Here is a 144,179-nt window from a genome sequence, read left to right as displayed (position 1 = left end):
AAGGGGCTATGCGGGTGTGAAGGATGTTCAGGCAGAGGAAAGCATGAAGTAGGGCTCTGGGAGCACAGAGAGTGGGCCATACACTGGGCTGGGGGGAAGATGCAGGTCAGTGTGGAGTCCCAAAGCCAGGATCAGGAGAAGGGGCTTTACGTGGAGATCATGGGAAGACCCTGGAGAAGGGAAAGCACAGGAACAGCATCATCTTTAGGGGTAAATTACTTTGCCTTGAAGAAAGGGGGCTAGAGGGTAGCAAGAAGGGGGACAGAGCTTCATTTAAGTGATAACTGTGTAGTGTAGACAAGAGATAACAGGACCTGGATTTGAACATAGCAATGGAGATGGAGGAAAGTACAAAGACTCGAGGTGCTTGTGGAAGTAGAATGGGTAGAATTTGAATACTAACTAATGATGGCAGCGTGGGAGTGAGGGAGTTTGCAGTGGATTCAATACTGGCCCCTAACGTTACCAGGTCCTAGTCCCTAGAACCTGTAAATGTTACTTTATAGGACAAAGATGCCATTACAGGTATGATTAAGGACCTTAAAATGTGGAGATTATCTTGGATTATCCAATGGATCTTAAACATAATTATAAATGTCCTATAAGTGAGAGGCAGAGGGAGACCTGACACAGACAGAGAAGGTAGTATGACCACGGAGGCAGAGATCAGAGTAATGTGGCCACAAGGCAAGAAGTGCTGGCCCAAAGATGGAAAAGTCAAGGAACAGGTTCTCCTTAGCTCCTACAGAGGGAGCATGACCCTGCAGGCACCTTGGTTTCAACCCCCAGAAACCATATTTAGGGCTTCTGGCCTCTAAAGGGTGAGAGAAAAATTCTCTGTTAAGTCACCAAGTTGTAAAAATTTATTTACAGCAGACAAGGGAAACTAATAGAGAGTTGAAGAATAAACTCTAACCATCAAGCTAGCAAAGTTCCCTAGCTTGGGCAACTGGTGGGATGGTGGTAATGGAAAATCCCAAAAGAGAAGCAGGTAGATAAAAGTGGATTCAAGAGTGGCCTTCGTGAAGGTGAGGGTTCTGTGAGCTAATGGGGGTAGATGCCTAACAGGCAAATGGAAATGCAGATTTGATGCTCAGGAACCAATGTTTGGGCTAAAGTCTTAAAATTTATGAGACATCAGAATTTAGAGACTAAGTCATATTGGTGGATGAAATCACCAGGGTGATGTGGGTCTCACCCCTAGGAATACATTAGGATCACCTGAGCAGCCTTTCTAAATGCCTCCCCTCCCTTCCTAGTTATTCTAGTATCCAGAATCAAGAATCGCTGGTGTGGAGGAGAAAAAGGAGTAAACACTTAGGAGCAGGGGTTTTCAAAGTGAAGTCCATGGACCAGCAGCATTAGCATCACCTGAGAGTTCAATAGGGATGCAAATTCCCAGTACCCAACCCAGACCTATTAAATTAAAATTTCCTGGTGGGGGAGGTCACAGGCCCAGGATCCTGGGTTTCAACAAGCCATCCAGATGATTCAGATGCATGCTAATATTTTTGAAAATCACTGGGTTAAAGGATGATCATCAGAGACAAAGAAGCCCTTCCTCTGAAAAAGAGATTGAGTACAAGTAGCCAGCAAGGTGTTGTGTAGAGATCCAGAAAATGCGTGAACTGGCATCCAAAAGAGGCAGTATTTTTGTAAAGGGAGTGATGCTGCTGAAAAGTCAAATAAGATAAGGTCTACATCATTGGATGTAGGGACCGTGGATGCTGGTCCTTGTTGACTTGACCAGAACACTTTCAGTGGGGAGGTAGAGTTATGATGGATTGCAGAGACCCAGGAGTGTGTAAACATGAGGAAATAGAAGCAAAGAGTAAAAACCACGACTTAAGAAAAGAGCAATGAAAGATGGGACCAGCAGCTAAAGGGGAGGTATGGAGCCAAGGGAGCTTGTTTTCCATTTATTTTTGTTTTCTAGGGTGAGGATGACTTTGGAGGGAAAAGAGACAGGGGAGAAGGAGAAGCTGAAGATATGGGGAAGAGGGGGAATAGAGCAAAGGTGTGGAGGAGGCAGGAGGGAATGGAGTTCAAAGCAGAGAGGGTGGAGTGGCCTTGGATACAGAGGGAAGGGAGGAAGTATACATGGAGGTACAAATCAGTTGGCAGGTATGAGGAAGCCTGAGGACATTTTTAGAATGCTGGTTTGTGGTGTTGCTTTTCCCTGGGGTTAAAGCCTAAGTAAGATCATCTGCTGAGACAGGGTGGGTATAGGCATGATCAATTAAAGCCACCATGCAGAATGGGACAGAGAGCTGACAGGAGAAAAAAGAAGCCATCCTGGGCAGGGTCATAGCTCCACTTTAGGCTGACTATTGGGAATTTATCTTGGCCCCATTTTGCAGGCTCATGTGATTTTTTTTTCCTTTCACAACGCTCAGCAAAAAGGGCTAAGTGGTGCACCAATGGGGTTTTGCCAGAAAAGTGAGACGAAGGGGCTTGAGTTGAGGATGCTGGCAGGAGAGTGGCTGACACTCTGGATAGGAGTTGCTGATGGACAGTGGGGAATTGATAGGTCAAGTGACCAGCTGTCAGGAGGAGGATGCATGTAACTAGTGATATAGGTGAGCAGAGACAGGGTTGTGATTGAGAATAGGATGTCTGAAATGTTATGCTTTCAGAGGTGAATTCTAATAGAAGCAGACTAGAGATGCACTGGGAGGCAGTACCTGGTCAGGATCAGGGAGAAGGGTGTGAATTCAGGTTACCAATCCAAATGGTTCCAGACAAAGGGCTGAGGTGAAGCTGGGAAGCTGAAAGATGGAGGAACTGGGCTGTGGTCACTGAGTTTCAGGGGAGGGAGCTGCCAGAGAGCTCCCTCAGAGGGCTGTGATGGGGTGCTTGAGAGACACCCTGTTGATGGGAAGTATCAAGGCCCCCTTGTGCCATGCTGTTCTTGCCTTACATGTGAACGTTGCCACACTGCTTCATTGTTGTTGCTGTAACAGCTGGTGTGACCTAACCAAATTTATATACCAGAGTTAATGTCTGTAATGGGCCTCATCTGAGCCCCCATTTTGGAGACAGTGAGGGTAAGAAGGAGGAAAATTATCATCATCTGTCTTTTCCTGTAGCATATGGAGGTTCCCAGGCTAGGGGTCGAATAGGAGCTGCAGCTGTCAGCCTACACCACAGCCACAGCAACTCAGGATCTGAGTCGAGTCTGCGACCTAGACCTACACCACAGCTCACGGAAGTGCTGGCTCCTTAACCCACTGAACGAGGCCAGGGATCAAACTCACATCCTCATGGATACTAGTCAGGTTCATTACCACTAAGCCACAATGGGAACTCCCATCATCATCTATTAAAGGTATCAATTTCTCAGCTCTTCCTCAAATCCCATTTCCAGGGATTTCCCTTCCCCTCCTCTCTCCCAAGCTGGCACTGAGGGCAGAGGAAGCTGGCATAGCCTCATGGCAGTGAGGAGGAGGCCTCTGGTCACCTACTGTCCTCTGGACCCTTGTGTAACTTGCTAGGTTATCTTATTTGGAATCCCTGCCATGACCTCTACTTAGGTCCCCCACATTGCTAGGGCTACTTCCCAGGGATATTCTGGACACTGAGATCTCTCACTATTTTGCATCCCCCACTGGGGAAAACAAGCAAGAACTTCCAGAGCCCCGGGTGCCATGGGAACCAGGGAACAAGGGAGTCGGGCATCTCCAGCTGCCATCCAGACACCTTCAGTGCTGGTCCACACCAAGAGCAGGACTTCTCCTTGAGGTCCACAGTTCTCCTGGGCTACCCTCTGGGAAGTGGGGACTGTTCTGAGACTCATCCAAATTGTCGAATGTTTCTACAAATCCTCAGCCTCCTGGAAGAGTTGGAGAAGAGAGCAAGGACATCTATGTCTGACTCCTTCCTCTTCTCACCTTCCCCTTTCTCTGTTCCCCCCAACAATGGCAGGCATTCTACTTCCTCTTCCCATCTAACAAATATTCCTTCCTCAGTATGTTTGGTCTTCCCTCCCTCAGGCAATGAGGGCAGAAGAGTCAAAGGAAGAAAACTAGAAGTCCAGAAACCATGGATCTCCTTTTCATTCTCTGTCCCTGAAGCCCCAAGGATAGCACTTTCTGCATTTTCCCCTAACAGCAGCTGAAGGAGGTAAAGGAATATTTCACCACCTCTACAGTGTCTGAACCCTTGGGAAGGAGAACCAGGTTAATATTCATCTAGGCTGTCCCAGATCAGTCATATCAATTGTGAAAATATTTCTATTCCAGCTGGTAAAGAGCTGCTGTCCTCAAGCCACTCCCAGAAAGAAGCGACATCCTCTAATGCACCATTCCGACTGGCTGGTACCTAAGCCATACACATTGATAAATATACTGAATATTACCCCTAAAAGAGAAATAGAGAAGTTTTACCCTAATAGGATTGGACATATATGCATAAATGCTACCTCAAGCTATTGATGTTTCCATAAAATCGTCATTTCTGTAACATTAGTGAAATAACTTGTGTGAAAGCGCAGAGCATAATGCCTAGCACATAGCAGGTGTTCACTAAACATTAGCTAAACTATAATCTAAGTTATGTTGCTAAAAGTCTCCCTTGAGGGAGAGTTTGGAGCACAGCAATTCCCAGAGTTGATAGAACTGATACTCATAGCAATTTTCATTTAAGTCCCTAAAGCAGAGCTATGAATCAGATATGGCTAGAACTGGAGCATCTGGATAAGTTAGCAAAGGCAATTGCTTGGGCATCAGAATCGTTGGACCTGAATGGCACTAGCTGATAGACAAAAGCAAAGCAAAATAGAAATAAGATTTGTGCCAACAGCACAAGCCAATTGTATTCATCACCAAGTCCTCCCCATGGGCAGATGTTGGGCCCTGTCATTTAATGAGTGCTTTATCCTCTCTGAATCCTCAATTCCACTGTAGAAGAGTGTCAGCATTCCCATTTTTGATGTTTGGAAACTGAAGTTTAAAGAGGATTGGTAACTTGTCCAAGGTCACATGGGTCTCGAGACATGAAGTGGGGAATCCCAACCACTCCATCTGGTTCTATGGTAGTTAGCTGGTCCCCTCATACACTGCTGTGGCTTGTTTTACTAGATCCTTTACAAGGAAATCACAAAAGTAATGGTCTAAATATTCACATATTCTTTTTTTTATATAATTTTTTTTATTTTCCCACTGTACAGCAAGGGGGTCAGGTTATCCTTACATGTATACATTACAATTACATTTTTCCCCCCACCCTTTCTTCTGTTGCAACATGAGTATCTAGACAAAGTTCTCAATGCTATTCAGCAGGATCTCCTTGTAAATCTATTCTAAGCTGTGTCTGATAAGCCCAAGCTCCCGATCCCTCCCTCCCCCTCCCCCTCCCATCAGGCAGCCACAAGTCTCTTCTCCAAGTGCATTATTTTCTTTTCTGAGGAGATGTTCATTTATGCTGGATATTAGATTCCAGTTATAAGTGATATCATATGGTATTTGTCTTTGTCTTTCTGGCTCATTTCACTCAGTATGAGATTCTCTAGCTCCATCCATGTTGCTGCAAATGGCATTATGTCATTCTTTTTTATGGCTGAGTAGTATTCCATTGTGGATATATACCACCTCTTCCAAATCCAATCCTCTGTCGATGGACATTTCGGTTGTTTCCATGTCCTGGCTATTGTGAATAGTGCTGCAATGAACATGCGGGTGCACGTGTCTCTTTTAAGGAGAGTTTTGTCCGGATAGATGCTCAAGAGTGGGATTGCGGGGTCATATGGAAGTTCTATGTATAGATTTCTAAGGTATCTCCAAACTGTTCTCCATAGTGGCTGTACCAGTTGACATTCCCACCAACAGTGTAGGAGGGTTCCCTTTTCTCCACAGCCCCTCCAGCACTTGTTATTTGTGGATTTATTAATGAGGGCCATTCTGACTGGTGTGAGGTGATATCTCATGGTAGTTTTGATTTGCATTTCTCTTATAATCAGCGATGTTGAGCATTTTTTCATGTGTTGTTGGCCATCTGTATATGTTCTTTGGAGAAATGTCTATTCAGGTCTTTTGCCCATTTTTCCATTGATTGATTGGCTTTTTTGCTGTTGGGTTGTATAAGTTGTTTATATATTCTAGAGATTAAGCCCTTGTCCATTGCATCATTTGAAACTGTTTTCTCCCATTCTGTAAGTTGTCTTTTTGTTTTCTTTTTGGTTTCCTTTGCTGTGCAAAAGCTTTTCAGTTTGATGAGGTCCCATGGGTTTATTTTTGCTCTAATTTCGATTGCTTTGGGAGACTGACCTGATAAAATATTCATGATGTTGATGTCAGAGAATGTTTTGCCTATGTTTTCTTCTAGGAGTTTGATGGTGTCCTGTCGTATATTTAAGTCTTTCAGCCATTTGGAGTTTATTTTTGTGCATGGTGTGAGGGTGTGTTCTCATTTCATTGCTTTGCATGCAGCTGTCCAGGTTTCCCAGCAATGCTTGCTGAATAGACTTTCTTGTTCCCATTTTATGTTCTTGCCTCCCTTGTCAAAGATTAATTGACCATAGGTGTCAGGGTTGATTTCCGGATTCTCTATTCTGTTCCATTGGTCTGTCTGTCTGTTTTGATACCAGTACCACACTGTTTTGATGACTGTGGCTTTGTAGTATTTCTTGAAGTCTGGGAGAGTTATGTCTCCTGCTTGGTTTTTGTTTCTCAGGATTGCTATGGCGATTCTGTGTCTTTTGTGGTTCCATATAAATGTTTGGATTGTTCATTCTAGTTCTGTGGAAAATGTCATGGGTAATTTGATAGGGATTGCATTGAATCTGTAGATTGCTTTGGGTAGTATGGCCATTTTTACAATATTGCTTTTCCCAATCCAGGAACATGGAATATCTTTCCATTTCTTTACATCTTCTTTGATTTCTTTGATGAAAGTTTTATAGTTCTCGGCATATAGGTCCTTTACCTCCTTGGTCAGGTGTATTCCGAGGTATTTGATTTTGTGAGGTGCAATTTTAAAAGGTATCATATTTTTGTATTCCTTTTCTAATAGTTCATTGCTGGTATACAGAAATGCAACTGACTTCTGAATGTTAATCTTATATCCTGCTACTTTGCTGAATTTATGAATCAGTTCAAGTAGTTTTGGGGTTGAGTCCTTAGGGTTTTCTATGTATAATATCATGTCATCTGCATACAGTGACAGTTTTATCTCTTCTCTTCCTATATGGATGCCTTTTATTTCACATATTCTGAATTAGACATCTTTTTCATAGAACCCACCCATAATCCAGAGAGTTCATCAAGGACTATGATGATGGAAAGAGCAATGAGATGCAAAGAACCAAACACACACATCTACCCCCAACAAGAGAAACAAGACGGCATCATTTGACAAGACCAGTGACAACCCTCACTGCCTTGAGTGCATCCATGTGGGTGGAGAACTTGATGGTGCCAAGGATAGACTTTGCCAATTGATGGCATCTCTGGATGAGCAGTCTTGGTCTTGGTGTAGAAGGGAGCAGTGAACCAGGAGGAAGGTGATTGTTCACAGTGAACCTGGTGGCTGGACTTCTGCAGGGGGAGTTTATGTTCCTGGACTGTGCATATTTACAACTGGAATCAACACAGAGGAGGAAATAAATGCTAGAGTCTGTCTGCATATTTACACAGCAACTCTAACATCTAGTCTTTGCTAATCTCTTGGTGGCTGTAGCTTTCCTGGTTTTCAAAGTGGCTCTCTCAGACAGGATGGCTTTTTAATTTGATGAGGATTTTAAAGACGTTGGTAATCTGGGTCACTGGAACCAAGTCTTTTCATTAGCAGATGGATGAGTGCGGTTACCTTTTCCTTTTCCCTCAAGCAGAATTAGCTACATTCTAGCTGGTCTCCCACAGGCTTGATACCACAGTGTCCATCTTTTTTAAAATCCTTTTTTTAAAAATTTTATTATGTATTTGTTTGTTTATTTTTAAATGATTTTTATTTTTTCCATTATATGATTAAATCTTTTTCATATTGAAGTATAGTTAATTTACAGTGTTGAACTAGCTTCCAGTTATGCAGCAAAATAATTCAATTATATACATTCTTTTTCTGATTCTTTGCCATTACAGGTTATTACAAGATATTGAATATGGTTTTCTGTGCTCAAAAGTAATGAGATACAAAGAACCAAACTTGTTGGCCCTTGTTTTTCTATTTTATACATAGTAATGTGTATATGTTAATTCCTGACTTATTTCTCCCCACCTGTGCTATCCCCTCTGATATTCCCTCCATGTCTGTGAGTGTATTTCTACTTCATTAGTATCTTCATTTATATAAATTTTAAGATACTACATCTGAGATCATGATATTTGTTTTTGTCCAACTTACTTCACTTAGCATGATAATCTCTTGGTCCTTCCATATTGCTGCAAGTGGCATTATTTCACTCTTTTTTGTGGCTGAATAATATTCCACTGTGTATACATACTGCATTCTTTTTTATCTTTTCATCTTTTGATGGCCACTGTGTCCATCCTTGAATCCACTGTCTTGGATGCCTTTATAAACACAGATCTAATTATGTTTATATTTAGAAATTATCTGAGGCTCTCAACTGCTATAGCCTATCTATAAATGATATTGTGAGCATGGAAATGTGGCCAAATAGATTTGGGGAATATGCTGCAAGTCAGAGTCTCTCTTTGTGTTTCACAATGTACAGCAGCATATTAAAGGGAATACACAGAAGTTTCCATCGTGGCTCAGCTGAAACAATCTGACTAGTATCTATGAGCACGCAGGTTCAATTCCTGGCCTCGCTCAGTGGATTAAGAACCCGGCATTGCCATGAGCTGCAGTGTAGTTTGCAGACGGGCTCAGATCTGGCGTTGCTATGGCTGCTCTGGTGTAGGCCAGCAGCTGCAGTACAATTTGACCCCTAGCCTGGGAACCTCCATATGCTATGTGTATGGCCCTAAAAAGGCAAGACAAACAAACAAAAACTTCCAGAATCTTGACTTAATATTCTTCAGTAGTGGGTAAAAGTTCAGGCTGAAGAATCAGATACCAATTCAAATCCCAACACTGACATTTAATCCCATGAAACCTTGGCCCTAGCTACTCTCCCATTCTGTGTCACAGGTTCCTATCTATAAATGACGATGATTGTGGCTTCCTTGAAGGGTTACTATAAAGGATTGCATGAGAGGATGAATGTAGAATATGTAGCCTACAGGAAGGACTCATGAATGGAATTTCTATTATTATAATTATCTCTGATCCAAAAAAGAATGAGACAGTTTCTGAACACAAAATACCTGTCATTCCTCTAAAACTTCTGCAGATTCAAATAACCAAAGGCCCCTAATAATGACAAGAGCAGTGAAAAAAGCTGACCAGGATACTGAATACAAATGATGACTTCTAGAGGTTTGCAGCATCAAAATAATAATAACTCAGCTACATAACTTAAATATGAACATCATTGATTGTGAAAATGAGAAGACAAGGGTCTGCATTTTCTGGTCCTGGCTCTCCCTATAACTTGGTGTAGGATCCTGGGCAAGAGCCTTGTCCTCTGAGGGACTCCTCAGGAAGTTAACCAAGCAGGAAGATAACCAAGCTCCCTATGGACTCGAGGTCCATGGGGAAACTCTCCCTCTCTATTGCTTCAAGTCTCAGACATGTCAATTAGCGTCCACTGAGGCATTTGCCCTGTCACTCTAAGAGCATCACACTGAGACTGACACACCAGCGGTGTTGCCTTATATCAAAAGGATCACATTGGGCCATCTCCTCCCCCAGCTCTACCTGTGTGACTCAGGTCACAGGAGCAGAACCTTGCTCCAAACATGAGGCTAAGTCAAGAGGAAAGGAGAAAGGGAAGGTTTATCCTCTCTACTGATTGAATAACTTCTGTCCTATCTCTGATTCACTTGGCATCAAAAAATGAACCCTTGGGGGTGGCAATAAAGACTGGGATTTGGGTTTTATTGTCTGACTATATGATAATCTCTGCAGAGGGATGATAAGAGTCTCTCTTGGGTGAGCGGTGACAGATTATCTGGTTTGTTTGTCTATTTCACTATTTTAAGCTCTGGTGAATTAAGAATTTAAGCCTACAAAGAAGGAGACCAGTAAATATTTTAGTTTTTGTATTTACTTTTAAAGTCTGGCTAACATTGCAGAACTAAAGCTAAAAATTCTCTATATGACTGTTCATATATGAAAAAAGACCTTGCCTTCTCACTTGTAAGGGTATAAAACGTTTTCCTAATTTTGGAGGATATTAATTGTATTTCTTAAATTATAGGATTACTCTTCAGATTTGTTTATAATCTATATAATCATATAAGTGGTATATTCCTAAAATTCCCAGGAAATCAAAACATTGAATTTCTGATACTTTAACATGCTAGACCTGAAAAAAATCCATTTTACATAAATTGTTACCTCAGAAATATTTTAGGGATCCAAAGTCACATAATCACAATAAGTTTTGGCAAGTGACAATTCAAGAAAAACTAGCTATGTCTTTTCTCTGATTTTATCAGTGTTAAGTTTAATACAGTAGCACATTTTATTTTCCATGGGTTTGTTTTCTCAACAACAACAAAAAAGTGAGTCTCCTAAATTTATACAGGTTTACTAATCAAAAAAGCTAACATTATTCCTGATGATGTTTAAGATTATGAAAACTGTAAATTTGCATTCAACTAAATTGAGTCATTATCTGAACCAACTTTTCATATCAACAGTAATTATGTTTTATATTAAACCAGTTTAGACATAATTTCCAGCATCTTTAGGTGAATTAAAATCTTGGACAAATAGCAAAGTGAGCTAATTAATGGATAATTCTTATATACCTAGATATTTTCTAAGTAATATATAATAATGAGACATTGATTGCAAGTTTTAATTTAAAGTGCATGTGCTTTTGGATATTTTTATAATCTATACAGCTATGTCTCTGTGTCATGTTAATAAACATGTTTCTTTTAAAGTGTAAAAGTGCTGTGCCTGTGGCTAAAAAAATTGTATGTATCACAAGCTTTGTTAGTCTGCTAAAATGCTTGTATATGACTGTCCTTAATTATCTAGCCCCCAATTTTCTCTGTGAATTAGAAGTTGGTTACTTTAGTGAAAAGTCATAATATTTCTTTTTTAGATCCACACCTGCGGCATATGGAAATTTCCAGACTAAGGGTCAAATCAGAGCTACAGCTGCTGGCCTACACCACAGCTACAGTGACGCAGGATCTGAGCCGCATCTGCGACCTACACACAGCTCACGGCAACACCAGATCTTTAACCCACTGAGTGGGGCCAGGGATCAAACCTGCATCCTCATGGATGCTAGAGGGGTTTGTTAACCGCTGAGCCATGAAGGGAACTCCCAAAAAGTCATAATTAATATGAATTAGGAGCCACAGTGACAGAACTACAGGTGCCTGTGTGCTTTCACATTTTAAGCAAGTCAGTTCCAAGATATGAAGGAGGGTAGGGGAAAGACAAAACTTGGAATGTGAAATCTATTTGCCTTGGTTTCACCCAACTCTGAAAAGAAACCATAAAAATGTTAACCTTTTGCTAAAGTTCTCTCAGTGTTAAAGGACTACCTTCCTTTATTTCCTAGCCAATGTCATTATTCACACTATAAAAGAATATTCTTTACCTTCTGTGTAATCTGCCTAGATAGCAAAGGTCCTTTGTCTTAGCAGAATGGGTTCCCATGCCTCTGTCTGAGCTGCATGTTTATTATGTCCTTGATCATGAAAAAAAAAACAAAAAACAAAAACCCAGAGGTTCATTACATAGAAAGAGTTCAGGTGCTCAGTTAAGTCTGTTATTTTAAAATATTTAATAGTCACTCTGATAAATAGGTAGCCAACTTTTATTTTTCAAGCAGCCAATGATCTTGTCTTAATTAATCAAGTACCTGAATCTCCTCTGACAACTCTTCAGATTTTTGCCTTCCCCAGATTAGATTCTAATTAAGAAAAAAAATAATAAAATGTTCAGTATATTTTCTACACCTATCTTTGAAAATTCCCAACCACTGGAAAGTTAGAAATATTTGTACTTTCACCTTATAAAAAGAGAAATACTAAATATAACTAGGTTTGCTTGGTGTTATTCATTGATTCTTCAGTTGGATTCACTGTTGTAATGGATGCCTTTGAAGAGCTGTCAGATCAGGAGGGCTGCTCTGACTCCCCTGTCTCAGACATTGTCCTAGTCCCCGTCTGGGCAACAGTAAAAATACTCTGGTTTCCCCCTTCTGTCATAGAGCTTCTAGAAGGTGAGAGGACTTAGGACTTCAAAGGACTTGGGGGAAGAAAGAGATTCGTGATTAGAGCAAACATGGAGAAAAAAATCTCTCATAAATTCCTTCTCTCTTCTCCATGAACACAGGGCCACCATTTTCCAGATGTTTTCTTCTATATGGAACCAGAGGGGCCTATATAAATCATAGACAGCCAGAACTACTTGGACAAGTGGGTAGGCAGATGGTTGGGTAGATGGGTAGGTGGGTGGGTAGATGGGTAGGTGGGTGATTAGATGGGTGGGTGAGTGGTTGGCTGGTTAGGTGGGTAGTTTGCTGGGTGAGTAGATGGATGGGTAGGTGGATATTGGATAGCTAGGTGGGTAGGTAGGTGGGTAGATGGGTGAGAGATGGGCAGGTAGATGTGTGGGCAGATGGGTAAGTAGATGGGGAAGTGGGTGGGTGGATGGGTAGGTGGGTGGGTGGGTGAGTAGGTGGGTGGGTGGGTGAGTAGGCAGTTGGTTGGATGGCTGGGTGGCTAGGTAGGTGGATAAGTGAATGGATGGGTAGGTAGATGGGTGAGTGGATTGGTAGGTGGTTGGGTAGATGGGTGGGTAAGTGGGTGGACAGGTGGGTGATTGGATGGGTAGGTGAGTGGGTAGATGGGTGTTGGATACCTGGGTAGGTGGGTAGTTGGATGGATGGATGGGTGGGTGGGTAGATGGGTAAGCAGATGGATAAGTGTATGGGGAGGTGGGTAGATGGAGGGGTACAGGGGTGGGTAGGTGGCTATGTGTGCTGCTACAGCAGGGATTTGACCTTACACAACTGTAAACAGTCCCTGGAAGCCTTTTGTCTGATGCTGCACTTAAAATCCCCAGGGCTGCAAGTTGGACAGGGAAGATGGATGTAATATGAGGGAGAGCAAGGACAACTTGGAACTCATGGGCTGGACTAAAACCTGTGTCAACCTTGATGCAGTCACCTGCAGAAACTGACCCTAGGCCAACAGGAAAATGCAGCTGTTCCTGCACACCTTAAGAAATTGTGTGGATTTCTCAGGTACTCTCTACTTTATTTTCCAGGATACCATTTTGCTCCCATTGTAGCTTATCCCTAAACTTATCTGAGGGTTCTATTGAGTAGGCTTCTCCCTCCTCAGCCTGAGGGGACAGTTCACAAGGGCCCACTTCTCTTATTTCTTCTCTGACTGTTCTATCCTCCTCTCAGCCTGTGGAATTGTTAGCTAGCTAGTCTGTGTCTGGAGAAGAAAAAAGAGCTGTTTGGCAAACAGCCTTCCAAAATTTTTCTGTCACACTCTGGAGCGGTGACTCTTTCATCTTTAAAGCAAGTATGTGATGTCTTTTCCTCTGACTCTGCTGTGGTCAGCACCTTGGGGGGAAGTGGGCTCACATTGAGCGCTGGGGCTGAGGGGTGAGGAACAGATGAGGGAGATGGAGAGAAATCAAACAAGACATTTGGGGAAAATGGAGAAATGTGTGTGTGGGGGGGGGGGGGTGCTCATCACTTAGTACTCCAGAATTCTCTCTTCCACAAAATATTAAAAAATAGGGAATTTTCTGGGTCATAATTTCAACAAATATCTTATTCCTTTCCAGTAAAGAAACAAACCTCTTCCCAATTTCCCTACTTCACACACTGCATTCAAATTCAAGGAAATATTGCCCTTGACCATGAAAGCACAGAGGCGTGGTTATTGGGACTGTAACCCCCATGAGCCCTGATCCCCCTGCATGCTCTGCTAAGTATGCCAGGAGTATAAGGCTCTGGCTGCACTATACCTGGGCCACTTCCCAGGCTGTGTCTGCAATGACTAGCCTTGACAGAGAAGGTAGCATCTCTCTCCCCAAAGCCAGCTTTCTTCCCTTCCCTATGCAAGAGACGAAGCCTTCAAGCTCAGTCTCCTCCTATAAGAAAATTCACCGCTTGTGAGTCAGCCATCCAAGCCCACTGTCACTTTACCTTACCTCCGTGGGACTGCAGGTCACGGAGAACTGGTTCAAACATGAGGCTCTGGCTACAGCTTTTGCCATGAGTAATAAAGTTCTTTGTCTCTGACCCAGGAGTATCATATCTTCTGCAAGCATCCTTGAAAGCACGATATGTTAGCTTTTAAGTAGGGTAAAATCCCAGACTATTGGTAGTTCTTTTCAATGGTGACCTCTCAATGCCTTCTTCCAAAGGGTATGTGGATCGCCTTGTCCACCATCTCTGTATCTTAGTGTAACCCTCACTAAGACCCTGCTAATTGATAGTGAAGAAAAGGTGATGACGTTGATGATAACAAAACCCAAAGCCACCGAAGAAATCAATTGTTTATCTCCCACTAGCTGGGTTTGTCTAGCACCAATGCCTAGAAACCCAAAATCACCACCAGCCATCACAGGAAAAAACTTTTTGATGGTGTCCTGGTCCAGCACAGGTGCCTGGGTGATTTGGGTGCATTCTTAGTGGTTTTAGGAAGAAGGTACCTACCAAACCAATCTGGTTTCTTAGCCTGCTGCTAGCAAATGCTCGCCATTCCCAGACTCCGCGCAGCCTTTCTAGATGAGATTTCAAACCTAATTAAGCTTAGCATTATCATTGTTTTTATCACATTAAGTTCCCACTTGGCCCACAGCAGCAGAGACCAGAAAGTCAGCGCTGCATCTTTAAACAGAAACAACAGATTTTGGTTCAATTAAAAATTCATTAAAATGAAAATTAGTTTGTAAATTTTTTTCCCTCCTTCTGATGATTCCTCAACATGGCTTTTTAATCATAGCTGGCACCGAAGGAAAGGTGACTCCATGGCTAGAAAGGAGTAGAAGAGAGGACGAAGTGGAGCTCTGGACCCCTCCTGCCGTGGCAGGATGGTGATTCTCCAAGATCCTTACCCTTCTCCCCTCTTCCTTCACCCTCCATTGCTTTGTTTTCTCCCCAGAGGGGACAGGTTTCATTCTTATTTCTCCCTAGTGCTTGACTGATAAACTCTATCATTTTCCTGATCTCCAGCTCGCTAAATCTTAAGGGAACCACCAGGAGAAAATAAAGAATTTGTCCACCTACATCCCATGGCCATCCTATAATACTTTGATAATGCTTTCAAGGAGCTTTCTCCACTAACAGGGCTTTGAAATGTGACTAGGAGTTCCTGCAATGACTTAAAATGACAATTAGCCCCACCACCACAACCACCAAGTGCTTAGCCAGGTAAATTTTTTTACCCAAATCCAACAAAATCACAAAGCCTACAGAGAAGTAGCTGCAGACTAAAAAAACCTCTACTATATACAGGACCTGTGAAGCTTTGCCCTCACTCTCTGATCAGCTTACCCAGGAACCCCAGTAAGCTCTCCATTGCTCTGCCTGCCGTAGGAAATGGGGAAATTGAAGCTCAGAGACTTGGGGTGATCTTTCTCCGCAGTCACATTCCTAGAAAGTAGTGGTCAAGACCTGAACCATGGCCCTTGGATTCCAAAGCCAATGCTCTTTCCATTGCATGAATTCCATGATTCTTTGTTTCCATTTTCAGAGACCTAGGCCAGCTTATTGTTCAAGGATTGACCAGCCACTCCATCCAATGGATCCTGAGAGAGGGTGGATATATACACCGATGCTAGCTCTCAAGAAAACAATGTCATGCGCCTCAGACCCCACAAGTCATGCTCTCCACGTTCTACTTGCGGTAGGAAACAGGCAGCCACTGCAAGTTCATTATGGTTCCCCTAATTGTTGAGAACACATTCAGGAAGCATGGTAGATGCAACTTAATTGAGAACTAATTAACTTGTTATAGTTATCTCGTTACATGCCAATTAAATGTCTAAATATTCTTTTCTTCTTAGATAAAGGAATAAAAAAGAAAAAGGTGACGGGGTTAAAACAGGATCTCCAAATGAGAGAATTCAGGTAGTAGGGCCTGGGTAGCTTTCAACCCTGCTGGGGCAGAAACAGGGCCCCTTGGTCCCGATGTAGTCAAGCTCATTAACGCTATTTTAAAGGAAGATGTTCAAAGGCAGTAAGCAGATTTTGACTTTCAGTAGAATTCTCCATTAAATCCGGTGCGAAATGGGATTTGGCCTCAAAGGCCCCTGGAGACAGGACCTGGCAAGGGCTATTTCTCTCACCTGGATTTTTAAGGTTTGGGCTATTTAAGGTTTGGGCTTTTTATCCCTTTGTTTGCTGTTAATCTGCCCTTTTCTGTGAAAATCCAAGGAGACCTTCCACGTAAACTGCATGCTGTTATCTGGAGCACATTGCCAGGGCAGGGCTCAGTTTCAGTTCAGCTCTCATGTAATCATTCACTCTTAATCTGTTTTCAGCCACAATGTCGTTTAACCCTCTCCTCTGCCGAGTTTCCAGAAGCTCTTCAAAAGAGGATCACCAGCAGAGGGGAGGCTGAGAGGTGCCTTCCCAGAGGACCAGGAACAAACGGAAAACTAAAAGGTAAAGTCTGTTCACAGCGGTTTACTTTCAGCTCTAATGTTTCCTGTTAAAATTATGTCTTTAAATCACCAAAAAAAGTGAATTCTGTTTATTTCTGTCAGACACTCAAATCACATTGTAAATCAACTGTACTTCAATAAAATCTTTTTTAAATGAAAAAAAAATACCACTTTTAAAACAGAAGAAAAAGGGAGTTCCCGTCATGGCTCAGCAGCAATGAACCCAACTAGTATCCATGAGGACATGGGTTCGATCCCTAGCCTTGCTCAGTGGGTTAAGGATTCGGCGTTGTGTGGTGTATGTTGCAGACATGGTTCAGATCCCGAGTTGCCGTGGCTGTGGTATAGCTACAGTGTGACCCCTATCCTGGGAACTTCCACATGCTGCAGGTGAGGCCCTAAAAACAAAAGAAAGAAAGGAAAATAGAAAGAAATAGGGAGGGAGGAAGGGAGAAATTCAAATCAACATCAGATCCTGGTAGATGAGGGGTTCAATCCCATTCTCATCGGCTCTTTATAGTTGGAACTGACAGTCCAGTAAATTTGAGCCCCCTGGATGAGATGGATTGGTCCTATAGGAGGAAAGGACCGTTATCTGGCTTTTCATCTTAATGCTTAGAATTGCTCCACTTGACTCTCTCAACCCCCCCAGTGTGACAATGAGCGCCCTTTCCAGATCTTTCTGACTCCCTGTCTCGCTGAAGGAGATCCCAACCACATCCACTATTCCCAGGGCTTTTCCATTGCTCCTTTTCCACAGCCACTGCTCTAGGGGCTGGTGGTTCCAACACAAGTCACAGGGAGAAATTCTTCCTAGGGAGAAATTAGGATGCTAAAGGCTCAGTCTCTAGGACAGCTACTTACCTAGTCTTCCCCCAGGCTGGACATCTAAACCCCTAGGTCCAAATATGTTTCTGTAAAAGAACGCAATGTGATTCTGTAGGTTCCCAGGCTAGGGGTTGAGTCAGAGCTATAGCTGCTGGCCTAGACCACAGCCACAGAAGCACCTGATCTGAGGCGTGTCTGCAACATACGCCACAGCTCATGGCAACGCAGGATTCGTAACCCACTGAGGGGGATCAGGGACCGAAAACACATCCTATCCTCATGAATATTCATCGAGTTCATTTCCACTGTGCCACAATGGGAAGTCCAGCCCATATCCACTTGGAAAGAAAAGATGATGAATCACTTACTATACATTCGGCTTAAACTGTGATGTGTAGTGTAATTAACATACAATGAGAGTCTGATAGGAATTCCAATTTTTTCTCACTGCAAAATTTGTGCAACCCCTCCTTAGAATCACAAGAAGCCTGCCTGCCATCTGATTCTCCTAGGTGTGTCCAAGTTTACTACCGATGTTTGGCTACTTTATTTCTGCTGGGTCTCCAACCCCATTCCTGTCACATTTCAGTCTGTGCTGGGATGTGGCTTCTTTGTATAAAGCCTTTACTCACTTCTATTTGCAGAAAATACTCGATCTCTGCTTATGCATTTGTTCAAAGTTCACTTTAAGTACAGAGTATTTATCAACTGTATTGCTTTGCAAAGCGCCTGCCGCTGGTTACTCATTACGGGGAATGGCTTCTCTTCCTATTTTGCATGGCCCTGCAGCTTTCTGTCTGTGACTCTCTCATTTGAGCGCTCTGTTTTCCTTGGCCAGCTGCCTCTGTTCTCAGCCTGCAACCTGATGATTGGGGGCATATTTCAAACTCTCCTCCTTGAGGGTAGAGAAGGCAACAGTTTGGGACTGACATTAAAAGAGCTCTTCCATTGCATGAAAACATGGTTGCTGTGTTAAAATCCTCCGGGCAGAAGCAGCATCCTGGTGGCAGAGGTTTAACCAAAGCTTTGGGGTTGGCGGTAGAGGTGGCGGCTGCAGGGAGGTGTGGTTTCTGCCAGAGGATAGCTCTCCCAGCTCTGACCACCCTTTGGAATCCCCTGGTGAGCATGTGAAATTCTGACACCTCTGTCCCAGCCCAGAGATTCTGATTCAGTTACTGCGAAGGAGAGAGTTTGAATCAAGATTGTTTAAAGTTCCTCAGGTAAGACCAAGAATCACTGGATTAGAGGTTTGAGCCCAATCAGAGCCAGCAAGAAAAGTGAGCTCCCCATTCACAGCAGAGCAAGTCTCAACTTCAAATCCAAAGGACCAGCAACAGGATTGGCATCCAGACTGCAAAGCCAAGAGTTCAAAGTGGGGCAAAAATGAAGCATAGTATAAAGAAAGCCAACCAGACAAAAGCACAAGAACAGAGTGGCCTCTGCAAGGGCCAGGCCAGTGGGGTCATGGTTCACCTTAAAGGCCGAGGTGTCTGGAGCTCCAGTGTTCAGCTCTGCTTAATGTCTGAAGCAGGATGCAGAGGGACACATGACTTCCTGCTTAAGGCTCTTAGACACCATTCTGGCTGCATTAGCTAATGGTTGAACCATTTCATACCATTGCTACCCAGATTATATGATAAATATAATGATATAGAATCATAGACTGTTAGAGTTGGAAGAAATAATGTAGCACGATCTCCTCCATTACATCAAAATCAGATCAGGACCTGTCTCTCCTCTGCTCCACTATAAAGACTTAAAAGACTAAAGCCAAATGTTCACAGAGCCAGGCAGAAATGGTTTGAATTTTTGGTAAGAAAGTTTCCATTATCATCAACTCTGTTATTGCGGAGTAGTGAGAAATGGGAAAGAATCCCTAAACCAGCCATTACCACACTTTTGTGTGCTTGAAATATGTCCGAGGGGGTATGGGGGTGGGGAGATGTTAAAAATTCAAAGTCCTGGGCCCATTCCAGAGAGTCTAATTCAGTAGGTCTGGGACAGGGCTTAGGACTCTGCATTCTTAATATGTGAGATGCTCTATTACCCCCAAGGATTCTGATGTCAGTAATACCAAAGCATGTCTTAAGAAATACCATTTTCAGCCATGACAGCATCACCTAAGTCTTAGGCAGAAAAGCAGTGTTCCAAATTGGCTATGAACACTAACTGCACATAGAATCATGTAGGTACATTTTGAAAAATACTAATAGCCTAGACCTCAACTCAAATCAGTTGAATTGGAATTTCTTAAGACTGGGGTATGTATTAGACATTGCTATAATAATGCTGTGTAACAAACATCTCAAAACTCAGTGGCTTAAAGCAACAAGCATTCATTTCTCACTTACAGGTTTGTTGCTGGACTGGAGCTTGGCTGAACTAAGCTGAGCTCAGCTGGGCAAACGCCCTAGGCTACAGGTTGTATTCAGCTGAGATTTATGTATGTTTCATACTCCTTAGATCAGTGGCTACCTGTGGTACTTATTCTCATGACCCATTTCTGGAGTGTGAGGGACAAGCCAAACAAAGTACATTAAGGCTTCTGCTCATATCATGTCCAGTATAGAGACAGCCAAGCCTAATATCAACGAGATGGGAAAAAATACCTTGCTTAATGGTTTGAAATATCACAGGGCTCCGTCCCAGACCAATCAAACAAAAACTTCTGGAGTGGGGTCTGGGAACTGACAAAGCCCCTAAAATATGTGGCTGGAGTTGGGACTCCTCCTTCCAAAGATGATTCAGGTCCCAGGCGGTTAACCCTGTGTCAAGGAATTACAGCCCTATGCACTTGGAATACCACATGAGAAGCAAGCTCCAGGGCAATAGGATCCTAATTAATGATAGAGAAAATAATAAAAATCAAGCAAAGTATATTATTTTTCCATGTCACCCTTTCATGTATTTAGACTCTATCTTGTTCTGCACTGTCAACCCCCAGCTCATTTGATCTTTACACTGTTGGTTCCACTGATCACTGTCCACGTGCCATACTATCACATCCCCTCACCCCATCTCACTCTTAAGATGTACTCCACATGTTTTTATGTGCACCTCTTTAATCTGGGGTTCTCCAGAATATCCCTCAGTACTCTTGCTGTGGCCTTGACTCAAGAAGAGTCTAATCAGACCCCTTGCCTTGAGACCAAATTCCTGTTAACTCAGCCCAATTAAAACCACCAGGGAGGAAATGGCACCTGCTCACCCAGGTCAGTGGCAGTGGCCCTGGCTCAATGTCAAGATCAGCTTCTCAGCCAGTTTCCCTCCCTTTGGGGTCTACTCCCAGCTCTGCCTCCAACTCCCTCAGTTTCCTTGGATGAGTCACCTCATCTCTTGGTCCCAGTTTTCTCATCTGGAAGAAGGATTCTGGAGACACCCATGCCCTTCTGCTCCGCCTTTGGTGAGTACGTGTTATGGAGGCCTGAGAATGGTCCACAGAGAAGCTCTGTTATAGTCAGGGGGTTTGAAGAAAGCCCAGACACTAACCTGGAGTTATTTCTCAGCAGCTCACTTGTAAAAGGCTCAGGTGAAGGCTGTGTGGCTCCAGAAAAGGTAATTGCTTTGTTACTGTTAACAGCACAAGCCACTAACCACATCCTCTCTCCTGCACAGTGACTGGGCTCCCAGTAAGGAAGCTCCCAGTAAGGAAGAGCTTTTATCACAGCCGGGAACAGAGCCATCTAGGACGCAGTTCCTGAGACAATGAGCCCACCTGATGTAGTATCAGGGGAGCTCACAGGCCACACACCTTTTGACAGTAAAGCTCTGGCTTTGCAGACATTTCTCCCTGCTCACTGCTTTCCTCTTGCCCCTGCATCTGAATCCTTGGGATGGTGATGTGGAGATTATTCATCCAACTTCCCTTCACCAAGTCCCTTTGTGGCCTGGCCCCGCCTCCCCCTCTGTGCTTGTCTCTTTCTCTCTCCCCCTTCTTTACCATATACCTGTCACATCAGCCTCTTAGACATTCCCAAAACACACTAACTTCTTTCCCTCTTACTAGCTGGATTCCAGGAGCCACAATCACAACTTCAGGAAAGTGTCTGCTCCTACACCAGCATCTTATCCCAATGGCCTATGTTCTTTCTCCAATATCAGCACCATGCCTTCCTCTCCAAGCATGGACCGAGAGCGATTCTCAGCCCCCTTTCCACAGAATCCATGTATCAGCCTCCCAATAAAAAAAGAGAGAGAGAGGTAAGAGAAACCCAAAAGATTTATTTCTTTCATACCTCACGTTAAAAATTTGGAACAGCACAGTACATGGATGCACGATGGGTCTCAGTTTAGACAAACTTACTAGATTTAGGAGTCTTATTTTCTCTTCAGGAGCTGTACAGAGGGTTAAATAGTATATGATTCATAAGTTTTACATTTATTAGTATCATTTCTATGCTGCCAAATGCATAATTCTGACTCACAGTTCCCACTGAACCTATAAGCAAGAGGATTTATTTTACTGTTTTATTCAGATTTTCCTTCCCTTTTCAGTGTTTCCTTAAGGCTGTGTCATGGGCAAAATTTCACCTGTGATTAGATGTGGGATTAACAGTGATGGGAGCTGGGAATCTGAGTACCAGTCTCTGATTGGCTGGTACCTACACTTGGGTAGGATGAGGATGTTTTTCAGGAGGGGTATGGTCCCAGCCAAAATGCTCTAGCCAGGACAGAGAAGCCTTACTTTCTAGAAAAAGTCAAAGTTCTGATAACAATGTCTAAACCTTAACACCAGGGTATTAAGAAACTCCTCCTTAATATTTCATATTTTTGGCAGCTTGGACAAAAGAATGTATTTTTCTTTTAATCTGACATTCCCCAAATTCATAAATAGCCCCCATCATGAATAGGCTGTTCATAGAAAAGGCATACAAAAAATATTCACTCTCACATATGATGAAATAATTTGCATTTAAAACAACAAAATGGAAATTTTTTTACCTAGCAGATGGCACAATGCTATTTTAGTAGGTGTGGAAAAATTTTGATGGGAGAGTACATTTGCATAGCTCTTTGGCAATGGACACCAAAACAGAAAGTGTATATGATGCCTGATTTAGCAATTCCGCTCCTGGGTGCAGCCCTAAAAGGACAAAAAAAAAGAATGACTCCTAGGTTTTTGTCCTAAGCAACTGTAGATATGGTAGTACCATTAGCTCAGATGGCAAAGGTTTAGGTCCATTGTTCTCAAAGTGGCCCCCAGGCCAGCAGAATGAGCATCACCTCACTCCCACCCAGGACCTACTGAATCAGAAACTCTGTGGTGGACCCAACAGTCTGTTTTAAAAAGACTTCTAGGTACTTCTAATGCATGTTAATGTGTGAAGGCCAGTAATTTGGAGGATATACCAGAAGTGAAAAAATTTGAGTGTTTTAAGCAGAAAAGGATTTAAAGTAGTAGGTGCTTACAAAACCCTTGAAAGGGAAAAGGAATGTAAGTCAGGAAAGGGGGTAAACCTGGTGGCCTGGTTTACCTCCAGCTTACTAGAGTGAGAAAGTTATGGGAGTTTAGGAAACATCTTACAATAATTTCAGCTTCGGAGATAGATGATTCATAAGAAAATGCTGGAGGTCACTGCAAAAATCTTTCATTTGCTAAAGCCCAGGAGAAGCAATTGTTTGGTTTCCGGTTCTTTCTTCCCTCTAAATCTCATACAAAGGCTTCATGTTGGTAGAATCTAAACTAGAAAGTCATGCTTGGGAATTTGGAGAAATTGAATTGCCAGATTCCCAGCACCTGTGATGGGGGCAGAGTGAAAAGGGGAGAATGATGTAGAGTTCCTCATTGATGCCAGTTCCCCACTGGAAGAGTGGGGAAAAACACAAGAGTCTGTTTGAAGTATGGATGAGCCATCCAAACGGAGATGTGAAGTAAGTAGCTAGATCTCTAGACTGAAAGTCAGGGGCAAGTCAGGGCTGGAGATCCAAGTGTGGCTAGCTTCAGCATGTAGGTGGTATTGAAAGTCTTGAATCCCTAAGATGACATCATTAGAGAAAGCATGTTGCTACAGAAGGTATACAGAGACTTAAAGCTTGGCCCATGTTGACCAGAGGAGAAGAAAACAGTCAAAAACAAGGGCGATAGATCCACCCAAGAGAGTGTTTTGTCTGGAAGCCTACAGGGGAAAGTCTTTGAAGAAGAAAACAGGGCTAACCAAGCCAGATGCTGGGGGAGATCTGGCAAGACAGAAATAGAAAATGAATCCCTTGGCTGTTGAGATGGAAACCATTGGTGAGGTAGCTAGGAGCCACTTCAGGGGAACGGTGGGGCAAAGCACCACTGGGAATTGGTTGTGGAGAGAGTAAGCATAAAAGAAAATGGACAGATAATTGACAGCCCATTCAAGAACATTTTGCTATGAAAAGGGACAGAGAAATGGGTCACTGCCAGGACCTTGGTTATTTATAGGAAGAAACTGAATTCCATAGTTTATATGTTTTGACCAAAGTCTGATACAAATAGATGGTATATAAACTTTTACCCCTGAGACTGACTGCCAGCAAATCCTGTTCTATCTTCCCTCCCCAAGACAGACTGTCCACAAATTTTCAGTTTGTTTGTTGTTTTTCCTCTGGGTTTGCTTTCCCATAGTTATTGGAAAGAAACTCAATTCCTTACTTATTCCTCAAAGCCTCTTGTCAGGAGGTGACTTTTCTTATTAGAAAACAGAGCTTATTAGACAGAAGCAGGGATGAGGCCCCAGGCAGGTCTTTGTAACTTCAAAAGCAAAGACCTTCTACTAATTCATTCCCATAAGCACTTTCACAGAAAAAGAACATTCAAAGAGATAATGGGGACAAGAAAGATAGACACTCCCTCCCTTTGATTGTTTCAGGTTAATAAATCAGTATTTGTGCAAATGGATTGACCCTAATGGCCACATGAATCTGAGCCATACCAAGAGAAAAGACCTCCGAAAATGAGTACAACATGGACCAGTCAGTGCCACTCTGTGATGGGGTTACTATCTGCCTGTCACTCACTGTCTTCCTAAAGACATCAGATGGCATTACTTCCAGATCCTGAGGCATTACTTCCCAGATCCTGAGCCATCCAATTGGCCATGAATTCATCCTGTGTGGATGCCAAAAGCACTTGATGAAGTCAACCCAAGGAAGGCTGAGAGCCAGCAGTGGGTTCCACAAAGGTGTTAAAATTATCTGATCACTGGTTAATGGAACTTTCCCCTTTCCAAGCAGATGTTTGGAACTTTTATCATATATGCTCCCTTACACCCTAGAAATTGTAACTAAATTAGTTGAAACAAATAATCAAATTAGAAGTTGACCTGATTTGACTTTCAGCTTGAAAAATAAAAGTCTTATTTTGTTCTTATTTTAGATAGAAAAATAATACATAAACATTGTAGGAAAAAATAAGGAATACATTTTAATCAAGGTGGTGGACATTGGCATGCCTCACCAAGATTCCCATTCAAGGAAAAATTTGTTGCCTCAACTGCTGGGGACGCAATCAGCACACAGCTCCAGATGTTAGATCCCTCAACATTTGCCTCAGTTCCTGAGCCCTACCCTGCCCAAGAACATGCCCTTCCCAGGGGAACCCATGCCCAGAGAGTCATCACTGGTGCCTGGGTATTTCAGCCCAGTAGGAGGCAACTCTGATGGGCCATGCACGTTTCAGAGCTCTCTGGGGCATTGACCAGGACCTTACTAAGTCTGCATGCTAATTTTGCTCCCTCATTTGCCCAATCATATTGCCTCTCACAGGCATTTGGTCTCCATTAAAGACTCCTATCCCAGCATCTACTTCGAGATGAGGTTTTGGAGGAAAATCACTGGCTGTTTGGTTGGCAATGAGAACCCCATGACTGGTGGTAGGTAAAATGCAGGGAGTAGAGTTATTTAAATTCCTCACCTTTGATGAATTGGTATGATGAGTCTGCTAAAGGGAATGCTTTAGCTGGTGCAACTTATCAGAAGAGTGTATTAGAGTGGGAGTGGGCATAGTAACTATAAACACAGTGAATTCAATGGCTATTGTTAGGTACCATTGATGCCCTAGAAAAAGTTTGTGGATAGCTGACAAAATTCAAGTGAAAAAGCCAGAGGTCTTCCCTGGTTGCCAACAAAGAGGTTTTCATCTCTTGTAGTGAGAGGACAAAGAAAACTGAAGCCCAGGCTCGGGACTTCATAGAAGAGTAGAGAACATGCACCCTAGCCAGTTCCCCAGGAGATGGTACCAACTTGCCACTAGCATGGCATCTAGAAGCATGGAACATTGATCATTCATGCTAAATGAAGTTGAAATGCCAGAACTCCCATGGCTGATGCTGCAGAAAGGGATTAAAAGGCTTAGAGAAATGGGTAGGCTGGAGTGTATACACAATGAAAAGCCAGTAGTTTCAACACACTTTCCAAGGAAGTCTCAAAAAATATACTGTTTTCTAAGGTCAGTGGTTGGAGGACACCAGCATCACTAAAAACGTTTAGTAGTGGCTCTCCTCTGTAATCAATAACTGGTGGTTAGGGAGGCGGTTGCACGGCTAGGCATACTGAAAGCAATGTGGGTGATAGGACCCTTGAACAATAAAAGCCAGGGGGCCACAGTTATTGTAATGAGTACCAGGGTAGACATGGCATCCAATTGGACTTGACCCATAGAAAATTCAGAATGTTATGGAGAAAAGTAATAGAACATAATGACACTAGAGGTAGTCTATATGGGCATCCAATAATGGTATATTAAAGCTTGTACCACCAGAAGAAAATAAGGATAGATGAGAAGAAGGCTGAAGGCAGTCACCCCAATAAAATATCACACCCTCTTACTCATGTTCTTGATTTGAGCCACTTTTCAGACTCAGACCAATTGACTAAAGAGGTGGCTTATTCCCAGGAGGAAGGAGCTTACTACACCATGGCAAGTAAGGACGTCCACAGTCCTTCCCCAAAAGGACCCACAGCCTTTACTTGGGTATCTGTACACTGGGGAGAGGGGCTACTCAAACATCTGGAGGACTGTTGGACACAGGTTAAGTTAACACTGATACTCATAAGCCTAAAATATCACTATCTTCCCCTCTCTGTTAGAGTTGGGGGCTCATGGGAGCCAGGTAATAAGGGGAGTCTAGCTAAGCTCTGGCTCACAGTGAATCCACTGGTCCATGGACCCACCCACTTGTCACTCCCAGGACTCCAAATGCATATTTGGGGTGCATTATTGGGGAGTTGATGTAATCCCCATTTAAGGTTCTTGATCAGTGGTTTGGGAACTATCACAGTGGGGAAGGCCAAGTGGAAGCCTTGGAGTTCGTATCCTTTTTAGAGGTAATTATTCATAATTATGGCATTTCTGCTCATCTTCTGAGCCAAGCATCTTGCAAGACTGTTTCTATAACAGACAGTCTTAGAAGGTAGAAATAGTGTCTCCAAGATAGAGACCCTCGGACACATTCCAGGATGATAAAATCTCCCACCTCCCAGAAGATTTTCTTATCTTCTAGAGTAACAAGCCTAATCTTTCTCTGGAGAGGATGGGCATGTTTAAAAAAGATATAATACTCCAAAAGAAAAAGAGGAGACCACATCAAGAGGTAGAAGGGGTGATTTCACAATATAAACAACCCCATACCTCCTGGGTGGGAAGCCCCACAGACTGGAAAGTAACTGGTTCACAGAGACTCACCTACAGAAGTGAGAGTTCTGAGCCCCACATCAAACTCTCATATGTGGGGATCTGGCACTGGGAGAAAGAGCCCCTGGAGCATCTGGCATTGAAGGCCAGTGGGGCTTGTGTGCAGGACCTCCACAGGACTGGGGGAAACAGAGATCCCCATTCTTAAAAGGCACACACAGACTTTCACATGCACTGGGTTGCAGGGCAAATCAAGGTCTCCATAAGAATCTGGGTCAGGAGTTCCCGTCATGGCGCAGTGGTTAACGAATCCGACTAGGAACCATGAGGTTGCGGGTTCAGTCCTGCCCTTGCTCAGTGGGTTAACGATCTGGCGTTGCCGTGAGCTGTGGTGTAGGTTGCAGACGTGGCTCGGATCCCGTGTTGCTGTGGCTCTGGTGTAGGCCGGTGGCTGCAGCTCCAATTCGACCCCTAGCCTGGGAACCTCCATATGCCACGGGAGCCGCCCAAGAAATAGCTAAAAAGACAAAAAAAAAAAAAAGAATCTGGGTCAAACATGACTGCACTTCTTGGAGGACATCCTGGGAAAACAGGGGTGACTGTGGCTTGTTGTGAGGAGGGACATTGAAAGCAAAGCTCTCGGAAATATTCAGCAGCTGCCTTTCTCTGGAGGTGGCCATTTTGGGAAAATCTGGCCCCACCCATCAGTCAGAGCTGAGAAGCCCCAGGGCAAACAACAGTGCAGGTGGGATCACAGCCCCGCCCCTCAGTAAACAGGCTACCTAAAGACCCCTCAGGCACACAGCTGTCTCTAATCCCATCCAGAGACTAAGCCCCACCCACCAGAGGGGTTAGAATCAGCTCCACCTACCAGGGGGCAGGCATCAGCCCCTCCCATCAGGAAGCCTACACCAAGCCCCCCATACTGACTTCAGCCATGGGGAGGAGGGGGGCAAACATCAGAAGTAAGAGAGGCTACAACTCTATTATCTGTAAAAAGGTCACCACACCAAAAACCTATATAAACGAAAAGACAGAGAACTATAACAGATGAGGGAGAAAGGAAAAACCCCAGAAAATCAGCTAAGCCATGAGGAGATTCTCAGCCTCCAGGAAAAAGACTTCAGATTGTTGATGCTAAAGATGATGCAAGACATTGGAAATAAACTGGAGGCAAAAATGGATAACTTACAGGAAACACTGAGCAAAGAGATACAAGATATCAAACTTAAACAAGAAGAGATGCAAAATACAATAACTGAAATAAAAAATTCACTAGAAGCAGCTAACAGCAGAATACAGGAGGCAGAAGAATGAATAAGCGAGATGGAGGACAGAATAGTGGAAATTATGGATGCAGAACAGAAAAGAGAAAAAAGATTGAAAACAAATGAAGAGAGTCTCAGAGAACTCTGGGACAATGTTAAACACACCAACATCCATATTATACGGGTGCCAGAAGGAGAAGAGAGAGAGAAGGGGACAGAGAAAATATTCCAAGAGATAATAGCTGAAAACTTACCTAACATGGGAAAGGAACCACTCACTCAAATCCAGGAAGCACAACGAGTACCATATAAAATAAACCCAAGGAGAAACACCCCGAGACACACTAATCAAACTGACCAAAATTAAAGACAAAGAGAAAATCTTGAAAGCAGCTAGGGAAAAGAAACAAATAACATACAGGGAACCCCAATAAGGTTATTGGCAGATTTTTCAGCAGAAACTCTGCAGGCCAGAAGGGAGTGGCATGATATACTTAACGTGATGAAAGGAAAAAACCTCCAACCAAGATTACTTTACCCAGCAAGGCTCTCATTCAGATTTGAAGGAGAAATCAAAAGCTTTACAGATAAGCAAAAGTTGAGGGAATTCAGCAACACTAAACCAGCCTTACAACAAATACTAAAGGAACTTCTCTAAGCAGAAAATAAAAGACAGCAACAGGAAACAAAAATTCCACAAATGACAAGGCTCACTAGTAAAGGTACATATACAGTAAAGATACAAAATCATTCATGCACAATTATATCACCAAATTCAGAAATCATGAGAAGAGGTGGGTACAAATGCAGGACACTGGAGATGAAATTTCAATTAAGAGAACAACAACTTAAAACAATCTCACACACATATAGACTCTTTTTTTTTGTCTTTTTGCCACTTCCTGGGCTGCTCCTGTGGCATATGGAGATTCCCAGGCTATGGGTCAAATCGGAGCTGTAGCCACCAGCCCATGCCAGAGCCACAGCAACACAGGATCCAAGCCACATCTGTGACCCACACCACAGCCCATGGCAATGCCGGATCCTCAACCCACTGAGCAAGGTTAGGGATCGAACCTGCAACCTCATGGTTCCTAGTCAGATTCATCAACCACTGAGCTGCGATGGGAACTCCTACATGTAGACTCTTATATCAAAACTTCAGAATAACTGCAAACCAAAATCTACAATTGATACACAAACAAAGAAAAATCAACTCAAATACAACACTAAAGATAGTCATCAAAGAAGAGGAGAGAACAAGAGAAGAAAAAATAACAACAAAAACAAATCCAAAGCAGTTAATAAAATGGCAATAAGAACATACATATCAATAATTACCTTAAATGTTCATGGACTAAACGCCATAGACTGGCTGAATGGATACAAAAACAAGACCCATATATATGCTGTCTTCAAGAGGCCCACTTCACTTCTAGGGACACATACAAATTGAAAGGGAGAGGATGGAAGAAAATATTTCATGCAAACAGGGATCAAAAGAAAGCTGGAGTAGCAATGCTCATATCAGACAAAATAGACTTTAAAATGAACAATATTTTAAGGGACAAAGAAGGTCATTACATAATGATCAAAGGATCAATCCAAGAAGAAGATATAACAATATTAAATATCTATGCACCCAACATAGGTTCACCACAATGAATAAGGCAACTGCTAACAACCTTAAAAGGACAAATCAACAATAACACAATCATAGTGGGGGACTTTAACACTCCACTTACAGCAATGGACAGATCAACCAGACAGAAAATCAATAAGGAAATACAGGCCCTGAATGATGCATTAAACCAGATGGACTTAATAGATATTTATAGGACATTTCATCCAAAAGCAACAGAATACACATTCTTCTCAAGTGCACATGGAACATTCTCTAAGATTTATCACATCCTGGGCTACAAATCCAACCTTGGTAACTTTAAGAAAATTGAAATCATATCAAGCATCTTTTCTAACCAAAATGCTATACAACTGGAAATCAATCACAAGAAAAAATCTGCAAAAAACACCAACACGTGGAGACTCTTGTTTCCACCTCAGGAAACAAGAAAAAGCCCAAATAAACAAGCTAACTTTATATCTAAAGCAGCCCGAGAGAGAAGAACAGACAAGACCTAAAGTTAGTATAAGGAAAGAAATCATAAAGATCAGAGCAGAAATCAATGAAATAGAAACAAAGAAAACCATAGAAAAGATCAATGAAATGAAAAGCTGGTTCTTTGAAAAGATCAACAAAATTGATAAACCCTTAGCCAGACTTCTCAAGCAAAAAAGAGAGAGGATGCAAATCAATAAAATTAGAAGTGAAAAAGGAGAAGTAACAACAGACATCACAGAAATACAAAGGATCATAAGAGACTACTATATGCAACCATATGTCAATAAAATGGAAAACCTAGCAGAAATGGACAAATTCTTAGAAAGGAACAATCTTCCAAGACTAAACCGAGATGAAGTAGAAAAGATGAATGGACCCATCACAAGAACTGAAATTGAAACTGTGATTAAAAAACTTCCAACCAACAAAAGTCCAGGACCAGATGGCTTCACAGGCGAATTCAATCAAACATTTAGAGAAGAGCTAACACCTCTCCTTCTGAAACTATTTCAAAAAAATTACAGATGAAGGGATACTCCCAAACTCATTCTATGAGGCCACCATCACCCTGATACCAAAACCAGACAAAGATACCACAAAAAAAGAAAACTAGAGGCCGATTTCACTGATGAACATTGATGCAATAATCCTTAACAAAATACTAGCAAACCACATCCAACAATACATTAAAAGGATTGTACATCATGATCAAGTGGGATTTATCCCAGGGATGCGCAAGGGTTCTTCAATATCCGCAAATCCATCAGTGTGATACACATTAACAAACTGAAGAATAAAAACCATATGATCCTCTCGATAGACGTGGAAAAAGCCTTTGACAAAATCCAACACCCATTCCTGATAAAAACTCTTCAGAAAGTGGGCATAGAGGGAACCTACCTCAACATAATAAAGGCCATATATGACAAACCCACAGCCAGCATCATTCTCAATGGTGAAAAGCTGAAAGAATACCCGCTGAGATCAGGAACAAGACAAGGATGTCCTCTCTCGCCACTATTCTTCAACACAGTTTTGTAAGTCCTAGCCACAGCAATCAGAGAAGTAAAAGAAATAAAAGGAATCCAAATTGGAAAGGAAGAAGTAAAACTATCACTATTTGCAGATGACATGATACTACACCTAGAGAATCCTAAAAACTCTATCAGAAAACTGTTAAAGCTCATCCATGAATTTGGCAAAGTCACAGGATACAAAATTAATACACAGAAATCTATGGCATTTCTATACACTAACAGTGAAAGAGCAAAAAAAGAAATTAGGGAAGCAATCCCGTTTACCATCGCATCAAAAAGAATAAAATACCTAGGAGTAAACCTACCTAAAGAGACAAAAGACCTGTACTCTGAAAACTATAAGCCACTAATGAAAGAAATCAAAGAGGACACAAATAGATGGAAAGATATACCATGCTCTTGGATTGGAAGAGTTGATATTATCAAAATGATTATACTACCTAAGGCAATCTACAGATTCAGTGCAATCCCTATTAAATTACCATAGACATGTTTCACAGAACTCGAACAAAATTATTTTAAAGTTTGTTGGACGCACAAAAGACCCAGAATAGCCAAAGACATCCTGAAAAAGAAAAATGGAGCTGGAGGAATCAGGCTCCCGGACTTCAGACTATACTACAAAGCAACAGTCATCAAAACTGCATGGTACTGGCACAAAGACACAAATATAGATCAGTGGAACAGGATAGAAAGCCCAGAATTAAACCCACGTACCTACAGCCAACTAATCTATGACAAAGGAGGCAAGGATATACAATGGAGAAAGGACAGCTTATTCAATAAGTGGTGCTGGGAAAACTGGACAGCCACATGGAAAAGAATGAAATGAGAACACTCCCTAACACCATACACAAAAATAAACTCCACATGGATTAAAGATCTAGATATAAGACCAGATACTATAAAACTCTTAGAGGAAAACATAGGCCAAACACTCTCTGACATAAACGACAAAAACATCTTCTTGGATCCACCTCTTAGAGTATTGACAATAAAAACAAAAATAAACAAATGGGACCTAATGAAACTTAAAAGTTTCTGCACAGCAAAGGAAACCCTAAAGAAAATGAAAAGACAACCCACAGAATGGGAGAAAATCTTTGCAAGTGAATCAACTGACAAGGGATTAATCTCCAAAATTTATAAACACCTTCTGCAGCTCCATACCAAAAAAACAAACAACACCATTGAAAAATGGGCAGAAGATCTAAAGATAGTTCTCCAAAGAAGACATAAGATGGCCAAAAAACACATGAAAAGATGTTCAACATCACTCATTATTAGAGAAATGCAAATCAAAACCACTATGAGGTATCACCTTACACCAGCCGGAATGGCCATCATCAAAAAGTCTACAAACAAATAAGTGCTGGATAGGGTGTGGAGAAAAATGAACACTAGTACACTGTTGGTGGGATTGTAAATTGGTGCAACCACTGTGAAAAACAGTATGGAGATGCCTCAGAAAACTAAAAATGGAACTACCAGCAATCCTATTCCTGGGCATCTATCCAGAGAAAACCACAACTTGCAAAGACACATGTACTCCAATGTTCATTGCAGCACTATATACAATAGCCAAGACATGGAAACAACCTAAATTCCATCAACAGAGGAGTGGATCAAGAAGATGTGGTACATATATACAATGGAATATTAGCCATTAAAAGGAATGAAATACTGGCATTTTTAGCAACATGGATGGACCTAGAAATTATCATGCTAAATGAAGTCTGCCATACAATGAGACACTAACATCAAATGCTTTCACTGACATGTGGAATCTGAAAAAAGGACACAATAAGCTTCTTTGAAGAACAGATGCTGATTCACAGTCATTGAAAAACTTACAGTATCTGGAGGAGACAGTTTGGGGAGTGGGGGATGTGCTTGGGCTGTGGGGTGGAAATCCTGTGAAATTGGATTGTTATGATTATTATACAACTACAGATATGATAAACTCGTTTGAGTAATAAAAAAAATTACAAAAAAAAAGAAACTCACCTTAGGACAAAGGACACATATAGATTGAAAGTGAGGGGGTGGGAAAAGATATTTCATGACAATGGACAAGACAGGAAAGCAGGGGTTGCAACACTCATATCAGACAAAATAGACTTTAAAATGAAGGCCATAAAGAAAGACAAAGAAGGACACTATTTAATGGTTAAAGGATCCATTCAAGAAGAGGATATTACAATTGTGAACATATATGCCCCAAATATAGGAGCACCCAGATACATACAACAAATATTAACAGACATAAAAGGAGAAGTTGATGGGAATACAATCATAGTAGGAGAACTTAACACCCCACTCACATCAATGGACGGATCCTCTAGACAGAAAATCAATAAATAAATTTTATCAAAACACTGCCACTCATTTGTTTACATACAGTCTATGGTGGTTTTTGCACTAAAGCAGCAGAGTTGAGTAGGAATAACAGAGACTATATGGCCACAAAGCCTAAAATATTTATTATTTGGCCCTTTGCAGAAAAGATTTGTTGACTCCTGACCTAAGGAAGTCAGGGTATGCAATCTCCATCATACTTCAAATTAACTCATCACTCTGGCCCCTTGAAGAAACCAGATGGATCCTGAAAGATGATTATAAACTATGGCAAACTTAATCAAGTAGTAGCCCCAATTGCAGTTGTCATGCCAGATGTATTGACTTTGTGCCAGAGGCCAACTCCAGCAGCCAGGGAGTGTACACTTTTCCCAAAGGAGAGGGATGGACATCGGCTTTTGCAATGGAGACAGCCTCTTTGTCCCTTCTTTCAGGGTGCTGGACTGCTCAAATTTTATTGGCATGCGTGGTTGATTATACAGACAGTTTTCACTACAGATTACATCACAGTGTTAAAAGTACATTGGTTAACTATTACATGGTACAGCAGCTATACATCAAGTTCTAACATCTTTGTCTTAACTAAACTTAGTGCGTAAAATTTAGGGGCAATTAGGTACAATACACCATGTGGAAAGGAGGAGACTCAGTACAAATCATCCCATGGCCAGCCAGTCTTTACAATTTGAAGAGGTCACAGACACAAGAATTTGGCATTCACAAATCTTGTTTTTAGACTGGTGCTTATCTTTAAAGTGTTATGGCAGGAAGACAGTGTAAGTAAATATAAACCAACTTAACTAAACTAGCTATCACTTAAAAACTTCTAAAATCAAGGACAAAACTCACAGCTAGGTTTCTTGGATAATATATGTCTAACTTTTATGAACCTCATTAAAATCCTAACTCTAAAGTTTACTATATAACTAGTTAATAGATAAACACTGTTTTAACTAAGTTGGATTTAAATAGGGGAAAGTCCTTCAGGATGAAATTCTTATTATATTATTGTTGTAACTTTGTTAAATCAAAAATCACCACAGGAAAATAAGAATGGAAAATAAGAATAATAGGTAAACAATCAGGAAAGACTGAGGAAAACTGAATAACAAATAAAACAGGAAAGACTAGGTCACCCGAGAAACAATCCATGTTCTCCAGTGCAAACATGGAAATTGTTTTCCCAGGAAAGCCCCAATTCTTTCCCCAACAACATCAAAATGTGTAACCTGAGGCCTGCCCTCGGCTTGTACCATGCAGGAAGGCTTTTATCCTGTCCAGAAGCCCACCTTTGGCTTGTACTGTTCAGTGAGCTCCCTTCCTTTGTTAGGAACCTGCCTTCGGGTTTTTCTGCTGTCAGGCAAGGTCCTTTTTTTGAGTCCCTGCATCTTCTCGGCTCCCCGCAACTTTGTTAGCTCAAATTAACATGACCTCATTTACATGTGGCCATTGATTTGATCAATGGATTCTCTATCAGTTCTCTATACTCCTATTAGAGAAGAGGCTCTGAAACAGTTTACACTCACATGGAAAGGGCAACATTGTGCATTCGGTTTTGTCCCAGGAATATATAAACTCCCCCTACAGAAGAGAGGTAGGTACTTTGAATATTTCACAGACCAGCCCACCTAGTCTATCCTCTACATTGTTGATATTGTGATAATTGGCCAGACATTTGGTATGACACATAGGCTCCTGAGGATGGAAGGTAAACCAGGAATACTAAGGACCTGCCACATCGATACAAATTTTAGGGGTACTGTGGTCAGGGACATGCCAAGACATCTCCTTCCAAGCAAAAAGTAAAGTTTTGCATCTTCTACTTCCCACCAAGAAGAAGGAAGGAAGCACAATGCTTGACAAAACACTGGCAGATTTTGTCAAGTTCTAGAAGTATAGTATTCCACACTTTGCTACTGTGCCAGCCTATATACTGGGTGAAATGAAATACTATGTACCTCGAGTGGCACCAGAGCCAGAAAGGACATCACAGTAAGTCTAGGCTGCAGCACAAGAAACCTTGATGCTTGAGCCATATGACCCAGCAGAACCTATGCTACTAATTGGTGGTGGGCAAAGACGGTGTATGAAGCAAATTGTAAATTTCAGTTAAATAACCACAGTGCAGGCCCCCAGAGTTCTGCAAGGCCATAGCCTCTGCAGTGGAGAATTATACGCCTTTAGAAAACCGTTCCTGGAAGATATGGAGCACCTGACCATGGAACAATAGGAGACCATAAGTCCAGAACTTGCCATCATGGTCTAAGTCTGTCATCATATCCTTAGGTCAGATTGGCCCAGCAGCAGCCTGACATAAAATGAGTGGGATGAGATGAACGACACTTGGCCCAGAGGGCACAAGCAAGCTGCATGAACAGATAATTTAGATCCTCATGACTTCCCTTACAGGAGCCTGTATGACCAGCAGAGGGAGGAAAAGGCCCAAGCTGGGTTTACAAATGGGTCAGTGTTACGGGCTGAATATTCATGTTCCCCCAAAAATCATATGTGATAGAATTCAGAGGAGGGGCCACTGGCAGGTGATTAGATTTAGGAGAGGTCAGGGGGGGTGGAGCCCCATGATGGGATTAGTGCCCTTGAAAGAAGAAGAGACTAAAACCTCTTCTCTCTGCCATGTGAGGACAGGGAGAGAAGGCAAATATCCACAAGCAAGGAAGGTGTTCACCAGGAACTGAGTCTGCCAGCACCTGGATCTTTGACTTCCAGCCTCCAAAACAGTGAGAAACAAATGGTTGTTTTTTAAGCCACCCAGTCTATGGCATTGTGTTATAGGAGCTGAGCAGACTGACATAGCCATCTTGGCACGTGAATCTAAACTGAGAATGGATGGCCATGGCAGCTGCTCTGGAGCCTCCCTCAGGGGAAGCTTTGAAAGAAAAAAGGTGAAAAAAAATGCTTCCAAGAGTTTTCTCTTTAGCAGCTTAACTCCCCCCTCAGCCCAGCCTTGCTTCCCTTCCATCTCTGTGGTGAGCAACACAGGAGCCCGTTCAAGGAGGATGGGCTATAGAGCGTGAGAGGGGCAGTCAGCTTACAGTCTCCAGCTCCTTCCAGGTCTGTTGTAGAAGTCGGAAGTCACTCCCCTCTCAGTGCAGCCTGCACCCCGTGGCTGAGCAACAAGGTTACAGAGGCCCAGCCATTTTGACCCCATTCAAGGCACATCTGAGGGACAATACTGTTTCCTTCTGCCCAGTCCCGCCCCTCCCTTTCCTTTCACAGGTGTTGACCCCTAACAAATATCATGTAACCTAAACTCTGTTTTAGCGCCTGCCTCCAGAGAACACAAACTGCAACAAAGAGGGAAAATATGTGAATTGAAGTCACCCCAAATCACAACCCCCATTGTAAATAGTGTGTCTCAGAGACATGATAGCTCTGTCATAAGTATATGAAATCAGCCAAATAAATTGTAAACTGTTAAGTCACCCTTCTGTTTATTCAATGACAGTGTCAAAATCTCAACTTTTTCATCAGCATAAAATATAAAAGCTTGCCAGTTCCAAATCTAAGTGATTTGTAGCCCCCAAACATTTTAAGAAGGCTACATTGATGCCATTCAGACATACTGACATCCAATATTATCTGTATACCTCCAGGCTTCTTACCCTAGGTATTAGTTACCTGTTAGTACCAAATTACCACAAATGTTGCAGCTTAAAAAAACACCCATTTATGATCCCACAGTTTCTGTGTGTCAAGATTCTGGACATGGCATAGTTGGATCTTCTTTCTTAGGGTTTCCCACAGGCTGCAAGCGAGATGTTGTCCAGGGCTGGGGTCTCATCTGAAGGCTCGCCTGAGGAAGCTCACTCAGTAGTTGTCAGTGAGATTCAGTTCCCCATGGGCTATTGGACTGAGATCTTCTGTTCTCTACTGGCTGTTGGCTGGAGGCCAACCTCAGTTCCTCACCCAAAGGGCCTTTCCAACATGGTAACTGACTTCATCAAAATGAGCAAGCCAAATAGGCAATAGAGTCTGACAGCAAGACAAAGCCACAATCTTTTTTAACCTAATTAGGGAATTGATATCTTCCTAATGTTACTACCGTCTAACAGTAAGAAACAGGTTACTCTCTGGAAGAGGATTACACCAGGCCATGAATACTAGGAGGCAGAACTCACAGGGCACCATCCTGGAGGATGTCCACCACGTCACACCAATATGAACATGTTTATATTTGCAAAAGTGGGATCATATCATTTTACAAATTTCAACTTACTAAAATGCAGTGTAACTTCTGTCTACATAAATGTCACCTATTTCTGATTGTTAAGGACTTTGTAGCATTCCACCAAACAACTATCACATGATTTATTCACAAAACCCTATTTTCAGACAATAGGTTGTTTTTGATTTCTTCATTTCTATAAATGATGTTGCTATGACCATCCTTGTAACTAAACATTTCCACACTTATTTATATATTTACCTAAGAAAAAAATTTCTAGACATGGGTGGAATTGTTGGGTTGAAGACATACTCTGTTTAAATATTTTAATGGATGTTTTTAACTGAATTCTATTTACTGGTCTTAGGTTCACAAAAGGCCTTTGTCCTCTCTGTAAATCATACTGCTGCTCCCAGGGCCAGCTGTGCAGAAGGAGTAAGACTCCTTCTGATGGGTCTACACACTTCTATTCTCACCAACCATCAAGTTACCATATAGAACAGGTGTTCCATATAACAGGGCTTCTGTTCTATCACTAAATTGCCCTCCAGAGAAGTTTCCCCAAGCTACCCTCCTGTGAACAGAATGTGAGACTGTCTCCAGGAGTTCGCATGGTGGCTCAGCAGAAAAGAATAGTAACCATGAGGTTGCAGGTTCCATCCCCAGCCTCGCCAGTGGGTTAAGGATACAGCATTGCTGTGAGCTGTGGTGTAGTTTGCAGATGCGGCTCAGACCCCACATTGCTGTGGTGGCTGTGGTGTAGGCCGGCAGCTGTAGCTCGGATTCCCAGCTAGCCTGCGAACTTCCATATGCTTCAGGTGTGGCCCTAAAAAGCAAAAAAATCAAACCAAACCAAAACAACACCAAAAAAGAATATAAGACTGTCGCCATTTATTTAAAATCTATTAAATGAGAAGCTGCTCACCCATCCTCAATAAAGAACACTCATTCTGAGTTCCTTTTCAAACAATAATATGAGTTTCATGGGCATCCAGTTCTTTTTTTTTTAGGGCCGCACCCAAGGCATATGGAGGTTCCCAGGCTAGGGGTCTAATCAGAGCTACAGCCGCCAGCCTACACCACAGACACAGCAATGCCAGACCCGAGCCACATCTGCAACCTACACCACAACTCACGGCAATGCCAGATCGTCAATCCACTGAGCGAGGCCAGAGATGGAACCCGCAACCTCATGGTTCCTAGTCGGATTCGTTTCCGCTGCGCCACAATGGGAACACCAGGATCCAGTTCTTAGATGCCCCTGGAGCCAGGCACAGATCACAACGGAACTGGACTAGATGTCAAACAACAAGGAGTGGTGGACGCTATTGAGAGCTGAAAAGTCTTGGGCTCACTGAAGTGTTTAAACATTTTTAAACACTTTATCGGCCCAAGAAAATATTTCTGTGACTCAGATTAAACTTGGGCTATGAGTGTATGTTCCATGATTTATATTTGAGAGACACTTGTTGAAAAATAGTTATTGCCTCTGAACATGGGGTTGGGGGGGGAGAAGCATTCTCTAAGAAAAGCCAACTACCTCATACAGGTGACCCTAAAGTCTTCACTACAAACAAATCATATAAAATGGAATAGCAGGAACCCCAAGATGGACAAAGGGCACAAAAATTAATAAGCATTCTCTCCTTGGGAAGAAAAATTAGGTGTCATAAAAAGCATAAGTGAATGAACAAATGATGACAGTTTCTCCAGGAGCCGTGTTGCCTTCCTCCTTACCTGCTACAGAAACAAAGTGCTCTCACTTTGAGAACCGGGAGTAATGGGAGATGCACTTATAAATACACCCACACTTGCCGTGAATCTCAGTAGCTTCACTCCACATCCCTGCAGGACTGACTATAAGAATCCATTAAGTTAATGAGGGGTTGGGTGCAGCTGTATCTGTGCAACATGTGACAAGCCTCGCCCCATAATTGAATCAGGGATCTTTCAAAAAGACTCTGAGGGAAAAGCTCTGACTTCAGTTTCTTAAAAATCAGAGCACTGGGCACAGGATAGACACGTAAGGGAAAGATGTTTTATAGAGCCTTGTGGCAGGTGTGTGAGCTGTGAAGACTCAAATGCTGTATTAATATCACTCTCTTCCTCCTCCTTCAAGGAAGTGGATTCGTTGTTTTATATCCCTTTCTTTGGGGGGGGGAAGGGACATCAAGACAAAGGCTCTGATTTTTGGTCTAATTGTATGTCAGGATATCTTGGAAAAGTAGGGACAGTTCATATTTTTAACTTTATGATGTAAACAGCTAGAAATGCTCATCTTACTGTGGTTGTGCCCAAATAAGGGATAATAGAAGGTGCAGATTTATTATTGATTTTCACTGATGGTGCAAGGTGTCAATCTTTTATAGATTATTTAAAGAACTGCTCAATTGTTAATTTCTTCACCAAAGTGAGAAGGGCATTAAGAAAAGGACCCCTCTGCAGCGATAACTTGGATTATCCAACCAGTTTTTGATGGTCTATGTCCATATCCCTTTGCTCTGTCTGCCTTGGATACTGCTTTCCAGAGGCAAGACTATGTCTATTTTTCATCTCGATTCCAGTTACATTGTGATTGAAACTGGCTTCTAACACAGATCAGTAAGCAAAATGTAAGATTCTTGTCCTTTTAGGCTATTATCATCTCCCTGCCCTTTTCCTGTTCTCTCAATTTCCCTTTTGAACCTCCCTGGTCCAGTATTTACCCGGCACTGGCTCAGCCCAGCAATACCACTTCATTTTGGGTGTCATCCCCCCACCATACACCCATCTTGCACAGTGCCACCTGGTGGCTCCCCTCCACTATTACAGCAGGACAACAAAAAGCAGCAGGGAAAAGCGTTATCTATCTAATGAATGGAAATGAAAACATCCAAGACTGACTGCATAAAAGAAATCAAATGACTGATAGAGAGGGGAAAATGCCTCTTTTTTAATGGAACGGCCATAAATTCACAAGTTTTATGAATGCGGAGTAAGGATTGATTCTGCAGGGACTAGTTTACAAACATCAAAGTATATTAACTATATTCCCACCCACCTCTTCTTTGAAAATATCTTTTATATTTGCATTTTGTCAGTGGATGAGGATGACTTTTGAGTGGTTAACCACTCCCTATGGAAGCACTTGCTTTACTGGCTTCTGAAAGCAAAACTGTCAAACAGTTTTCTATTATCTAGCAAATTATGATGAATCATCAATATTATTGATACTTAAGAGTTTATCCCTTCAAATGGCTGCAGTGACCTTGGAACGATAATTCCTGCTTCATACAAAACATCTCCTTCTCACAGTGGTTAGCTGTGTACTGTCATCCCAATCCGGGCTGGTATTTTGCCACAGGAAGGAAAAAAGAGCAAAGTGGTAGTAATTTTTTAGCATTTATCTTTTTTTCAGCTATGCTCTGGAAATAACAGAAATATTTATGGGGTGTGATTTTTTTAAATTTCTCTATTTTTTAAAATAGGTGCTGCCCCGTGATGTCTGCTTCAACGTTATTCGTGGTCAATTCCACTCTAGAAACAGAGGAAAAGAAGTTCTTTTCCTGCCAGCTTCATCTTTCCCATTGATTTCCTTGCCGAACACATGCCCCTAATGGAGCTTGAAATGAATGCAGCTTTGCTTTTGTTTTCTGGCTTTGTTGGCACACCTCTGCCAGAGGCCAGCTGTGGTCTAAGCCTGAGGCACTCACCTTGCAGAAAGGGCCTCTGCCCCTCCCAGCTGCTGGCACACAGAAGGTGAGGAAGGGGAGGGGAAGATTCTGTCCCCTTGGCTAGGCCTGGCACAAGAGAAGAGTGCCCTTTGAAAAAAGCTGAACTATGGGTGGGGAGGTTTGTAAAACACCTAAGAGCCAGGAAGTTAGCAATTCCAGGAGATAGAAAAGGAGGATCACAGGGCTGGGAATGTTGGGGAGTCCTTAAAAAAAGCCAGAGAAACTCACTTACACCTTAAAAACTACAAAATAAGAATAACAAAACTCATCCCAAATTACAAAACTCAGACCAAATGGGGATTACTCGCAGCAAGGAAAAGGGATAAGGAAGGACATTGTAAAGAAAGTCTTCTGGGAGTTCCTGTCGCGTGGTTCAGCAGTAACAAATCCAACAAGTATCCATGAGGATACAAGTTGGATACCTGGCCTCACTCAGTGGGTTAAGGATCCCGTGTTGGCCGGGAGCTGTGGTATAGGTTGCAGATGTGGCTCAGATCCTGCACTGCTGTGGCTGTGGTGTAGGCTGGCGGCTGCAGCTCCAACTGGACCCGCAGCCTGGAAACTGCCATATGCAGGAGTGGCCCTGAAAATCAAAAAAAAAAAAAAAGGAAAAAAGAAAGAAAGAAGAGAAAGTCTTCCGAGTTCTGCAGCTGTCACTGGGCTTCTCTTCCTTCCTGACCTTCCCTCTATGTTCAATAAGCACAATCTACACTAAGAGCTGAGTCCATGGATGAGAAAGAGTTAGGCTGAGGACTTTATGAGCACTTAAAGAAGTAAAATGACCCACAATGGGGCTCTTCTGGATCCAGCACCCCAGCTTTCCCCTTTTGAAAGAAAACTGAAAGAGTAAACTGGCCTTCCTAATCTCTCCTGGTCCCCTGCACTACTCTATTGGAAAAATCACTTGGCATTTCTCTGACTTGGTATCTGAGTAACTTAAATGCTCATGGGGATGACTGCTAGGTGCCCAGGCAACCTCCCAAAGATGTCAGATGTCTGGAGGCCACGGTTGCGCCCAGGGTCACCCAGGAAAATTTACTAAACAGCTTTCAGACCGAAAGAGTAACCCAGCACTCGTCTGTCACCTCAGGGAATTTCCAGAAACCTATAAAATGAACTTATTTTCTACATTGGATCAAGACTATAAATAGGGTTCTGTTACTGACCAGGGACTTTAAAAAAAATAAATCACAGCTATCACCAATAATATGCTGATATAAAGGCAGGTACACAGCTACAAATCTCCATACTCATTCAGAATTGTCAAATTATCTCCCGGTTGGTTAACATGTAGTCTAAGCTTCAATTATATGTAGGATTCCAATGTACTATGAAGGATGTTTTTAACATAAAAACATGCAACTCTACTAGGTGGTAAAGCTAGTCTTTCCAATAACTGTTGAGTAGTAATAATGCTCTTTTAGAGTTGGAAAGAGTTTGAGAAAATTTGGATTAAGTAAATCTCTAAAAAAAAACCAAAGTTTTCTGAGGAAATTTAAATTACTGCCTTCTTTTTCATCTTTTAAAAAGAGGATATTTCAAAATGTCTGTAGTGGAGACATAGCTGCATTTAAGATGAGGATTGTTCTTCTCCAAGAGAGCTATGTGCCATGAGATGTCTTAAAGTCCCGGCCAAGAATTTTATTTGTGAAGATCTAATAAGAAAGGGTGTCTCAGAGTTCTCCTTGTGACTCAGTGGGTGAAGAATTCAACTAGTATCCATGACAATGCCTTGCCCGTTGGGTTAAAGATCTGGTGTTGCTGTAACGTATGGTATAGGACACAGATGTGGCTTAGATCTGGTGTTGCTGTGGCTGTGGTGTAAGCCTGCACTGCAGCTCTGATTTGACCCCTAGCCTAGGAACTTCCATATGCTGCAGGTGCAGCCCTAAAAAAAAAAAAAAAAAAAGAATGTCTTTATGATCTTCATGTTTCTTTCACCCCTCACCCCTCATTTTAGCAAGTATCATTGACAGCACAAAACCCTCCTTAGCAGAGTTTGAGCAATGGTGACACAGAGAGGAAGCAGTCCCATTGGCCCCCAGGAGTTGCAAGATTTGGGGCACCATGTGGGCATTAAGCCACTGCCTCCTCTACTGTGGGTGGCTCTCCAAATCTCCCCTTTGCTCCTGGGGCTGGACTGTGATGCAGAACAACCTACAGCGAAGTTAGGTGATGATCAGCCACATCAAGTGAGAAGGATACGACAAGGAAGCATCTCTAGAGCTCCCAGCACTAGTAGGACAAGGTTTTGTAGGCTGTACTTTCCTTCAATGGAGATTGCAATGTGAATATTAGGTAGATGCTTACAAAACATCAAAGAAAGATTGGAAATTGTTTGCAAAACCAATTTTCTTTACTTAATGTGTGTGTTTATATTGGGTTATTGAGAAAGAATATTAAGCTCCAGCAGAAAAAAAAAATCAGTGCAGTGAAAATAGGCACAACAAATTTTAATGACATTTTTCTTGATTACGGAGTCATTTATGGTCATTGAAGAAAATTTATAAAAGAGAGAAAAGTGTGTAGAAAAATACAGATCAACACGTTTCGTCATCCAGAGATAACCACTGCTCACATTTTATATATATCCTTTCTATTTTGGCTTTATCCTAAATAATAAATGAAAGTCCATATATAATGAACACATTATACTAGGATTCCACGAACTTTAGATACATTATCTTAGTTCATTCTTGAAATCCATTGAGTTGTTTTCTTCATTTAATATTTAGGAGACTGAAACTTGGATCAAGATCACACAAAAAGCTAAATTCTGAACCATGATTTGTGTGATTTCAAAATCAACCCTAAACAAGAACTATTCCAAATGTGGTCCATGGACCAGTGCTGGTGTGCAAACTGTAGGTTACTGACCCACTGCTGAAATAAGTACAGAAACTAGTCAAGCATTTAGAAATTTTATAGAGATTTTGCATTTGCAACATCTCTCTGCCTGATCAGTGGTTTCCCCTGATGAAGAGAGTTTGGGGGTGCCTGGCACACACAGTGAGCAGCACACGGTATAAACACACACTAGTCACAAAGAAGAACATGCATTGGTTTGCAGTCCATGAGAAATATGAAACCAAATAAAAGCCTGATACTGCACCATGAATGGTTTTAGGATCTTTGCTCTAAACCATGTTTTTAAATGTGTTATTATGATTATTTAGCTATGGTGAGGCAACTGGATCAGGAGATCCAGTGAAAAGACAATTTGCTGCTTCTAAGAGGAGGGGGGACAACAGGCTCCAGTGCCACCAGGGGAAACACCAGGTCCAGTAAGGAGGCAGAAAGTATAGGAAGAAAATGTGGACAAGAGTTTTATTGCAGTTTCCATGGAAAGGAACAGGTGAGGCAGGATAAGCAGGCTTAAGATTGTCTAGTTTGCATAATTTCAGTGGGCCCTGGGTGTCGGGGCTGTCTCTAGGTACCTGGCCTTAGGGTGTTTGGGACAAGAGGATAGTGGCCCAGTTTTTGAGAGCCCCTTAAAGAGGTGGTTGGGGTGTTGATTCTGGATTGTTTGGCTTGCACATGAAAGGCACAATTCCAGACAAATCTTTAGCCATCTCTAGGAACTGACTAGCCCTGGGAGAGGCAATATCTCCAGAGGCAGCAAGGACCAGGTGTCAAGCATCAGAATCAAAATACCTGCTTAATACAAACCACTATACTGCCTCCTAGAGTGATAACAATGAAATCAGTGTAGCAACATGGGGTGCTAAGAAACTGAAAATGCAATAACATGAAACTCAGCTACAGAAACAGCTCTGCTGCCCACACACTGTTATTTGTGGTCAGCAACTTTCCTCAAGACCTTGCTTCACACAGTGATCTGAAGGCAGGGCTAATGAGGGCTTGTGTGCAGAGCTGGAGGTGAGAGAAAAAAAAAACCTGCAGTAGTTTTTTCCATCCCTGTTGTGGCAGAGCCTACCAGTCTGTCCTTCCCATCTTTCATAATAGACTCATTAGATGGGCACATAGAAGGTCAGAATAAAAGTTTGTTTCATGCTTCCCTTGCAGCTAGATGTGGCCACACGACAGTATCCAGAACAAAGGGGCAGAAGCATCCAGTGCCCAGTTTCAGGAACTTTCTTTTTGTCTATATCTCTCCCTCCATCCTGTTGCTTGGAACCTAGTTGTGATGGGCCAGGAGGAAAGGGCCTCACCATAGGGGTGGGAGAGAGCAAAGCTGGAAGAACGTGAGTCCCTAAGGACCCCATGGTCAAATCTGTCCAAGTGACCTGCTTGGGGACTCATGTGAGAGGGAAATAAACTTGTTTTAAACAAGCTGTTGGCATTTGGGGTTTATTGTTGCTTGCAGTTCAACTTAATCCAAACTAGCATACTCATAAAACCACTGGTCTCTTGATCCTTCTGCAACTTTCCCAGTCTGCTTCATCAAACCTGACTGGGGAAACTGGAAAGAAAAGATGTACAACCACAAAGAACGCATTTGAGGAGAAGTAGAAGAGAACTCCTAAAGGGACAGATAATAAGGAACACACTTGAAGCCAAAGGACACTCCCCTTTACCCAGTGTTTAGCACTAAGATCCTAGCAGGTGGATATTCTGATGAATGCTGCCATGGCTTTGCAGACTGTCCCATCTGCAGTTTACTTCAGAAATAGTATTTCATCAAGCATGCTCACCGGACTGATGTGACTGTGACAACTTCCTATTGCCGGGGGTCACCCACGTTGTGCTAGAAATGTCTCATGCCAATTGGTAAACAGAGCCATCATTGAAAGTTAAAGTATATGAACTTGTATTAAATTATATTACAAATGAAGGCGATACATACTCAGAACACATCACTTCCTAACTTTATCTTCCAACTTTTACAATTACCTATGCTTTTACACTTACCTATGCCCTTTGGTCTGTCTATGGGCATACATATATCTGTATATATCAACTCTACTCAATGTTGCCTTCAATGAGGTGATGGTGGTAGCCAGAGATTGGCCATGGCAGGAACAGGTACTATTTGCCCTTCCATCATGATAGATAACGAGGGTCCAGAAGAGGAATAAAGTCCACCACTTGGAAGTTTACAATCTCATTGAAATGTCATGAACAACTAAATAAAATCATTGTGTGAACTCTTCCAGGAGACAGGAGAGCTGGACTCTGTTCTCAGTTCTGACACTAGCATGAGGCTGTGGTCAGGTCTTTTGGTCTCTGGGTCCCAGGGCTTTTCATCTGTAAGATCCCCCAGGACTCAAAGCTCCACAAGGTGAGAAACTGTGCCTAAAGATCCCCACTGGGAGTTCTCTTCATGGCTCAGTGGTTAACAAACCCGACTAGGATCCATGAGGATATGGGTTCAATCCCTGGCCTCGCTCAGTGGGTTGGGAAGCCAGCATCTCCATGAGATGTGATGTAGGTCACAGATGCAGCTTGTATCCCTTGTTGCTATGGCATAGGCCAGCAGCTGTAGCTCCAATTCAACCCCTAGCCTGGGAACTTCCATATGCCGCAGGTGCAGATTCGGCCCCCACCAAAAAAAATCCTTGCTACATCCCAGCCCTCTCTAGCAGGGCTCTAGACACGTGATGTAGCAATACTCATGAGGTAAATGAATGACCAGGAACACACTGTCTGTACCCATCTTTCCTTTCAGCTCTGAATATGCAGAGGTCCCTGATCCAAACTGAGGCTAGAAGAAGTGACACAAGACAGTGCCAAGGACGACCAACTCAGGCCAGCTCCCTCAGATGCCTCAAGGGGTGAAGGGGTCGGGGGGAGGGGAGGAGTGTCATGCTGGACTCCAGGCAAAGTTGGGTGAGCTGATTCAGAGAAAACTGATTCTGAAATCACAGTGATAATTTTACAGAAGCACTGGTCAGAATAGAGAAAGGACGTTCCTTTTATTTATTTATTTATTTGTGAGAAAATATTTTTCATATGTGTGTCTGACAAAGGACCAGTATCATGGATAATTTTTTTTTTTTTTACATAGTCTGATCCTCTTCTCTTTTTTAAAAAAACTTTTTTTAAAACTGAAGTGTAGTCGATTTGCAAAGATGCACAGCCAAGTGAGGACACTCCTTTCTGTTTATCTCTGCCATCTGGTACCTAACTTCATGCTTTGGTTCAAAACCACCTTTAGTACTGCCTGAAGAGTTAGGAAAAAAAACAGCAAAAAAACGGAACTATTCCCCACCCCCCAACCCCCTAAACCCCCAGCCCCGCTGTCACTTCCAGTTCCCTGGGGAACTCATTCCCAAGTCCCTTCCAAGATCCCCAGCTGATAACCCCAGAAACACTTACGGGAATTGCCTGGATAGATTTCCTTCCTTTCTTTGGCTAATATACAATTTTTCTATTTACGAAAGCTACAAATGGAATGCAAATGTGCCCGTTTACTTTACCATGTTGTTACTGCTTGGATTGTGATTTTGAAGAAGGAAAAGTCGCATTTCTGAGAATATTCAAATGTAGCATAAATTTCGGAAAAGAAGGCAGGCTTTCTCAGCTGTTGGAGGTGCAGAAACACAACAGCCTATTAGTCTGTTCCAACTATGATATTCTACCTCTTTACACCCCCACTTCACTCTGCCCGCATCTAGCTGCGCACAGCTCCTACTTAAGAGATGATGAAAAAGTAAGCCCATTACCTCTTTGCAGTTCATTTTTTTTTTAACATTCTAAACTGCTTTCAGAGAGAAAAAAAAGGTGTTAGGTACTATTAGGTCAGAGTTTGGGGTAAGCAAATTATTATTTATTATTGAGATGAAAAAAATTGGATTGACTGAAAAGCCTCAGCTCTTCTTCCATGTGGAAAGATGAAAATTGAGATTTATGATTATGGTCTCTCCAGTGATGAAGGATGTGCAAGGAGTGAAGATAAATTTGTTCCCTGAATCCTGACGTCCCAGAATTAAGGGGATACAGTGAGAATCAAAGGCAGTGCCTCCTTACAAATCCATTTAGAACCGCCTGAAATGCTGGAGGGGGCCTTGACAATCCGATTCCAGAAGTTGCTGAGGCCCAGGGGAGGCTGACTGAACTAAAATTTCCTCTCTCAGAGTTCCCGTTGTGGCACAGTGGTTAATGAATCCGACTAGGAACCTGAGCTTGCGGGTTTGATCCCTGGCCTTGCTCAGTGGGTTAAGGATCCGGCGTTGCCGTGAGCTGTGGTGTATGTTGCAGACGAGGCTTGAATCCGGTGTTGCTGTGGCTCTGGTGTAGGCCGGCGGCTACAGCTCCGATTAGACCCCTAGCCTGGGAACTCCATATGCCGTGAGAGCAGCCCAATAAATGGCAAAAAGACAAAAAAAAAAAAATTCCTCTCTACCAAGTGAGTGAAACTGCTTGGGCAATTTGGCCTCCTTTAAGCCTCAGTTTCCTCACTTGCAAAATGAAGATGGTGGTACCCGTGAGAAAGGATTGCCAGGAGGAGTCTTCATTACCCCCAAGAAGTAGTTCAGGTGAAAAGTTGACATACCTATGGGTGAGCGGTGGAGGAGTTTAGCTGGAGGTGTAAACCAGGGTACATGCAGTTCTGGGTTTCCATGAATTTCAGCTCTTGAGGTTGGCCCCTGAAAGGAGAAGCACCCCCTTCCTCAGACAGTGACAGCGATGAGTGGGGGCTGCCCCAGGAATAGGTGTGACTCCACTGGGCTCCTTTAGGGATCCGCAAATTTTCCTGCTCCTCTTTCCCTCATTCATATGTATTTCCCGGGACCTGATTAGATGTCTGAATAGCTAATATGCTCTATTAATTTAAGCTAAAATGTTAATGGGTGGCAATGATTTTTAATTTGCTGCCCCTCCCATAAACTCGTGTATTTTAACACAAATGTTCAATGACATAGCTTAGAGAAATGATTACAGTGGGACTTTCCAGTTTCTCAGACAAATCAAGGCAGAAAATAGTAACACGTTTAAACAGAGGGGTCAGAAGGAAAGGAAGAGTCAGAATGGTCGAGCGCAGGGGGCACCCATATGCAGTTTACCCAGCATCATCAGACATGACACTTCCCAGCCAATCATTCCTTTTCTTTCCAGATTCTAGGAGAAAACTTAGTTCTCAGAGACAGCTGCAAGGGGCAGCAACTGTGCACAGATGACTATAAAAGTAGCTGGCCGGCCAGATTCAAACCGAGGTGCTTAGGGACAGCATTCTACAGTCAACTATCACAAGAGTCCCCTATCATTCTCCAAGTAAAATGCAATCTCAGTGACTCTCGGTGCAAAGACAGCCTCTGCCTCACAAAGCTTCCTCTAATTCCTCACAGATGTACTTGAGGGACATTGCTCTGTGGATCTGGTTGCAAGAATTTCTCTCTAAGGGGTGGAAATGCTCACGAAATCTCTAGTCTTCCTGGCCACTCAGAATGACTCTTCTCAAGTGAATCCAACAAAGGAAGCCTCTGAGGCTAGGATGATAACACGAGTCACCTTATAGGAAATGGAAATAGACTCTGCAATGGTAGTGCTTATAAACACTGTTATAATAGTGACTTTTACCCAACCTGGGATGAATTTAGGATCACGGCAATGTTTCCATGCTGTTCAGCATAGTAAGAGTATAGTTGGTAGAGGAGAAGAGAGCAGAGGAGAGAAAGGCCAACCAGTTTCTTTTTGCTCTTTAGGGTGATCTTATTAATCAATCATAAGCTATTCAGGAGACCATAGCTGTACTGTAGCACACCTCTTCCACCATCATTATAAACTTGCAAGTCTGTCTTCCTCCTGAACCATGAACCACTAGAGGGCAGGACACATGTGTCTCTCTCTTCTTATGGTATCTCTTGCCCGTAGTACAGAGTCTGGCACAGAGTAGGTGCCCAATAAATATTGTTGGGTGATGGAGTGAAGGACAACTAGTTAAAATATTGAGCAGCATCACAGCTGCATCCTGTTCTTTCCTCTCCCTATTCCGATAGCCATTCATTGCAGAAAAACAAGACAAAGGTGATAAGACACATAACATCACAACTCCTAAAGTGTCCATCAAGCAAGATAGAGGGAAGGAAACAGGCCCTGAGAAAACTTGGAAACAGGATGTTTAGATCACGTGGCCAACCCCTCAGATGGGAAATCCTGTTTTGAGGTCTGTTACTGCCTCTAACAGAGAGAGTGACATCCGACAAAGTGCCTAACATCAGAAAGCCTCACCCCCCAAAAAAGAAAATAGTGATATTCTGGAGGATCTCAGTGTAAAAAGAGCAGAGGGGCACAGATTTTGCAAAGAGCTGAGAAAGAACTGAAGTTCTCTCATGGGAATGAGTACACCCTTTCTCTAGCTGCTCCCCACACTTAGAGCTTTCCCCATTTCTCTGTGCTGCTTTCCTCTGCAGCTCTCCAGGCATGGTGAGAAATGTTCCTGCAAAGGAGAGCTTATCCTGGCTTCCATGGTCAGCTGTCCAACAGCCCCCTAGTTTGGAAGCCTTCCTTCTGCCCCTCCTTCCTGCAAACGAAGGGGCAAAAGGACTCTGAAGTGCTTTGGAGGGGGAATCAAAAAGGCTCTCTTACCAACCCAGGGTTCCTCTGAAGGGGCTTAGTCACTGCCAGCCCCTCTCCAAGCCCCTCTGGGGCCTGGCTCTGTATGGATGGCCCTGAGGCCACAGCCTATCAACCCCTCCCATTCATTCACCAGACTCTTCCAGGGAGGACATTCTGTATAGCTTCTCACACAGGATACTTTCCCCCCACTCAGACCCCAAGAACACTTTCATAAACCAGCTGATCATTTCTGGGAACCTACATTCCCTGATTTTAGCATTGTTGCAATTAGTGCAAGAAAAAGAAAATTTAGGTAATTATCTAATTCCGGTAAAACTTAATGGGGCCCTTCCCACCCCGGGCTAATGGTTGGTGCAAAATGTAATTTGAGTTAAACTGACTAAGGCTGGGGAAGGATAAAATATTAGGCACAGAGAGAGGGGAGCATTACTCCTCATGGGAGCCATATTTTCTAGCAGACCTTTAGATCGAAATGAGGCTCGTGAGGTTGGGGGTTGGGGGGGGGTGGTATTGATTTTGCCAGGAGAGAGCAAGAGCTGGGAAGGTGAAGTCCAGCTCAGAATTAACACCGCGAAGACCCCCTGGCCCAGTGGACGAGTCTTTCATTGTGGGTGGCGCAGCCACTCCAGCAGGAGCCAGTGTTCTACCACCGCTGCAAGACGACCTCAGGCAACTCAGGGAGCTTCTCTGGACCCAGTCTCCTTGGGTCTAACAATGGAAACGAAGAAGACCTCCTGGAGGAGATGGTTTTCCCCAGGCCAGCACCTCGCCCACTAATTGCAATCAGAATCTCCGCCGAAGTTGACCAGTCTTGGATATGTCTTCTCCCCTCCCCTTCCCCCACTACTCCTCCTAATTCGTCAACTGCTGAAACATCTGTCTGGCTGAAACCACCTCCTTGTCCCGTGCTGGGGCTGTCCCCAGGTGTTGGTCTTTGTGTCGGGAAAACTTTGCGAGAAAGCGAGGGCACTGGACAAAGAGCGGGCGAGGGAGGGCGTTTGCCAGCCGGCAGGGTACGCCGGGCTTTGCGCGCTCTTCCCCGGGCTCAGCTTGGTACACGGACGCACGCGGTGCCCAGAGCCCAGCCTCCCTAGGCGGGGAGTGGCCGGCTCCGGCCACATCCCAGCGCCCTCCGAACCAGGCGGGAGAAGCAAAGGCGGGCGGCTGGACATTAGAGTTGACTGGGGTGGGAGGAGGCGAGCAGAGGCGCGGAGCGAAGCTGTCAAACTGAGAGCGGAGCCCCGCGCGGGGCGGGGGGGAGGGAGGGGAGGGGAGAGGAGAAGAGGGGCGGGCGGGAGCTGAGAGGGAGCTAGCTGGCTTGCCGCGCCTGAGCAACCCTTGTCTGCCGTTGTCGCCGCCGCCGCTGGCCCGGACTCGTCCGGAGCTCAGGGTGTCTGCCCCGCTGCGCGCCGCGCGCGGAGGCTCAGGCGCCTGCAGCTGCGCCCTCCAGCCCCAGCTCCTCGCGCCGGCCCGCGCGGGTCCCGGTGGGCGCGAACCCACCATGCAGCTGCAGTTCCGGAGCTGGATGCTGGCTGCGCTCACGCTGCTTGTGGTCTTCCTCATCTTCGCAGACATCTCGGAGATCGAAGAAGAAATCGGGTAAATAACTGAGCCCGGGCCGGTGCAGAGCCCTGGCGGGATCTCTCCCCGCCCTGGTACTCCGCATCTTCCCCGAACACCCTCTTTGTGTGTGCCGCGCCCCCCTGTCGCTCTTCTGGAGAGGTGGGGGACGATTTCGACCGGGTGGTGGTACCGGGGGCCGGGGACTGTTTGCGGAGCGGAGGGCGGGGACGCGGCTGCCGTGGGGAGTCCCCGGGCGGGGAGCACTGGCAGCCTCCAGCTGGCCTGCACAGGGGAGCAGACTCGCCCACCTCCCCCAACCCCTTCCCCAGTGTATCCGCGCGTGTTGTCTCCGGGGTCGAGGGAGGGCGCCGGGGAGTGTCTGGGGCGGGTGGAGGGGCCGAGAGTGGAGGAGGCAGGAGTTTCTTTGTCTCCAGCTCGGCCGCTTTCTCGCCTTGGCAAAGTGGGCAGGGGGCGCGCGGGGAATCTCTGCTCTGGGGGAGGGGATCCCTGGGCCAAGGCGGAGGGCGGGGGCTCTTTATGGGCTCCTGGGAAGGAGCGTGTCCCCAGTATACACAGATACGCACACGCGCCTCGCGCTGCCCAGGAGCCCAGCGTTGGGGCGCCGACTGGCACCGCTAAAGGCGGAGTGCTCAGGAGTGAGCTGAGCTTCCTTCCCCATCCTCGCCTGGCTTTGGACGATCAGCTAACCTCCTGGTGCTCCCGGGTTCCTGTGCGCTCTCAGCGCACAGATCGAGACCTTTAGGGGAAAGTCTGTATCTCCACCCGCTAATCCTGAGGGGCGGGGGGCGCCCAGGCACGCGTGATATCGCTCTCCCTTTTCTCCCGATCTCTCCAGGGGCGGGACCGCGAGCCCCTGCGCCGGCGTAGGACTTCCAGGCGTCCCACTTACCGCGCGGGACGCAACCGCTGTGGGTCGCGGAGGCTGAGACTCGCGCCCCGCCCCACAGCCTCTCGCAAATCAAGCTGGGGCTGGCCCCTTACTGCTTCCGCGCTACCACCAGCCTCCAACCGGCGGTGGGCAGGTGGGGAGGCAGCTAGGGTTCTGAGAGATCCTTTGGAGAGCCTCCTGGCCCTGGGCAGAGAGAAAGTGAGGTCGTAGAGTGGGCAGAAAGTCCCTTCCGTCGTGGCGCTAGTGCTGAGCCAGGCACCCTCCGCTAGTCCCAAGCCTCGTGCGCCCCTCCTTTGTCCCATTTGTTATTTCATTCACTTATTAGCCTTAGTTGAGGGCCCGCTGAGCTGACAGGTCTCTCATAAGGGAAATGCCAGTCCTGGACCAGGATGCCAAGGCCTTCAGGGCTCAAACCTGGGGCAGGGGCCTCTTCCCGCTCTCCTTTTCTCCCTGCCCCTTCCCATCTTGGCAGCCCCAGAATTCCTTCTGTGAACTCCACAGCTCTTAAAGAACCCTCCTCCTCAACCTCGGTTTCCCCAAGAGCTCAGAAAACTTTTAACAAACACTGTTCAGTTAATACACGATGTGCTCGCGTGCGGAGATAGAGAAACGTAACTTTCCTCAGCTCTTCGCTTCAAAAAAAAAGTGGATAGGAAAGGAAATCATCTGTCAAGACAAGTCTTGGGGTGATGGAGAACACGGCGGGGAGAGCCTTTCTCTTGGCTCCCTGCTCCTCTCCCAGATGTGGGCTCTGCCTGGCCCAGACCACTTGCCGGCCTTGACATGTGAGGGAGGGTCCAGCAGCTGCCCATTGTTCTGCTATGAAAACATAAGAGATACACCCATTCAGGCATCCCTTGCTTGTCCATTCACTGAACTTTTACCCAATTTCTTCTACACACCAGGGACTTTTGATTTGTAAAATGCAATCAGGAAGTCACTTTACACACATAATGCTGCACTTTCCTGCCAAATGCATGGTAAAGCCCCCACTCCCCACATTAGGTGGTTCTGACAGGACAGCCACAGGACAGTGTATCCAGAAATAAGTTCCAAGGCCTGAGCTAACCCTGAGACCTATCTCATTGGGAGCGCGCGGGGGCGGGGGTGGGGGGGGGGGGTCGGGTCCCTATTTGGACTGATGCCTGGAAATTGTCAAACAAGTCCTGTGTGGTTGCAGACTCGGCTCGGATCCCATGTTGCGGTGGCTCTGGCGGTGGCTCTGGCATAGGCCAGTGGCTACAGCTCCGATTGGACCCCTAGCCTGGGAGCCTCCATATGCCGCGAAAGCGGCCCAAAGAAATAGCAAAAAGACAAAAAAAAAACAAAAAAAAACAAGTCCTGTGTGTTATCTTGTGGTGGCCCTGTCCTCAGGTTGACCCCTGGCTTGACCAGTCCTGACCCAGGCAGGAGACACCTCTCTTCCTCTTCTATCCTCCAGCCCCACCCTAGTCTGCCCCAGATGACTCATTTAACTCATCTGGGATTTGCCCTGACTGGGGGAGGAAGGACACGGGGCAGAGGGCTGGGATCCCAACAGCTTCCTTTATCTGCTTACAAGCCAAGTTGCTTATTCAATCTTTGGAGCCACCCCAACTTTGAGCAGCTAGAGGGGGCTTAGTGCAGTAAACGCCCTGGCACAGTGACCAGTGAGGGGAGCCAGGAGTAGGACTCTTGTCTTCCTCACCATATGCCTCACTTTCCTGGGACACCTGGAATCAAACTCCAGATCATGGTGCTGTTGATGACTCAGGGTGACTCCAGCCCTGCCCACCCTTCCCTGAACTTGCTATAGACCTGTGCTGGTGAAGATTGCGAATTACCTGCCAGTGTCAGTCCCTGGGAGAAAACAATGGTTCTGTAAAAGGATGGCAGTGTTTGGACAGCAATGGTGGGACCCTGGAAAGAAAGAAGGAAGGAAGGAAAGAAGGGGAGGCAAGGTGGGGAGGGAGGGGGGAAGGGGGGAGAGAATGGGGAGGGGGGAGGGAGGAGGGAGGGAGGAAGGAAGAGATCTCTTTTGGGAGTGTATTTTCCAAGAATTAACCAATGAGAACTGAAAGAGGAAAGACAATTTCATGTGTATTGTCTGAAGGAGCAAAACTAAAATATACTTTTGAGTGCTTTAAGCTCTTGATTTCCTTTATTATAAGATGAGGCTTTTGATGTGATGATCTCACACATGTCCTGCTGAAGGAATGATATAACAGGTTGCAAAGGGCAGGGCTTTCTTCCAGCACCTATTTCCTAAAAGACACATCTCTGCCTAAGTGATGATTTTCAAAGTTCCATTTCTAACTTGCTAGCTTGAGGAAATGCCTCCCTGGGGCTGGATGAGAAAATAAAAATGTAAAAAGAAGAGTTCTCTGCAAAGCACTCTAAGAGTGAATTCAAATTCTAAATCAGAGATTGGGTAGGGCTTTGGTAAAACAGCCCCTCGTCAACATCCCAAATTTTACAGTCATTGGGACGAATTCATAAGCTAAAATTTTTTTCTGATTGTCCCCTGTGCTTTAGTCTTGCATGTGACCTCCAAGAGAGAGGTGTGGGCATGGCTTTCTTGCCCATTGCGGTACCCCAGAACCTGCCACACAGAAGGCATTCAATAAACATCTATTGGATAAATATCTTTCTGGGGTCTGGCCCATTGATGGGTACACACAGTATCCTTGGGAAAGGCTGATACTCGCAGAGCCTTAGGATGGAAGGGAATGTGGGATTTCCCCCTAAGAAATCTCTCCAAGGTTTACAGTAAGGGTAAACTTGACCCTGAGAAGTTGAATCGCTTCTCCAAGATCACACTCTGGCTGATAAGGGGCAGGGCAAGCCCACACAGGTCTCCTTACTTGTAACCTAGTGCCCTAGTCCCCAGATGAGCTCCTCTAATCATGAAAGAGTTACAGAACTCTCGTTAAAGAGGGTGTAGCTAGCAATAGGAATAGGAATCGTGGCAATGGTGAAGTTGAAGATGATTGTGATCATTAACATTTATTGATTTATTGAGTACTTGCTCTGAGCCAAGAATTATTCCAAGTGCTTTATAGACACTAACATATGTCATCCTCATGACAACCCAATGGTCACCTACTAGTGGCGCCAAGAGCTACTATTTGTTGAGCATAAATAGTTCCAGACACCATGCTTCCTGCTTTGAAACACTAGTTCACTCAATCCTCACCAAATTCCGTCAAACCTCACCAAAGTAAGGTACTGTGGCCATCTCTGGTTTATCAGTGAGGAAACTGAGGCTCAGAGAGGTTCTGTAACTTGTTTGTAATAAAGCAATTGACCATAATTCTTTGAGCCGCCAAAGCCCCTGTCCTGATCCCCGTGCTAGATGGCCCTGTCATCTGAGATCATGTCCCCCTACAGTAATATTATGGAATGGGTCTCAAAAGTAGCCTTCCTAACTCATTCCCCAGAGTTCTTCAAAAGGCCCTGTTTTCCTAAGAGCCTGGTCTGATTTAGTAGTTTGGAAAGAGAAAAGGGAGTGATGAAGACAGGAGAGGGCCTTGGAGCTCATCTCCCCTAAAATGCCCCTCTAATCCAATCAAGTTCAGTGTGATGGGCAGAAGGCAGTATCGCCTAGTTTGCCACACAGCTCATTTGCCATGAGCCTGAGTATCCCACACTCACAGGGTAAAGAGGGGTGGGGGTTAAAGCTTCTGAAGGAGGAAAAACTCATTCCACTGCAACCCTGATTCTGATGTCAGTCGAATGCACCTTCCTCACTTCTACATGCCATGTGATTGGGCATCTAGGGGTCTGGACTAAGGGGGATAGTAAAGATGCTTAACAACTGGTCCCTCTCAGGCACTGACCTGTTAGAATGGACCACTGTCTGGTCAGAACTGATGCTGTCCAGGACATCATAGCCAGGGTCCTGGTGCACCCCAGCCAAACATCAGACGCTGTTTGGGAAAGTAATGGATAGGGAGAAGCTAGCTCTGATCATCAAATCTGTGAGGAGCAGGCAACTACTGCCATCAGCTGAGAATGGAGTGAGGTACACCTTTTAGTGGATGAGTCCAGGTGGATGTGGAAGGAAATGACCTTGAACCGTTGCAGTGCAGGCATTCTTTAAGAAACACACACATTTGCATAAGACGATGCAATGTTTGTTGGAAGCCCATTCTTCTCCTCAGTCCTGGTGTACTTCACTCAAGTATAAACATGATTGGAGGATAAAATAAGACAGAAAGAAGGTCTGGTTTTTTAACTGACTTGCTCCAAGTCCTTGCTGCCAACTGTTCCTAGCATCAAATTTAAATTGTAAATAGATATCCATCTTAGAAACCAATTCACCACGCAGGGCCTCTTTCCCCTGGTAAAGCAGGGTTGCTAGGTTTTAAAAATGTTTAGGTTTTTACAAATCGGGGGTGTTTCAGATTGCAAATTATAAATACTTCTCAGAGAGAGTAGAATTCTAGGAAGGCTCCCGTTGCTTTTAGCACAGCATCCAAGGTAATTCCTAATCTGGCCCCTGCCTCCCTTTTCAGCCTCCCTGGGCTCCAGTCATTGTGGATTGCTCACAGTCCCTGGAATGTAGCGTGAGTGACTTCACACATCTGTGCCTTTGCACAGGCCCTTACTGCTTTGTGGAGCAACCGTCTTGCACGTACTAGTCTTCCTGACCTCCACCCCTCCCACATCCTTCCTTCCCCTGATTCCTCCTTCACACTTAAGGGCTAGTATCACCTCCTTTGCAAAACATTCCAGGACCCCAGGTCTTCCTTGGACTGTCCAAGGCAGCCCCCCCTCCTGCGTGTACCCTTAGCCTCCTGTCATGACAGTGACATCCTATGGAGATGGACTCAACGATTATGTTTTATTTTTTCCCTTATCCCTGGCCCCTGGAGATAAGTCTATGGCTTAGTAAATAGAGCCCATAAAGTATTTTTGGAATGAACAAACTCAGGCCTAGCACATGGTGAAATTTAAGCATGCAGCCTTTCTGCCCCCAAAGGTCTACACTACTCTAAGAATAATTAAATACCCTCTGCTTGCTCAGAAAGCCCACTGCTTTTCCCAATATGTGTATTCAACATAGAGGCCAGAGCTCTGTTAAGGGCAGAGTTTTTATTGTCTCAGAATGTTGGGGAGCAGGCCAGTGGCATGAAGGGAACTTTCTAGTTTGTAAAAGAGGAAGACCCAGTGGTCTATTTCCCAGTGCCAGTTCAGATTAAAAGCAAAGATGTAAAGCCCTATCTGCAAGCCTCTGTCCAGCTCTTTTTTCTCCCAGAGAGCCCTATCTAGCCTTGCCACTGCCCAGCGTGCCAGTGCCTGTGTCACCCTCCTTCTCCCTGGGGAGGAAGTGCCCACTCTGTCCATCTTTATCACCGTAAGAGCTTCCACACTGGCATGAAGAGCAGACTTAACTTGAGGCCAGCTCTTTCCTTCCAAGGGCTGGTCCCCAGAAAGAATGCTGGAAGTTGTTTGTTTGAAAGGTTGAGAGAATAAGAAATATGAGGTCAGGTTGATTATGTCATCTCAAAGATTTTCTTTCTTAAGCAGTTTTAAGTAGTGTCTTGACTTTCCAACACTGGTCAAACCAGCAAATCGTGATGGAATAGCCAAGACTTGTGGCAGCTGCAAGAACCCAAGATGGGCTCAGGAGCCTTGCACCTGCGCTTGAGGAGCTGCCTCAAGCAAAAGCAAGTTAGAGGGGCAGAAGGAAAGATACAGGGGAAAGACTGAGGGAGGGACAGGAACATGAATGCCACCAGGGGGTGGGTCAGGTGGCCACCTCCCACCGGCCCAGGGAGGGGAGGGCAGGCGGGGTGGTGGGGGGGGGGCGACAAGTCCATCTCTCCAGGAGAAGAAGTCCCAGAGTGAGACACTTGCATGCCGTATGCATTCAGGGAAACCTTCCCCTGTGTCTGAGTGATTCCTGGTCCGGGGCTTGTCCTTAAGTGTTGAGATTAGTCACTCTCCTGGGTGGCAGCTGGGCTGGTTTTAAATTCTCCCCAGACTCCTGCAATCCTTCTCTCGGCCAAGAAGCCGCCTGGTGTCCTGACAGGACCTGTTTGTCCCAGCGTTCTCTTACCCTCAGCTGTCACAGACTTGCAATGACAAAGAGAAGTGCTCCAACTGGGGAGAAGCAGGGCCTGACGAGACGTGTGTCCGTATCACCTGTGGATAGGGAGCAGCTCCTCTGGACACCTCTAGCCCCTGGAATCCTGATTCTCTGCTCTTGAAAACCCAGCCTCCTGCCTGGCTGTGGGGGTGGAGAGGGGTGCTTGAGATCCGAAATTGCTCTGCGAAGGAAGCTCTCGGCTCTGTCACAGAGTTTCCCCAGCACTTTGCTGTTATTATTGAAGGAACACAGAGGTATTCAGCTCTGCTTCCCAGCCCCTTTTTAAGGCTCAGGGCTGCTATTTTTCCTCTTGCTCTTAGTCGATGGCTGGAGGTTGCAATGACCCTAAGGTCAGCAGTCCCCAATGCTGATCTGCAAGGGGTGATGACCTGGAAGAAAAAAAAAAAAAAAAAGAAAGGAAAATAAGAAACAATGTAGCCATGACAGTTACATTAGTTTGAAGTTTGCCAACCCAGTGATTTCCTGAGAAGAGCTCTTCCATATCCTGAGATGATGTTCTTTTTCTCTTTGGGGTATTGATGTCCTTTCTTTTCCTGAAAGAGGGTGATGGTACATAGTGGTTGTGGTACTTTTCCGAAACTAAGTCCCACAGCCCAGTCTTTTTGGAAATGTTACTGATGGTAGAAACCTGTAGATTGGGGTCTGATTTACCTTGAAGGGTAAGCAGAGGGTGTCACTCTTAGAAACAGAGGCTCCGAGTTCCCGTTGTGGTGCAGCAGAAATAAATTTGACTGGGAATCATGAGGTTTTGGGTTCGATCCCTCACCTTGCTCAGTGGGTTAAGGATCCAGCATTGCCGTAAGCTGTGGTGTAGGTCACAGATGTGGCTCAGATCCTGCATTGCTGTGGCTGTTGTGCAGGCCGGCAGCTGCAGCTCTGATTCGATCCCTAGCCTGGGAACCTCCTATGACGTAGGTGTGGCCCTAAAAAGTGAAAAAAAGAAGGAAGGAAGGAAGGAAGGAGTGAAGGAAGGAAGAAAGGAAGGAAGGAAGGAAGGAAGAAAGAAAGAAAGAAAGAAAGAAATATTGATTCTCACTCCTCATACCTTTTCTCTGTGAGGGCTAATGCCAGCAGAGGATAATAGCAATTGTGTGTGTGTGTGTGTGTGTGTGTACGCATGCACACGCATGTGGCTTAAGCATCTTAGCTCTCTTCAGCCCTGTGATCTTGCCAACAATCCTGTGAACTCCATGTTATTACTATCTCCATTTTACAGATGAGGAAACTGAGGCATGGAACAGTTAAGTAACTCAGCCGAAGTCATACAGCTAGTCACTTGCAGGGCTGGAGTATGAACCCAGGCTCCAGGGAATCAGGAGAACTATCCAGTGTGGGTCATATGCTCATATTCCCAAAGGATGGTGCTTAGAGACACACAGAGAAAAACCTGGGGTGGAGCATCACTGGAAGAGAGCTCAGGAGACAGCAAGCAGAGGCGAGGTGGTAATGGAGTATGGCAGCCCAGAAGATCGCAAGTTTAGTGTCACCAGATGCAAGGCACCTTGTTTTGAAACGGTGCCACCCCCACACTGCCTTCCAACCTTCCCCCTCCTCCAGCCCCTTCCTTATCCCCACCGGGTATCATCAGACTGGCTGTGAAGCGTGTTTGGTTGACCAACTAATTACAGGAGACACACACACTGAAAGAAGAGGAAAATAACACAAACAACTAAGGCCTGGAGGAGTTTTCTTTTGGGGACAGATAGAGGGCTAGGGCAATCAGCTCCCTGGAACTTGATGAGGAAAGAAGGAGGCAGGTGGGGATGGGAGGGGCTTCTACGGGGAGGCTGTACAGGCCCCAGGAGCCCTTTCTAAGTGCTGATGTGCTGAGAGCTCCAAGGGGCACGCAAGCCTCACAACTACCCTGTTCCCTCATCTACAGATGAAGAAATGGGTGCCAGGACTTGCTAAGGCGATTAGCTAGTAGCAAAGAAATGAGGGGCCAGCCAGCTTTGCCTGACTCCACCACCCATGCTGTTCTTAGTGACCGGCTCTGTGTGCTGGAATTGCCAGGCTCCCTGCTCCTGTTCCCTCTGCCTCCCACCTCCTTCCCTGGGCCATTTTCTGTACCACACAGATAGTTTGCAAAGGGGAGCTGGAAATCTTGGGACTTCAGAAAAGACTCGTGGCAGGACAGATGAGCCTCCCAAACACTATGATGACCTTGCCCTTGGGCACAACATTTCAGGGGATGTTGAGGAAGGGTATGCACCCTTGGACTCTGTCCAGTGAGATGTGGGCACTGGTTGTTGGGTTTCTCATCTCCAGTTTCAAGAACAAGAATATTGACTGCGCTCAGAGGAGTGATATGCAGGATTAATTCACACCTTCTTTCTTGGCAAACGCCGGCACCGCTTAAATAATGAAGTGGGGAGGCTTAAGATGCCTGGAGGAAATGAGCTGGTAAATTGATAGGGCAGGCGACTTTTGTTTGCTGTACTCCTGTATTCAGCCAAGCCCCTCCTACTGCACCTCTGGGGTTCCTGATGTTTGGGAGTTGACTCTAAGTAGATTCTCCAAACTCTACCCCAGTCCATAGGTTTAGTTTCCAGGAGAGGCAAAGAGAAGGGCAAGAGAGAAACAGTGCTGCACAAATCCTGGCCTGTGTAGGGAGCCTCTTAAGCTGCAGCATGAAGGCAGCAGCTCATGACAAGTGGCTTCCCCAAGACCATTACCATCCTACCTTGGGGGTGGAACCAGCCAAGGCACTGCAGCCCCTTTCCCAGCCTGAGTCCTCCCCTCCAGCAGCATCAGAAGGACTATGTGAGGTCTTCAACGTAACTCCCTTCCAGCTGCCGACCTTGGATCTTTCTTTTCTCCTGTCCATAAGGACTGGCAAGTCTTCCCTGTGAGCCAGACTCATTGCTCATGCCTCCGGACACTGGACTTCACCTTTGGAGGCCCCAGGAGCTGCTATGGGAAGATTGAGGCTTTCTTTAGTCTCTGGTGAAACACATTACCTGTGTGATCTCAGGCAGGTGCTTCCCCTCTCTGAGCCTCAGTTTCCTAATCTGTGTAATGGAGGTAATGGTGTACAACTCACAGTGTTCGAAGGAGCAACTAAAATATGACTGATGGGAATGTGAAATGGTGTGGCCACTGTGGAAAACCATATGGCAGTTCCTCAGAAAATTAACAATAGAATTATCATCTTACCTAGTCATTCCACTTCTTGGTATATGCCCAAAAGAATCAAATGCAGGGACTTGAACAGGTATTTGGAAGTTCTCTTTGTGGCTCAGCAAAAACAAACCCAACTAGTATCCATGAGGACATGGGTTCAATTCCTGGCCCCACTCAGTGGGTTAAGGATACAGCATTTTCATGAGCCATGGTATAGGTCACAGACAAGGCTCGGATCTGGCCTTGCTGTGGCTGTGGTGTAGGCCGGCAGCTGCAGCTCCAATTAGACCCCTAGCCTGGGAACTTCCATATGCCTAAAAAGAAAAAAAAAAAAAAACCAGATATTTTTACATCAAATTTATAGCAGTATTATTTGCAATAGCCAAAAAATATCCATCAGTGGATGAACGGATAAGCAAAATGTGGTATATACATATATTGGAATGTTAGCCTTAAAAAGGAAGGACATTCTGACACCTGCTACAACATGGATGAGCCTTGAGGACATAACACTAAGTGAAATAAGTCAGTCACAAAGAGGACATATTGTATGATTCCATATTGTATGAGGTAACTGGAATCATCCACTTCAGAGAGAGAAAGTCAAATGGTGGTTGCCAAGAGCTGGGGGGATGGCGGTTACCGTTCAACCGAGTTAAGAATTCTGGAGATTGATTGCACAACACCATGGACTGAACTGTATCATTGAAAATAATGGAGATGGTAAATTTTTTGTTATGTGTATTTTACCACAATTAAAGACACATGCACACACACGAAAGCTGCCAGAATAGTGCCTGGCAGGTGCTCAAGACACATTGATTTATTTGAAGAACATAGCAGTGGTATTAACAAAGCAACATCAATGTAAGTATTATTTAATTTTAAAAAATAGTGTAGTACCAAAATGCGTGGTGGGGAGTGAGAAAAGGGAGAAAGAGAGGAAGGGACATAGACTAGAATTAGAGAAATACCAGCTACTTCTTTGATGTGAGTATATTTGGATACACCTGCTGGAGGGGAGGCCCAGATTCTCACCACCTGGGATTATAGGGTTGTGGAACATGCAGACATATATTTTTTGTGGGCACTCTGTAAATACTCGGCCTACCTTCCGGTCTAACTTCTCTAACTTCTCATAAAAGCCTAAACTGCATGGAAGGTGCCAAGTATCCTGGAGGGAAGCATAGGGGAGAGGGGTGGGGGAGGGAAGGGTGGGAGAGGGAGGTGGGAGGCTAAGGGTGCAGACAGCAACTCCACCCCGATCCCTCCCCCCCAGATCCAGGATCCTAGCTGCCCCTTTCCTTTCCACTTATGTCTGAGAAGCTTCCCGTAGTGTTTTTGGCTCCAGGGTGAATCTGAACTAAGAGAGTCCTAAAACATTTATCCCCAGAGACCTGGCTCCCGCTGGGCTGGGACCTGCTGGGATGCAGCTGTCTCTCCCCTTTTAGGCTCAGGCCGGACAACTTCCATAAGACAACAGGAGTGAGCAAGAGCTGTGGTTTCCAGGGGCGGGAAGTGCCAAAGCTAGGGATTGTGACAAATAGGGCAGACACCACCCCAGGGTTCTTGATTCAGCCAGTCTCGGATGGAGCCTGAGAATTGGTATCACTAACAAGTTCAAGGTGCTGCTGACACCTCTGGTCCTCCTGACAACCCCACTTGGAGAAGCCCTGGGCTAAAGCCTTGTCAATCAATGTGTGGACCTGCAACACGGGCATCATTTGAAATTTCAGTAGAAATGCAAAATCTAAGACCCCACCCAGACCAGACCTAATGTTACTGAATCTGCATCATAACGAGACCCCAGATAATGTGTATACGTGCTCCCTCCACTGGTGGGAATAATTGGTTTCCTGGCCCTCTGTAGAGCACCAGCCCAAGGCAGTGACCTTGGCCCATCTAACCAGGGGAAACTTATCTCAGGATTCCTGTTGCCCTCAGAGATGACCTGGAGTGACCCTTGAATGGATGTTAGAAAAATTAATAGGAGTTATTTTTACAGACACTTGCTGGATGCCTGTGCACACACCAGTTTTTGTATGTTTTTTCACACATTTATTATAAAACCCTGGAAAGCCCATTGCATGGCTGAATAAACTGAGACTCAAGATAAACTTAATAAACACAGAAAGAAAAAAAAAAAAAGAACTGCATTTTATCAAGATCTAGCTGCCATTTCTCTGGTGCCAGAGTTTAGCCCTGTGGATTAACCTGCTTCTCTCTCTCTCTGCCCCTCCCACAAATGAGGCCGGAGGCATGAAGTAAGGCAAGGAGCAATCTTAACCAAGGGTTAAATTGATTTATTAAACGAACATGAGGAGGCTGCATTGTCTGTACCAGGAATAACCTTGACCCAGGGCTAGAGCATATGATAGAAATTTCCAGAGAAACCGGTCAGCCAAGTACTCCTTGGCTATGCCATTAAGCCCCCTGATGAGCTTGGCAAAGATGTGATCATTCACATAGCCAATGGCCCCACTTCACAGTTGGCACACGCAATGACGGTTCCCTAGAGTTCTTGGGGTTCCTGAGTGGTTTTGGTGGCCTGCCCAGCCAGCAATCTAATTCCAAACTCCATTCTCAGTTATAAAAAGCAGAGGAATTGATGAGGAGGCCTCTAGGGGCGATCGAAGGCAAGTATAGGGGAGCCTTTTAAAACCAATCTGCTATTTCAGATAAAGACAGCCTCTGGGCAGGCTGGAAGCCAAAAATTTAATTGTACTTATTTTTGCCATTACTTTCTATTTAGGGTAAGAGATATTAGTATTCTATTTATGGTAGTGATATAGAGGTTCCTTTTATGATAAATTCATTTAAGTTTTAAGTGAGTTGATTTAAAGAAAACTATTAAATCAATGAAGTGGAATTAGCAAAACACATGAAGGTAGACCCTGAAAGTGATTGAAGTCGACGAGTAACCCTAAAAGGGACTGAAGTCAACGCGGGAAGATGCCCTTGCTTTACTTCTCCTCGTGACTGTTATTTGCCCCTTTGGTAGCAAAGCCGTGACAACTCCTTGAAAATTTTCTATAGAAAGTAATTGAGTTCATCTTCCAAAAAAGTACCTAGTTACATGTACAATTTCTCATTTGTGTCTAGGAGATTGCCCAGTGCATGGGAAAAGAATCCCCCAATGAAATGATCCCATGCATGACTCAAAAAGCAAGGTGATTAACCCCCCCAACCCCCAGCAACACCATCAGGTGAGACCCCTGTCTCACCATCTCCTGGCACCCTCTCGATGTCCCTTGACTCTTCTTCATGTTCCATATTTCTTGCATGATGCCTTTCTTGCCTGCTAGATAGTAGCTTTAGGAGGGCTGGGACCATTTCAGATCTGTGCTGCTCTATGCTTCCAGATCCTTGCATGGTGCCTGGCAGAGCCAGTGTTAGTTTGCAGAACAAAGGAAGGAAAGGAGGGATGGCAGGAAGGAGGCAGTTAGTTCCTGAGAGAAGCTCATCAAGGCCCCTGCCACCTACATTCTGCAATTATTTATGTATTCATTTCCATGGCCAAAGGAGAGAAAATAGGGTGGATTCTAAGAGCTCCCCTGATAACTGTCTGATCTGAAACCCATGGAGTTCCATCTTGTTTAGAGATGAAACCCACTTTTCCTTCTTCCCAATTCCATGGAGAAAAACCAGCCTGCTCTTAAAGTATTCTTAGCAAGGTAATTCACAGTGCTATGCAAGCTCTATGGCCTGGTATGCAAAAGCCAGAGGGCTGGAGGGACATGGATGTGGCTAGAATTTGGAATCAGGTGAGCTGGCTCCTGACGGGCTGAGATCATGCTGATAACAAGGAGATTAATAAGGGTCTGCAACCTCCTTCATCCTGTAGTATCGAGGAGGGTTTTTAAATCAATGCCGGTCTGGCCAGTGTAATGGTACCTAATCTTACCTTTTGAAGCTGGAACATGTGAGAGTTGAGATCAATTGAGATAAAATAAAGTAAAATGTGTTGACTTTTGGATTTGGGGTCTTCATCAGAGTCCCATTGTGTAGTCTTGTTTTTAGTTTCTGTCCTGGAAATAGGCGGAGATCAGCCACTGGAGAGGATTGTTCTGCCTGGATGAGGTAATGGTCTCTTTACTTTTTGTTTTTATTTTTTTCATCTTCCACAAAATGATTCTCCATGAGGGAAAGATCCATTTCTGTCCTGTTCATCTCCATTATACCAGGGCACGTCACCTGGTAAATGCTCAATAACTCTATCTCAAATGCAGCATTTCAGTGTAACCAGCACACTCTCTATCCTGGGCCAGTCTCCTGGAAAAGGTAACCTGTTCCCAATTAGGTGCAGAAACAGCAGCTTTACATGACATCACAGTGCCCCTGGAGAGAAGCCTCAAGAAGGCTCCTTGGTACCTGATTTCTGTGGCAGTTACTGTGAGCCTCATGTGGTCATCACAAAATTGTTTGAGTAAAATGCAGCTGATTCATTACACATGGGGGCTCATGAGCACCAGGCTAGGTGCTGGTGACATGCAGAGATGAAATCAGCACAGAAAAAAAAAAAATTCAAGGAGTTTGAGTTCTTGTGTGATGATGAAAAAAGTGTCCAGAGTGAGTTAGAGTTTAGAGATCTGGGCTTTGGTTGTGAATCTGCCACTTCAGTTGAGGCCCCTAAGCTCTCGGAACCTCAATTTTCTCATCTGTAAATGAGGTTCAGCAAACCCACCGATCTTCTCTGGCTCCAATGCATCACCACTGGGTGCCTCCCCTGTTGAGTGAGGCCGGACTCACTGGAAATAGCTAACCCTTTTGCTATGCCTCTAAATTCCTTGCCCTGAAATCTTAGAGCAGAGCAATAAATAGGTGCTGGTCTATTTTCACTTACCACCTGCTCTACACTAAAAAGCGGGGGGGAAAAAGCCACTCTAAGGAAGGAGGAAGGCAAACTCACAAACCAAGCATCTGCCACATGCCGAGCATCAGAGTAGATGCTATCCCATCTCAGTGGAGGCTCTTGATGAACTTGCAAGATAAGCTCAAAGCATTGTTATTCCCCACCTCAGTACCACTTGGAGAATCATTCCATTAAAGTCAGATTGGTGTTCCAGACACATTATGCTCAATATACCATGTTTTAGAAAAGCACATGAGTGTGTGTAATCAAATATAAAAAAGCTATCATCAGTCATAGCTCAGCTGGAGCATTTCAGAAGCCTTCTTCCTTTCGTTATCAGGAAGATTCATTATTACCAGCAAGCATCTCAGCCTAGTGACAGTCCCCATCCTCAGTGGTGAGCCCTGCCGTGTCTTAGAAACAAAAATTTACAGTATTGTGCTGCCGATGCTGATGACTCAGACCTAATGGAGCTCCAAAGAGGGAATCCCCACAAAGGGCTGGAGACAAGGAAGAGAGACATTTTCTGGAAGAGGCAGGATTAGGATGGGACTGAAAGGAATGGTCCAAGACTTAGCAGAAGGAGAATGAAGTTGGTGATCCAAGGTGGGGAGAATGGGTTGAGCCAAAGAAGATGCAAGGGCATATCATGGGGCTCTTCAGTGGGGCTTGGCTGGAGTGGAGGACCTAGACTGGAGGAAAATAAGGTAGGACAGAGGATGCAGACCCAAGCTGTCAGGGACTGGAGACTCACACTTCATTCTCTGGGAGTTGCTTTAGTCCAACCTGGGGTCAAAGAACCCTAAAGAGTCTGTGACAGATTTCAGGACATCCATGAACCTCTTGAAATTTTAGGCATTTTCTGGGCAAAGGATCCATACAGTTGAAAGGATTCTCAAAGGGATCCACGGAGCTGAAGAGGAGCTGATTTGGACAATTGGGACCCTTGAAGTGTCTTGAACAAAGGTGTAGACTGTGCGTTGCTGGAAGGTTCAGGAGCTGGGGATACTGCCCAGGTCATCTATTAAAGCAGTATGGAGGGTCTGGGTTTGAGGGGATGGTTACGGAAAGGAAGAGAGGGAGTCGTGGTTACGGAGATGAAGCGACAACACTCTGGGATTGTCAGTGATAGCTGAGCCCACTGTGGGTACCAGAATCCAAAGAGAAGCTATGCCTTAGGGGCCAATAAGTAGTTTGATTTTAAACATGATGATTTTGAGAGGATGGAGTACATCGATGTGGGGATGAAGACATTTAAAAGACACTGACTCACCATTCATTCAAGCGTAGGGATAAAAGAGGCTGGCCTGCCCATTCCCCTTTATTTTCCAGGTTTGGGAACGAGGCCCCAAGATGGGAAGGAACTTGTCCATGGCCACCTGGATGGTGGGAAACAGGGATCACTATGTAAAAGAATAACATTCAAGAGAGAAGTCAGAGCTGAGATGGAGATCAGAAGCCACTGGGGGGAGATGGTAGTTGGAGCCATGAGTGAAGACAAAATCCCTAACTTAGCAAAGACCCCAGGATTAAGCTTCAGTGTTTACTGTCACTTAAAGAGTTGGAAGGAAAAACCAAAGGAGCAAAGGCCACGGAGAAGAGCAAAGAAATGAGGGTAGAACCAAGAGACCAGAGCAAGACCAAGGGGGGCAAGTGCCCGGGCAGGCATGAGCACTCCTCATGGGGTGAGGGTACCCCAGGGCCACTGGCCAGGGCATCAGCAGGCTCCTGGTAACACTTGAGAGACCTCTTTTCTTGGAGTGATGAGGTGATACGAAATTTTAGAGAGGCCCCTGATTAGTAAAAGGGGGCTGTGATCATCGTCTGGACTTGCTAGAAGTTTGAGAATCAAAGAGAAGCAGATCAGGGGCAGAGAACCGGCAGGAGGCGAATATATCACAAATAAGTATGTATTTGTAAAAATAAGGCATTGAAACAATGAGGGGAGAGGAGGAAAGAGGGAGAGGTTATATGAGAAAGCCACAATCTCTAAGGGAAAATAAACAGAGGTAGGGAGGGAAGAGGGGACGAAGATGCAGAGACCATCTTTTGGGGGGAGGAGAGCCCAGAAATGACACGAATTTTAGTGGATGGAAGACTGGGACCCATTCATCCATCAGGTTCTTCTTGCCTTCTTGCCATGGCCTGTGCAGATCTCTCTTCCTAATGCTCTTCCTCAGCCCTTTCGAGGCTGAGCCCTTCATATTTTAGGATTCTGAGAAAATGCTATTACCCAAAACAGCTCTTCCCTATCCACACCTGGGTATACCCTTGGTCTCTAATCCTCCCTCACTGTTTGTCTTATTTTCTTCTTAACACCATCCAGTGTATGGATGGGTGGTTGACTCTATTCCTTTGCTGGGATGTTTCCTGTATGTGTATGTATGTGAGTATTTCTTGTCTCCAAATTTCAAATTTAAGGACCTTCAAACTGGAGATTAGCTGTCTCCATCCCCCACTGTGACCCTATAGCCCAGCCCCAAGCCCATCACATAGTAGGTGCTCAATTAGCACATGCTAATTGGTGCAAAAATATAGGAAGGCAGAAGAATTCAGCCATGACCTTCTCTCTCTTCTCAGGAAAGTCTAAAGGAATGATAATAAAAATAAAATAAAAACAGCATCTGTCAAGCTGTTTGTACGTATTCATTATCTCTTTAACTCTTCATGGTTTACTCATTTTAAAGAGTGAGAAAGCTCTGTTTTAAATACTCTGCTAGTGAGGGTGGAGTTTGGGATCCCACCAAAGCTTGTTTTCTTTTTTGCTGCCTCAGTTCTTGACAGTGTTGGATCAAAGAGGCCTTCCCACCAAGAAAACAAGAGGCTGGATCCTTTTCTCCCATCCCCTCTGCTAGACGGTGAGGAGGCTCTGTGTGACCTCTGCCCACTCCTGCCCACGGCATCACCCTGTTCTGCATGCACCCGAACAAAGCCTTCATGTGCAGGTGTTTTACAAGAGGACATGATCTGTCTAGAAAAAGATATTCAGTCTCCCATCCACTTGTCAGTTCACTGCAGTCACGTAGGAGGTCAGCAGGTAAAAAATTCTCTTTGCCTCTTGACCATTCTAAACCCCAAGGCAGGCCTGGGCATGTCCCTCCTTCACCCTAGCCTTCTTCCTTGGCATCTTCTATAAGAATATAATGATAGGACAAATGGGAGGCTCTAGCAGCCTCAGGATGCCGAGCCCTCAGTGACAGCTCGAACCACTGTCCCCGGGGCACCATCCAGAGCCACCAGCCCAGACCTTGCCGGCAGGCGAGCCTGTGACTGTGATGCGCCTGGGGCCCCAGCCTACCCCAGGGTCTGGACTGATGCTCAGGACAAGAGGAAGAGCAAAGGAGGGGGTGCCATGTTAATTCATTTTTGTTCCTCTCACTTGTGCTTATTTAAAACAGAACCAGGTTCCCAGGCTTCTTTGAAGCCTGAACTTCCTGTCAGAAGCTGCTGGAAACATTCAGAGTATTAGGGTCAAAGTCTCTTAGAATGAGGATGTAGGAATCAAGTCGGCTTGGGGACAACCCCAGGCTCCTGCCCACACCTCTTGTGCTGACTTGGTTTCATGCTTCCTCCTCTTAGCTACGGCCAGTGACGTTTTGGGCAAGTCTGGAGCCAGGTATAATGTCCCAGTTATGATGACCATCCAGCTCTGCTCTCTGGCTTCTCTTTGGGGTTGGCTTCTATGACACGAAGCCCCAGTTTTGTTTGAACTCAGGCTTTGACCCCCCACTCCCACCCCTCACACCAATTTCCTAAGTTGGAGACAATCCGTCAGACGAGCCAGGTTCACATCCTGCCTCCAGCCCGCTCCTCACTGTAAATCCTTGGATAGGATACTTAACATTGCTAAGCCAAGTGGGAGTAATAAAAACGTCCCTCCGTAGGCTTGCTATAAGGATGGAAGGAGAAAATCCGTGGTGAGGACTTGGTCCATGTCTGCCCTGTGCTAAGTGCCCTGGCAGCGTTAACTTGGTGAAGATCCCTCCTCTGGGTTCTGTCCATTGGAGTAGATTCCTCCTCAAATCCCCGTTCAGACACCCAATTCTAGCATCAGCCTGGACACGCCTTGGATGCCACCATCTTCGCTTCACCCATCCCCACCCCACCTCCCACCTGCCAGTAGCTACAGTGATATTTGCGGGTGAAGTCACTTCCCATGCCCTAAGCAGCAGGGCTGGAGTTTGTTTTTTCCACCCTGAACACCATCTCTGGGCTTTTCTCCAAGGCTATCCGAAAGCAGCTCACGGGGAGGACCCAAAAGGCAGGACTGCCCGCCTCCAGATCCTCCTCGGAGACTTGAGCTCCTACAGAACACAGGTGGGGTGGGAGATGGAGGCCACAGCTGACACCTGAGACCTTAGGGCTGAGCATCCTTCCAGAGCAAGGGCTGACTTCCTCTTACTAGTCTATCATCAGTGATTCAATCAGCAAGCCCCCAAAAGCCTTGTCATAGGGAGGACAGAGCTCCCAAATTTCCTTTTCCAGCACATTTATCTCCTGATTATTATGGGGGAGGGGGGGCAAGGACAGTGTCCTGGATGTTCCTCCTCTGCCATGGTTGATTTTATCAACAAGCATCTTGTCAGCTGTCATTGAAAGGGGACGAGAGACAAGTATCCCCTGCCACTTCCTGTACATCCCCGGGTCCTGTGGGCTTGCTATGGTTGGCCTAAGAGGAACTTCTGAATCAGAGAGTTTCACAGAGAAGGTGGCATGAGCTGAGTTTTGCCACCTGAGTAGGAGTGGGTCTAGGGAGCTTAAATTCCAGTGTCTTCATGTATCCAGGCAGGTCACATAAATAAGTGAAGCAGCTCAGTGTAAGACAATAGGAAGTGGGAGTTCCCATCATGGCTCAGCGGTGACGAACTCAGCTAGTATCTATGAGGATGCAGATTCAATCTCTGGCCTTGCTCAGTGGATTAAGGATCCAGCATCACCGTGAACTGTGGTGTAGGTAGCAGACACAGCTTGAATCTGGTGTTGCTATGGCTGTGGCTGTGGTATAGGCTGGCAGCTGTAGCTCCGATTCGACCCTTAGCTTGGGAATTTCCATATGTCCCAGGTGCAGCCCTAAAAAGACCAAAAAAAAAAAAAAGTCAATAGTGAGTTGTGTGAACTGTGGGGAAATGTAGTATATACTGCACCCCCAACATGAGGCACAGCTTCTTCTCAGCTCCACCATTTACTATGGTTCAGGGTTGCTAGTGCTTCTGATTACTCAAAAGAAGCCAAAACTTAGGATATTTTGTAATGACTGGTTCCTTGAGTTTTAACCATTAGCTTCTTATTTTTAAAAGATTTAACATTGGAGTTCCCATTGTGGCTCAGTGGGTTACAAACCCAACTAGTATCCATGAGGATGTGGGTTGTATCCCTGGCTTCATTCAGTGGGTTAAGGATCCAGCGTTGCTGTGAGTCGTGGTGTAGGTCAAAGATGTGGCTCAGATGCTGCGTTGCTAAGGCTGTGGCATAGGCAGTCCACTGTAGCTCTGATTCAACCCCTAGCCTGGGAACTTCCATATGGTGCAGGTGCAGCCCTAAAAAGCAAAAAAATATATATAAATAAAATAAAATAAGATTTAACAATATGTTAGCCCCCCCCCAAATACATATTTAGGCCAGATATGACCTGGGGCTGGCAAGTTATAAACTCTGAATTAAGTAAATGGAAAATAGAATAAAGGGTTTCGGAGAGAGAAGCTAATGTTCAAAGGCACAATCTTGTGATCTGACTCGCACACTCCAGAAACTGCCCATTGCTTGGTGGAGTCAGCAGGTGGATGTGTGGGACAGTGAAGATGAGGATGAAGAGGACTGTCTCAGAGGGGTCTTGTGTGCTGTGCTAAGGAATCCGAAACTTATTTGGAAAGCGGGGTGATTCTGTGAGGGAACCTGGAAGAGTTTCAAGGAGGGGGCACCCTGCTGCACTTTGCATTTTGGAAATCTGAGTCCAACTGGGAGAGGTTGACAGAGAATGACCCTCTGAATACAGGAAGCTAAACTGGAGGTCACTGATCCAGAGGGAAGGATGAGGGCACCTGCTTCCTCAGGTGGAAGAGTCTGAAGTCTAAGTGATCTTAGAGGAAGACTGGTGAAGGAGGGTGAGGAGAGTATGCAGCACCCTGATTCTGCAGGACTGGGTACCAGGCCCTAAAAGGACACTGGGAGAGAGTGGGGTGGCGTGGTCTGAGATCTGTAGGAGGATTTCCAGGCTGTTTTATGATTCTGGAGCCAGGCGCCAGCTGTGCCTAAAGATGCATCTGAAGTCATGACCATGAAGATGGACAATGGAAGCTGGAGGTTCAAAGGGTTAAGGATGCTCTGAGCAATCCCAACATCTCGGGAAGAGCAGAGGGAGTAGGCAGGGTGGGGAAGCATTTCAAAGAAAGCCAGGAGAAGTGTTGGCACTTGGTGAAGGAGGGAATCTAGGACCTAAGGGATATTTCAGGGTCTCGCTCAAGAGAACTGAAGCATCGTTAAACTATTCAGGGAGCAGGCCACTCTGTGTGCATCCCGTTGGGGCTCCATCTAGCACAGTCCTGTGGCCAGTGGACAGGCCACACCCAGCTCTTGGCATCATGACTGTCAGATGTGCCTTTCTGTGTGCTGTTTAGCAGAGCACTTCTTTTTTTTTTTTTTGTAAGATCTATATTTTTCTATTATAGTTGATTTACAATGTTCTGTCAATTTCTGCTGTACAGCCAAGTGACCCAGTTATGCAAAGATATACATCCTTTTTCTCCCATTATCCTCCATCATGTTTCATCGCAAGTAACTAGATATTGTTCCCTGTGCTATACGTCAGGGTCTCATTGCTTACCCACTGAAAATGCAATAGTTTGCATCTACTAACCCCAAACTCCCAGTCCATCCCACTCCCTTCGTCTCCCCCTTGGCAACCGCAAGTCTGTTCTCTAAGTCCATGAGTTTTTTTCTGTAGATAGGTTCATTTGTGTCATTTATTAGACTCAAGGTATAAGTGATATCATACGGTATTTTTCTTTCTCTTTCTGACTGACTTCACTTAATATGAGAGTCCCTAGTTGCATCCATGTTGCTGCAAATGGCAGAAAATGCAGTGATTTAATCTTGGGCAGGCCTCCCCTCTGGACGGCCTCAGAGCCATCAGACAGCAGCTTGGTTCTGTCATGGTCAACACGTTCCATTTTCTTCCATCCACCAGTCCTTATCACCCCCTAACAGATGCAGCTGATGGCATCTTCCCTGAGGACAGCTGTTCCAAGGGGGTTTAGCAGAGTCCACACGCAACAATGGTTTTTGTCATCCGAAAGGCAGAGCCATCACTTAAATAGCAGCACTGCAACTGACATTCATGTCTACCCAGTGCTTCTCACTGTAATCCCAAGGCAGGACCCACTTTGCAGAGAAGGACACCAAGACTTTGAGAGACCAAGGGCTGCAAAACCTGAGCCCATTTGGAGCCTTCACTGACAGTCCCACTGTCCCTCTTCCAGATAAGAGCAACATTCTCTGAGTGGTGACTGCTGTCGGGGGTGTGGCATTTATCCAGGATCAGTAGAGTGGGGAAGGGGATACATCAAACATCCAGAAGAAGAGTGCCTTTCAAGTGCCCCCCAACCCAGTTGCCCTCCAGGGGGTTTCTCAGGGAAAGGCAGCAGCTGTGTTAATAGGGACACGGCCTCTGAAAGTGGGTCTGTCAAGAAGTGAACAAAAGAGAGGGAAGAAAGGCCGACTTAAGGCAGGGGCCTTTCAAGTCCCAGCATGGAGGGTTCAAGAGCAGAGCGCGGCACAATGGACAGGCATGCTGCTTCTCTTTAAAGAGCACGGATTTAGCCATACCGTGTGATATGAATGAAATGAGAAGTTTTCAGGCTGCCAATCTCTCTGTTAAGGATGTGCAGTAGTATATTTCTAATACAATAAAAACACAGACAACGACAGCCAAGGCCAACACTGTGTCTGCAGCAGGAGGCCCAGTGACTTCAATAGTGGACTCTAAAAGACTGGCCAGTGGAGGTGCTATGGCTTAAATGTTTGTACCTCCCTCAAATTCACGTGCTGGTGTACTGATGTGATGGTATTTGGAGGTGGGGCCTTGGGATAATTAGGTCATGAGCATGGTATCCTCATGAGTGGGATTAGTGCCCTTACAGAAAAGGCTCCAAGAGGTCCCTCGCCCCTTTCCCCATGTGAGGATACAACATGATGCCTCCATCACAGAGCTTACACTCCAGTGGCAGAGGTAGACAGTGCACATAATACATGATATGGTGATAAGCAATAAGAAGATAAAAGGAGATGAGAGTTGGGAGGGCTGCAATGGACGTGGTAGGAGAGCAGATGCTTTCTAAAATGCAATAGTCAGGAAAAGGCCCTCTGGGAAGGGGGGGTTTGAGCCAAAGTTTGAAAGAGGGGGCAGTGAGCCAAGACATATCTGTTGGGAAAATGATGGAACATTGTTCCAGGAAGAGGGAACAACCAGTGCAAAGGCCCTGCCCTTGGAGTACTCCAGATGGGTGTGGGTAGGTAGGCAATGGTGAGAAGGATAGGCTGGGGTTTCCCTTTATCCTCCCTAAGACATGCTGCCAGGAGGCTGAATCCTCTCTCTACAGTGGAGGGAGGGCTTTAGATGTTTCAACTAATCTATTCATTCAGCCATCCTCTCTAGAGCACAGTGGATATGCAGGAGTTACACCCCTCCCCCAGTGGCAATACAGAGATGAGCAGGACCTTATCTCAGAGTTGGCCCAGTCTAGGGGCTGGTGGTGAAATTGTGTGCTAGGTGAAGCTGCAGTTGTAGCTGAGTGTAGGAACACCTTTCTGCAGGTGTGACCAGGACACTAACACAGGACAGGGGATCTGGCTCACTGTAAAGCAAGGCCTTCAGAATGGCGGTGAGAGGCACCCAGAAAAGTCTCTATAGCCATGAACCATTTCCTGAAGTCTTCCCTAATGATCACTTTCACCAGCTCCAGCTCAACCAACTGCATAGATATGTATCACCTGAGTTTACATTGTTTTAGTTTCTGGGGTTTCGAGCGGTGCAGATTTGAAATGCAGCATTCTCTTAGAAGTCGTTTCATTATAAAGTCTGTCTCCTTTATAAGATGAGTGTAGATTGGAGAAGGACAAGTCAAACATGAGTTGGTAATCCAAGTCTATGTATCCTTTCTGGTTGGTGCTTCAGTTTACTCAGTTTATTCTGAAAGCGTTCTGGTCTGGATAAAAAATTATACAGTCCCTCTCCTGGTTATCAGTGATAGTTTCATGATGACAAAGAGAAAAGATCAGGAATGAAGATGGTAGGAAATTCTTGGCATCCAAATGGCTTGTTTGCTTTTCTGAAGTGCAGATGACTATAAGTACTTTTATAACAGACTGGGGAAATTGGCTGGAATCAAAGTCAGTTCTCATGGATGTTCTCTGAAGTCAAGCAGAAGGAAGAGCCAAGAGTGAGCTGGTACCTTTGTGTACACTGATGGAAGCTGATTAATAAGGAAAAGTTTGCTGAAATCACAGCTAACATCTATATAAAATCAAGCTGATATTTAATATGAAGGAAGAGGGGATGGCAGAAGAAGGAGCTGAACATTTGGTGAGGAGGCAATAAGAAAGCAGATGCCCATGAGCTCATGGATGTAACCCTTCTGTTGGCACCTGAAGCACCTGCAGAAGCCCAAGCTAGAGATCTCAATTGTCATGGAAACACCATTATCAAGGCTGAACCCTATACCAGTCTCTTTAGAGCTCTGCGCCCAGTGGTGTTTCAGTGTCTGTGAGGTTTAAGGGCCCCAGTGCAGTGATAAAACCTACTATATAGGAAAAAGCATCTCAAAGACTGTTCAGCACCTCATTGAAGCTGTTAGACCTGACCTGTACTCAATCATTTTTATGATACTTTAATTTCATCAATAAGAAATTTGTGGAAATTTGGGGGTTCCCACCATGGCTCAGTGGTAATGAACCCAGCTAGAAGCCATGAAGTTGTAGGTTCGATCCCTGGCCTCATTCAGTGGGTTAAGGATCTGGCATTGCTATGAAGTGTAGGTCACAGACATAGCTTGGATCTGGAGTTGCTGTGGCTGTGGCATAGGCCAGCAGCTGCAGCTCCGATTCAAACCCTAGCCTGGAAACTTCCATGTGTCCTGGGTGTGGCCCTAAAATAAAAAAAAATAAATAAAAGAAATTTGTGGAAATTTGTTTTCCTTCTCGTTAAGCACCTTAACCTGCATAAGATCTTCAGATTTTCCCTGTCAGGCCTGTCAGGCCCTTTAAAGGAAAAGTTTACTGACTTTTATCCTACAGAATTTAGAGCCTTGGGGTTGCTGTGAAATGTGATTGGAAAGCCTAGTGAACAGCGTACAATATCTAACTCTTAGTGTTTGAGAAGTATGACCTTGAACTTTGATGACCTCAGCTATTACATCACTCCTGGCCAGTTGGTGAATGAATACAAGTACTTTATCATGACTACGCAGTGATACCTACTGGGAGTTATTGTTTGATGAGTATAGAGTTTCTGTTGGGGGGTGACAAAAAAACTCTAGAAATAGGAGTTCCCGTCATGGCTCAGTGGTTAATGAATTCGACTAGGAACCATGAGGTTGCCGGTTTGATTCCTGGCCTTGCTCAGTGGGTTAAGGTTTCGGCGTTGGCGTGAGCTGTGGTGTAGGTTGCAGACGCAGCTCGGATCCTGCACTGCTGTGGCTCTGGCGTAGGTCGGCAGCTACAACTCCAATTAGACCCCTAGCCTGAGAACCTCCATATGCCACGGGTGCAGCCCAAGAAATGGCAAAAAGACAAAAACAAAAAAAACAAAAAAAAAAATCTAGAAATAAATAGTAGTGATAGAGGCTCCATAATGTGAATATATTTGATGCCACTGAATTATACACTTAAAAGGAATAAAACGGAAATTTTGTGTTATGTATATTTTTAATGCAAAAAAGGAAAAAGTCTTAAAAAAAAAAAAAAGACTCGGAGTTCCCATCATGGCTCAGTGGTTAACAAATCTGACTAGGAACCATGAGGTTGCAGGTTCGATCCCTGGCCTTGGCCAGTGGGTTAAGGATCCAGTGTTGCCGTGAGCTGTGGTGTAGTTTGCAGATGCGGCTTGGATCCCATGTTGCCGTGGCTCTGGTGTAGGCCAGCGGCTAAAGCTCCGATTAGACCCCTAGCCTGGGAACCTCCATATGCCACAGGAGCTGCCCAAGAAATAGCAAAAAGACAAAAAAAAAAAAGACTCTTGAACCCGGTTAGAAATTCTAGCTTTGTTCATGTGACTGACCCCAAATCACCCTTTTCCCTTACTTTTCTCCTCACCATGGGTCTGTGAGACCACAAACTTATAATGTGTCCTTGGAGAATGAACAAGCAGGAACCCCAATGGTTTTTATGCACAAATTGAAAGCAAGCATTCAGTATCCTCCCAGAACTGGGAAGGAAGAATTATTTGCAAATTCACGAATTGTGCTTTACTTTAATCTTCTATTCTCAGGACTAATCAACTGTTTGAGTTGGGTTCAGACTCTTAATTAAAGCTGGCAGCTCTTGAAAGTTCATTTACTGAGCCTGACTCTCCAGTGAGGAACCAAAGATGTGGGAGATTCCAACACAGCTTCGGGAACCCAACACACTTGGAACATGACCTTATCTATAAACAACGGGGCTTGGATGTAAGAAGCTAAACAGAAAGGCAGTTTTCACCTTTGCTAATTGCTTTTCACTAAAAAGAAATCCAACCATGCACGTTACTGTTTTTTAACATGCTATTTTTATTTATTGTCTTAGTTTACTACTTGGAAAGAGTATCATGTTGGTGGTGGAAAGAACACTGACATCCTGAAACATAGAGCTTTAAGTTAATCAACCTCTATCCTTACTATGGCTTGAGGATATTTGGCAGGGCCAAATGGGCAGTGGTTATTACTAACATTATACCTTGTTTTATAGAGTTCTTTATAGTGTGCAAAGTGCTTTCCCATATGTTTTCTCATTTGGATGATCTAAGCATCTTTGTATCTGTGATTGCAGAATTTGGTAAATTATCTTGAGCAAATTTTTCTCACCTGATCATCTTCTATCATTCAACCAAGAAGGTGCCAGCATTCCCCCATCACAAGTGATGTTAAGCTTATTCTAATAACAATGGAGGCAAAACCTAATTAGAAAAAAAAAATCCCTTGCCAATTCATGTAATTCACTTTGACCCAAACATCTGCAGTCTGAGTTTCTTTGAATGATAGTCTGTCCCATTCTATGTGTGTCTGAGAGGTGAAACTGTCTTGTGCAGTTAAAAATAGTACATGGGAACACGGCATGCAAACTGCAGGGAAGACTTTGGAAGCAAAGTCCCACTTAATGATGAAGTTAGATTTGATTCATTGAGCCCCAGTTGGGCAAGGCACTGTGCAAGGCTGAAAAGATGAACAACATAGGGTCAGCTGGCTTTAATATAGGTTTTACTATTATTTATCTATGGTTGGGCCAACAGATCAGGGGATGACTTCCATTGAAAATGTAGTTTGTTACACTCCCAGATACCAAGAGGGGTGGCACAACACATCATGCAGGGCCACATGGAGTAGCACCAGGTTGCTCAGAAGGCAGAGAGAGGGGGGAGAACTGTGGGCAAGGGCACAATAAACTGTGGTTTCCATGGGAAGAAAGATGAGACAGAATAAGCAGGTTTAGGATTGGCTTACTTTGAATAACTTCAGCAGACTGTGGGGCATGTTTGTCTGGTACAACTGTAACCTCTGGTTGTATTAAACCAGATAGGAGTTCCCGTCATGGCTCAGTGGAGACGAATCTGACTAGTATCCATGAGGATGCAAGTTGCATTCCTGCCCTTGCTCAGTGGGTTAAGGATCCGGCATTACCATGAGCTGTGGTGTGGGCCACAAACAGGCTTGGATCTGGCATTGCTGTGGCGGTGGCATAGGCCAGCAGCTGCAGCTCTGATTTGACCCCTATCCTGAGAACCTCCATCTGCCACGGGTGCACCCATAAAAAAACAATAAATATATATATAAAACCAGACAGATGCATAGATGTCTGGTACCTGGCTTCAGGTGATTAGGGCAGGTGGATAGTGGCCCTGATAAGGGAGGTGGCAGGGGTGTGGGCTTTAGATTGGCTGGTTGTGTTTGAAAGTTGCACTCCCAAGCCAGTTGCTTAGTATCTAAGAATTGGCTAACCCTGAGAGGACCTGCCACTCCAGAGTCAGCAAGGCTGCAGATGTCAAAGCATCAGATACAGAAAATAAAAAACATGGTTAATGCACATACCTAGGGTTTCCCTTCCAGTGGGGCAAGCAGCTGAAGAAGCTGCAACTAAAACCATATCTCTATTCCTGGGCCTCTTCAACTATAAGAGGAGGAGTTTAGACTATGTAAAGGACAAGATTTTTTTAAAATCTTCTACCTGGAGGAGTTCTCATGGTGGCTCAGCAGAAATGAATCTGACTAGCCTCCATGAGGATGCAAGTTCAATCCCTGGCCTTGCTCAGTGGGTTAAGGGTCTGGCGTTGCCATGAGCTGTGGTGTAGGTCACAGACGTGGCTCCGATCCCACATTGCTGTGGCTGTGATGTAGGCCAGCAGCTATAGCTCCGATTCAAACCCTAGCCTGGGAAATTCCATATGCCACTGGTGCAGCCCTAAAAAGACCAAAAATAAAAAAAAACTCCCATTCCTAATTCCATTAAATAATTAAATATGAAAAGAAGGGGGACAAATGCTAGAGCAGAATTACATGCTTTTGGGAAGAGAACTGAAAATTTGGGGTGGTTTGAGGGGAGGCACAGGTGTTGGGCTTGGGGTTTAGCATAGAAAGGTAATAGGATGGGTTGGCCGGGGAGGGAGAATGGAGTGTGGGGGGATTCATCTCAGAGGCACCAGGCCAAAAACAAGAGTTAGAGCCAAGGTTCTTGAATGGAGGCAATTTTGCCTTCCTGCCCCAGGGGACATTTGGCAATGGCTGGAGATATTTTGGGTGGTCACAACTTGGGGTAGAGGCCAGGGATGTAGCTCAACATCCTACAGTGCACAGATAGCCACCCAACACCAACACTGAAATCGCAATAATGCTGCGTCAGGGAAACCCAGAGTTAGAAGAAGGATTGGTTCAAAAAAATGCATGAGTTGTGGTGCCCAAGTCAGCAGGTTGAAGGCTCCCCAGGACCTGGCCTGGAGGCAGGAGAAGAGAAACACAATGGGAAGACTTGTTGCCCAGCATTGGTCCCTCTCCAAGCCCCTGGTTACGTTCAACCAAATAGATGCACAGATGCAATGCTCTTCTCACCTGGAGCCCTCTCAGGTTTCATGAAAGATGCTGAACAAGAGTTTGTTGAGTTTATATAAGCAGAATTTTACATTTTTATCAAGTCAAACCTGTCTGCATTTCTCGTAGGATTTCTTCTTACACTTATGAATTTAAGTCCTCACATAACGCCCCTCAAATGTCATCAAGAGTTGATAAATATTCTCTTCCATTTTCTTACCAATTTCTTATAGGTTGCCTTCTTTCAATATTTAACTGTTTAATTCAGTCTTTTCCAGAGGTGCCATAAGTGTTCTTGGTGATAATGTAAGATGATTTTAGGAATTCCATTGATAAATATTTTTGTGGAAATGGTTTTTTGTTCTTTTCAGATGTGTGTATAATCATGATATCAAACCCATGTGTTCACAGATGGTGTTGCTTAAGAAGTTTTTAAAAAATGAGTCAATTTAAAAACTTAAAGTAGATAGTAGTATGGGTAATAAAATATGGCAAATTGCTGATAGAAATACAAGAATTACTAAAGTCTGAGAAACACATTAAATTCACTTGAAATTTATTTTGCTGTCTAGAGTAGGGGAACACTCACCTGATTCCCCTCCAACTCACTTCCAGATTATTAATGAACTTCTTCATACCCTTTATTGAATTTCTCACTGATAATGATTTTTAAAAATCATACATCTGTTCTCATGTGCTGCGCTTTTGGGTGGTCTTTTTTGTTCCATTAGCCTTTCATTAGTCTTGAGCTGTGACCACACTTTTAATTACTGTACTTGACTTAATATCTGGCCCACCAAATCTTCCCTTCCCCTGAGGAGTGCTGATCTTGAGGACTGGGATTAACGTCAAAGCATGAGAAAGGTTCGTGACGTGTGGACAGCAGCGTGCCTAGGAAAGCCCTTGGGGTCTGACCTGCATGGAATGTGGTTACAGGCCAGGGCTGGTCAGATACTCCCAGACCTTTGAATTAGAAGTGTGAGAGCTCCACCATCCCAAGGGGAAGTGAAGAGAGACGAAAAAGAGATATTAGGCATTGATTTAAATATGAAGATGTATCTCTTGGTCACTACACTGTACAGCAGAAATTGACACAACACTGTAAATCAACTATACTCTAATAAAAAATAAAATTAAATAAAAAAGATCCAATGATGTTCTGTGCAGTTAAAAACCAGAGGGAGCGTGGTGAAATTTGAGGCCAGAAGGGAGACCTGGGATGAGGTGCTGAGTAAGTTCTAGCACTCTTCCTGTTGCTGGTTATCCTGCTGTGAGGCAGAATATTTTCTGTTGCCCAACAACATTGAAAAGACATTTCAATCTATCAGGAAAAGACACATATATATGTTTACGCACACATGCACACACGATGTTCCCTATACAAGTATGCAAATCCTAAAGAAAGCAAATAGAGGAGTTCCCGTTATGGTGCAGCAGAAACGAACCCAACTAGTATCCATGAGGATGCAGGTTTGATCCCTGGCCTCATTCAGTGGGTCAGAGATCTAGCGTTGCTGTGAGCTACGGTGTAGGCTGGCAGCTGCAGCTTCTATTCAACCCCCAGCCTGGGAACTTCCGTATGCCAAGGGTGAAGCCCCCCAAAATAAATAAATAAATAAAGGCAAAAAAAGAAAGCAGATAGAAAAATCCAGACTTAAAACCAATGAGGAAATAGGCATTAACTTCCCCCGAAGAGTTCTTATTACATCACAGGATTCTTTAAATATATAACTTTTGCAGTGATTTTAATTGTTTCTTGGGAATGTCCCAACACCTTGACTGAAAGGCTAGATGAAAATTTTAAAGATGAGAAAACTCTGAAAAAATATCTCCTCAAAATGTATATCCTATAAATCACTGGGGAAACAGTTACTTAATTTAATAAAAATGATTAGTCTCACATACATCTTTTAAACACACACACACAGGGCACAAAGTGAGCTAGGTAATAGGTACCAGGGGCAGATAATTCATCTATCCCCAGGCCCAGTATGATTAGCAAAGCAGGGTGAAACTTCATGGCCCAATAGCCCCCGTCTAGAATGGAATCTGACAGAACTGAATAGATGGTAGGGCCGGAAAGGGCCTTAGAATGAATGCTTTTACTCCAAAAACTTATCCTCCCGAGAAAGAAGCAAAGGCTCTCATGACTCACCCTTTTCCTGCTCCCCTACAAAGTGACACCACTTAACATTATCTTTCCTGCCACCAAAAAGCAAATCATTCTCATATTTGGTTGGAGGTACTGACTGAGTCAGTCTTGTTGAATTTCTGATGTCTCAAGTTTGGAGAGGATATGAGGGATCACATTTTATCACAGGTGAGTGAAACAAGAGAAGACCAGGGGCAGATGCTGAGTCAGGCTAGGGTACATGCTGAGTCTTGCTAGAGCAGGTGCTGAGTCATGGTAACCCTTGCTGGCCTGTGGGATTAACCATAGGAGATTAATCCCAAAGGAGTATATCTCAAAATTCACATGAAATTCTCAAATGGAAACTTTGGTGCGAATTGAAACAATGTTCAGGTGGAGGCAGGGGAGGATCTGGGAAGTCTACTGCCCTGGCTTGGGTTTGTGACTAGGCCATTCTGGAGAGGCTAGAGTGAGATCTCATCAGCCCTCTGTGGTCTCTAGGTGGGCTGGGGGACCTCCTGGCAATTGAAGAGGGCTTTGCAAAGAAGAGCTGGGTTTATAAATAATGCGTTTCCTTTGTCTTGCAGGAATTCTGGAGGCAGAGGTACAATCAGATCAGCTGTGAACAGCTTACATAGCAAATCTAATAGGTTTGTAAATTAGATTTTGTGTTCATTTGTTTTTGCTGTAAGGCAGCTATTAATCTGCTTCTCCTCTTTGCTGGATGGTGCCCTTCTTACTTAGCAAATAGATCTGTTTTGGTTCACTTTGGCTTTGCATTTCCCTAATCACTTTGGGGTGGGGGGGGAATGGGGGGAGCTATTGATAAAAGAGTCCATGAAATGGTCCAAGGTCTAGAGGCTGCAGAGATGGAAAACTCAGATAGGTAAGAGTCACTTCCTTAAAAAGAGCCCACCTACTTGGAGGCACTTGAGCCACCAATGGGCTTATTCATAACTTGCATTTTTGCTGAGTAATGGAGACTCTAAAGGGAATCAGGACTTTCACCCAATTTCATTGAGGTAGTTGGCTTGTCCAGGAAATAAAGATAAAAATTACGCATTCAGGAACTTTACTGAGACCTTTTAAAAATATTTAGGACAAAAAAAAAAAAAGGAGTTCCCGTCGTGGAGCAGTGGTCAATGAATCCGACTAGGAACCATGAGGTTGCGGGTTCAATTCCTGGCCTTGCTCAGTGGGTTAACAATCCAGCATTGCTGTGAGCTGTGGTGTAGGTCCCAAACACAGCTCGGATCCTGCGTTGCTCTAGCTCTGGCGTAGGCTGGCAGCTACAGTTCCGATTAGACCCCTAGCCTGGGAACCTCCATATGCCGCAGGAGTGGCCTAAGAAATGGCAAAAAGACAAATAAATAAATAAATAAATAAATAAATAAATAAATATATTTAGGACATCAACTTGGAAACGCTAACCTTGATTACTGAAGGCACACTCCGTAAATTCTAAAAGTGTTTCCTCAAATGACAGTCCTTGGCCAGAGGACAGCTTGATTCAGGAGAGTGAGCGATGCTTTGTAGAACAACAGACCCAGGCTTGCCCTGGCTATGGTTGGACCATACCTCAGTCTCCATCCTTCAGCAATGACAACTGCCCCAAAGCTCTGACCTACATGCAGTCTTTCAAGCCTAAGCTTAAGGAGTAGTAGAAGTGAGAAGAGAGTGTCAAGTTATTGACATAAAGGAAGGCCAGTATGCAAAATGAAGGTCTTGTTTTACTTTCTAAATATTCTGTTTTGGTCAGTCTGGGAATGAGTGGTCCAGGTTATTTGGGGTAGGGTCTGTTATTTGCCCTTCCATATTTTTTTTTAGGTCTCTTACATCAAGTAGGTCCATTCCTTACCTGCCATGATTGGCTCAGGAAACTGTCCTGTCTGTCCTTGACATCATTGCTCCTAAACTCAAATGACCTCTTAGCCACCTTGGAGCTAAAAATGAGGTTAATGCCATGCCTGGTGAAATACAGATCCCACATGTATCTCTTCTACTGTGTGAAAATGCCCCATTTTGGAGGAAGAAGATCCTGTCCTGGAGCAGTATATCCTATGCCCTGTGGTTACTTGGTGTAGGCAAGGGGGTGGGGACGGCTTCAGTCTTCTCAGGAGCCAGGAGCCAGGCAAACCTGGAGTCAGTCCCAGCACTTGTTAGCTGGGCTGTGGCCAAGTAAATTCACCCATTCGAGCCTTGGTTTCCTTATTCAATTAGAATAATAATGCAACATCTTTTTCAAGGGATGTTTCTAAAAGCGCGACTACCGAATATAAGGCTCTAGCCTAGAGCTTGGTGTGCTAAAGGCACTCAACTGATGCTTATTACCATCACTGTGGATGGATCCATGGCATCAGAGGATGGACAGTGAGGTGGGCAAAGAAACTTAAGCCCAAAATGAGACTCTAGTGTCGTTGGGGTGGACGGGGTGCTGGAGACAGGAGAACACATTCACTAACGGGAAACACTTCAACTCACCCATCAGCCATGTTTGTGCAATACTGAGCAGGTAAAACCAGTGAACCGAGGTGGTCCTTGGGGTTATCTCATCTATCCCCTTGATTTTACAGATAAGGAGGCTGGGCCAGAGACCCAAAATGACTTTGCCAAGTCCCTCTTGTAGATAGTGGCAAAGCCAGAGTTAAAGCCCAATAAGACCTTGGCTGGGCGTGGAGGATCCATCCAAGTATTCACTAGGAAGTGGACAAAGATGGAATTTTACCATTATCCAAGCCAGTATTTCTCTTTCCCTTTGTAAACCTCCATACCCTGTACCCCAGAAAAGCCTGGAAACCCTCTCTGGAGGTTTCCAAGTGAGTCCTTTCTACAAACACCCATGACAAAATACCTCTGGAGATCCTTCTTTCCTGTGAGAACCTGGGGTCACCCAATATGCCCAGCTTCTGAGGAGCATGGCCCTAACTGAATCTACCATAAGCCATAAGATATCAGGCCTCAGGTACCAATTACTGACGAGAACACCAGCTAGCTTCTGAGGGAGACAACTCTGCATCACAGTCATTAAAGTATATCTCTCCCATGTACCTGTGGATGTAGGTGAAGCAATGAAGCTTGAGATCTTGGGGTGTGGCAACTAACTCTGGAATCCTGAGGGTCACTACTCCTGCCTGTCACCTACAGAGGAGTATTTGGAACCAAAGGGATGAAGCCACAACCAGAACTCCTGGAGCCTCCTGAGATGGCAGCCAGGGGTAGAAGCAGGAGACATTAGCAGTGCTTCTAGAATTCTAGAACTTTAGAGCTGGATATTTTCCCTTCTATACCTTCTTTCTATAAATGGGGAAACTGAGGCTCAGAGAGATAATGTGATTTGCCCACAGTCACAAAGCTCATGAATCCTTCCTACGATGCCCTGTGCTTCCGTTCATGAAAACAGCAACAATTGCAAAGGAGTAGACCTTCTGTTGTCTTTCCTAGGCTCCCTTTAATTAAGCCTATGTGGTAGAGGAATGCATCTGCCTTACTCAAAACTCTTGAATTTTCCATCCTCTGCAAAAGTTATGTATATTTTAATCCAAAATAAATGATATCATCCAGAAATATCGGAGGATGGAGGTGTGCAGGGAGAGTGTGCACCCCCAAATGAATTGCTTCTCTACCTAAAAAAGAAAGATAGATCATTGGGTTTAAACCTCTTTAAAAGGATTTCATCTTTTTTAACTTGGCTGTTTCAAGATAAATGCAGAGGACATGAATGTTTGGTTTGAATTCTTCAAAGCTCCAGAATTTGGCATCACAAATCCACTTATCATTCTAACTGGGAGAATCTGCTGTCAGCACAGACAAAAGGACCTTGCGATGTGACCCACATGCATCTTTGTGCATCCGGCAGAGGCAGGCTGCCTCCTACACTGCCTTTAGAGATGTAATTGTAACCTAGTTTCTTAGAAACCTACTAGCATAGATTTCAGGCATCTGAATGCAAGCAGTTCCTATAATGCCTGGTATTCCTGAGTCAGGTGGAAAGATGATGTGCAGCCAGATTTATGACTGGTCCTGGCATTCAGAGCCAGCATCTTGAGCCATCCAGGATCCCCCAGGGTCAAATTCAAATTCAGCAAACACTTGTTTCTTGAGCACCTGCTGTGTTAGACCATTGGGGAATATTGAAATGAGGGAAGGAACAACCCCCGCCTCCCCCCTGGCTTACAGTCTAGTGGACAAGAGAAACAGAGAACTGGTAACTCTGAAACGAGGCGGATATTTGAAAGGATATCTCAGAGTTACAAACGAGGGATAATGGAATAAGGGGAGGAGGGAGAAGCCACAGGCTACATCCCATTACCCCAGTATGAGTTCTTGTTTTCTCTTTATTAAGTTTGTAAACCAATCTGTGATACTTGGTTGTTAATGCAACTGCTCTTTGGAGGTTCGCAAAAGCAGCTTGAAGAAGTATGACTATTTGGACAGTGACTGCTAGGCTTCACTGACAGGAAACGTTGGGGGTGGGGTGGGGAGAAAGATAGTTTATCACTCCCTTCCTGTCTCCCAGAATGTATGTAGGTTGTACCTGAGGGAGAGAGTTTGTGCATTCTAGAAGATAAATAGACTCCCTTCCCTTCTTAGGTAATAACTGCAATTTTGCTCCTCCGAAGAAGTTTACATTCGGGCTCGTGCAAAAACAAAACTATTAGACTTGTCATTGGCTTGCTAACAGATCATGTCTCCCCTCTTCCTCTTTTTTTTTTCCTTCCAGAGCTGAAGTTGTAATAAATGGCTCCTCATCGCCAGCTGTTGTTGACAGAAGTAATGAAAGCATTAAGCACAATATCCAGCCAGCCTCGGCCAAATGGAGGCACAACCAGACACTCTCTCTGAGGATCAGGTAGTGGTAATTACCTCTAGGACAAGACACAGACGTGGCCTTCTTTGGCATGAGCCGGAAAATTGCTGTTCTCCATCATCTAAAGAAGTCAGGATAGAAATAAAATGTTTACCTCCTACTGAGGCAGGTTTCATCTGTAAGCAATCAGTTGGAAATAAAAACACAAAGCAAGCCTGGCATCCAGGCATGCGTGCACAGCAATTTGGGCTGGGGAAGTGGTGGGAACTCTGGGCTGAGGTCCTAGATTTGGAAGGAGTGAGGATCTCAGATCATCATAGAGGGCTTCTCCCCAAGGAACCCCAAAGCTGCAGTCCTTGCAGGGCATCCGTCCCCCCTTTTGACCACAATGCTTCTCCCATTTGTCTTTGGAGAGCTGCCTCTCCCACAGTCTGATGCCTTGAATAGGTAGCCCCTCCCTGATGACATGAAAATGAAAAGCCACAGCCAGTCATGGGGTGACCTAGGAGCTGATGGGACACCTGACCACAAAATAAGTCTGTTTAGCCAGAGAACAACTCTTTTCCTGATCTTTGCAGAGGGGATGTTCCCAGAGCACTGCAGTCATTGTTGGATGGTGGGAACGGGGAACTGTAGAGAAGGGATTCCAACATCAGCCCTTTGGCTACTTGGCTCTGAGAGAGCCGTGATTGACCCAGCAAAGACTGGTCAGTATAACCCAATCATTCACTTCTAGGCGTTGTGCTGAGAGCCAGGGGGCACTGACGTGAATCAGATGTACTCTCAGGAGATGCAAATGTACCAAAGACAGAGCAGTGTGTGCTGTGTAATGTGTGCATTCAACAGTGTTGCCTTGTATAAACTGGTGGAAATAGCAAGATCATATTGAGGAGAGTACTTCATTTTATACAGAGACTAAGAGGGCTGGCCAGGAAAGACTTGCCCAGAGCAATGGGTTTTGTAGGATAATTAGGAGTTTGCCAGACATGCCAAGCTGCTGTCTGAAGTCTGGTGTTTGTGCTTCATGTTGCTGGAGCACCAGTCAGGGGGAGGGAATGGGGGTGATAAGGACCAGATGGGAAAGCCTTAACTATCACAACCCACCTTCCCAGTCCATCACCACAGGGAGGAAGCTGAGAAGAGGGGACTGGGGCAGGGCAATCAGCCTTGACCATAGCCACCAAAAGTGTCAGCACAGAGCAGGGAGCATGAGGAGCAGCATGAGATTGAAGCCCTGGCAACTGAGACACAGCTGAAGGAGCTGATTCCTGTCACCACTATTCTGCCACCCCTTTTTCAGTGCCACTTCTGAGGTCCCCTGGGTGGGCTTGCCCCCTTTGTCTTGCACCCCAACAGCCAGGGTTACTCACCCTTTCAGCACCCCTGCTTTGCACTAGTCCTGGGGCTGCCATCACAAATTTCCACTAACTCGGTGACTTCAAACAAAAGAAATATATTCTCTGGATTTCCCATTGTGGCTCAGAGGGTTAAGAACCCAATTAGTATCCATGAGGATGTGGGTTTGATCCCTGGCATCCCTCAGTGGATTAAGGATCCAGCATTACCTTGAGCTGTGGTATAGGTCACAGACGCAGCTCGGATCTGGCGTTGCTGTGGCTGTGGTGTAGGCCAGCAACTGCAGCTCTGATTTGACCCCTAGCTTGGGAACCTCTGTATGCCATGTGCATGGCCCTAGAAAAGACAAAAAAAAAAAGAAAAGAAAAAAAAGAAATTTATTCTCCTATAATTCTGGGGGCCAGAATTCTGGAAACTTCCTCTGAATGTTCTAGGGGAGAATCCTTCTCTGCCCTTCCAGCTTCCGCTGACTTCAGGTGTTCCCTGCGTGTGGCCGCATCACTCAGCCTTGTCTTCACTCAGCTTTCTCCACTGTGCCTGTGCACCCCTTCTCTTGTGTCTGATAAGGACACTTGTCCCTGGATTTAGAGCCCATCAGGGTAATCCAGGATGATTTCATGATCCTTAATTCAGTAATTCAATTACATTTGCAAAGATGCTGTTTCCAGTGAAAGCACCTCAAAGGTCCCCAGGGTTAGGAGGTAGACATATATTTGGGGTGAGGCTACCGTTCACCCCATTCCACCACCTGTGAGTGAAATCCTCCTGCCACCACAAGCCCACTTCCAGTCTCCACTTGCCCTTTCTCCCAACACTGAGTGGAGAAAAGGACACCCCACACCCACCCCCTGCCTTTCAGAGAAGACCAGTCTGTGGCCTTTGTGGGGAGCCTGTAAACACACAGCTACCACGGCAGGAACAATGTGCCTTCACCCAGAGGGGGAAAGGATTTCCTTCATCTTCCTTCCATTAGTCTCACTGAAATTATTAATAATAAAAGATTCTGTGAGAGATTTGGAATGATGTTTAATAATTGGTAGTAATTTCTCTTAATTAGTTAGAAATTAATTCCCTCACAGAGGAGTTTATCTCTGGGCTTTCTGGGGGCTCTCCTGCTTCTAAAAACTCTAGAGTAAGTAATTGCAAAGATTTCAGCAATTTCCCACCTCTATTAGTTTGTCAAGTTGCATTATCTTTGGTAAAGCCCAGTAAATAAAAACAATGCCTCTTGTTTTCCATCAAGAGATACATATTACTCATCAAGGGTGGTTTCCCCTTGCAGGATAGCAGGAGATCCAGGTCACTGATAAGGAAGGACCAGTGGGAGATGAGTGTCATGTTCTAACTGCCCCTCTAGACACTCACTAGAGGCTCTCATACCAGGACCCATCTTAGCATCCCCTGTAGACCTTTTGAGAGCGTGCTGAGATCTGGGCCACTCTCAGAATCGGGCTATTTCAGAAGTCAGCCTGGAGCTTCTGAATTCTTTATAGTTCCCCAAGTGATTAAGTGTGCATCCTGCCAGGACACCCACAGATTATGACCATCTCAGATCCCACAGGTTCTCAGAGGTCAATGTCATCGTCTGCGCAATGGGGCAACCACTGTTGCCGAAAACTCAGCCTCTGTCTGCCATTGACGAATAGAAACACAAAGACAAGAGTTTTGGGTGAAGGAGAAAACAATAGCTTTATTGCTTTGCCAGGCAAAGGGGACCACGGCAGGCTGCGCCCTTCTTGAGAGATTAGGAGGTGGCTTTATAGTTTGGGGAGTGGAAAAATAGGGCCACAGATAAGGATCAGGGTGGAGGCAAACTTGCATTGTCTTTCAAAGCTGGTGTTTAGTGGCCCCAGGACTGTGTCTGGTGGTCCTCCTTCTTCCTGGAATGAAGACGGCTTGATCAAGTAGTTTTTCCATTTGTTGGGGATTTTAGTTCTGCAGAACCGCTCAAAGACATTGCTTTGTATATTCCTTGAGAGGAACCAGGACCCTGCCCCAAGGCTGCACTTGACTGCTCCTCCCTGGTCTCTGCATCCCCTCCCTTCCCTGGTTAGCAACTGCCCTTTGGAACTCAGGGAAGGTCATGGAGGCTGAGGCTTATTCCCTAAAAACAAGAAATGGGGGACACAGAAAGGCTTGTGTTCCCAGTTGCTCTACAGGGCCCTGCTCAGTAATACCACCTTGCAAATTCTCCCATTTGCAACATGTGTGAAGGTCCTGTCCCTGTGAAAGTCTCTGTGGGAAAGAACAGCATCATCATGTCTGTTCTAGATGGCAGTGCGCTCACTGTGGGAAATGGTACCAGATTTCCTCCTCTCCATGACTTGAATCATTTCTAACTAAAGATCTTTGGGGCAGTTTACACAGTTAAGTAAAATCTCCAGCTAGGATCCTCAAATTCCTGGGTTTGGAGTAAAGCTCTACTGTGCTTCTGAGAGGGTATTCTATTCCTTTTCTGACCAATCCCATCCCATCTATGTGCTTTGCTGGATGAATCTAGAACTTTCCCCCTAAATCCAAGTCACCCTAGAGCCTAGAGAGTGGTCTTTTGATCACCTTTGTTCTGATGCAACACAAAGGAACCCTGCCCTGAGGGACCAGATATCAGTATTTACAAGCCCCAAACTAGATAGTAGTGAGGTGGGGTTGGGAAGCACAGGCCACAGAAACAGCCAGGGCTCAGGTGTCAGGCCATGTTCCCTGTCTCACAAAGGGAGATAGTCGACACACCTTAGTATCTATACCCCACCGACTCCCTGTGCCCAGTGAAGGCTTCCAAGGAAGAAAAGACGAATGAGGAACACAGGTCATCCCAGATTCCTCTTCGTAATTCAGGACTGCCTGTCAGATGGTGGCCCTGGATCCTGTTCAGAGATGACCTCAGTTTGGGTTTGCCCAGGACACAGGGACACAGTTTGTCCCTGGGACATGGGGCTTTCAGTGCTAAAGGCATGCTTTTCTAGGCAAACCAGGAGGGCTGGTCCCCCTTCCTTCTAGGGCCCTTTGTTTTGGGGGATTTTTGTCTTGGTTGTTTGTTTGTTTGGGTTTGGGTTTTGTTTGTTTGTGTTTTGCTTTTTAGGGCCTCACTTGTGGCATATGGATGTTCCCAGGCTAGGCGTCAAATCAGAGTTGCAGCTACTGGCCTAACCACAACCACAGCAACGTGGGATCTGAGCTGTGTCTGTGACCTACACCACAGCTCATGGCAACACCAGATGCTTAAGGCACTGAGTTAGGCCAGTGATTGAACTGCATCCTTATGGATATTATTTGGGTTCCTAACCCACTGAGCTACAATGGGAGCTCCCCAGGGCCCTTTGTGATGAGCTTACATTGTATCCAATGAAGATGTTTCCCAGGGCAGTTATCCTGTCTCCTAGAAAGAGGTTGTGACCTCAGAGACCTGAATGGCCTCTGGGCTGTTTTGACAATCCCTGTCTGGAACCCTTTCTCAGAGGGCATCTGACCTCTAGCTGCACCTGACCTCTAGCCCAGCAGGGTGATGGAGGAGAGGAAAAGCCAGATTGGCAAAGGGCTGCTGGCAACAGGAGACTTTTTCCTCATGTGTGTTTGGTTTTCATAGGAAGCAAATCTTAAAGTTCTTGGATGCTGAAAAGGACATTTCTGTCCTCAAGGGGACCTTGAAACCCGGAGACATTATTCATTACATCTTTGACCGAGACAGCACGATGAACGTGTCCCAAAACCTCTACGAGCTCCTTCCCAGAACCTCTCCGCTGAAGAACAAGCACTTCGGGACTTGTGCCATCGTGGGCAACTCTGGGGTCTTGCTGAACAGCGGCTGTGGGGAGGAGATTGACACACACAGCTTTGTCATAAGGTAACTGCTGTGGGGGCTCTGGACCCAAAGCGACAGGCATATTTAAGTTGAGCATTGCCAGTTGTCCCAAGAGTTTGAAATAAGACAAGTTGGGTTAGTCCCCATTCTCAACCTTGATTGTGCATTAGAATAAAGGTATCCTTTATCTAATTTTTTTTATCTTTTTTTTTCCATTGCCGCATGTATGCCATATGGAATTTCCCAGGCTAGGGGTCGAATTGGAGCTGCTGCTGCTGGCCTACACCACAGCCACAGCAATGCCAGATCCAAGCCACATCTTCAACCTACACCACAGCTCATGGCAATGCCAGATCCTTAACCCACTGAGCAAGGCAGGGATTGAACACATATCCTCATGGATACCACTTAGGTTCTTTACTGCTGAGCCACAACAGACACTCCTTTTTTATTTAATTTAATTTATTTATTTATTTTTGCTCCAGGTAGCCTTTAAAAATCCCAATGTCCAGACCACATCCCAGAAAGATTAAATTCATCTGAGGGGTGGTAATGCATGGCCCAGGGAGCCTGAGTGCTTCCGGTGTGCAGCCAAGATTGAAGGTCACAGATCTAGAAGAGAGGCAGGCAAACTATGGCCCACAGTCTGTATTTATCAATAAAGTTTTATTGGAACATAGCCACCTCCATTCATCCTCACATCCTCAGTGGCTGCTTTCTCACTGCAATGTAGAGTTGAGTTACTTGGCCAGAGGTGAAGAGTGAGTGCAGAGAAAGCATGCAGCCCACAAGCCTAAAGCATTTATTATCTGGCCCTTTACAGAGAAAGCCTGCTGACTCCTGGATAGAACCTAGTACAAAAGTTTGTTTTAAAAAAAAAAAAAAAAATCTTGGGCTGATCCAAGTGGTTGATCCAAGTTTGTATAACTCTTAATTGTTCTGTAAGTTGCACTCGACTGGTGCCTTTATTATCCTGTAGTCAAATCTGGGAAGTGAGAGGGCAACAGAGAAACTTGGACTTGTTCTTGACCATCATTGTCTCTGAATGTCACTGTGATCAGCATCATTTTCCAGTCACCTGGGACACTTTTGGACACAGTTACCCACCACCCTGACACCTGACCCCCAATTCAGACAGACTCGGAAACAAGGCCTTGCTGTCCCCTGGTCAAAAGTAGGGCACCCCGAGCCTTGAGTTTCATCCCTAACAGCGCCCCAGCCGGGGCAGAACCACTTCTCAGGTTTCTCCTGGGGCTGTCTCTGTGCAGAGCCTTGTCCTGGGCTTTGGGAAGCGGCCTTATCACAGAGCTCCCTGGATCTCAGGATGTGGGAATAGACGGTGTGCTGATTCCCACGTCCACTGTGATGGAAGAGCCGCTGCAGTGTGGCAGCCACTCTTGATGTCATTTGTTGTCCTTTGCCAGGTCTGTGCTTGGCATTACCAGTGGCTTCGTTCCATTTCTCAAAGCCCTCCAGTCTAAAGATCTGGGGAGGATGGGGAAGATCAGGTTTGTCTAATTGGAAGCCAGAGAAGGGGTGAGGGTGGCTGGAAAGGGGTTAAAGGTGCAGTCAGAGGGCAAAACTGCCCCCCAGCAGGGACTGATCACCTCCTGGAGAGCCAAGCGGCGTTGAGGGCAGTTTCCTGACCTGGTCCCCGTGGCGTACTTTCTATGCTCCACTCAGCCCTGCCCCAGAATTTCCAAAAGCCACGGCAGTTTCTAGCCAACGGTTTCTTTTTTTAGACACTTGTGTGGCAAGATGAGCATTGCTATGTCCAGAGTCCAGCCTTGGCTCTGCTGCCCATTTGTCACATGACTTAGAGTGTGTCACTCCCTTTTCCGAGCCTTGGTTTCATCGGTGGTTGGTCTGGTCTCTGAGGTGCTTCCATTAGGCTCTAGTCCAGCACCTCCAAACTTTTTTTTCTTTTTTGGCTGCCCCAATACATATGGAGTGCCTGGGCCATGGATCAGATCCAAGCCATAGCTGCTACCTAAGCTGCAGCTGCAGCTGCAGCAACTCAGGCTCCTTAACCCACTGTGCCGGGCCAAGGATCAAACCTGCGTTCCAGTGCTCCCAAGACACCACTGATCCTGTTGCACCACAGCAGGAACTCCCAGAACCTCCAAACTTTAATGAGCAAGATGCAGAGTCTTCAGATCTGGAGTGGGGCCTGAGACTCTGCATTTCTTTCTTTCTTGTTTTTTTAGAGCTGCACCTGCAGCGTATGGAGGTTCCCAGGCTAGGGGTCTGATCAGAGCTATAGCCACCAGCCTACACCACAGCCGCAATAACACCAGATCCAAGCCACATCTACAGTCTACACCATAGCTCACGGCAATGCTGGATCCTTAACCCAGTGAGTAAGGCCAAAGATAAAACCCACAACCTCAGTCAGATTCATTTCCACTGCGCCACGACAGGAACTCCAGACTCTTCATTTCTAATGCCTTTGCTGCTGATGAGTGGACTGCACTTTGGGAGGCATGGCCATAGTATGCTTTGCCTCTTCCAGGAGTCAAATCCACAGCGGTCCATACACATTTAGAAAAGAGGGACCTGAAATGCTATGGAGAGAGCCACTCTGAACAACGTGCAGTTGTCCTTTAACCTTTACCCTATGACTCTCACAGATCTGCATGTCTGTGGGGTAGATTTATGGTCTTTTAGGATAAAAATCACAAGAAAATCATATGACACCCCACCCCCCCCACCCCACCCCCATGTAGAGAGGCCCATTTGATGCCAGGTGGCTGCACTGGCTTGTCTGCCCCCAGGACCACTCCTCTGGGTTCTTTCCACCTGGGAGGGGGTGGATCCTAGAGGTCAAAGGCCTGCCCAACCAGTAGATGGAGTGTGATGCCAGGGTACCACATGTGCCCAGGGCAAGGTGAGTGCTCATTTCCGCCCCTGCCTTTCCTTAGGGTATATGGACATCACTCCATGACTCCACACCACCTCTCCTGCCTCTCTGGGTGGTCCATGACCCTGTGCTCACACCAGCTGTGAGCATCCCCCAAGCACAGGGGGTGTCCCTCTCTGGACTCCAGTCCAAGCCTGTTCCCAGCCCAGAAAAGGGGCTCCATGTGGCTCTGCTGAGATAAAGGACACTGTGAAGTCCTAATGGGATGTTTTCATCTCTATTCACCCAAGTCTTCAAGCAGTTGGCCTCACTCTGAGTTTATGGGAGGCATGTAGTCCCTCTCCCCCATCTCAGAACACTCTGCATGTGAGTTGCAGGAAGACACTGTGCAGACAGAATGCAATGAGCCTATAAAACATGGAGCTTCCTGGGGGAGCCCCAGGGGTGGGGGTGGAGGGTTCAGAGAGAAACAGCCTGAAAGTTGATTGACCTTGGCGAAGGGAAGCGGTGAGGAGGAAGAAGGAAGCAGGGTGAGGAAAGGCATGGAATCAAGAAGGCTGATGTGTGTATCAGGGAGGCTGGTGCTAGACCGAGCATGAGTTCCACAAGGTGCCAGCGGGGACTGAGGCTGGACAGGAGGGCTGGTCCCCTCAGGGACCCCATGGTCCTGCAACACCAGTTTGGGGAAGGAGATTGCCACATGCAGGGTCATAGGTGTGCAGAGTAAATTCCCAGATGTATGGGGGTCAAAATTTCATTGTTTGCTCACAGTTATATACACACATACACACTTCAGTAGGGAGAAACCTGTGAACAAATGCCCTTTCACAGATAAATCATCATCGTTATTATCATCACTTAACCTTTACTAGGCACTTAATGTATGCCAGGCAATCCTACACACTTCGTGTTCATTAGCTTATTTAGTTTTCACAACAGTCCTTTCAGGAATGTTTCATTCCATCTCGGCTCAAGGAAGCTGAGGTACAGAGAGTCAAAGGTCAGTGTCAAACTGTGGGCCTAGGCGTCTGACTCTGAGCCCCCACTAACAGCCTCTCCCACCTGCAGATTCCTTCTCTCTGTGAACCCATGGATGTGCCTGCTGCTGGAAGGAACAGCCTCTGTTCCAGCCCAGAGCCATGTTCATCCACATGATGCAGCCCACCCAGAATTTGTGCTGGAGGCCTAGCCTACTATTGGAAGAGTGAGCTTAGATCAGGCTTACACCCTCCTGACCCCACACCCTCATGAAGAAATTCACGCCCAGTGAGGAAGGGGGTGTCTAGAGCATCCATTCAAGGCAGAGGGCTCCTCCTCACTCAAGAAGTAGCCCTGGGAGTTCCCATTGTGGCTCAATGGAAATGAACCTACTAATATGCATGAGGACACAGGTTCGATCCCTAGCTTCGCTCAGTGGGTTGGGGATCTGGCATTGCCATGAGCTGTGGTGTAGGTCACAGATGCAGCTCAGATCTGGCCTTGATGTAGCTGCAGCATAGGCCAGCAGCTGTAGCTCCAACTCAACCTCCAGCCTGGGAACCTCCATATGCCACAGGAGCAGCCCTAAAAAAGCAAAAATAAATAAATAAATAAAAGAAATATCCCTGAATATGATCCTGGGGAAGCCTGGCCTTCATAGCACCCCTGCCGGAAACACCTCCCATGCACTGGGCCCCATGTTAAATGAGGCCACCTCCTGGGAGCTCACAGCCCTGGGTTCCTCAGAGCCCACAGCCCCCTACTGTGGATGACACCCCAACTGACCAGATTGTCATCATGCATGGATGTCCTGTTTCCCAACCACCCTGAAGTTGGCTGGGGGAAGCTCCATATCTGCTTTCATCTTAGCCTCTCTCACAGCTCCACTGGCTCAAGGTGGACTCCACAGGTCTGAACGGCATCGGGTCCACCTCACTCTGCTCTCAGGACCTGGAGGCTGGCCTCTGCCCAGAGCCCCAGGAAAGCCTTGGAAGTCTGGCTCAGACAACAGGAGAAATGGAGACCTGGGTGATCCCCAGCTGGCAGAAATGACATCAGTGACACTTCGTTCCTCTGAGGTCATGGGGGCCCCTGCAGCCATCCCAAGGCAGTTCAACCTCTTAATGTTTAGGCACAATCAGAGATAGCAAAGCCATGGGTAGAAATGGAGAGAGTAGATATTTCAAGGGGGCCAGACTGACATAGCAAACAGGTTTTCAAATCAGACACCCAGGTTCCCTCACTAGCTCTGTCAAGTGAGTGAGTTTCCCCGCACACTCTGGCTCTTGGTTGCCTCGCCCATAAAGTGAGGGTGATTAAAACTGGTTCACAATAAGATGAGCTGACCTGTCAATGGACCAGCCCAGGGACTGGCATACACAGGGCCTTGATGATATTAGTTTTCTTTCTGATTATCCTGCTTTTCTCCCCAATTGTTGAAGGAGGAAGGGTCTTGCTTGAAAAGAAGGATGAGTGGTGATTTTCCAGATTTCACTATTTGGTGCTCCTGTGTGGTTTTGGTCTAAATGTCTCCAGTCTTTGTTCTATGACCACTTATCCTAATTTCTCAGACTTATTTCCATTGGTTGAAGGGCTTCTCCACCATTAAATCCTCCATGCCAGGCAGCAGCAGCCAGTCCTCCCTAGATGTGGTCCCAGTGTCATGGGCTTTCAGCATGGGCAGGAATCCCAGGTGTACACACCCAGGCTAGATCCATGGAGGTGGAAGTTTCCCCACAAGGGAGACATCTATTGAGATCATAGAGGCTGCCCACCCAGCAAGAGTTGGCCCTCCCATACCCAATGCCATCCACCCCAGTACCTACTACAACTTCATCCTATTTCTGTTGCCTAAAATGCAAATTTGCCTGTGTTACTCTTCCTCTGTGGCCCTCGGAACCAAGTTCCTGACATATGGATCCTTTGATATCTCACCCTGCTTGCCTCTCCAACCTCATCTCCTCCATACAGTACACCCCAGTGGGACCAAATCTCCTGCCTCCCCCTAAATACCCATGCTGATTCATTTCTCTATATCCTTGCAATACATTTCTTTGGTATAAAATATTTCCTAAGCTGCCTGGTTATAGGGCTTAACTGAAGAACTTGTGAAAATACATATCAATTCCTCAGGTTACCTGCTGAATCTGGATCTCCATTTGAGGGACCTGTGGGTTCTGTGTTTTTAAATATGGCCTATTCTGGCAAGCTGGAGAAACACCCCGTCCTAATGTACCTTATCCACAAATGGCTCTACTTAGCCATCCTTCTAGACTTCCTGCAATGGTCACCCCCTCCTGAAGACCACCTATTGCTCCTCCTTCCTGCATTAATGATGATAACAGTGAACATGTATTGGCTCTCACTGTGATCCAGCAGCGTTCTAAGTACTAGGTGTCTAGGGACTGTTTCAATCCCTGGGAGGGGGTGCAGCTGTCATCTCCTTTGTAGCTAAGAAACTTGTGGGTGTTCCTGAGTCATGAGGAAGCTCTCAGAAAGCATAGAGAGGTTGAGCAGATTACCTAGAATCACACAGGCAGAAAGTACAAGAGCTGAATTCTGAGCCCAGGAGTGTGACTTCAGAGCCCTCACTCAGTCACCTGATATGACCAGATCACACCTGCCTATAGCATGGTCATCTTGTGAGCTGAGGGCTGGCTGACTTGCTTCCCTTCTCATCTACTAGATCCTGAACTCCGGAAGGCAGGCATTTTACAACCCCAGGGTCCAGCAAGTTTCTATGTATGTGCAAGAACCTAGTAAATATATATCAGGAGAAGGACCAGGGATAATAGGTGGGGCCAGCAAGTGCATGCAGATGCCCTGGGTCTTTGGGGATGAGAAGAAAGTGAGGAGAGATAAAGGATGGATAAAGATAAGTACAAGAAGTGGTGTCTCAGTTTTCTTCAGTGGACCTTGCTACCTTTTTCTCTGGCAGGTGCAACTTGGCCCCTGTGCAGGAGTATGCCCGGGATGTGGGGATCAAGACAGACCTGGTGACCATGAACCCCTCCGTCATCCAGCGGGCCTTTGAGGACTTGGTCAACGCCACGTGGCGGGAGAAGCTGCTGCAACGGCTGCACAGTCTCAACGGCAGCATCCTGTGGATCCCTGCCTTCATGGCCAGAGGCGGCAAGGAGCGGGTTGAGTGGGTCAATGAGCTCATCCTGAAGCACCACGTCAACGTGCGTACTGCATACCCCTCTCTGCGCCTCCTGCACGCCGTCCGAGGGTGAGCAGCCATGGGGTTCAGGAGGTGCTTGGTGGGCAATATTTCTTTTCCAGATGCATTTCCTGCCTAGCTGTACTACTCACACATTGTATGACCTCTGCAAATCACCTGGCCTTTCTGAGCCTCCCTTCCTGGGAGGGATGGGGTTAGCCAATGGGTTGCATGGGGCATGCCAGTTTTGACCAGTTTGTCAAAAAGAGAGCTGCCCAGAGAGCTGCGTGGAAAATGATTCTCCAACTACTGCTGTGTGGAGAAGAAACCATAAGGGGAAGGGAATGGAAACAGGAATATTTGTTGAGAAGCTGTTGCAATAGTCCATGTTGGGAATTGTTGTGGTTTAAACTGGGAAGGCGGTAGTGAATATGCATTAGTTTGGGCAGATTTGCCATAAAATTTGGAGTAGGGAGAGCATGATTTGCTGATAGATTCTATTTAAGGATCTCAAGGGGCAAGAAAAAGAGAGAAATCCAGGATGACTGTCAGGATTAGAGTTGGAGCAGATGTGTGAACAGTGGTGCCATTTTCTGTGATGAGAGTCTCTGGGGGAGCCCGTGAGTGTTTGAGCGTGTCAAGGAAGAGAGCTCTTTCTTGGGCATATTAAGTCTGAGGGGCCTGTTACAAATACACGCCCCAACACTCCTGACTCCCAGCTTGAGGTCAGGTCCTGCATCCAGCCATGTGGTCATTCACAGTCCTGCTCTGGTGACACAAGAGGGCCCATTGTCCAAACACCCACTGACCCAAGGACATTGAAATGCTCTTCACTGGGGCCCTAAGCTAACTCAATGTGACTCTGTGAAGCCTCTGAACTCAGAAATGATTTTGCTGTCCTCATAAAGATGACTCCCCCCACCAAGGCACCCAAGCCTATGACTATCACTGGTCTCATTAGGGTGGGTGTTAATACTGAAACCCATTGCCCCAAGAAAGACCTAGAGAGACATTCGATGAGAAGCAGCCACATTCATGGCTGATGGAGCAGCGTGACTCCTGTATGGACTAAGGCTCATTGAGGCCACATCCCTTATCCTGGAGGTTAAACCATCAGACTTTCCTTCAACATCCACTTCACCCCCTCACAGAGCGGGTCTGCTGCAGCAACACCCCACCCATATCATGGATTTAGGCTCATGTCATTAACGTTGTTTCTTCCTGGAAACAGGAAAGTCTTTACATGGTTTGATGGTCAGAGGACAAGAGGGAAGGAGATGAACATCCTTTTGGTAAAGAGAGAAAAATTCCCTTGGCTGGGGAGTGGGCAACCACCTGGAAGAAACTATGCAGCCAGAGCTATTTCCAGCTACAATTGACTCACTTTCACCTGTCAAAATAGCATTAAGCACCAGTAATAAGCCCTTTAAACAAACAGGCTGTTAATCCTAAGATTGCAACATCTTCCTTTGCAAGAACTCCCTGGAGGAAATACTGCAGGAGAGATGGATAGAGAAGGGCTTCTCTTTTTAGCAAGAGGAAGAGGTGGGAGATGAGGGTCTCAGGAGCCTTGGAATGTATTTCTGCCGATGGCCCTCTCCCTCTGTGGGGACACTGGGCCTTGTAGGGTATGGATACAGTAGGCATCACTGAAAAGGTGGACCGTGTCTGTAGTGAGAGGAAGGGCTTAACTCTGTCTTGGTGGGAAACTACCTGCAGGAGAAAGAATGAGCTTGTGAGGGATGCAGAACAAAGGCAGCTGAGAAAAGACCAATGGGTCGTGGAGAAGAAAGCTAGCCAAGAGGCCTTCTGGCCCAGTCTCAGAAACATGACCTTTAGAGGTAGGGACACCTGAGTTCACATCCCAGCTCCATCACTCGCTTGGTTGTGTAACAACTTTGACCCGGTGGCTTGTGTCCCAAGCCCTACTTTATATATACACTGGGGAACTCTACCCACAACAGAATGTGTGTCCTGCGCCAACACAGGGGAGACACACAATCAGTCATAGCTACTACAATCATAGTAGCTGCCATCAACCACCGGCTGAGGAATTAACTTGTCCTGTAGACTCAGGAGGTAGAAGCATGTACCAGAGGGTGGAACCACAGGGAGGAAAGTACATTTAGACTCCATGTAATAAAGGATTCATGTAAGTCAATTTACTTGCCAAGAGTTCTTCACCTCAAAGTTCCAATATAGGCTGTAGTTTGCAAAATAATCTTTTTGCCTTATTAAAAATCTATGGTCCAATAAAACCTTCTGTTTATGGGGTGGGATGGAATAAACACTTTTTTACTGCGGTAGATATATACCCCATAAAATTTACCATTTTAGCCATTTTTTTATTAGAGTAGAGTGGCTTTACAATGTTGTATCAGCTTCAGGTGTACAGCAAGGTGATTCAGTTATATACATACATATATTCATTCTTTGTCAGATTATTTTCCTATATAGACCATTTTAACCATTTTAATGGTATAATCCAGTAGTGTTAAGTATATTCACATTGTTGTGAAATAGAACTTTTTCGTCTTGCAAATCTAAAACTCTATACTCATTAAACACAGCAGGCCCTCTTTTTTTCCATGTATACAGCCCCTGGTGACCACCATTATACTTCTGTTTTTATGAACGTGGCTACTTTAGATGCCTCATACAAGAATAGTATTTACCTCTCTGTGACTGGCTTATTTCACTTAATGTAATGTTCTCGAGGTCACCCATGTTGTAGCATGTGTCAGAATTTTCTTCCTTTTGAAGGCTGAATAATATTCCATTCTATGTATATGCCATGTTTTATTTATCCACTCATCCATCAATGGACATTTGTATTACTTTCATCTCTTGACTACTGTGAATCGTGCTTCTATGGACATGGGTATGCAGATATCTCTTTGAGATGCTGCTTTCAATTCTTTTGGATATACGCTGAGAAGTGGAATTGTTGGATCATATGGTAGCTCTATTCTGAATTTTTTAAGGAACCCTCATACTGTTTTCCATAGTGGCAACGCCATTTTATAATCCGCCAACAGTGTAGGAGGTTTCAATTTCTCCACATTCATACCAACCCTTGTTATTCAATTTCTCCATGTTCTTGCCAACACTTATTATTTTGATTTTTTGATAGTATCCCATTTTAACCATTTTAAAGGGCACAATTCATTAGAAGAAATTCACTCTTAGAGGGAAATACAGGGGAATATTTTTATGACTTTGAGTTTTGCAATGACTTCTGAAGTAAGACAACAAAACACAGGCAACAACAACAAAATAGATAAAATGAACTTCATTATGCTTGAAGAACAATATATCAAGAAAGTTTTTTAAAAAAACAGGCATAGAATATGAGAAAAAATTTGCAAATCATATACCCAATAAGGGATTAATATCTGGAATAGAGAACTCCTACAACTCAACAACAAGAAAAAAATCAACCCAATTCAACAATGAGCAAAGGACTTAGAATAGACATTTCTTCAAAAAATATATACAGGTGGCCAATGCACACAAAAAGATGTTTAACATGAGTAGTTACTAAGGAAATATAGACCAAAACCACGAGTTACCACTTCACATCCACAAGAATGGCTATTATCCAAAAAGTAGAAAATAGCAAGTATAGGAAATTGGAATCTTTGTGCTTGATGATGGAAATGTCAACTGGGAATCAACTTTGAGCACCCTCATGTCTTTGTTTTACAAATGAGGAACTTGATGCCCATACAAGTTGGGTGATGTGTATGCAGTCACCCAGCCAATAAGACTCACAACCATGAAATGAACCACATCATCTCACTCTAATGCAATGCACCCAATGCAATAGACATTCACAGCCACCCAGTTCTGGACTGGGGGGCCCTAGGAACTCAGTGGGCTGGGAGCTGCCATACTGTAGATGAGGTGTCAGGAGATAATAGTTAGCAGTGTATCAAGACTCCATGTGGGGAGTTTCTTTCATGGTGCAGTGGAAACAAATCTGACTAGTATCCATGAGATGCAGGTTCAATCCCTGGCCTCACTCAGTGGGTCGGGGATCCGACGTTGCCATGAGCTGTGATGTAGTTCACAGAAATGGCTCAGATCCAGCGGTGCTGTGTCTGTGGTGTAGGTCAACAGCTGTGGCTCCAATTCGACCCCTAGCCTGGGAATCTCCATATGCTGTAAGTGTGGCCCTAAAAAAAAGACTCCACGTGTACAGCATTGCTATCCTGAGGACAGGGCACCTTCTCCACCAGACAGAACAAGCAGGAAGGTCAGCACACCTTGGAACAACCTTAGAAGATGGACACAATTTTCATCCCCATTTTACTCATAAGGAAGCAGGCTCAGAAGAGAATTACCCAAGATCACATTGCTGAGGGGGAGGGGGATTAGAATCCACATGTACAGGCTTCAAAGGTTTCTGCTCTTCCTACTGCCACCCCCTCTTCCCATATCCTAGACAGATAGACTGACCACTCTCTGTTGACCACTGATGCCCCAAAGTCATTACTAATTAAATCAATATTGCCTTTATGGAGATCTCTAAGAACATGCCACCAACCTCCTGTCCTGCCAAATGTCCAGTTCATGTATACCAATGACTTCAATGAGGCCATCATTTGTCTGTTTAACATATTCACATGTGATGTAACTTTGAGGGAATTCCCAATATTTGGGCCTCAGAGTTGAGTCTAAATTTCTCTTGTCAGACTGAAACAATGAAGAAAAAGTTATAATACAGACAAATGCCAGATGCTATACTTGACTTCTAAACAATTGTACAGGTATAGAGGAATGGATTGTACCAACCATAAGCAGATATGTGATTGCTCAAAGGGATAAGGTGACTTTCAATCACAGCTATGGACTGAGAAAATCTTTGGGAGTCAGGGAGGTCAGTAATGGCCTTGATCAAATCCCACTTGGAGATCCACATTCAGTTTTGGCTACCATGCTGGAGAGGGACTACAGGGGCAAAGCAATTCAAAGTTGAAAGGATTTGCAAGAGAATTCTCCAAGGAGCATGAGAGAAATCTTTCTTCATTCAGCAAAATGCACAAGTACCTGGAGGGTTCCAGGCCTTATGCTGAAGGGATCACAGATTTGGACTGTGAGGCTCCAGGTGTAGAACTAGCCTTGGGAGAGGATCTACAGTGAGTCAGGTTTTATCTGAACACTGGGAAGAACATTTCACACTCATAAAGATCATCTGAAATGAGCATGGTTGCCTCTTAGGAATTAATGAATTCCGTATACTTGGAGATGTTCAGGCAGCAGCAGATGCCTCTTCCTGGGCAATGGAGAAGGAAATTCTTCTTATACAGACAGCTGGTGTGTTCATTTGCTAGGGCTTCTGTGATCAAGTGCCACAGGCCAGTATTCCCCTACAGTTTTGGAGGCTAGAAGTCCTTCTGGGATTCCTTAGAGAACCTCTCCAGGCCCCCTCTTTGGCTTGTGGTTGGCCATCTGCATCTTTCTCCCTGTATGCCTGCCTGTCTCCAGATTTCCTGTTTATACAGACATCAATTATATTGAATTAGGACCCACTCTAATACCTCATTTTAACCTGATTACCTCTGTAAAGACCCTCTTTTGCAAATAACATCACACTCTGAAGTACTGGGAGTTGTGACTCAACAGAATGAATTTGAGAGGATGTATCCATTGGTCTAGGGTGTTCCCGTTATGGCTCAGCCTAAATGAACCCAACTAGTATCCCTGAGGACGTGGGTTCAATCCTTGGCGTCACTCAGTGGGTTAAGGATCTGGCATTGCCATGAGCTGTGGTGTATGTGGCAGACATGGCTCGGATCTTGCATTGCTGTGACTGTGATGTAGGCCAGCAACTACAGCTCCAATTCCACCCCTAGCCTGGGAACTTCCATATGCTGCACCTGCAGCCCTAAAAAAAAGGCTAAAAAAGAAAAAACAGTTAAGCTAATGGCCACCTTTCCCACACAGAGAGCCTTCGATTTACCACACCTGTGCGGGAAGATGCCCCACCCACCATGTGCTCTCCAGATTCCTGCCCATGTGAGGCAGTTACTAGACCTGGACATTGCAGGGGAGGGGGCAGTGTGAGTCAGAGACCCTTAGCAGAAGGCCTCCCCTTAGACACTCACCACCTCTGTTCCAACCTGGCTTCCAGGAGCTTCTGGCTTTGCCAGCCTGAATGTTGGCACAGTGCCCTGACTAGCTGTTGGTAGGTGACATGGGCAATGGGGAGGAAGGACACTCAGGCAAATGAATACGGCTGAGGGAAGCAGGAAGCTCTGGTGAGTGGCGCTAATTCAATTACAAGAGTGGGGAAGGCTGTGACCCACAGAGACCACAGACCCTGGGCAAGAAAGCAGCCCCCTGCCTGGCCCATTTAGCCGCCCAGCCCACCGCCTCGTGCAGAGGAGGCCTGTGAGCTGGTGCTGGTTTAGGCATTGGGGGTGCTGAGCCTAGGCCCTTGGAAAGCACTGATCCAGGGCGCCCCTGCTAGGCCTTGCTGCCTGTCGGCCAGGGGAGCGGAACCTGAGGTCGGAGGGCAGTCCAGGGTGTGAGAGGAAGCATGGGGCAGTGCGTCAGGGGAGGGACCAGCACAGTTGCCCCCTCCAGACATGCCTGTCACAATGCACAGAGTGTGTCACCAGGGCCAGTCACAGGAGCTGAGCCCCAGTCTCCCCCCACGGGCACAGAGTGTAGAAATGCATCCCATGGTGGTGCTACCTACCTAAAAAAAAATGAGGGCAGTCTGGGGTGTTAAGGCACAGATGCTATTTGGTCATTTTTAGTGAATTGTCTCTCCGTTTTTTTCAATAACAATGCACATAGTCAAAAGAAAAATCCAAATAATGTAAAAGGATTTCAAGCTGGAGTTCCCATCGTGGCGCAGTGGAAACGAATCTGACTAGTATCCATGAGGTTGCAGGTTCGATCCCTGGCCTCGCTCAGTGGGTTAAGGATCTGGCGTTGCCATAAGCTGTGGTGTGGGTCAAAGACGAAGCTTGGATCCTGCATTGCTGTGGCTGTGACATAGGCTGGCAGCTACAGCTCCTATTTGACCCCTAGCCTAGGAACTTGCATATGTCATGGGTGCGGCCCTAAAAAAAAAGAAAAAAAAAAGGATTTCAAGTGAGAAGCAAGCCCTCCTCCACAGAGACAGCCTGTTAAACTGATTTCCTGTGTGTATCCTTTCAGAAATATCCACTTTCATACCTAAGGGAGCGTGTTTGAAGTACTGCACCTCGCTGAATTCTGGAAATTATTCCATATCGACATGCACCACCTCATTCTCCTTCACAGCTGCCTAACATTCCTCAATGTCTGGACCATGATTTATGTAAGCAGAAGCCATCACGGTGGGCATCACAGGCTTTTCCAATCTTTTGCCAGTGCAATCAGTGTTATGGTGATCATCCTGTACTGGCATCTGCACACATACATACATCTGTACGCTTGCTTTTTAGATGTGCCATTGTAAAAAGTGACACAGAGATACGCTATATGTGTTGTTAGCTTTCATAGAGATTGCTAAATTGCCCAATGCAGAAGTACCGATTTACACTCCCACCTGTGATTATTGGAAATGCCTGTTTTCCCATAACCTTGCCAATATGGTATATTATCAATATCTGTTATCTTTGCCAATCTGGTGAAAAATGGCATCTGGTTTTCTGTGAAATTGGAGTTCTTTAATTATGAATGAGATTTTTTTTTTTTTCCTGTTTGGAGTGGCATCATTTTAGATTCCAGAATCCAGCCAGAAGGTTTAACCCTCTAAGAAATAGTCTTGCAGGGTCCCTGCAGGGCCTCTCAGGACAGAAGCAATGCCTGTGCTTGAGCGGCAGTCTCTTGACTTCCTGAGGGGCCCACCTGTAGTGGGAGGACCCCCTCAAGTAACCAGCATCGTGGTTTTTCCTCCTTTCTTTTGGTAACATATTGCCTGGGATGCTGTTAGGCTGCCTTTCATGTGCAGATGCCTAGAAAGCTTTAGAGCAAGGCCAGGCTCTTTCTCCTCTCCTGCCCATGCCCCTGGAGGGAGCCTCTACTTGCTCATCTTTGCTCATTAGTTTGTTAAAGACTTGTGAAGCTATGCTTGGATCTGGGGTTGTATGGAAGCAGGAAATCAATCCACTTGTTCATCGATGTTTAAATTGTAGGGGGAAGAAGGGAGTTCCTGTTGTGGCTCAGTGGTAACAGGCCTGACTAGTATCCATGAGGATGCAGGTTCAATCCCTGGCCCCCTGCTCAGTGGGTTAAGGATTTGGTGTTGCTCGAGCAATGGTGTAGGTCGTAGACACAGCTCAGATCCTGTATTGCTATGGCTGTGGTGTAGACCGGCAGCTGTAGCTCCGATTCGAGCCCTAGCCTGGTAACTTCCATATGCCACAGATGCAGCCCTAAAAAGCAAAAAAAAAAAAAAAAGGCAGGGGAAGAGAAAGAAGAGTAAACAAGTCATTATAGCATAGTGTGACAAGTGCTATGATAGGACAAGAACACCATACAAGACACAAAACCATCTGGGCAGGCCCAGGAAGGCTTCCTGAAGGGAGCGGCATTGAAGCTGAAAGTGTAAGAAGGAGTTTCCAGCCAGGAGAAGAAGGAGGTGGTGATGTCCTAGAAGAAACCACAAGTTCTTCATGGCAGGGTGGCTGTGCACACCAGGGAGTGGAGGGATTTCAGGCCCAAATCTGAAGGGCTTCACAAGTCGGGCTAAGGATGCTGGATGTTATCCCATGGACCCCAGGAGTCATTGGGGAGTTTTTGGTGGCCTGGTCATACCTGAGGCTGGCCTGGCTTACTTGAGTGGGAGCACTGGCTTGGAACCAATGCTGAACCAGGAATCAGCCTCAGGCATCCCCAGGGCTTGACCCGCTCTGCATGCCCGCCTCAGATTCTGATACAAACCCCTCAGATCTCCACCACCACAAAGCTGGAAAAAGCTGCATCCTGGGATGTCCCCCAAGACACCAGAGCTCTAAAGTGATTCCAGGAAAAGGTCAGCAATGGGCTATGGGGTCACTGGGTCAGCGCCCAGACTAGTGATGTGGATGATGAGAGCTTAGGCATCTGAGTCCTGCTCCTGGCTTTGCTGCTGATCCTGTACAAAGCATCACCAAAGCGTCCCTCCTTGATCACCCGTGAGGCATTCCTGTTCCTTAAGGACAATATGAGCTGTATCCACAAAGTGCTATTAGCTTCAGAGAAGAGGTCCCTTTTTCCAACAGTGGCAGCCACCATGCTTTGCCATATACAGAGCACAGGAATCCAGGGAGAAGGACAAACGTGCTTTGACCATGATTTTGGCAATCCTCATTTATTGCCATCCATGCTCATAAAATACAGCACTTAATCGTCTTGGCAATTGGGGTAACCAATTTGAAAAATAATTACTGCCTTCTTGGAGATTACTTTGCCTTCTAATTAAAATCTCCAGACTGGGATATTAAAGGTGCATTGTCAATACAGCATCCCGGATGCACCCAGCTAACCTCATTCGAGAAGGCAAAATTAATTAGTTTGTGTTTTAACACCCAGCTGTTATCCTAAGGAAAGAAATCGTCTCCAAGTCAGCCACGCACACAGTCTCTAAATTGGCCAGGGCGACTGAGGAGATATAAAGGAAATGAAGAGTGATTTGTTCCTGCATAACTCAGTCAGCTTCTACTACAAGCTGCTCATTAAACGGTGCCCCTGTGTCCCTGTCAGACATCACTCAGGAGTTCTTGTTTACCCAGAGCTCCCTCCCTGCCACCGAGCTCTCAATTCACTCTGGAGCCTGTACTTGATGTTAACACCTTTCCCAGTGAGTGATTCCAGGCAGCGGATCTGAGAGGATGGACGTTTCTATTCCTGTCCCGGCCAGCCAGAGTCACGAAGCTGCATGCACTGCTAGCTTCTCCCCCACCCTCTCCTTTTCTATTTCCCATTTTTCACTTCCATTTGAGTCAAACATTTGCTGAGCGCCATGGAAGCCAGGATAATCAATTCCAGTTTATGCTACAATGACAACCCCCAAAACCCTCATGGTTTAGCACAACAGAAGTTTATTTCTCATCCTCACAAAGTGTGACGTAGGTTGACGGGGGCTCTCTTCCAACCAGTGATTCAAGGATTTAGGATTCTTCCATCTCTGGCTGACACCATCCTGACAGGAGGCATTGAGTTTCTCTGAGACAAGAGAAGAGAACTCTCCTAAGGAATAGTTGGGCCAGTGGGTACCATTTCTAGTTGCAGCCTATTGGCCAGAAGTGGTCACATGACCCCAGCACTATTACAAGGGGTGCTGGAAGAAGTAGGTGAACCCATGGAGGATCTGCTGAGCAATGCTGTCTCGGTGTCTTGGCTGCACCACACACTGAGCCAGGTGCCCTTGAACCCCCCATGAAGGAGTATAAGGCACGGCCCCCATTCTCGGGGAGATCACAGTATAGTTCCCAGCGGGAGTCCAACCCATACAGTAATGAAGGATCCGCCTGGGTTGATAAGCGCAACAGGAGCCATGGAAACAAAGCTCATGATAATGAAGGGGAATGACTAACTCAGTTTGAGCTGAGGAGAAGAGGGTGGAACAAAGGGAGCATTTCCAGGAAGCCGTGATTCATGTACTTAGTTTGGGGGGAAAAAAGAGAGTTCGCCAAGGGGACATGTGGGGGAAGGGCACATCTATGCAGAGGGCACAGCACGTATCTGTGTAACCTCAGACCTACGTATGAGCTACTTGGATGTGTCCCTCCTGATTCAATTCTCCCTGCCCCTCTCTGGGCAGAGCACTGATGGCCTGAAAAGAAATTCCCTTCTGAAAGCCCTACCCTGCTAAGGCCTTGGTATCAGAAAATAAACAAACAGCAAATCCCTAATATGGCATGTGGCCGGTGTTAGGGCTTGAATTCGCTCAGGGAGTGAACAGGCAGTGAGATGCTCTCATGTGGAGACAGTGCCCATGTCTTACATGTCCCTGGATGGTATCAACAGCGGCTGCGGCCAGCTCATTCCTGGCCCCAACCCCCCCCCCCCGCCCCCGAATCACCGTAGAGTGAAAAAAGCCCAAGAACCATGAGTGGGGAGGCTGCATTTTATTCAAGCTCTTTCTCACCAGCTACATGAGAATTTTGCCTCTTCTCAGGCAAGTGACTCTGGATTCCCACTTTTCCTACAATTCCATAAATTGAGAGAGGAGAACAGGTTCAATCCCAGAGACCTGTGGATTACCCACAGGTGTGGTGTCTTGACTCACCCAACAAACACTCTCACCTGATTTTGTTTTATTTTTTCTTAAAATTAGTTGCCAACATTTAAAAATTTGGACAATTTGCATTAAAATCCAGATTTCTGATACCTTTGGAAAAAAATCAGAAAATTTGCCTCCGCCATATAGGACTACAATAAAACTGTCTACCCCTTTATTTATTTATTTATTTATTTATTCATTTATTTATTTATTTATGTCTTTTTGCCATTTCTTGGGCCACTCCCGCAGCATATGGAGGTTCCCAGGCTAGGGGTTGAATCAGAGCTGTAGCTGCCAGCCTATGCCAGAACCACAGCAACGCGAGATCCGAGCCACGTCTGCAACCTACACCACAGCTCACGGCAATGCTGGATCCTTAACCCACTGAGCAAGGCCATGGATTGAAACCACAACCTCATGGTTCTTAGATTCTTTAACCACTGAGCCATGACAGGAACTCCTGTCTATCCCTTTAGATGCCACAGTCCCCACCACTCCCTACTGCCTTGGCAACACTTGAGGCTGGAGTCAGTTTTCCTTATATGCATATCCCAACTCTCATTCCCTTAGTTATATTGCCTGCCAGGCTGCTGAGCTAGATGAGTTCTCCAGGTCCACCTGCCTTAAAAAATCAATGACTATTCCTTATTCTTACCCCCCTCCTCCCTTCCTCTGAATAAGTTTCATTTTTAGGTTCTTTTAGAAGAACCACCTAACAGTTGAAACAGGGCTTCTTAGCCTTGGCTGCAGATTTGAATTACCGGAGGAGGTTTTAAAAATCCCAATGCCCAGGCTGCCCCTGGACTGGAGGTGGGACCCAGGATCCGTCCTCTTAAAGCTCCAGGTGATTCCAGTGTGCAACCTAGGTTGGAGAACCATTGAATGAAAGCTGAAAGTGCAATTGACTAGCTCAGGAGGAGGTGAGCCTCCTTTATGAGAGGTGGTTAAGCCAAGGTAGATGAGTGGCATTTGGCAAGGATCAGCTGGACTCTTCTGCTCCATGCATCCTTCCTGCTTTCGCCCCCTAGGGTCCTCCCAAGCTCAGTTCAGCCCCATGAGCATGTAGAGTATTAAGGTGGTCTAAGGAGAGGTTTCTTCCCTAAGAAGCCCCAGCCTCAGCTTCAAGCATCCCCCAGAGCCAGCATCATGCCTCCTATGTATTAGCTGGGATGAAACTTCTCAACTGTGCAGGGCAGAAGTCATGAAGCTCTGCAGTATTGCAGTATGTTCACCAACTCCTTTTCCTCTTTTTTTTTTTTCTTTTTTTGATTGTTTTTGCAGTGTCTGAAGACTGTTGGGGTTTTTGGGGGTTTTTTGTTTCGTTGGTTTTTTTGCTTTTAGGGCTATGCCCGCGGCATATGGAAATCTTGAAGGCTAGCAATTGAGCGAGGCCAGGTATCGAACCCACATCTTCATGGATACTCGTCAGATTCGTTTCTGCTGCACCACAACAGAAACTCCTGAAGCCGTTTTTCTGTTCTCTGCTTTTTCACCCTCCGCCTGTTCTGGTTTGGAAAATTCAGCTGCAGAGAAGTTTCTCAGCTCAGACAGGATGAAATCGGAGGAGGTGCAAGGAAAAGTGTCCTCAATTAACTGGCTTACAAAACAACACGCTTGTGAAAGGAGGCCACCTGCAGTGCCCAAAAGGATGACATTCACCCTGATTCTGGCCATCAGGGACCACAGCCCCCATCATCAATGTTAGGAGGAAATTCAGTTCGCCCTGGCCTGACAGACAGGTTGGGGTGGGAGAGATCCTTTAAGTTTTATGATATCAAATATTATATGATTCACTGAGATGATATGGGTAATTAGGAATCTATAACTTTTCTGATGCAAAAGCTAATGCCCCCTTTAAAAAAATAAAAGATTTAAGGTTGACATTCTAAAACGTTTTGGGGTTCCTTTGTTGGAGCTGCAGAAAGAACCTCTTGCAAAAGGAAGAGCATAACTGGGCTTCTAGAAAACTTGCCCCCTAAACTTTGAGCTAGATGCACTGTGAATAATGTAAAACAGTTGTAACTTTCAGCAATATGTAAGTGTTCTGCCTGGCATGCTTTTCTTTCTGACATGAATTAATTGACAGGTGCAACTTTGTAGTCGCTGGCATCGCTATGCTGGCGTGCCATGGGGCCTGTGCTGCAGGTAAAGAGTGGGTGTTTTTCACAATGGCAAGCGGGAGCACGTGGAATGGGTACCCGTGGAATGTGTTTGAGTGCAGAAAAACGTGGACAGCGCCTGGTGTAGACACAATTGTAAAGAGATTGTGCTGAGGAAATACATCTTTCCAGCAAGAGTACACATTGCATTTAAAGGGATTCAGCATTGGGTAAGTGGAAGGCTTTACTAGAAATAAAGGTTGGACTACACGTCCCAGTGAGTTCTAAATCCTAGCAGGAGAAAAACCATGATGGAAAACAAAAATGATGGCAAATAGGGTGGATGTTTTCCCACTTAGGGAGACCCTTCTAGATTGTGTTAGGACTTAGCGGCCATGTTGGCAATCCCTGGGTCTGTGCCCCATCATTGCATAAATATAAAAACTGGGTCTAGCAGGGAGCAGCGACTGGCTCAAAGGCACACAGTTGGTTGCTGACGGAACTGTCACTGAAACCCCTTCTCCACTTCTGCTGCTTAGTCTGATGGCTTAGTCTGATGGCTGCTTTCTTGGTTAAGGTAAACCAAGGCCCTCTATTGGCAGAGGTAGCTCGGCACCTCACTCAACACAGGAAGCCCTTAGCTTAACGCTCTTCTCTTTCCACCTGCCGTGTCTCCCTTCATACCTCCGTTCAGAACCCAGCCTCTCAGGACAGGCCACAGCCCACTGTCCCTTCAGCTCTCCAGGGAAGCCACATACTATCAGAGACAGACAACCTGCATCAGAGGGTGGAGGGCCTGTGGGCAGGGATGGGAAGGTAATCTGACCATGCTCAGGAGGCAAAGAAGTCAACCCTGCCCGAGTCAGGTGTGGTAATTGGTGGTGGGCACTGTGCAAGGGGCGGTCCTTTATTGGGGGCAGCCAACTACAGCCAGAGCACCAAGCCCGGCCACACCTGTATGTGTTGTCTGTAGCTCTTCTGTACTACCATGGCAGAGGCCAGGCGTATAGCCACAGAGCCAACAATTGTTGCCACCTGACCCTTTCACAGAAAAAGTTCGCCAGACCCTCCTTTAGATTTTTTTCTTCTCATTTTTTTAATTAAAGTATTAGTTGGTTTACAACATCATGCCAGTTTCTGCTGTACAGCAAAGTGACCCAGTCATATATATAGACACATTCCTTTTCTCATATTAGCTTCCATCATGTTCTATCTCAAGTGGCTGGATATAGTTCCCTGTGCTATACAGTAGGACCTCATTGCTTATCCACTCTAAATGTAATAGTTTGCATCTACTAACCCCAAACTCCCAGTCCATCCCACTCCCTTGCCCTCCCCCGTGGCAACCACAAGTCTGTTCTCTAGGTCTGTGAATCTGCTTCTGTTTTGTCAATAATTTCGTTTGTGCTTTAGATTTCAACAGGCCTGAGCGCAAGTCAATTTCTGGCCTTTCTATCTAGGTGACCTTGGGCAAGCCACTTTCACCTTTGAGGTTCATTTCTCCATCTGTACCTACTCACAGGCTTGTCTTGTGTTCATAAAATCACCTATAGGAAAGCACGCAGTGTGAGGAGCAGTTCTGTTACTTAATAAATAGTGGCTGTCAGTCATTTTTGAAGGGAACTGAGAATTAGTCACTTGATTGGTCTCTACAGTTCCTGGGGTGGCAGGAGGCAGACTGTGGAACAGAAGAAAAATTTTCTTCTCCTGGAAAGGACAATTCACACACTCATGTCTCTTTTTCTGTTTCTTTTTTCACTTTTTTTTCCCCCAGATACTGGCTGACTAACAAAGTTCACATCAAAAGACCCACCACTGGCCTCTTGATGTACACGCTAGCCACACGCTTCTGCAACCAGATCTACCTCTACGGCTTCTGGCCCTTTCCATTAGATCAGAACCAGAACCCCGTCAAGTACCACTACTACGACAGCCTCAAGTATGGCTACACCTCCCAGGCCAGCCCCCACACCATGCCCTTGGAGTTCAAGGCCCTGAAGAGCCTGCATGATCAGGGGGCTCTGAAACTGACTGTTGGCCGGTGCGATGGGGCCACGTAAGATGGGCACCCCGTGGCACTCAGTGGCTCACATTTCCTGCCAGCTATACCACAGGCAGATGGGAGTCGGGGCAGCACAAACTCTAGAACAAGCAGGCTAGTGGTTTTCTTTGTTCAAGTGTAAAACAGTGACCAGAATATATATATCTATACGTGCATATATATATTGACCTGAGTATTTATAACTGTGTGGTGTTCATCTAGCATTAGGCAGATAAGCCACAGGAAGAAGGTGTGGAGAACCCACCTGGACCTGACTAAGACTCGGTCCATCTTTGGGGGCAGAAGGACTCGACATGAAAAGAAGCCAGTCCCCTGACTTTGGATGACATCCTGCCTCCCGGGTTGGAGGGATCCTTGGGTTCATGGGAGACTGGAGAGCCCCCTGTTGGCAGCTACCCTGAGCATCTGAGAAATGTGGATTCTGGGTGAGCTAAGACCCAGAGGGGACAACTTGACCCAAGTCTAAAATGGTGCTGTTCCCAGAGAAGAGGGAGATTGGAAAGTTCCACCCAGCAAAGGAGCACGGGGTCACCAAGGAGCAGAGGCCACGTTGGACCTGAGGACCTTGTTCCATGAACTTTGCCCATGGGACAAACCACAGTTGGTCCCATCTGTCCCAGACCAGCCTACGCAGCTCTGGAGAGAAGGTTGGAGGAGACACGATGGACAGGTCATATTCTGACTTCAAAAGAACCCCCTAGAACCTGGGACAGAGCAGGCAGATGACACTAAAGAGCTTCGGTGTTCCAAAACATGTTTTTGAAAAATCACAACTTCCTACTAAAAGTTGGCGCTCCAGCCCAGAATAAGGCAAGAGAGTGTCCAAAATACAGTGGTTGTTCTTTAAAGCAACTTGAGTTCATCAAGGAGTAAGGGACCCTGGGCTTTCATCCTCAGGGTTAGCCTCCTCCCTGTCCTGTTGGAAAGTCACGTGAGGGACTGTACTGTTCCCTTCTGTCACCAGGGAAGCCACCGCCAACACTTGAAAGGGCACCTGAAGGGTAAATGTCATCCTGTTAAAATATATATGATTGCCTTTCTAAGGGCCTCCAGGGCCCCAGAGTGTGAGGCTGGAAGAATGTTAAGGGTCCAGCTCCATTTCTCTGCAGCCACTGTGTTTGCTTTCTGCATCGTGCACTCTGTGAGGCCTCTGCAGCCAGCCTGCTGTGTCAATGTCACTTCCTTGTCACTCCTGATGGTCCCACTAGCCAGCACTGAGCTCCAACACAGGCTTTCAGCTCTGCAGGAAGAGGTTCCAGCATCTGTGCCCACCTCTCTCTTTCCACGGAGACAGTCATTTGAGAATCTGGCAAAATCCATCTCCCCTCTATTAAGATTTATAGAGTTAAGACTTTCTTTGAACCCAAAGCCAAAAGTAGTATCCAAATACTGGACATAATCTCCCCAGGGAAACCCGGGCTCAGTGCCAATGACTTAGGGGCTGGAATCCCAGGTCACATGTAGACAAGCATTAGCCAGCTTGATTTGCTGGATTTATTTCCCTCACCTGATAAATAACAGTGTTTTAAAATATATTTGAAAGATAAGTTAAAAACCATTATCTTGAAGGTGAAGGGAGTTAAGAAAAGTAATCAAGATCTGCTCCCAAGCATACGAGACTGGACATCATTAATCAAAGGCAATTCAGAGCAGGACATTTGCTCTAAATTAATGCCTGACAGAAAGCCAGTGGAGGCGGTGGAAGGATGCTCAGAACCTCATCACCCCACATGCAGATACTCCAGCTCCAAACTACGATCACAATTCTACGTCTCTTTGTTTCTTCCCTGTTGCTGTTCTTCTTCTTGAAATCAGAGATTTGGGATTTGCATTATAAAATGAATATTTAAAAAAGCAACAGCCCTAACAGCCTCTGTAGGAACAGAGGAGTGTGGACTTCTCACAAAAAGTAGAAATAATTAGTATCATCTTTTACACTTCTCCAGGGCCTTTCATCTTGAAGATTTCAAAGGCCCCGGAAGACATGTAATTTCTGAAGCTTGCAATGCCCTGGGAACAGGCAGAATTGCCAGCAGGGCCTCAATGGATTAGCCAAAGCCTTGGATTCCAGAAAGTTCCAGTGCTGAGTGCAGAGAGGAGCCTGGGGTCAGGTCTGGGGTTGGTGCTGCGCCTCCATGTTCCTGCCAATACCCCTAATGCAGGGCAGTCAAAGGGCCAGGGCTCTTAGGAAAACATGGTTTTCTTTCTGTCCCTTCTTGGTCTTGGTTCCTTAAGCTGAAACTGATGGAGCTGAAGGGAAATGAACTCTTGCCACCTGCCTCTGGGTTCTCTCCAGAGAACAGCGAGAGACCAGGACAAGCCACATGTCACCATCCCTGGCCTGCAGGTCCTCTGCTGTCAAAACACCTTGGCTGTGATGGCAGGAGCTCTGGGGCCTTAGCTTCCCCTCCCTGCTCGCCCTTCTCCATCCAGGCACGCACAATCAGGAGGCAGTCTGACCTTGCCTCTGTTTAGAGCTCCATTTGACCAAGGTTCCACTGAAGCCTCTGGCGCAGCCCAGCTAGCCTGGGGTGACCCCCCAGGAGTACCTGGTACCCAGTGCCCTGGTCCACCACCTTGTAATGACAGGGGTCACAGGCCTCTGGGAGCAAGTGGTCAGCCAGCCTCCCACTGACCATCAATCTGGAGTTGCCCCACCATCACCCACCATGGAGCCCCTCAGACCCTCTCCATTCACCTCCTCTCTCCCCCTTCACTTTCTTCCTACCATTTCTAAGGAAACACCATCCCTCCACTCACCAGTCCTCAGCTAGTCTGCCGCCTCTGTTCTCTCTTTCTACCAACAGACGCTCATTCCACCGCCCTGGCTCCTGCAGCCTCATCCCTTCCCCACCAGACCTGGGAAGGGCTCTCTGGTGCTGCTACTGCCTTCCTCCTGACCTCCTACTCCGTCTCCACGCTCCTTGGACCAGCGACTCAATTGCCACATCGAAAGCCTCATTCCCATCACCAAGCTCTCTGCACCACCTGGCTCTCTGCTGACTCTTCCTGGACACTCGCGATCCCCTTTGCGCCCAGTAGGCCATGTTCTCATGGCTTTTCTCCTCTTTCCCCAATGCCCCGTCATTGTTTACTTATGTATTTATTTATTTATGTATTTATGATTTATTTATTGACACTCTTACCTTAATCTAAAAAGTAACCACCGTAGATCTGACTATTATTTCCCTCTCTCTTCCTTGCCCTACACATAAACCTTTCCCACCTTGGCATCCTCTCTCCCACCCCCTTGCATCACCTCCCTACACACTCCATCTGCAACCTCCCACCTTCCTGGGAGCCACCCTCCTCTTCCTGCAGCCCAGCCCCTGTCCCAAGTTCCAGGCTCGGATCGCATACTGCACATTGGTGGTTTACCCCATCTGCTCCCACAGCGCCATAAATGCAACACTTCTGAAGCCAAGTTTATCATCTCTCTGCTCTCCTTCCTCCACAACCCCTCCTTTCCCTGTTAGAAGACCCCTGATCCTCTCAACCATCCAATGCTGAGACCCTTAAGTCATCCTTGCTCTTCCTTCCCCGCTGCCCTACCCTTGCCTTCTGGTCACTCGCAAAATTTCAGCAGCAGTGTCCTCTGCCAGGTTTCCTCTGGGCATGCTTGCAGGTTCTCCAGTCCACCCTGAACATTTATAGAGATTTCTTCATCTCCACCCAGTCACAAACTTTTAAAATACCGTGCAAGTCTCATATTACAGACCGTCAAATAAAGCCCTACCCTTTCTTTACACCCTGCATCAGTCCATCTAGAATAGCTGTCATTCCTAGAAGGGGGTGCCCGGTTTTCCTGTCTCTGTGCCTTTGGTCCTGCTGCTCTCATCCCCTGGGACACTCTCTTCTGTTTCCTTCAAGGCCCACACAGAAACCACATCTTTCATGAAGCGCCCCTGATCTACAAACCGATGGGGATCTCTCCCTCCGCTGAACCACCGTAGCACTTTATTTGTACCTTTCTCATGGCACTTACCATATTCTGCCTTGTATTATAGTTATTGTGCACTTGTCCTATGACTTCTTAGATTGTAAGTTCGCCAAGGGCAGGGACCGTGTTTTACTCATCTGTGTCCATCACAGCACCAGGGGTGGTGCGTAGCACACAGCAGTTGCTCAATAAATGTTTGTTGGATTAAATCTTTGATGCCTCTCAGGGCTGTGTAATTAAGGAAGCCGTTTTGCATCCATAATGTCACAAGAACCTCCAAAAAAATCATGTGAGTTGGGAAGACAGAAATCATTATGTTCATTGTATAGATCATAAAACTAAAGCAAAAATCACATGAAGCCACATAGCTCACCAGAAGAATTTGCATCTAGGTCTTCTTATCCCCACTCCAGGTATTTTTCTATTAAGCTTTGTGGTTGGGTCACTTACACTGGCCCTAAGCTCCATCCTGGCTGCCACAAATCTGGACATCACCTTCACAAAGTCAGGCGAAGGTCAATGTGAACCTGAGCTCGTGTGCCCGTCACCACAGGCAAAATCTTGCTCCTTTTTGGAGCAGACAAAAGCCATTCAGGTTTTACCAGGCCCAGGGGGTGGAGCTGTGAGACCTCATAAATCATTCCCACTGCTGTTGTCATGGGATAGAAATCATCCGTCCAGATGGCAAAGAGACTACCAGCTCCAAGGGGCTGCTGTTTGATAAATCTCTTCATGCCTAATTAAGGCTCCCCTTCCAGAATGAATAGAACAGGAACAGGAATGGATGATGCCAGTCAGATGGGACTCCAGACGTGCCTCCTGCCTCATGAATGCCCTTAATAGCATCCCCAATGACACTGACAGCCCGCCCCAGCCGGCCTGTCTCTCACCAGCACTGCTGGATGTCCTCATCTCTTTCCATCCTTATCCCCATCCTTTTCTTCCCCCCACCCTGAGGCTCTCACCCTTGGCACACACGCAAATCAAGGTGAGCCCGAATAGCCAAGTTGTAGCTTTTCTTGAGGACCTGAGCCCTGGACTGTAGCAATGCAAGGAGGTGGCAAGAGGGGAGGAGGTATGGGGCATCTATGCTACAGAACGGGGGGCTATTCTGGTGATGGGCCATCCCCAGCAGTGGGAGGTTTCCATAGTTACTGCAGAACAATGTAAACACTGTAGAAGCAGTGTTTTTCTCACCTTTAGGCTTCATAATGGGGGTAGGAGTCATTTCCATCCCTAGTGCACTGAAATCTCCACCTCCAGGCCGTCAGGGTGTCTAGAATCACCCCAGCTGTCTATAGCCAAAGCCCAACAGAATCACCCAGCAAGGACACTAAAGGTCCTTTGTGGCCTTTCTCAGTCTTCCTCGTCACTTTCTCAGCCATCCCACTTCCTCCTAGACCCTGGGGAGGAAAATAAGGCTCTAAAGGAGGTCTCAAGAATTGTGCCAAGAAAACCCCAAATGCCCCAGACATGACAGTGTGTTCAAATATTAAAGATACTTTTCCAAAACTGACCCAGCACCAGCTGGCAGCAGCCAGTCTTTGGGGGAAGAAAGAGACTATGAAGAGCTGACAGCCAGGCAGTGGGGAGACCACCCTGTGGCCCATGAGGACCCTACCAGGGCAGGGTCAGCCAAGAGTAGTGCAGACTCCAGAGCTGAACACTGTGGTGAATCAAGGTGGGGTTGGGGCTGCAAAACACCACTTTGATTTAGTTCAAGGTGCCCTCATTTTCTAGAATGAGGTTGTCCCAACGGAGCTGCTTGACAGAGTCTGCAAAGGGATGGCTGACTCAGTGCCTAAGGGAAGCTAGGTGTTGCAAAGAAGACCACTCTTCTTTCCTTGAGCTGTTTTGCTCGAGGAAAGCCAAGACTGCACCCTCCCATCCCAGTCTCCGGGGATCGGCACAAATGTAACTCAGTGGAACAATAGCTGTGGCAGTTTCTCAATCTGAGCTGGATACCTGATGATCCAGAAGCTGGAAGCTCAAGAGCCTGGGGGGTGGGGGGTCATGGATGAGCCACTTGACACTGGTGCCTTCTCAGCCATAAGATGGAGAAGATACGTACCTACCTCCTTCCTGGAGTTATTGGGAAAATGCAAATAAAGAATGGTATTGAGAGAGAAGTGGGTGGAGGAAAGTGGGTACAAATGAAGTGCATGAAGCTGTGAGGTTCAAGATTCTGCTGATGTAATTTCTCTGCTTAAACCTACCAGTGGCTTTCCTGCTTCCTTGGAGAAAGTTTGAATCATCTTACCATGCTTATGAAGTCTTAAGCCCTCCTCCCCTCTGGCTCACTACATTCCAACCACACAGGCCCTGTCTCACTCTGTTCAAACCACATAGACCTTTTTGCTTCTAGAAATTTCCAGACTCATTCTAGCCTCAGGACCTTTGTGCAGGCTGTTCCCTCTGCCTAGAAAACTTCCTCTCCAGCTCCAAGTAGGTTGCCTCAGCCTCTTTTTATTTTTTTAATTTATTTATTTTTTTATTTTTTTTTATTTTTATTTTTTTTTGCTTTTTTAGGGCTGCAACCGCAGCATATGGAGGTTCCCAAGCTAGGGGTTGAATTGGAGCTACAGCTGCCAGCCTACACCACAGCCACACAGGATCCGAGCCACATCAGTGAACTATACCACAGCTCACGGCAATGCCAGATCCTTAACCCACTGAGCAAGTCCAGGTATCAAACCTGCGTCTCATGGATGCTAGTCAGATTTGTTAACCACTGAGCCATGACAGGAACTCCCTGCCTTATCTTTCAAATCTCAAATTGAATGTCAATTCCGGGGTAATTGTCCCTGGTCTCACTCAGCCAATCACTCTCTATTATATCTCCCATCATCCTGCAAGGCAGTCTTTATAAACAATCTGAATTACCTCACTTATTTTGAGTTCTCAACTCTGAGAGAATTCATAAAAGATCCCAGTGCCCAGGCCACCTTTTGGACAAGTTTAATTAATATCTCCAGAAATCAATGAGGGCATCAGTACTTTTTTTTAAAACTCTTCCTAGTGCCCAGCCAGGATTGGGAAACACAGATATATTTGCTCCCCCCTTTTTTACTGTCTGCCTGCTCTTCTAGAATGTTCAGTTGGGAACTTGTTTTCTGTAACAATGTCCCATGCCCATGTGTGGTGGAAGTGGCCACCCTCCAGGGTTATGGTTAATGTCTTTCCCTGGGGAGCTGGCAACAGACTGCAATGTGACAACTTCCCTGGCCCTCTCAGGAGGTGCAGACCACCTCTGAATTCTCATGATGACATTTTGTCCCCTGCAGCCCCAGGTAGATGGCCAGCATTTTATCCCTCTAGTTGAGATTCTAGAGTTTTTCCAGTTCCAATTCACCTCTTCAGAGACCTTCATGACTCTTGCCCTACAAGGGAGGCTCATCCCCAGCCCCACCGTCAGAGAACTTGACCAGCTCAGCTGCATATTAGAGCCACTGGAGGAGCTTTAAAAACCAGAAGTTCCTGGACCCCACCTTCAGGGACTTTGGTGTGACTGGGGGGTGGCCTGTGCATCTCCAGAAGCTCCACAGGGTAGTGCTGAGGTGCAACCCCCACTGGAAAGTCCTGAGACAGGCCCAGTTCCCAAATCCTGGAACTCCTTCCACAGCAGCCCACCTCAGGCCTCTGGTTGGAGGTCATGCTTTTATTTATTGCTTGTAAGGGTTTCCTTTCTTGATTTCAGGCCAGCAGGTTTTGTTGTTACTTCTCCTGTGTCAGTCACCTCCAGGACCAGGATTGCTGTACGCTCGGCATAGGAGGAAAGCTCTGGCCGCCATAGTGGTTCCCTTTCCAAAATGCATGCTCAGTGAGGACAGGGCCCTGTCTGGTGTGTTCACCAAAGCACCTCTAGCTACTGGAATTGTGCCTGGTACAGAGAAGGCACTTAGAAAACCCCTGTTGCATGAATGATAGAATGAGCATGAGCTGTATGGGTATGTGAGTGCTTCCAAGGAAGACTTGCCCTCTGTTGACCCCCAAAGTTGGGAGGCATCCCACCTAGTGGAAAGAACCCCAGGGCCTCCTGAAGAGGAAAAGGAATTTCTCCACTTCCTCAAGTAGGCCTTGTGTGAGGTGATGTCTATCACTTTTATCATTTACCACAGCCCTGTGTGTTTCATTGTCCCCACTTCAGAGATTAGATAACCAAGGCTCGCAGAGGTTAAAAACTAGTTCAAGATGACAAAACTCATGAGTGGAAGGTTTGATGCCAAAGCCAACACTGTTAGCACCAGCCCATCCTGCTAGCCCCTCAAGATCACTTAATTCTCTATAACCTTCTACCACGTGGTCACAAAGAGAGAACAGGACTCACCTTCGTTCCATCCAGGCTCCTCATTGGCTCTACCCATTGGCAGAGCCACTATAGACTCTGAACATGCCTGTGCAAAAAATGTCTTTTTTTTTTTTAAGGCCACACCTGTGTCATATGGAAGTTCCCAGGCTAGGGGTCGAATCAGAGCTACAGCTGCCAGCCTATGCCAGAACCACAGCAACGTGGGATCAGAGACACGTCAGTGACATACACCACAGCTCATGGCAACACCAGATTCTTAACCCACTGAGCAAGGCCAGGGATCAAACCTGCATCCTCATGTATATTAGTCGAGTTCGTTGCCACTGAGCCAAAATGAGAACTCCAAAAATGTCAATTTTTAAAATACTTCCTTGTCAATTGGTTAAGAGCTATGGTCCCCAGCCCCCAATTGCCTGTGATGCAGCACTGTGGCCATGGTCAATTCAGATTAGTCAGGGCTGTTCTGAATCTTTCATCATTTCACATATCACCTCCACTCCCAACGAGAGGGCTTTTTGGACATTTGGACCCCTGAGCCACATCACATTGATGTTTTTGTGGAAGCCAAGCCTGGAGAAGTGATTTCCTTTCCTCCCTCTTGTTTTCCATGGGCACATCCTTAGCCAAGAGAAGATGATGCAGGCAGCTCTGTGAGTATGATTGCAAATTCAATTCTGGAAACATGGAGAGGCCCCAGAAGAAGGAGCGGCATCTTGAATAATATCTGTGAGGCACCAGTGAAGGACTGGCAAGCAGGAGGGTACTCAGGCACAGGGAGAGCAGCTGAGGACTGAAAAGAGCAGATAACATTTATTGAGCACCAAATGCTTTACATGGACGAAGTCATTTAAATCTCATAGCTGGAGTTCCCGTCGTGGCGCAGTGGTTAACGAATCCGACCAGGAACCATGAGGTTGCGGGTTCGGTCCCTGCCCTCGCTCAATGGGTTAAGGATCTGGCGTTGCCGTGAGCTGTGGTGTAGGTTGCAGACGCGGCTCGGATCCCGCGTTGCTGTGGCTCTGGCGTAGGCCGGTGGCTACAGCTCCGATTCAACCCCTAGCCTGGGAACCTCCATATGCCACGGGAGCGGCCCAAGAGATAGCAACAACAACAACAACAACAATAACAACAACAACAACAGCAACAACAAAATAAATAAATAAATAAATCTCATAGCTTCCCTTTTCAGGCAGCTATTATTATTGCCACTTCACGGATGAGGAAACTGAGGCAAAGAATTTGGTTAACTTGCCCAAGACCAAAAAGGTAGGTAGAAATTGAGCTGGGATTTGAACCCAAGTCCTTGTCTTCCAAAGAGCTTCAGAAGCTCCTAAGCCTCACTTTTGTGTGTGTGTGTGTGTGTGTGTGTGTGTGTGTGTGTTTTGTCTTTTGTCTTTTTAGAAACTCCCCAAGCTTCACCTTGATCAGCAGCCCTTGATCTCCTGGGGGCTGCATTAGCCTTGCTGGTGAGTTATCCAGCTGGTTCCCTCACGTGCTATTCCCATACCAGTCTCATCCACCAGGGTTTCCCCACCCCCAACTGTCACCCTGAGGCCCAGCCAGTGGAAATGCTCATTAGTGCAGCTATAGTGACAGGTGCTGGCTACACGGCCTTGGGCCCTGTGGATGCAGCTGCTGCCATTTGAACTTGGCAGGGAAGCTGGGCCTAGGCATTCCCCCCTGCACACACTGGACCGCTTGGCCAAGTGTCTGGGAATGAGATGGGGGGCAGCCAAACCACAGGCTGCTAGAAAAATGTGGAATTGCCTTCTGGCAGAGTCCAAGTTGGAAACAAGAAGTAAAGTCAGTGAAACAGAGAACAGAAAGGCACGAATGATGAGCAAGAAGGCCACAGATACAGGGTGGGGTTCCCTGGTCTGTGCACACTCCAAGATGTCACCAGCTGTTTTCATCAGGACCTCTGCTCCTACAACCTGCCTCAAAATCAGGTGTTTACACTGGGCAGGGTTACAGCATAGGGGTGGCCTCTAGCCCTCCTCTGCAGCATTAGGGAAGCTGGGGGGCCTTAACCTCTCCTCCACAGGGTTCTGCCTACAGCATGGGGCGGATCCAGCCACATCACCTCCCATCTGTTTCCTCATCAGTAAACCAAGAGAAAACCTCCTGGCTCAGATGCTTTTGGGACTGAACCTGATGAGACCCCTTGAATCCTTCACCCACAGAAGGCAGCTGACAGATGAGGGCAGCTGCCCTCTCAGGCCAAGGGGGCCAGGAGAGGTGTGGGAGGAGTTCCACTTCCATCTGGCTCGACCCGCTTCCTTGGCCTCCTCTGCAGTGAGTGGAGGGCCTGGCAGGCAGTAGGTGCCCAATAATGAAGGAATGTCTGTTGAATGAATGAATACTTCCAAGTTTCCTGAAAATATTTCTTTCCAGTTGCTCACCAGACTGGCTCCCCAGGCCTCAGTTTCCATACCTGAACAAATAGGTAGGTTTCTCTACCTCCCTCTGCCCAAGAACTACAGCAACGGTCACAGTAATGGAGCAAATAGCTTTGGGTTTTGAATACTATTTGGCACCCCTAATTTAGTGTCAGTCCCCCTCAATTCCCTCCCAATTGCATTCAGAAGAGGCACTTTTTTCCAAATGGCTTGGTGTCTCTACAACACCCTGAGTCCAAGTAGTCTCAGAACTGTCCATCTGTGAAGTGCCTAGCATGTGCCAGCCCCTGCATTGGGCCCTTTGCCTAGACTGTCTCCCTCTTCCATCAGCCCGCTAAAGTCAAGATTATTTATCTGAGGAGTTCCCTTCATGGCGCAGCCAAAATGAATCTGAGTAGTATCCATGAGGCTGCGGGTTTGATCCCTGGCCTCTCTCAGTGGGTCAAGACCCAATGTTGCCATGAGCTGTGCTGTGGGTTGCTGCTGTGGCTTGGATCCCACATTGCTGTTCCTGTGGTATAGGCTGGCATCTGTAGCTCCGATTGGACCCCTAGCCTGGGAACCTCCATATGCCATGAGTGCAGCCCTAAAAAGGGAAGAAAAAAAAGAGAAAGAGAGAAAAGATTATTTCCATTTTATGGATGAGGGATGAGGGAGCCAAAGCCCATGGCTTGTCAGATGGCTGGTAATTAGCATTCCTTCTATGAATCTCTACCTCCCTATCTTCACAACAATTGAAGCCCATTCATTCATCCACTCGCTCATTTATTCATCTCTTCACACATTCATCTGAGAAACATCAGGGAGTTCCCACAGAGTGTCATGACACATCAACACCCTGTCCATGGTCCTGAGGGGCCCACAGTCCAGTGGTGGGAGTGGAAAGGGAGGGGGGATACATGGTACAGTGCTGTAGGGCTAACGTAGGAGGAATGAGCAGATTGTTGTTGAGAGAGTTGGGGATAGACAGCAGAAAAAAAGAGCAAGGAACTCTGTTCGCAGGAGGGTGCATCAGGTAGGATTACTCAGGTCTTGCTTCCCAGAAGAGAGGGCATTTGAATTCCTACAGTAAATGAATGTTCCCAATGCTGCTAATTGTCTAATTCACCCACATCCCCTCCTTCCTCTTCAACCTGTCTATTCTCTATGATGACCTCTACTGCTCAGGGGAAGCAGAGCTTGGAAACAAGCCCTAGGGACTGAGTCCATGTACCTAGGAAGATAGCTCCCCTTTCCTCCACACACAGAGGGACCACAAAGGGAGAGAGAGTGCTGGGACCCTCTGGCCCCTCCCCTCCCATGTTCCCAAAATTTGGTGACCCTCCAGCTATGGGACAGCTGTGGGCTATAGTTCACCATCCCAGTACACAACTCCCACCACTGAGCCACTCAAAAGAAGGCACCAACAAGAACAGGTATGGAGAGGGTTCTTTGTGTGACTAACCATATCTGCTTCCAGTCATTCATTCAACTTCATGGACACTCTGAGAACCAGCAACCAACTATCCCTGATCTGAGCATTATAGAGGACACAGCCTCTGCCCCTGAGGACTCGGGTCTAATGGAATGACTATGCCCAACCAATAGCAACATGAAATGCAAGGGAACCCACCTATCCAAGCAACTTGGATTCAGATACAGTTTCACAGATATGACAGATGAGCTGGACCTTAAATGAGTGGGATTTTAATAGATGAATAGACCCTTGACTATCTCCTCTGGAAGTTTCCACCTTCTTTGGTGGCAGCAAGGGTCAACAAGGGACAAAGAATGGCTGGAGCGGCTGGCTGCCACACTGCTGCCAATCCTTACCGATTCACAAAACCCACCAAAGGAATAAGCCCTGCCACCACTAGTCCAGCCACTTCTCTAGGTCTCAATGCTGCCCCAAAGGAAGGCACTTGGACCCATGAGATCCTTGATTTGTGGGTAATGTCTCTGCCATCCCAGGGGAGGAAGGATAGGCAGGTGCCCACTCAGTAGGCAGCTGAGGTCCACAGTGTCAACTTGCCTTTTCCAATCTGAGCCCATCCCTCACGCCCTCATCTTGTTCCCACTGCGCCTTCCCCTGGGGTGAACAAGATCTTGGTGTTCCACTTCTAATCACAGTTTCCTTGATTGGTTTGCAGCTTTTCTCACTGTAATACCAGTCACCCATCCAGTCCTTGAGGAAATGGCACAGCATTTCCCAGGATGGGTGTTAACTACATGGGTCATCGAGGCCCAGATCTTCTCTCTCCTGGTCTTTCTCTGGGAAGATAGTTGTCTATTGCTGCTCATCAATGGGAGTCAAGGGGATAGAAAGGAGGAGCTAAGGATGAAAGTATTGGCACCTCCATAGATCACTGAGCTGTGTGAGCAAGTCTCTGAACTTTTTCTTGCAGAGAAACCATAGCAACTGGGAGCTGGGTGGGGGCTGCTGCGGGAGTTCCTGGCTGCACCCTCTGCTCCACCTGGTCAGCAGTCAGCCATGCTCTCGGACCTCCTCACTGTGGCCATGCACTGTGGCTTCCTCCTTCTAATCTCTTTTTTCTTTCTCCTAGTCCTTACTGTATGAGACCTGCTCTCTTGATTTACTTAAAACTTTTAATTCTACCAATATAACAGGCAGAATATGTTCATATATTCATGTACACATACATGTATATGTATATATAGATATACAACTTTATGCCTTTACAAACACTCTAGTTTCTCAACCAATATATGATCAACACATTCATTACTTATCCTAATAAATGTGTATCCTCCAAAGCAATAGATTATCTGACCAAATCCACCCAAAGTTATAAAAAGTTAGAGTTAGATGTAGCCAGATACTTTAATGCATCTCCTACATTCCTAGCATAGGAATTCAAAATTACACATGAAGGATACCCAACCCAGCAACCATAAGCTTCTCTGACTATGTCCAAGATGAGAGGGTTCTGAGTCTGCTCCTTTCCTTGTCCTGAGCCACTGGCTTCACTATGCCCAGTCACAAGAGGTGGCATGTCTATTTGCCGCTCCTGTGGCCTCACCTGGCCATGTCCTTCCCAAGTTTTTGTCCATGTGTTACTGTTCTCTTTCATCTGGCCCAGAATATTGAGTGGACCCCAGAGTAACTGACCTCTGGCTCATCTTGGAGTATCTCCAAAGAAATCTCCCCTTAGGTGGCCTAGGTGGGCAAAAATAGGAATTTCCTGGCCTCATCCCTTAGGCATCCCACCCCCAGCACATCAGATGTGAGCACTGGAAGGAACTGCACTCAAGCCTCAGAGGAAAATGGAAGCTCAGATGGGAGGTGCCATATGGACAATACAGAATATTGCAATTGCTTCTCTCAACCCCATTCTGGTATGTGAAGCCATAAAAGAATCATGGCAGAGACATGTCCCTGTTACTTGATGAGGTCTCTTCATATTTGCTTCCTTCTCTTGATTGAATTTGTTGTGAAAAATAAGACAACCAACTCAGAGTTTAAAATAAGACTTTGTCAGATTTCTGGTTGTGGCTCAACAGTAAGAAACCCAACTAGTATTGAACGATGCAGGTTCAATCCCTGGCCTTGCTCAGTGGGTTAAGGATTTGGGGTTGCCATGAGCTGTGGTGTAGTTTGAAGATGCAGATTGGATCCCACGTTGCTATGGCCATGGTGTAAGCTGGCAGCTGCAGTTCTGATTTGACCCCTAGCCTGGGAACCTCCATATGCCACAGGATTGGCCCCCAAAAAAATAAAATAAAATAAGGCTTTGTCTTTACTGAAAAGCTGGAAGAAGAGGGTGAAGTAAATTCCCATAAGTAGGAGCAGATCGACTAGCACATCTCCACTGCTGATATATCAAAATTGCAGGTTTCTGTTATACTGAGGTACAACCTGAGATCCTTTCTGAGAAGTGCCTTGTGGCTGCACGGGAGGAAGGGCTCATGCTTTTCCTCAGAAGACAAATCTTATTATTTAGCCAACTCTGAAAGGGCTATTTGAATGGGGTGCAGATGACATTTATTTTAAAAAGGTCAAGAGTTTTGTCCAATAAAATATTAAAGACATCATTTTATGGCAATTACAGGTTTTTTTCCTCCCACCACAGGTTGCATAGGTGCACCTCTGTCTATTAGGCATTTCAATCATCTTTTCTCCACCTACAGTCTCATGGTCATCAGGATTAAGAAGATTATTTTTCCATACAGGTTACGTTTTTTTGTTGTTGTTGTCCAATTTATTTTTGCTTGAGATCATTTTGCTGTCAAGAATTACTTGTCCAGGAGTTCCTGCTGTGGTACAAGTGGACTAAGGATCCAGCATTGTCTCTGCAGCAGCACAGGTTCTATCCTCAGGCCAGTGTAGTGGGCTAAAGATCTGACATTGCCACAGCTGTGGCATAGGTTGTGGCTGTGGCTTTGATTCAATCCCTGGCCCAGGAACCTCCATATGCTGTGGGTGCAGCCAAAAAAAGGAAAAAAAAAAGAATTCCTTGTCCAGTGGCAGGGAGAAATAAATAATTTAAAATTTCTTTTTTTTTTTTTTTTTGCTTTTTTATTGTTGCACCCACTGCATATGGAAGTTTCCAGGCTAGGGACTGATTCAGAGCTGCAGCTGCCAGCCACAGCCACAGCAACATGGGATCTGAGCAGCATCTGTGACCTATACCACAGCTCATGGCAATGCTGACCCTTAACCCACTGAGCAAGGCCAGGGATCAAATCCACATCCTCATGGATACTAGTCAGGTTTGTTTCCTCTGAGCCAAAACAAGAATTCCCAAAAATTTCACTTCTTATATAGATGACTGTGATTTCCCATCCTTTCTTCCTTAAGCTCACGTGGTTAATCCTGAGCCAAGTTTTCCCAATTCTCAATGTCAATTGTTACAATTCGAGCCTCCAGAGTCTATCTTTCAGATTTGTAAATGTTCCTCTTTTTTTAGGAAAACATAAGAGAATTCATTCTCACCAATCCTTCTATACTTTTAAAACTCAGATATGTTAGTAAGATTCGGCCAGGAAAACAGAAACTTCTGTAGGTATTTCAAACAGGAAGGGGTTTAATGCAGGGAATAGGAGGTTTATGATACTATTGGATAAACCGAGAAGATAAAGTCAGGGAAAGCCACAACTAACTTTCAGGAATTGAGAAAGTACAAACCCCAGAAAGTGCCACTGGTGATCTATGCTGCCCATTGCCCCAGACTGGGTCCACTTCAGGTGGAGGTCGCAGGAGCCACTGGAAAATCTTGTGTCTACTGTCTCGTGAATTTGATGTGACTGTGCAGGTGCAATAGTGACTTCTGTTTTAATTTTCTGCCTCTAAGTCACATCACAATGCTCCCCATTGGTGGAATCCACATCAGAATCCTGCTTATAAGTGATGCTGGGAAATGTAGTTCCCAGAATTCCAACCCACCAATACAGCAGAGGTTTTATAAGGGAGTAGGGACAAATGTTAGTTCCCCACATCTAATACACTGAGTGTGCACATTTTTCCAAGCTCTGTATTAATGTAGATGGATATACAGATAGATACAGATTCCACATTTCCACATGAAGAAAAGGAATTCAGGCTTGTTGGGTAATTTGTCCAAGGACATACAACCAAAAGTGATCATTGGTCTCACTTCTTAGCCTATGCTTTTTCTACAACATTCTCCTCTATCCTTTAATGTTTAGAACACAAACTTGTATAATCTATACTGTCCTTCCTGCAGCGCATCTCCAGAAGCATGCCAGGAACAAATTTCTCCCACTCCAAGGAGTCAGTTTAGGTGTCCTTATTTCATAGCATTTCCATGTAGTTTTGTCTGCCCCTCTCCAGTGGTATTCTGCCTCACATGGTCCTGGTGCTGGATGTCCATGTCTCCTCTACCAGTTTCAACTGATCCTTAGTTGTCTGGGGTTTGCTCACTTTCAACTTGATGTTGTTAACTTCTAAGCTGGTACACGGAGGAGTCTCAGCAAGCCTCCACTGCAGCTTCCAAGGTGCCTCTTCAGAAGGTCTCTGGTGGCCTCTGAAGGTCTGCTAGTTCAACCTTTCAGGAAATATTATAGAGTTTCTTAGGACTGCTGTCAACTGCATAGACTATTCAGGTGCAACTCAGCTTTCTTCTGATCTTTTTCAGGGACTACGGAAGTCTCCTGCCACCCTCTAATGAGAGTTAAACTAGATAGAGAAGAGGAGTTGAGAAGGAAAGCAGTAGCAGCTCCATAAATTGCTGAGATGGGTTAGCATGGCCTTATACCTTTTTCTTCTGCCCTAGAAAGAAAAGGAACTTTTTTGGCTATGAGGAGCAGACTCTCAGCACCTAACGATGTCATCAGTCAGGATCCTATTAAGGAGACCATAATCTCCACTTTCCATCTCGAACAAGGGCATTATTCTTACTCTGTATATAGATATGAAGGACGTATAGTCCTAAATCAGAGGCCCTTCACTTTCAAGAGGATAAGATGAATGGCAGGAATAAATGCAGCATGGTAAATAATAGAGTACTTAAAAATTTGCTTTCTCAGTTAAAAAGAATGAGAAAAAAACTAAAAACTAACTAACTTTCCTGAATCATATCTGGAGGTGGGGGGTAGAAGGCAGAGAAAAGCCCATTCTACACAGTGGTACCTTTTCAAAAATCTTTAAAGTAATAAATTGACAGATGAAAAGGTATTGGAAGAAGCAAGGTGAAATCAAGATATAGAGGCATATAGATAAGTGGTGGTGTTTTGCTGATGCTCATAACCCCACCCAGCAACATAGATGTCAACAGAGATCGTCCCTGTCTTCATTCCCAAAGGGAAACACCAGCTTCTGTCTATATCAGACGGTAACTCTGAACTCAGGCTATTTAAAAAAGAGCATACACAAGGAGAGGGGATTGGCCTTTCTCTTGAACTGGGGCACAAAGAAGAGCCCTGTCTGCCTTTTATTCAGGCAGTGTCTTTGCCAATCCTGAGAGGGAATCTGAGAACAATGTGACTTCCATTAGGCAATTGCAATGAGGTTTCCCAGGGAAACATTAAGTCATAAGCTAGATTCGAACCAAACTTTTCCTCCTACATGTACTAGAGGCAGGAAACTGCCTTCGATGATGTAGAGGACACTGTTCTAGCTGTGTAATTCTAGCCTCTGGTTCCTATTCATGACAGCAGGTGAGTGCCATCAGAGCTCAACTGAGAAGGGCCGTAGCATTGCGCAGGGAACAGGATGATGTCAAATATTCACATGTAAATCTGTACACAGGGGCTAGACCCAAGATGACTTACAAGTACTCAGAGTAAGTTTAAAGGCAACATTGGTTAACTGAGTCCCAATAATCATCTAAACACCAAACCCCAAGCACAAAGCATGTGTTTATCCTCCCTTTGGGAAGCATAAACAATGGCCCATTTCTCCTGGAGACAAAATAAAGCCTGTGAGAATCTAATTCAGGCTGTAGCTTCAATATGGCATTCCTGTGTCTCACTCACCACTCCTTCCCCGAAGTTTCCCTTCATTCTGTTGTATTCTCTGAAGAAAAAAAAAAAAGAACCAGCTAAATTACAGTGTGTTTCTGGAAATCAGGTCTTTTATGACTCCCTATAAAGAGAACAAAGTGTGCTTTCATTAAGCTTCAAATAAACCATCAAATAAACTCTTAAAACATTAAGAGACACTCTGCCTCTTCTAAGTTGAAAAAGTTTGTGAGTAGGCTACACTATGCTTCTCTTTCATGCTCTGAAGCTTTATGGTACTAGCCATAGAACGACAGTTTTAAGTCTTGAGAGCATAGAGGGTGGATGAATTTGTGATCTGGATGATGAGAATAGGAAAAAAAAAAAAAAAACTCCCTTTCCACATTCAATGGCCCTGCTCTACCAAGCTTCCTTGAGTTAGCCATCATCTGTCATCTACAAAAATGCTCCAAAGCTAAGAAACGTATTCATCACCTTGCTAAATAAGAAGACAAGTAAAAAAATGCTCTGCTTTGCATCCTGAATGGCAGTGGGACAGAGCTGTCCCAGTTTCCAATGAAAACAACTTGAAATGATATAGTATATGTGTGATTCCAGGCAAAGTCACCAAATAATAAAGGGTGTTTTCTAGAAATTGTGAGAATAGGTCTTCTGCATCAAAATGGGGTTGAAAGCATCCATTTACCTCTACTTCCTTCAAAATGCCTATTAAAATAATTAAAAGGGATAAAATCCACTGGCACATAAAGAGGATAGAGAAAATGAGAAATTTGGAAGATGAAAAACAGATGGGTGAATGGGAACTGACTTAGCTATGCTCTAAGCTGGCAACAGGAAAGGTCACAACAGGTGCCTATGAACCGGTTATGAAGATGAGGCTAAAAACAGGAAAATTAGTTAAAAGCCTTTTAAAAGTGATAAGATTTCCTCTCCCCACTGAGAATCTGGATGACGGCTTCTCCTACCTAACCCTGGAGCAGATGAAACCTGAGAACTGTGGACACTAGGCATGGGTACAGAACAGAGGAGCTGAGTGACCCCATACAAACAACGCTGAGACTCCCCTCACCCCATTTCAGCCCTTCCCTCTTCCAGGGATTAGCTACTAGGACTCGATCTCTGGGTAAGAGAGTAGAAGAGACTTATTCTGGAATCTGACCAATTTAAGAGAGAACAGCATAAAGATATTGATACCAGAAGCCAGCCAGATCACTGTACACTGAAGCTCACAATCAAAAAGCCTGTGGCAAAAGCAGCAATGGTCAATAAGCATTCCATCTGCTCTCCACACTTACCAATCCACTTTCAATTAGGCATGGTCCAACTGCAACTGGCCAGTTGACTGTAGGCAGAAGTGTTACGGTACTTCTGGAATAAACATAAGAACTGGGATACAACCATTTGGCTGTCTATTTCTGTACCAGGTGCACAAAGAGACTGCGGGATCCAGAAGAAACAACTCCAGAATGATGGAACCTCCATCAACCTGTGTCCCCGAGTGTGGAATAGAGTTCCACGGCAACCTTCACTGAGGATGTTGTGCAAAATTAACTTTTATTGTGTGAAGCCACTGAGAACTGAAGGTTGCTTAAAAACACAAGTCTAGTCTCTCCTAAAACAAAGCCACACATACACACACGTACACATACAGTTTTCAAATGCCATTTTGGTGTAAAATAATAAAATGCAAGCACACGAGGATTATCAGATATCTGGTCCATTGCCCTTCCAATTGTAGCTCATGGTCAAAGTCCCTTTTAAGGGATATCCAGGCCAAGACTTCTTTGACTCATGCGAAATTCACAACCTTGCCACCCAGCATCCAGGATCTCTCAGCCCTTGTGCCTTAATTTCTAACTTGGACATATGTCAGGCCACAGTCTGCTGTGTCCTGTGATTCCAGGGAAGAATAGCTTTCCAGGTGGTCCTCCAGATGGCTCCAACCCCTAAAGGGTGTGGATTGGAGTATGGAGCAGGTCACATCACATGCCAACAACTTTGCCCCCAAATATTCCCTTTCCAATTTCCGGCTTTAATTATTTTACACCCTTGAGATGGGTGATTCTATAAGGGTCAGGACACTGGTTTGGGGTCACTCTCTTGGTAAGCCCTATCTATGTTCTACTTCTGGCTTTGGAATGGGAGTGTGGTTGGCTGCTTTTGTTTGGCATTTCGGCTAAAGGAGAGACAGAAAGTCCTGTTTTAAAATGCTATTACAGGTACTGGTTCAGACAGCTTACCTGAAAGCCCGTCAAGACCTAGATTTGTAAAGCTCCCTCTCTAAGGACCCAGAAAATAGACATCTGTTAACTTGAGAGCCAAGATTATGGCTGAATGAAACTTAAAGAACTGTAAGAAGATGTGGGCCACACTTTAGCTATCTGAAACAAGATGAAATTATCTGCCTCCATTATCTGCCTCTTGCTTCTGGTTTACAGTCTCATTAAAATCAGAATTCCAGATTAGTGGCACCATGACATCAAATGGTTTGTTGCTAGAACAGTTCCCTAGCCAGGAAGTAAAACTTCAGAGTAATGGGCCAGTGGAAATAGGAGTTTGTCCAGAGGCTCTCCTGGTGTTAGGGGATGATTTGGAAGCTGAAGTGCACTTCTTCAGTCACTAAGAGGTTTCCAAATGGTGCCCAGGCTTCTGAAGGTCAATTGTTGAGCAAACTGAATCGCAGTTACAGAATGTTATTGCTGGAAGGGACCTTGGAGACATTTGAGGCTGAATCAAATAAGTGGTAAGTAGGTCACTCTCAGATCCCAGGCTCATGGCAAACATTTAATTTATCTCACCATTCCGCCCACGAAGCCCAGCCTCAGCCAGTACCCATCAGTGCAAGACGGCATCAAAGATGAAATCTATTGGGAAGTCCTACCTGATTCCCTTGGTGTACAGGTGAGGAATATTAAACTAGCACTTGCTCAAGGTCAACAGCAGAGATAAAATCAGCCTTTCCTGTTCCATGTTGTTTTAACCTCTATACCCTGGAATAAATGGGGAAATGATCATTTCCCTCTTACATACCTTTGGTCCATTCCTCCCTTCAGGTCTCTCCAAACGCTCAAGGCTCATTCTAGTTGTAGATATGATTCGGATGCCACACTTACCAGTCTCTTTTGAGGCACAGTACTACTGCTTTTCCATCCTGTGATCCCCCCAAGAAGCATCAAATTAAGATCAAATGCTTTTGAATGGGCCAGAACCTCTTAATTCATTATTTCTAGAGCCTCCTAACCTTAACAAAAAGTCAATGTTATGCTTTCAAGTTAAAAGGCCTAACATATTCCTGAAAAGTGAAAATAGGATACTTCCAAGTGCCATATTATGGATGAACAAAGCTCTAGGAACTGAATGCATTTAAGGTCTTGAGGCTGGAAGGGATCAAAGAAAACAAAAACCATCCCTTCAGATCTCAGCATCTTTCTGAATCTTTTCCAGATGAACTTGTCTACCTCTGTCCAGAATGGAAAGTGCTTGTGGGTTAGAGGTGACCAGAAATCCAGACATAGAGAAATAGTGCATTCTATTCTTGGATTGCATATTACTGCTCCATATGGGGGTGGGTGGGGGCGAGCCAAAACATATGGTGTTCCATCTGTAAGATGGGGCTGGCTGGGTCTCATGAATGGCTTTTAATGCAAGTAGATTCAGCCTGATTTGGTCTGCCTCCAAAGGAGAAGAAAAGCCAGTGATTCAAATATTGTGTAAAACCATTGAAATTAATGGCACAAAACAAGACTCGTTTGTATTCCGCCTAATTTAAAAGATGTCTGCTTGGTGGAGAGTAATGAATTAGTTACGGGGGAGTGTGGACTGAGTGTTCAACATTCTCCTTGAAGGAACAAAATGCTTTTTTCCTTCTTTCAAGCCATTCTGTGTTAAGTTATTTTGTACCATTTGCCCTCAGGAAACCCACTAAGTATTTTGGCTTCTGTAATGGGCCAAATTTTATGAAGTGCACAGCACTGGACACAGCTGATCCTACTTCAACTTCCCAAGACCAAGCTGGGAGAATTCAAGAAGATACCCTTTAAAAATCTGCCTAACTGCACCATCTCATTCATGTCCTACCAGTAAATCTCCAAGGACTGCTTGTTGTTAGCAGATCCAGTGGGCAGGAGACCTTGCCCTTCCTGAATGCAACAGGAGAGAACTTGGAGTTCATCTTTGAATGATTGCACTGTGTCTCCAGGCCACAATTCCACTGGGTATCTCAAAGGGCTCCCTTGCATCTCCAGCACAGTTCAGTTGATGAACTAGCTATCCACTCCAGGATAATGATGATAACATGAATAATGTGGTGGGACCCTGCTTTATGCCAGGCATCATGCTACGCGTTACATGTAAAGTATCATTCTTACCATAACTTCATGAGATGCACTCTGTCCTCTGCCCTTTTCAGATGAGGAGGCTGAAGTTTAAACAGTAAGCTGCCAAGGTCAAAAAGATGGTGAATGGCAGACCAAGAACACTGACATTCCTGCCTCAAAGGCTACACTGAGATTAAAGAGGAAAAGTTGTGCAGCTGCCTCTATGAACACCCCTCTAAGCTGCTGCATCTTTCCTTGGGACAGCCCAGCCTCTTTCAAGTAACTCAATCTATGGCTGAGAAGAAAAGCAACCACTCTCTAGTCATGACCCTCAGTCAAAGCAATGCTGGGCAAAAACCTGCATGAAAACTCCGTGGCATCATTCCTTCCTGGATGGGACTGGCTTTCTCAACACTGTATTTATTATATGATTCAGATCAAGACCCCCCCCTTTATCAAGGCCAAAGCTCACCAAAACCCCCGACACTGCCCATCTTTTCCTTCAAGGGAAGACCTTGTGCAATTTATAGTCCATTTGTGGTTTAGTCACATGGTTTTCAAACCTATTTCAGCAAGAGAGACCTTTTCTCCACCAAATGAAATTAGAAAATGAAACTCCTTCATCTTAAGAGAGAGTAAGAGACTCACAGCTTCATTTTCCTCCAATGAACAAACCCTGAAGATTCCAAGGAATTTAAAGCTTCCAAGCATCACCATTGGAAATCCAGGGTTTTAGACCCATTTTTCACCTTCTATCTATAAGGGTTCCGGCAGACACAGACTCATGGACACATCCCCCAGTTTCTTGCTAGGAGGCAGAATTATTGTGGAAAGCTATTGAGCTTATCATTAATAAGAGCCATTTTCATGCTTGTACCCATTAAACTAACTATACTAACTAGGTGATCACAGAAGGTAGAGTTCAAGGGAGCCCAAACTTGAATCATTTGAAAGAGGGAGTGTTATTAGAGCCCTTTGGTCAGAATCAAATTTTCCTTTGCAGGAGGCACCCAGCATGTGTAAGGTGATCTTGCCTTATTTATTGTTTGATTTGAAGGGGGTCACAGAAGGCATTGCATGTTTGTTGTGTGTCTTCTGGTGCTTTCAACGTAGGGTGAAAGGTAGAAGGAAATTAATACAAGACAGTTTTAGTTCTATGGTATCCACTGTAAAAGAATGTATCCTAAAAGAATAAAATATACCCACAGAATGGGAGAAAATCTTTGCAAACCAAGCAACTGACAAGGGATTAATATCCAAAATATACGAACATCTCACGGGGCTTTTTTTTTTCTCTTTTTCTGTTTTTATGACTGTGCTTGAGGCATATGAAAGTTCCTGGGCCAGAGCTCAAATCAGAGCTGCAGCTGTGGTCTACACCACAGCCATGGCAACACCAGATTCTAGCTGCATACGCACAACCTACACCACAGCTATGGCAATGCCAGATCCTTAACCCACTAAGTAAGGCCAGGGAATGAACACGCATCCTCACAGAGACAACATCAGGTCCTTAACCCTCTGAGCCACGATGGAAACTCCTCATGGAGCTTTATATCAAAAAAAAAAACAAAAAACACAATCAAAAAATGGCAGATCTAAATAGAAATTTATCCAAAGAACATATACAGATGGCCAAAAAAACACATGGAAATAGCACTAATTATTAGAGAAATGCAAATTAAAACTACAGTGAGGTATCACTTCACACCAGTCAGAATAGCCATCATCAAAAAGTCTACAAATAATAAATGCTGGAGAGACTGTGGAGAAAAGGGAACCTTCCTACACTGGTTATGGGAATGTAAACTGGTACAAACACTGTTGAGGACAGTATGAAGATTCCTTAGAAAATTAAACATAGAACTAACATATGATCCAGCAATTCCCCCACTCCTGGGCACCTATCCAGAGAAAACTCTAATTTTAAAAGATACATGCACCCCAATATTCATTGCAACACTACTTACAATAGCTAAGACATGGAAGCAATCAAAATGTCCACTGACAGAAGAATGGATAAAGAAGATGTGGTACATATATACAATGGAATATTACTCGGCTATAAAAAAAGAATGAAATAATGCCATTTGCAGCAACATGGATAGACCTAGAGATTATCATGCCGAGTGAAGTAAGTCGGACAAAGACAAATATCATATGATATCACTTATATATTGAATCTAATAAAAAAGATACAAAAGAACTTATTTAAAAAACAGAAACAAACTCACAGATTTCAAACAGAATCTTATGGTTACCATAAGTGAAACTATTGGGAGGAGGGAAGAATTGGATGGTAGGAATAACACATGCACACTACAGTATAAAATAGATGCTTAATAAAATGTACTATATAGCATAGGAAAATCTACTCAATAGTTTCTAATAACCTATATGGGAAAAAAGAATGGATGTATTTATAGGTATGACTGATTCACTTTTCTATACTATTGAAACTAATACAACATTGCAAATCAACCATACTCCAATAAAACTAAATTTTAAAAAAGAATGAAATATGGATTACTTGAAAAGGTAGATCAGGGACTTACTTTGCTGGAAAATCATGGAATTTCTTTTCTTTTCTTTCCTTTTTTTTTTGTTTTTTGTTTTGTTTTGTTTTGGTCCCTTCTCTTCTCTGTCTTCATTTTGACACCCAGCACGAGGCATAGAACAATTTATTTCAGGCTCTCCTATCACAGAGCACAACCATCAGAGTTCTTCATCAAGAAGCTATTTGTCAGTGGCTGACCCAGCAAGAGCCAGTGTAGGAGAGTTTCAGGGGCATGGCTGTAAAAGTTAAAAAGTGGTATGAAGAGATGCTGTGCTGAGCTGAGCTGGAATTTGATCCCAGGAAGGCCTGGATGCCCAGGCTCAGAACCATCTCCTGCTTCTGAAAGAAAATTCGCTACAGAGCCCAGGTCCTAGAAAATTAATGTTACACTGAGTCACTGGCCCCCTGCCTCCTTACCACCTTCCCTGAGACAAAGAAGCCAAGCAGCGCCCCTTACCCCCACAGCAGGCCTCCTCCCCATCCCCACTCTGTCCTCGTGCATATAAGTCTGTGTCCCCCACTCCCTAATTCAGGACTGCCCCCCCTCCTTTTCCAACATCTAATCTATAAATAAACCCAGAGTTCTGCCACCTGAAGAAAGGACTTTTAAATCTTGAAATGTGTGTTGCAGACATGAACTGCTGTCCTCACTTCAGTGTGCAAGTAATAAAACTTGCCACATCTTTCTATAACTCAAGTTTATTTCTATTTTGAGCTATCACATCATAGGGCTGGGGGAAATCTAATCAATTCAGAATTTCCTCACCTCCCTGTGACCATGCCTAAATCCTGGGGATGAATGTGGTGCCACAGCATGGGGACAGGGGTGCCATCTGGTCCTTGACGTCAACTGTCAACTCAGGCATCTACCAGCACCCCTTCATCCTTCTCTTCAATGCCTTTCAGGCCAGCTTTCCACTGCTCGCATGCCTGTTTTGGAGGGTCCAGGAATCTGTTCTTCTGGTCCTCAGGATGGGGCTGGTAGGGCTGAAGATGGTCACCCAGCTTCCAGGTTCTACCCTTGATATCTCTATGAACATGCTCGCTGTGTGGGGTTCTTATCTTCCCTGAAGTGTGGTCACCTGTGGGACTCTCTTGGATTTGTTGAGTTTGATATAACCTGTTGCTATAGGCTGCAATATCATCACCGTGGAGTAGGAGAGGCACAGACAGGAATTACCAAGGGACAAAAACCGTCAATACATTTTAAAAACATGATACTGCCCCTCAGGTGACCACAACGCAGCAAGTCCAGATGTGGTCTGTTTTCCACCCTCTTAGAAGGAGGTCCAAGCTTGAGAGGGATGGAGACAAAGCAGCCTGTGGTCATGGTGGGGACAAACTGGGACCCACCCCCCTCCCCATGAAAGGCAGGATGTAAGCTGGAATAGGCAGAGGGGTAGGGGTTTTATTCTTTTCTTTTTTGGCCACCCTAAGGCATATGGAGCTCCCAGTCCTAGGAATAAGATCTGAGCCATAGTCTAGACCAAGCCACATTCGAGACCTAAGCTGCAGCTGCACCAAGACCGGATCCTTAACCCCCTGCACTGAGCAGGGGATTGAACCTTTGTCCTGGTGCTCCTAAGACACCACTGATCCCATTGTGCCACAGCAAGAATTCCAGCAGAGGGGTATTTTTGGCAAGGACATCCCCCCATGCAGACAGAGCTGGGTGTCTCCAGAGCTCAGGCCATTTGTGTGGCAAGCTCCTAAGGAACTCAGAATCTTTACAGCTGACACCTTCTTCCTTCCTCTGACACAACACCAAGCATGTGCTCAGGATAAACACCCAGAGAATCCTGGAGTCCTGATAAGGGACTCAGGAAGAGGAGCCTGGGGCTGCTGTTACAATGAAGCCTTTCCTATTTTTCAGCCTTCACCTCGCAGGTATGAGCTTTCTGAACCACACAGCAGGCCTCTCGTGCCCGCCAGGGGAAAGAGTGGTCATTTCATGGCTGGAGTCCTGGAGATGGTGAGTTTGGGAGCCAGGAGATCTAGGTTTGAACTCTTGCCATAACTCAACCTAGCGGTGTGACCTGAGTCCCCTGGAAGCTCCCATGTATCTGTCTATAAACTCAGGTTCCTGGAAGAATGGAACAAGAACATTTATGTGAAATCCTTAGCACAGTGTCTATGGGAGAGCGAACCAGGAGAGAATTCAGCTAATCCTATCATTGCAACCACCCAGCTGTGCCCCAGCCCCTTTCCTCATCCTCCCCCCAGGCAGGCAGACCTAGGAGAGGGTGCTCCAAACTCCCCGCTGCCCCCTACTCAAAGGAGCAGGGCATACGCCTCAGCTGCCCTGTCCCCAGGAAAGCCCTGTCCCCAGGAAAGCCCTGTCTTTACAACCTGACCCAATGAGCTGTGATTTCACCCCGTGTTTGTGGAGTGGAGGGCTGACTCTGGTATCCTCTCTTCCTCTCCACTCAGCCTTAGCAGGCTTCACTCTGCATAGGGGACACATTCTGAGTCACCCAGATGAGCATCAGGGGCCTGAGATCATGCCACTTCTGTGCCAGCCACTCCTCAATGGCCAACCTTACTGCCCTTTGCTATAAGCTGAGCCTTTCCAGGCCAACTCACTGTCCCTTAATGTCTTAGAATGTCACCTTGGCCCTAGTTTTAGGGTAAAGAGATCTGCAAAACCAGGGTTTCTGACACTAAATCCCAATATTTCTGAGGGTTGGCTTAGATGGCCAGAAGCTGGAGCCTGAAGC

The 144,179-nt window shown here is 45.5% G+C and overlaps 1 protein-coding gene and 1 non-coding gene across 2 annotated transcripts; both read left to right on the top strand.

The window, feature by feature from the left end:
- The first annotated feature begins 52,607 nt into the window (after positions 1-52,607).
- Positions 52,608-120,655, top strand: ST8SIA2 (ST8 alpha-N-acetyl-neuraminide alpha-2,8-sialyltransferase 2). Its single transcript, XM_047797012.1, has 6 exons — positions 52,608-52,854; positions 84,780-84,842; positions 88,913-89,041; positions 93,939-94,196; positions 100,931-101,224; positions 116,235-120,655. The coding sequence occupies exons 1-6, from the start codon at positions 52,757-52,759 to the stop codon at positions 116,518-116,520; spliced, it is 1,128 nt and encodes a 375-aa protein (XP_047652968.1). The 5' UTR covers positions 52,608-52,756; the 3' UTR covers positions 116,521-120,655.
- On the top strand, positions 75,564-75,701 carry LOC125137061 (small nucleolar RNA U109). Its single transcript, XR_007137368.1, has one exon. It is a non-coding gene; the product is annotated as a small nucleolar RNA U109 (small nucleolar RNA).
- Positions 120,656-144,179: the final 23,524 nt, after the last annotated feature.

Source organism: Phacochoerus africanus, chromosome 9 (assembly GCF_016906955.1).
Source record: "Phacochoerus africanus isolate WHEZ1 chromosome 9, ROS_Pafr_v1, whole genome shotgun sequence".
Lineage (NCBI taxonomy): Eukaryota > Metazoa > Chordata > Mammalia > Artiodactyla > Suidae > Phacochoerus > Phacochoerus africanus.
Note: the sequence above shows the minus strand (reverse complement) of the source record. Positions and strands in the feature narration are given on the sequence as shown.

Bases quoted from the DNA above. Each gene is read 5' to 3' on its own strand.
- ST8SIA2 (XM_047797012.1), top strand. From the start codon at position 52,757: ATGCAGCTGCAGTTCCGGAGCTGGATGCTGGCTGCGCTCACGCTGCTT. The intron at 94,197-100,930 runs GTAACTGCTGTG...TTTCTCTGGCAG, and splicing joins ACACACAGCTTTGTCATAAG to GTGCAACTTGGCCCCTGTGC. The intron at 101,225-116,234 runs GTGAGCAGCCAT...TTTTTCCCCCAG, and splicing joins CTCCTGCACGCCGTCCGAGG to ATACTGGCTGACTAACAAAG.